Genomic DNA, 144,179 nt, shown 5'->3' on the forward strand with positions numbered 1-144,179 from the left:
ATTTTTACCTCAAAGAAAATTTAAATTTAGTGACGTGCTGTTTGCACCCTTCCCGACACCAATCGACTATTACAAAAAAATATTTATCGCCTCGGTACTACAAAAATGTTTTGCCTCCAATCCTCCAATCCTGCACTCTTGACACCATTTTGTTCCAGAGGGTTCAAAATCCCACTCCTGACACCATTTGGCGTGTGAACACCACAGGGATCACGAAAGGCCAATAACGAGCTTTAACTCGGAGGCGACGATAAAATGCACATTTTACTACACAGTCACGTGAAAAAGTAAGTACACCCTATGTAAAGTTTTGACTTTTTCAACATATTTCAACATACAGCTATTTGATCTTCATTTCAACAATATTGATAGATAAAGGTGATATAATATAACAAATATGAAACATTTACATTTTGTAGTCCATTGTATAATTTAAATAAACATAAATGCAAATTTCGCATGTGGAAAAAGTAAGTACACCCCGACATTTATCACTACTTCAAATACCTAAAATTAGAATCAGGTGCACCAGCTCAGGCAGAAATGATTAGAACATCGTTAGAGAGGATCTTGGAGGAACTTGTCTGATTTTAAACCTCAGACATTTAGTTTGGTTTGCTCTTTGTTGTTGAAGTGAGCGGCATCACCATGCCAAGATCAAAAGAGCTCTCTGAGGCCTTCAGAAAAAAGGTTATAGATGCCTATGAGTCTGGGAAGGGATTTAAAAAGATCTCCAAACAATTTGAAATCAATCATTCGACTGTCCGGAAGATCACCTACAAGTGGAGGAGATTCCAAACAACTGCCAACTTGTTCTGGCCAGGCCGCCCCAGCAAGTTCAGCCCGAGAGCAGACCGCAAGATGCTGAAAGAAGTCTCTAAGAACCCCAGAATGTCATCAGGGGACCTACAGGTAGCTCTTGCCACTGTTGATGTCAAAGTGCATGAGTCTACCATTAGAAAGAGGCTGCACAAATTTGATCTACATGGGAGGTATGCCAGGAGGAAACCTTTGCTGTCCAGAAAGAACATCAGGGCAAGACTAAAGTTTGCCAATGAACACCTTGGCAAAGACTAGCACTTCTGGAACAATGTGCTCTGGACAGATGAGTCAAAGGTAGAGCGATTTGGCCACAGTACCAGAAGACATGTTTGGCGAAAACCAAAGACAGCATTTGACCACAATAACCTGATACCAACTGTAAAGCATGGTGGTGGAAATATTATGGTTTGGGGCAGCTTTGCTGCATCAGGGCCTGGGCAGCTCACCATCATAGAATCCACTATGAATTCTTAATTGTACCAGAGGGTGCTTGAGGATAATGTGAGGCCATCTGTCGGAAAGTTGAAGCTCAACTGAAGGTGGACCTTGCAACATGACAATGACCCTAAACATACCAGTAAATCCACCAAGGAATGGCTGAAAAGAAAGAAATGGAGGGTTCTGGAATGGCCAAGTCAAAGCCCGGATCTAAATCCCATCGAGATGTTGTGGGGGGATTTGAAACGAGCTGTGCATGCAAGAAACCCCTCAAACATCACACAGCTGAAAGAATTCTGCATGGAGGAGTGGGCAAAAATTTCTCCCAGTCGATGTCAGAGACTGGTAGACAGTTATAAGAAACGCCTACTTGAGGTTGTTTCTGCCAAAGGGGGCAATACCATCTATTAGAGCCAAGGGTGTACTTACTTTTTCCACATGCGAAATTTGCATTTATGATTATTTAAATTATACAATGGACTACAAAATGTAAATGCTTCATGATATTTGTTATATTATATCACATTTATCTGTCAATATTGTTGAAATGAAGATCAAATAGCTGTATGTTGAAATATGTTGAAAAAGTCAAAACTTTACATGGGGTGTACTAGAGTCCCTGTATAAAGAGAGTTGCGCCATGCGCTGACCCGAGATTTCTGGTCACGTGATTTCGTGGCGCCATTTTGTGTCTAACTTCACCGTGCGTGAACGTCAGCTTGGTACGGGAATGTTGTTTATTGCCAAACAAAATGACTGGTTGTTCTGCTTTTGGTTGTTCAAACCAATCTGGGAAATATAAGATGTATAGATTTCCAAGTGATAAAGTCAGAAGACAAATTGGGGAAGCGAAAGTCAGACGAAAGAGCTGGAAAGCGATCGACTCCTCGAGACTCTGCCAGGTAGGCCCACGCCGCTTGATGATCGATGTTCAAAAGCAATTCTATCTGCTCGGTTTTTTTTTGGTTGGCTGTCCGTTGAAAACCCTTTTAAAGGGAAGTGATTTGTGTTTGTTTATAATCTTCAAGGAGCTGATCAAAAATGCATTTCCGTGGGAAGAACCCTGCTCAATTTTTTTCGGGTAGTCCTAGCGGACCGCATATTGTCATTGATTGATGAAATGTCCCGGTACAGTGACATTGCCTGGTCTGCGGTTGGGTAGTCTGTGGGCAATGTCACTGTACTGTTTCAGAGGGAATTAATTTTGATTTTATAGGGGTGGGAAACCCATGGTCCGTTTTGTTTTCAGTTGTCTGTCCGTCCATTCAAAACTTATTCCGAGGCAAGTTATTTTTTTGGTTTAAAATCTTTAGCCTAATCGGCAATCATAAAAGCAATTTTAGGGGGGGACCTGCTCAATTTTTTTGCGGGTTGTGCAGCCATCCATACGTCCAAAATTTGACGAGTTATTGTTTGCTTTGTACAGTGCTCATGCATCTTGTGGCATATTTGCTCAAATATTTCCCACCCCGGGATTTATGGCCAAATTGTAGTGATGGAAGATTTTGCACATTGGACAATCCCTATATATTTAACCTGGTGAGAGCTATCGTTCCCAAAACATACAATATTTCTAGGTGATTAATGCAGTAAAACAGGTGTATTTGTGTACCCACATTTAAAACTGGCTCAACTTTCAAAAGCTGTTATCCCTGTTTGATATCAATATACATGTGGTCGATAGAGCTAGCGATTTGTCTGGCCATCTTCCGGAAGATTGTCCATGTGATTTTCTGTTGTGGGAAGTACTAGTACATGACAGCTCATTAAAATTAAACTGTGTTGTGTTAGAATAAAAATTTCAATAAATAAATACATCAAGGACACTCATTGTATGATTGCAGGAACATTTCGATGTGAATCAGTTTGAGAGGGGGCGAGCTGATGACAAAAAGAGGTTGAAGTGCTCTGCAGTTCCAACAATATTTAGCTACCGGAAACCCGTGAAGCTGCGCAACTCCCCCAAGAAGCGTGGACCGTCCAGAACTGAGAGACTACATCTACCAAACTTGTCCGACCACACCTACTCCACTCATGAACGTATTGACTCCTCAAATGAATCTCAATGTAAGAATTGTTTTATTTATTACAAAATCATGGCAGGACATGTTCAATCAATGACATATTTTAAACGATTACAAAATGACAGGCATGTGCTTGTCTATATTTGTATAGCTGGACGACGTGCGACTAGACGAACCGTGCACACTGCAGGTATTTTTTAAAGTTTTTTCTCTGTTTAATTACGGCTTGGCGCAGTCGAAAATTAAGTGTTAATTAAGTCGCCAGCTATGAAACATATTAATCGATCAGGCAATATCCATCAGAGTTCTGGGCAAGGGTGTAGTAATAAATGAACGTTTCAATCTTACTAGATGCCGATGACGTTTTCCTTATGTCAGAGACAGAAGCTGACTTGCAGCTTGTTAAATCATTACAATGGAAATTGAATATAAATGTCGATAAAACTAAAGTTGTACACTATAGAAATATGGCAATACCACGTACAGAATTTGTTTTAAGTGTGTTAGACTATATGTCGGCTGGAAGTCCTACACCGGAATTGCTCTCGGCACCCTTTTAAAAATATTGGATATGCCCACACTCCTTTCTAAAAGTTATTAAAATTCAGAGAACGACAGCATTGGTTTGTCTTACTTATAATGTTAGCTCTTATATGCAGTGTTGGCTTGTAATATGCATTGCCATACCACTTTTAATATCACTACACAGCTCTTTTTCATGGCAATAGCTGAGTTTTTGACAAAACAAATATCACCTGTATGTAATAATAAGACAAAATATGTGTAGTAAATTTTTTTTTAGCGGGTTTAGAATATATCACCCCATATCGCGAATGTACATGTATATCTAATCCGACACACTTAGACACAAAATGGCGTCCAAATTTGAGTTGACACAACTCTCTTTATACAGGGACTCTAGGGTGTACTTACTTTTTCACGTGACTGTATATGCGCGGGAGGAAGAAAGAAGAAGAGGAAGCTGAAGAGCTTCCCTGTGGTCCCGCCGCAGTCCTCAAACCTGTGTAAAATAAACTCACACGAAAACAGATTTACAAATGTACAAAAAGAACAAAAGGGTTTATTAAAAGAAATGCCGATAACAAGAAACGCGACAGTAAACTAAATTCCTAACCGGGACGTCCCCCACACCAGACTTAAAACACTGACAAATGGGGAGGATAAACTGGATAAAATAATAGTATGGGTTGTTTAGTGCACTTATCGCTGATCAGCTCGTGGGGTCTCGTCAGGAATCGCCAAGGCTCCGTGTGCGCAGTCCGGACCCGGTGGTGTTCTTGGCAGGAAGAAGGCCGCAGTCCACTCACTCGCGCACTGCCGGGCCTCACCGAGCGTCTCGCTCACTCCGGCCTCGTCACGCTGTCGCGCTCGCCCACGCGTCATCTCTGCCTATCAACTACAGCTCTCAATGCTCAGGCGCCAGACGAACAGGAGAATGGTGTGACAATGCCAGCACACAACCACTTTTGCTGGTAAAGCTACCTGTGACCGGGAAGGCAGACAAAAAGGATCCAAAGAGGGAGAGAAGAGAGAGAGAGAGAGAGAGAGAGAGAGAGAGAGAGAGAGAGAGAGAGAGAGAGAGAGAGAGAGAGAGTTCTTTTATCGTCGGGTCGTGACGTCACCGGCGCTTCTCCACCAATGCTCGCAGGTCACCACTACCTTGTCCAGCTCTCCACCTATCATCAGGTTGCTTCTTGCACCTGCCTTCCTGTTGGTAAACTCCCGCCCAATAGCGAGTTGCTTCTTGCTCTGCCCTGGCCAATCACGGCTCCTCGAGGCATGTCTTCGGCCTGCCTATTTTCCGTGGCGATGTAGCTGGCGCGTCCAAATGGCCATGCTCAGAACTGGCTTCCGGTTGGTTTTATTTTGGTTTAATTAATGGGCACTTCCTGCGCCAGTGTCTCTTGCGGTGCCATAAGGGATAAAGGATAAATCACATAGGGTAAGACGTACAAGGGATAATTTATCCTTATGCCCTGAGCTAGTTAACATGACCTGCCCCCTCGTGACGGGGACAGATATACACTTATCCGACATCCGGGCTAAACAAATACTTATTACATGGGGTGATTCTACCCGACATCCGGAGCATGTTAATTTATACATCCTACCTGTTCTAAAGTATCTCTACCCTACCGACATAACAATATTTAGTACCACAAATGATACAACGATACCCTTTGTTTGATATGATGCAGAAACTCATAAAGTTTCTTTATTTTCATGTCTGGTGGTTTAATGTGAAAGAAAATGGCGACGCCACAAGAGAAAGCCCAGTGTGTCCAATGGTTCATCAAGATGAGATCCGACACGCAAGTTCAGCGTAATTTCCTTACAAGGTACAGCCATTGAACGAGTGTGTGAGTCATTTCAACAAAATCCCAGAAAATCAATCCGACGCACATAGAGAGAGCTGGGTCTACCAACCACAACTGCTGTACACATGATTTTGCATAAAAGACTGAAGCTTTATGTCTATAAGGTGCAGATTCGGCAGGAACTCAAACCAAATGACGGACCCAAATGAAAGGCGTTTGCCACAGAAATGCTCAGTCGCATAGAGGATAACAAAGATCACCTGAAAACGGTCATGCTCACAGACGAAGCTTGCTTTAATGTATCGGGGATGGTCAACCGGCACAATGTGAGGATCTGGGGCTCTGAAAACCCCCACGTGGTCATTGAACACATACGTGACAGCCCAAAGGTCAATGTGTGGTGTGGCCTTCTTCATGACCGCTTGGTCCGTTTTTCTTTGTGGACGATACAGTGACCTCAACCATTTACATGAACATGTTGGAAGGATTCGCCTTCCCACAAATTGAAGACCTGCAAAGTAAAAGAAGACCTGCATGTGGCCAATCGAGCATAAAAGTTCACCAAAAAAACCACTAATATCTTTCTTCCAAGATATTTATTTAAGAGAAGGACAACGATTAAGTGTTAAGTTAAGCCATATCTATGAATTAAATCAAACACGAGTTTCTGTGGACCTTTAAACAAGTAGTGAGACTTTCTTTTAATTGTATCACCCCACAAATAGTTCAGAAAATGTCCCACAGAACATGGCGCGTAATTACCTGTGCCACCAAAGGTGGATGGAGGTTATGTTTTCACCCCTGTCTGTTTGTCTGTCTGTTTGTCTGAACAAAATATCTCAAAACGTTGTGGATGGATTCGCACGAAACATGGTGGAGCGGTTGGGTATCTGACAAGGACGATTCGATTCGATTTTGGTGAAGATCTGAATATAGATTCGTAAATGAGAATTATTTAATTTTTTAGTTATTCTTTGTGGCGGGCACAAGGGACAATAATTCCGCGCACCAGTGGGTGGCGCGAGCGTCCAGGCGGGGAACGAAAACGCATGCCCCGCCTTTCGACCGATCGGCCACGCCCGGGGGCAAGGCGTGGCCTCGGGACATATATGCGGGCTCTAAGCTCGAGCCCGCCCAGTGCTGAAGTGCGAGCTCTTAATAAAGACTCTTTGTTTGTACCAACGCGTTGTGGCCTACCTCTCTGGCAATCGAGTCGTGTGTGCACAGCACCACACTGGTGACCGCGATTGGTTCAGCCGTTGCTGACCCCCAAACGCGCCATGGCTACCAACGCCGCCGCCATCAAACTCCCTGAGTTTTGGGAAGCGCAAGCCGACGTTTGGTTCGTGCAGGCCGAAGCTCAATTTCAGCTCCGAGGCATCACGATGGACGAGACCCGGTACTACCACGTGGTCGCCGCCCTTGGGCCCGGCACTGCCGCCCGAGTCGTGTCCATCCTTCGGCGCCCGCCGGGCGACAACAAGTACGAGGCGCTCAAACGTCTCCTCCTCGCCACGTTCGGGCTCACGGAGATCGAACGGGCTGACCGCCTCCTGGACCTTCCCGCCCTCGGTGACACACAACCATCCGTCCGGAGGAATTTCATGCTGTCGCTGCTTGGAGACCAGCGCCCGGATTTCTTGTTCCGCGCACTTTTCCTCCGCCAGCTACCTGCACAGGTGCGCCTCGCGCTGGCCGGTTCCAAACTAACGAAACCCCGTGCCCTGGCTGGAGAGGCCGACAAGTATTTCGCGGCCTGCGACACGCGGTCGGTGTACGGTGCTGCCGTAGTGGCTCCCGGTGCGGGGGCTCCAGCGCCCCCTGCTTCCCTCGTGGCCGCTGCTACGCCCCGCACACTACCGCCGCCGCCACCACGACCGCCGCCGACACGGCCGCCGCGGGGGCCACCGCCGCAAACCTGGTGCTACTACCATGCCAGGTTCGGCCGCAAGGCTAAAACGTGATGCCCGCCGTGTTCTTTTGACAGGTCGGGAAACGACCGGTGCTCACTTGCGGCCATGAGCGTCGGCCATTCCGGCAGCCTCCTGTTCATCACGGACACCTTGTCCGGGCGCCGTTTTCTTTGTGACACAGGAGCGCAGGTAAACGTCCTCCCTGCCTCCACGTCCGACAAGCAAGCCGCGGGCCGGGGCCCCGCTTTGCTTGCCGCCAACAGTACACCCATCCGCACATTCGGGAAGCGCTGCCTCTCCCTGCGGTTCAGAGGGCAGCGCTTTCAATGGTCGTTCGTGACCGCCAGCGTGCCAATTGCATTGCTTGGTGCGGACTTCCTATGTGCGAATGGGTTGTTGGTCGACGTGAAGCGCAGACGGCTCGTCCAGGCCGAAACCTTTAGCTCCCTCGCTTGTTCGCTGAGCGGCTCGTTGAGCGGCTCACTGAGCGGCTCACCGAGCAGCTTGCCAAGCGGCTTGCTGGAAGGTTCCGTCCCGGCGAGTTTAGTTTGCACGCTTCCAGCCGCGGACGACTTTACCCGCCTCCTAGCCAGTTTCCCGGCCCTCACGCGGCCCACCTTCTCAGCGGTGGCCGTTAAACATGGGGTGGAGCACCATATACCCACGGTCAGGCCGCCGGTCTACGCCCGGGCACGCCAACTCGAACCCATGAAGCTCGCCGTGGCGAAAGCGGAGTTCGCCACGCTGGAGCGGCTGGGGATCGTACGGTGCTCCAACAGCGCTTGGGCTTCTCCTCTGCACATTGTGCCGAAGCCCGGCGGGGGATGGCGGCCGTGCGGGGACTACCGCCGGCTCAATGATGCCACCACCCCCGACCGCTACCCGGTCCCGCATATCCAGGACTTTTCCGCTCGGGTGGCAAACACGACCGTGTTTTCCAAGGTGGACCTCATCCGGGGCTACCACCAGGTCCCCGTACAACCGGGCGATGTCCCGAAGACGGCCGTCATCACCCCTTTCGGCCTCTTCGAGTTCCTGCGAATGCCTTTCGGGTTGAAGAATGCGGCCCAGGCGTTCCAACGGCTTATGGACAGCGTCTTGCACGACTTACCTTTCTTCTTTGTCGACCTGGACGACATCCTAGTCGCGAGCGCGTCCCGGGAGGAGCACCTGCTCCACCTCCGCACGCTTTTCGAATGCCTGGGCCAGCATGGCCTAATCATCAACCCCGCAAAGTGCCGTTTCGGCGTCGCCACCATCGACTTCTTGGGGCACCGCATCACCAGGCACGGAGCCGTCCCTTTACCGGCCAAGGTGGAGGCAGTCAGGGATTTCCTGCGACCCCGCACGATCAAGGGGCTCCAGAAGTTCCTGGGCATGGTAAATTTTTACCACCGCTTCGTGCCCCACATCGCCCGGCTCCTCCGCCCCCTGGACGAGGCCCTCCGGGGCAAGCCGGGCAAAGATCACATCGCCTGGTCGGAGCCGATGGCCGCGGCATTTGCGGGCGCAAAGCTGGCCCTGGCCAACGCCACCATGCTGGCGCACCCGGCGCCCGATGCGCCGATCGCCCTCACCACCGACGCGTCGGACTACGCGGTGGGTGCGGTGCACGAGCAGTGGGTGCGTGGTGCTTGGCAACCACTGGCGTTTTTTTAGCCGGCAGCTTCGCCCGCACGAACGCCACTACAGCACATTCGACCGGAAGCTGCTCGGGCTCCACCTGGCGGTCCGACACTTCAGCCATCTGCTGGAGGGCCGCCTGTTCACGGCTTTCGTCAACCACAAGCCCCTTGTGTTCACGATGGCCAAGGTCGCCGAGCCATGGTCGGCACGGCAGCAGCGTCACCTCTCTGCCTTGTCCGAGTATACGACGGACATGTGTCACGTGGTGGGTAAAGACAACCCGGTGGCGGATTGCCTTTCCCGGTCCGTCGCGCACGCGGTCCACCTCAGGATTGACGATGCCCGGATGGCAGAGGACCAGACCGCCGACCCCGGCATCCAGGCCTTGCGGACCGCCGTCACGGGCCTCTGTGTCACCGAGGTGCCGTTCGACGCCGCGGGCGCGGCCCTCCTGTGCGACGTCTCCCTCGGCCGGCCTCGCCCCATCGTGCCCGCTGGCTGGCAGTGTTCGACGCCATCCACGGCCTGTCCCACCTGGGCACGAAGGCCTCCCAGGAGCTCGTCACGGCGAAGTTCGTCTGGCATGGCCTCAGGAAGGACGTCCGCGACTGGGCCAGGACGTGCCTCGCGTGCCAGCGCGCAAAGGTCCACCGCCAAACCCAGGCCCCTTTGGCCCCGTTTGCGGTGCCCGAACGTCGGTTCGACCATGTGCACGTCGACTTGGTGGGACCTCTGCCCCCCTCGCGGGGGTTCACCCACCTCCTCACCATGGTGGACCGCACCACACGGTGGCCGGGGGCCGTCCCATTGGCGGCGACGTCTGCGGCTGATGTGGCGCAAGCCTTCATCGCCACTTGGCTTGCCCGGTTCGGTGCCCCCTCGGACATCTCGTCCGACCACGGCCCCCAGTTCACCTCGGAGCTCTTGGCCGCGGTGGCACAAGGGCTCGGCGTAAAACTACACCGCACCACGGCCTACCACCCCCAGTCCAATGGCCTGTGCGAGCACTTTCATCGCTCGATGAAGGCCATGCTCCGGGCCAGCCTCCGTGACGGCAGCTGGGCCGACAGGCTCCCCTGGGTCCTGCTGGGCCTCAGGACGGCGCCCAAGGACGACCTGCGCGCGTCCTCGGCGGAGCTGGTCTTCAGGCAACCACTGCGGCTACCGGGCGAAATCATCCCCGACTCCACGGCTCCTTGGTCCGCGGCGCAACAGCGCTCCGCCCTTCAGGAGACCGCCCGGAGGTTTGCCCCGGTGCCGACAGCACACCACGGTTGCCCGTCTTCCCACGTCGCCCCGGAGCTTCGCACGGCGGTGTACGTCTTCGTCCGGCACGACGCCCACCGGGCACCGCTGCGGCCCCCGTACGACAGGCCCTTCCGCGTGCTGGAGACCGGGGACAAATATTTCACCGTCGACATCGGCGGTGCCCCGGATCGCATCTCCGTGGACCGCCTCAAGCCGGCCCACCTCGATCTGGACCACCCCCCACAAGCAGCTCTGCCTCCGCGTCGAGGCCGCTCCCCGGCGGTCGGACCCCCCAGCCCCCCAGCCCCGCTACCCCCCAGCCCTGCACGCATCGCCAGGGGGCGTTTCGGCTGGGTCATCCGGTTTCCCCGCAAACACACCCTTCAGGTGCGCGGGAATTCTGGGGGGGTGCGTGTGGCGGGCACAAGGGACAATAATTCCGCGCACCAGTGGGTGGCGCGAGCGTCCAGGCGGGGAACGAAAACGCATGCCCCGCCTTTCGACCGATCGGCCACGCCCGGGGGCAAGGCGTGGCCTCGGGACATATATGCGGGTTTGCGGGCTCTAAGCTCGAGCCCACCCAGTGCTGAAGTGCGAGCTTTTAATAAAGACTTTGTTTGTACCAACGCGTTGTGGCCTACCTCTCTGGCAATCGAGTCGTGTGTGCACAGCACCACATCTTCACCATTGGGAGATAGGGCCAAAAACGATACATAGCAGGATCGATTCAATTTTGGTGAAGATCTGGATCCGGATCCAGCCAGTAGAATTTTTAAGTGATTCTTCACCATTGAGTGATATGGCCAACCAGGCAGAGTTTGCTCTCTTTTGATCGTGCCGTTCTAGTTTTTGACTGTAATGACAATGATGGAGCACAAGCAGATCCACTGGATACTTAAGGCGTGCCGTAAGATGTGTAATACAGTAAAAGAGTACTGCAAATGTATGTGGTATAACTTGTAAAACACTTCAATGTTATCAGCTAATATGATAAAGGCAATGTCAATTTTTTACATGGGGTGACAAGACATTGTGGCCACCATCTACAGTGTACATGAGTCACGACAATGTAGTTCGTGGCTGTGCCTTCGACATCGAGCACAAATATTTCTTGCCTCAATGGTGTCAATCATGGTTTGGCAATTGAATTATTTTATAATTTGCAGGAGGCGTAAATACACCATCGCGAATCGACAAAAGCAATTAAACTAATAAAATTCATCAAGCAGTTATAGCCCGCATTGGAGAAACATTAGGCTGCCTCAGCTGTTGTGCAATTCTTACCAATGAGGATCCAGTAACGAGAGATAAATAAATAATACCTCACGTCCCCATTCATTAAATGCCGTTAGTCCAGGAAGCGGAAATGCGTCATCTTATTGATTCCTGAGTGATGGGGAATTATATATTGCATGAACTCTGCAACGTCAGTTCGTGCTTTTATTGTGGTTTCCTCATATTTTCTTCGCAAATATATAAAGCATTTTCAACAGTTTTTGCAAAGCAAAAAATACCGCGAGCTTGAGCCATTTCTGCTCGTTTGCTCAGCGATCTCCGTGCGCTTTACACCAGCATTGCATGCAACATGAACCTCCATCGTGTGCAACATGAATATCCGCGTGATATGTAATATCGACACATGGTACCGAACGAGTTGTACGATTCACATTTATCCACAGAGGATGTGATACAGTGGAAGCTCGAATCCTTTGCACGACGCATCGCACTCCTCCCCATAACCCTCCTCCCCCTTCAGGACTCGGCAATCTGTCTCCTCCCGCGCTCTTCGTCCGCGGCTCTTGCCGCCGCAATGGCGTCCTTCAGCGCCTGGATGTGGGACGAGCGGTTCTGGCTGCCCGCGGGCGTGACATGGGCCGACCTGCGCGGCTCGCCCGGCGCTCCCCTTCCGCAACCCAGCGACCTGTGCCTGGCTCTGCCCCTGGCGTTCGGCATTTTCTCGGTGCGATTGCTCTTCGAGAGGTACGAAAGCGTCGCTCGGGGGTTTACTGGGACTCATGCGGTGCACGCATTTTGTTGACGAGTTTGGACCCAGCAGGACGGTGCAGATGCAGCTGCAAAGAGGGCATGTGCCACGCAGACTGGCACCGACCTGGTGGGTTTGTCTGTCCGTTGACTCCGTTCTCTGCTGCTGCTGTTCGCAGCACGAGAAAGTAGAAATAAATAAATAAATAAATAAACGGCATGTTTAAGATGAAGTTGTGAATCCACCAATGATGAGTTACCTCGTGGATTCCCCGTGGAATCCCGGTTCATTTCTGTGTCATGTTGATTGCAAAATCAGCACGTGCTTCGAACATGTAAGACGAGAAGTCGTTTTTCTGCAACTCGAGGGGAAGTTGATGAACACCTCGAGGTTTTTACTTATTTATATAAAAACATAGGGGCAGTACCCCTGACGCTCACCTGGTAGAATAAACAGTATACTGCACTGACTAAAGGTATTTTAAACTAATTTCAATGGTTGCTATAACACAGAGAAGCATGTAGATTGTAGAATCATACTAACATAATCATAAAACTTTAAACAAACAAAAAAAAAACCTATTTTGGGGGGCAACCCCACCCCCCCCCCCCTCCTCCCACCCCGTGTACCTCCTCAGACCACAATTTTTCCATTGCCTTGAACAAACATTGATAAATCACGGATGATGAAGGTTGTGGAAATCACGGATGATGAAGATTGTGGTGAAGTTTCATCAAAATTGTGTTTGTAGGTTCTGAGAAAAAAGCAAATACCTATTTTGGGGGGCAAGCCCCTCCCCCTCCCCCTCCCCCATAGACCATCTTAGACCCAGATTTTTTTTAAATGCCAGGAACAAACTTTGGTACAACAAGGGTGATTAAGGTTGTGGTCAAGTTTCATCAGAATTGTGTTTGTAATTTCTGAGAAGAAAGCAAATACCTATTTTGGGGGGAACCCCCCCACCCCCCACCCCGTATATCCCCAAAGGGCAGATTTTTTTTTTATGCCGTGAACAAACTTTGGTACATCACGGGTGATGAAGGTTGTGGTCAAGTTTCATCAAAATTGTATGTGTAGTTTCTGAGGAAAAAGCAAGTTCCTATTTTGGGGGGTCAAACCTGGATACACTTTAACCCCCGATAGACCCCCTTAGACCCCGATTTTTTAATGCCGTGAACAAACTTCAGTCACAACACAATAAATATAATTTGTGCCAAATTTGGTTGTAATCCCATCAGCGGTTTCGTAGAAGAAGTTTCAAGTGTTTACGGACTGACGGACGGACATAAGCTCCCCTGAACTTCATTTCAGGTGAGCTAAAAACAAAAAAGGGAAACGCGATTTCGAGTGATCACGTGTTTGTACATATCTCACATTCGGCACAAAGACATTAGCATGGAGCCATGGACATCATTCGTGTCCTTTCGCATGAATTGCATGTGCATACAAAGATGTATGTCATTGGGTACCTGGTTGCCATGGGAACCTGTTTTCCTAGCACCATGAGCCAAACCCATTTTAAAAGACTAATTTGTGGTCCCTGTCATGGACTTGAAGAGGATGTATTTATTACTCTGCGCTCTCGTATACTCTACAAGTGTGTACGCTTCACAAGTTGACATTTTTCGAATTACCTTGTTTGTCAAACCGCGTGACGTATGTCAAATCCGCTCCCAACATGCAAGCCGCAAAGGCAGCTCCTTTCAAAAGACACCGTGACACATTTTGACCTCCCCATGTGACTGCTCACAAGATAGCCAGCTTAATGGTGCTGAGATCATAAAGTGTTTCCTTTTCTACACAGACCCTGCCTTGTCCAGCACCTCGGCGGAAGTTTCCTGGCGTGTTCTTCTCGCTCAGTGTTTTGAACTAGACGATACGTAACGTGAGACGTTTTGGCATCTTTCACCGTGATGTCTTGCATCGTCGTCTTGGTGCGTGTTTCAGTTCGTTGTTTGTAAATATGCCACACGTGGTCATCAATGAATGAATGAATTCATTAATTTCTTATCTTGCGCTTTTTAATTTTTTCATTGCAACTTTTATATTGAGGAGTTCAGTGTGAACATCGGTTTGAGGCAGGGAAGCTCTCTCAGCCCAGGTCATGTTTATCATGGTGATGGAGCTGGTAAGCAGGAAGGTGAACATGAGGGGTATTCTGGGGAGGATATTTTATGTGGACGATCTGGTTGTTGTGGTGGAGTGTGAGTGGAAGATGTAGGAAGTACTGGGGGAGTCGGAGGGAGGCATTTAAGAAACATGGGCTGAAAATGAGCATGGAGAAGACTGAGGTGATGTGGGTTGGGCAGCAATGAAAATAAATGAATATCAGGTTAGAGGGGAAAGAGCTCAGACAGGGAAATAGGTTTGAGTATCTGGGGGGAAGTGACTTTGGATGGTAAGTCAGAGGCAGTGGTGCGGAGGAGGATTCAGGATGGTGTGAATGCATGGAGGAGGGTGGATTGTGTAATGACAGACAGAAAGATATCAAGGAGATTGAAAGGAAAGGTTCTCATGTCGTGTGAAACGCTGGCCTACCTTTACGGTCTGTAGACTGTGGCACTGACAGAGAGACAACAACAGAGGTTGCAGGTTTGCGAGAACAACTGGGTCAAGAGGATTGCGGAAGATTGAGGGAGAGGTGGATGTAAGGAGGATGGATGAACTGACGGGGGAGATTGGTGTGCAGATGGGCTTGATGGGGAGATTGATGAAATGCCAGATGAGATGGGTTGGGCATTTGGTGTGGATGGGGGGGGAAGAGATAATGCCAAAGAGAGTGGATAGGTTGAGGGAACAAGGTAGGAGGAAAAGAGGTCGACTGCGGATGAGATGAGATGAGAGGATTGTGTGAGGAGGGACATCAGTCAGATGTGGGTGGTTTGAGAATGGAGAAAGTTGTCTCTGAGGATAGGGGGAAGTGGAGAGGTTTCATGGTCAAGGCAGGGCAGAAGCTTGGTACTGTTGGACATCACCCCTTATAAAGGGAGGAGAAGGAGGAGAACGATAGAGATAGAGAGAGACAGAGACAGAGAGAGACACAGAGAGAGGTGTGAGCTAATAGGATAACTTAAGAGGTTTACAAACTCACTTTGGAGGTATTTAACCTCGTCCCAGCTATAAAATTCCACCCTGGTCTCTCGAATGCAGGGGGATGCCACATGTGTGTGCCCTCCATAGGACGTTAAGCCGGAGGACCCATTTGCCAGCACCGGCCATTGCTGGACATTAAATATCGAATGGTGTCTTTCGCGAGGTATCGCCGCCTAGTCAAATTACAAAATTTGTTCTCTGACCTGCTGCTGGAAAGGCAACGGTAAACTACTCAGCACAATCTTTGCCAAGAGGTTTATTCGGTAGCACTGAGTGTAAAGATTATGGTACATTGCTGTTCAGGAGATGACATATGTACTTGTGAATGTTAGTCCCACACCCTCGAGAAGCATCGGGTCCCCACTATGTGTCATGAACGTTTCTATAGTTGTTAATTTACCCTCGGACAAATTACTCCTTCATTGTGCAGCCCAAGCAGCCCTCAATCAGGTTCTGGGCGTACGACGTGGCAGATAATGATGCACTTTTAAAAGTTTTTTTTAACCATGGGATCTTCAATGTATACAAGTGAATGCTGGCGGGTGGAACTGCAAGCTGGATGTGCTCTCTGAAATACGGCCTACTCATTGATACAATACACTGATGGATTTACAATGACTCCTGCGAAACACCAAGATGACAGTTTGTAGTCAGGTTGCGCAATACACCCAGACCAGAAAGCTTAAAGGCGTTTCCTCTGAGTCACCAGGCCAGTGCACAGCAAATATAATGTGAGCACAAATGGTGGTAATTTTTACACATCGTCATAACCTCACCCCACCACCTTATCTCACATTCCTCTTTTATACAGAGGAGATATTGGTACCACGTGGTGCATTTCCTGGCTTCCATCAAAAAAATTCATGCAACGTTTACACGCATTAGAACAATGTGGTTAAACCTGTCGAGTCTGTTTTATGAACATTTTTTCCTAGAGAGCAAACCATGTACCAAAGGTGCTGAACAAACATAATTGATGACGTTCGATGCAAATAGTATGTGGAGCACTGATATATGTATATATATATATATGATGGCTTGGGATCGTAGGATCCTGGGTTTGAATCCCGGTGATCGCTGAATTAACGCCAGGGGGGTTGACTCAGCCTGTCATCCTTCCGAGGTCGGCAAATTGAGTACCAGTTCACTGGTAATTCCCTGTGTGTGGCGAGAGGCGACTAACAGGGTTGGCGGCAGGAAGGGCATCCGGCCATAAAACATTGCTTCAAAAAAGGGACCAAGGTTCCCGAAAAAGGCCAACCCCTGCTCTGCGGGGAAAAATGGCCTCTAAAGGTGGTTCTTTCTTTCTATTCAGAAAGTATTCCGACCCCTTCACTTTTTTCACATTTTGATATGTTGCAGCCTTATGCTGAAATCGTTTAAATTCATTTTTCCCCTCAATCTACACTCAATACCCCATAATGACAAAGAGAAAACAGGATTTTAGAAAGTTTTGCAAATTTATTACAAAGAAAAAACGGAAATATCACATTTACATAAGTATTCAGACCCTTTGCTAGGACACTTGAAATTTAGCTCAGGTGCCTCCCATTCCTCTTGATCATCTTTGAGTTGTTTCTACACCTTGAATGGAGTCCACCTGTGGTAAATTCAATTGATTGGACATGATTTGGAAAGGCACACACACCTGTCTATATAAGGTCTCACAGCTGCCAATGCATATCAGAGCAAAAACCAAGCCATGAGGTCGAAAGAACTGCCTGCAGAGCTCAGAGACAGGAGGCACAGATTTGGGGAAGCCTACAAAAAAATTTCTGCTGCATTGAAGGTTCCCAAGAGCACAGTGGCCTCCATAATTCTTAAATGGAAGAAGTTTGGAACAACCAGGACTCTTCCTAGAGCTGGCCACCCAGCCAAACTGAGCAATCGGGGGAGAAGGGGCTTTGTAAGAGAGGTGACCAAGAACCCGAAGGTCACTCTGGCTGAGCTCCAGAGATCCTGTGTGGAGATGGGAGAAACTTCCAGAAGGGCAACCATCACTGCAACACTCCACCTATCTGGGCTTTATGGCAGAGTGGCCAGACGGAAGCCTCTCCTTGGTGAAAGACACATGTAAGCCGCTTGGAGTTTGCCAAAATCACCTAAAGGACTCTCAGACTGTGAGAAACAAGATTCTGTGGGCTTTCATGTTCTTTCTGAATGTTCTACTTTCTGAATGCACTGTATATGTACACACACACACAGGTTGAACCTCCTACATTGACGAGGAAGCAAGGCACAGATTGAGTCTCACCCCAGCAATTGCTGCACAACCTGTTAGCAACAAGTGTAGCCTGCCACACTGACACATTGTCTCTGCCCTGCTCTTCGGCTCATATATATATATATATATCGCTGTTTAACATGGGAAAGTACAGGGTGCCACAACACATTCCATCACCATTGTGTTTGTGGAAGTGGAGGTAGTCCTGCAGATCTTCCGGTCTGCACTTTGGATGGCGCTTGGTTAAATTGGTAAGGTGCAGCTTAGAGGGCTCACGGTCAGTGCAAGTTGAAACTCTCACCCCACCAAACTTTGTCTCGGCCCCGTTTGAAGGCTTCAACAGATTGAGCATCCACAACATGCCGGGAAGACTGTTCCTGTATTTTACTACCCTCTGACTGAAGAAACGTTTTCTCACGTCTAACGTGCACCTCGGCATGATAAGTGTTTGAGAGAGGGTCGATGCATTCAAGGGTATTCAGTTGGAGGGAAGAAATGCAATCTAATCTGGTCAATTCAGTGTGATACCTTCAATGTTTGGATCATACCAACTTGGTGGCGAAAGTAGAAAAGCCAATGCATATTCAAATGCCCGAGCCTAGCTCTGGATGGGAAAGTTCAAGAAGTATGGAAATCATCCTTGTAGCTCGTCTCTGTGCCTTCTTAACTTCATTGACATCCACCTGTAATCTAGGGTGCCAGGCAATGTTGCCACACTCCAACAATGGGTGTTGGATCACAGGGAGGGTTTCTTCATCCAGACTCACAAAGGATCGTTTGATGAGCCCAAGTGTTTGGTTGCCTTGTTAACCTGAACTGACACATGGTTATGGAAGTTCAACTCCCTATCCGTGATTGTTCCAAGGTCAATCTCCTCAAGGACTTGCTGCAACTCTGCATTTCCCATGCCATATGGTACGACTTGGTGATACCTCCAGTCCTCCACCCAGGTGCAGTCTTGCATTTATTCAGATTGAAAGGAAGCAACCATAGCTGTGGACCATTCCATGGCACTCACACCTTGCTTAGCTTGACGCTGTGGAAGCCAAGGCCTTCAAGACCATTGGAACCTTCTGTGATGAAGCTCGGTCTATGGGCCGATCGCTTTTCCATCGCAGACAGGTCGGCGGTCTCTTTTTCTTCTTCCGCCTCCTTTCTGGTGTTGCACCCTCTGCCTTCTCCATGCTTTGTTCCCACTCCCCATGTTTCTGCAGAATGCATTTGGTCTACCATGAACCCTCTTCTAGTGAAACTACCTAAATCCAGCATCACTCACCTCCACTCGTTTCTTCATCTTTTTACCCACCTATGGAACCAGCTTCCACATTCTCTTCACTCTTATACTTCTTTACAGATGTTCAAGAGAGCTGTTCATCACCATCTCAGATCGTCCCCCATTCCAAACCATGATATTTTCTACCCCCGTTAAAGCACCCCTCTCTCCCCAAATTTCGAGTTTTTCCTTCCTGAGAGTTTTCTTCTGTATCCATCTTGCCCACCCAATGCATCTTCTCCTCCACCTTATTACCCCCTCGTTTTTCTGTTGTTCCTTTTGTTCTGTTAAGTCCTGATCCATTGAATGTTCTAGCTCTTCCATGAGACTTGACTTTGTGTTCAAAAAACCGTCTCTTTTACATCCGAGTTACTTAAAGTGAGAAATTGCCGGAACCATTGCAGCTGCTTCACCAATATAGGCAGGCATGCTCAGTCACAGTTCAAATCTCGCGGGATGTGAGACGAGACCTCAAAAATATTTTTTCATCTCCATAGAAAGCAAAGGAGAGCAGGAATGTGTACGACGATCGGATAAAACTAGTTGAATCAGATAATCAGACTCCAATGCTAGTAAGTAGTGGGCCACAAAGTTACAAAAAGAGAGCGCGTTTACGCACAATCACCATCAGCTTTTTATTCTGTCGTTGTTCCTTATTTTTTGCCTTGGAAAACGCCTTGAATCCCTGAAAGCCCTGATCCGGTACTGACCAGGATGGAAAGGAATTGTCAATCTTGGGATGTGCAAGAAGACAATGATGTGCAGAAATTGTTTCTGTACATCAACACATTATATAATAATTTCTATATTATACGTAATATTTTTACAAAGGTGGGCGGTCCGCTTCGAAAGTCCGCTTATCCGCTTATCCGCTGCAGCGGACTAACGTTTTCGAAGCGGATAAGCGAATCGGAACAACCCCCGGAAACCGAAGCGGATAAGCGTAAGCGGACTACCGAAAAATTAAAGCGCATCGCGATTCGCCAAATCAGCTGTTAGCCTGAGCTGTTACTCTAGAATTGTGAATATTTATTTAAGTGAATAATAAGTGAAACCCTAACAACTCGGCTCTTGCGACATAACGCATTATATCATAACGTTATGTTCACGTCATGGTTTACGACATGGTTGTAACATAACGCATTACATCATGACGTTATGTTCACGTCATGGTTTACGGCATGTTCACGACACCATGACGAATAAACGGCAGTCCGTTGGCCCGCCATCTTGTTGACTTGTTTGTGTCTGAATAACCAAACGTTACAGCTCTCGCCCAATCTCTTCCCGCTCGAGTTCCGTGATGCTTGGGTAACTCTATTTCTCAGGCATAACACGCCGCTCCCGAGCTCTGCCTCGGTCGAGCGCGTGTTCAGCTACGGGTCGGACATCCTCAGGCCTAAGAGGTCGGCCCTGGCTGCACCGAACTTCGAGGCCCTCGTCTTCATGAAGGGCAACCTCCAAATCCTCAAGAAGGCCCACGAGGTGGAGGTGGAGGAGGAAGACGAGGACTAGTCAACAGACTGCTAGTCTGTTGACTAGTAGACTCTCTTGTCAAAGAAAGGATGGGCAAATTGATTTTTCTTTAATGTTACTTGCATATATTAAAATTATATTTAAATTAACTGTAGAGTAGAGTAGAGTCGAGTGGAAAACTTTATTTCAATAAATTTTGAATAAATTTTATTTAAATAAAAATGTATATTTTTGATCTTAAAAGCTTTGTTTGTCTTTGTAGTAGTTAGAAATGGCTATTTAGGCTTAAAAAGCATTAAATTCCCTTTAGAAACGTCAAAAATCGCTTTAAAAACGTCGAAGCGCTTTAAAAAAATCGAATCGAAGTGGATAAGCGGATAAGCGGTAAGCGGACTAAGATTTTCGGCCGCTGAAGCGGATAAGCGAATCGGACTACACGGGCTGGCGGAGCGGATAAGCGGTAAGCGGACTTAAAATTTTCCGAATCGCGCCCACCTATGCGTAATAATAATATCAGGGTCGCCAGACAGCTCGGATGGCAGAGTGCTGGCACGGTTCACCAGGTGACCTGGGTTCGTTTCCTGGTCTGGGCGTGTAATATTCCCACATATGTCAATGAATTATGTTATATAATCCCAAAAATCAAAATGCATGTTCATGTGTACATTATATAATGCTTTCCCAAATGTGTACATATATAATGCTTTCCCAAATGTGTACATTATATAATGCTTTCCCAAATGTGTACATTATATAATGCTTTCCCAAATGTGTACATTATATAATGCTTTCCCAAATGTGTACATTATATAATGCTTTACCAAATGTGTACATATATAATGCTTTCCCAAATGTGTACATATATAATGCTTTACCAAATGTGTACATTATATAATGCTTTACCAAATGTGTACATTATATAATGCTTTCCCAAATGTGTACATTATATAATGCTTTACCAAATGTGTACATTATATAATGCTTTACCAAATGTGTACATTATATAATGCTTTCCCAAATGTGTACATTATATAATGCTTTACCAAATGTGTACATTATATAATGCTTTCCCAAATGTGTACATATATAATGCTTTCCCAAATGTGTACATTATATAATGCTTTCCCAAATGTGTACATATATAATGCTTTCCCAAATGTGTACATTATATAATGCTTTCCCAAATGTGTACATTATATAATGCTTTCCCAAATGTGTACATTATATAATGCTTTCCCAAATGTGTACATATATAATGCTTTCCCAAATGTGTACATTATATAATGCTTTCCCAAATGTGTACATTATATTAATGCTTTCCCAAATGTGTACATATATAATGCTTTCCCAAATGTGTACATTATATAATGCTTTACCAAATGTGTACATTATATAATGCTTTACCAAATGTGTACATTATATAATGCTTTCCCAAATGTGTACATTATATAATGCTTTCCCAAATGTGTACATTATATGATGCTTTCCCAAATGTGTACATTATATAATGCTTTCCCAAATGTGTACATTATATAATGCTTTCCCAAATGTGTACATTATATAATGCTTTCCCAAATGTGTACATTATATAATGCTTTCCCAAATGTGTACATTATATAATGCTTTCCCAAATGTGTACATTATATAATGCTTTACCAAATGTGTACATTATATAATGCTTTCCCAAATGTGTACATTATGTAATGCTTTCCCAAATGTGTACATTATATAATGCTTTCCCAAATGTGAACATTATATAATGCTTTCCCAAATGTGTACATTATATGATTCTTTCCCAAATGTGTACATTATATAATGCTTTCCCAAATGTGTACATTATATAATGCTTTCCCAAATGTGTACATTATATTAATGCTTTCCCAAATGTGTACATTATATAATGCTTTCCCAAATGTGTACATTATATGATTCTTTCCCAAATGTGTACATTATATAATGCTTTCCCAAATGTGTACATTATATGATGCTTTCCCAAATGTGTACATTATATGATGCTTTCCCAAATGTGTACATTATATGATGCTTTCCCAAATGTGTACATTATATAATGCTTTCCCAAATGTGTATATGATATAATGCTTTCCCAAATGTGTACATGATATAATGCTTTCCCAAATGTGTACATTATATAATGCTTTCCCAAATGTGTACATTATATAATGCTTTCCCAAATGTGTACATTATATAATGCTTTCCCAAATGTGTACATTATATAATGCTTTCCCAAATGTGTACATTATATAATGCTTTCCCAAATGTGTACAATGTACATTATATAATGCATTCCCAAATGGGTACATTATATAATGCTTTACCAAATGTGTACATTATATAATGCTTTACCAAATGTGTACATTATATAATGCTTTCCCAAATGTGTACATTATATAATGCTTTCCCAAATGTGTACATTATATAATGCTTTCCCAAATGTGTACATTATATGATTCCCAAATGTGTACATTATATAATGCTTTCCCAAATGTGTACATTATATGATGCTTTCCCAAATGTGTACATTATATGATGCTTTCCCAAATGTGTACATTATATGATGCTTTCCCAAATGTGTACATTATATGATGCTTTCCCAAATGTGTATATGATATAATGCTTTCCCAAATGTGTACATGATATAATGCTTTCCCAAATGTGTACATTATATAATGCTTTCCCAAATATGTACATTATATAATGCTTTCCCAAATGTGTACATTATATAATGCTTTCCCAAATGTGTACATTATATAATGCTTTCCCAAATGTGTACATTATATAATGCTTTCCCAAATGTGTACATTATATAATGCTTTCCCAAATGTGTACATTATATAATGCTTTCCCAAATGTGTACATTATATAATGCTTTCCCAAATGTGTACATTATATAATGCTTTCCCAAATGTGTACATTATATAATGCATTCCCAAATGTGTACATTATATAATGCATTCCCAAATGTGTACATTATATAATGCTTTCCCAAATGTGTACATTATATAATGCATTCCCAAATGTGTACATTATATCATTCTTTCCCAAATGTGTACATTATATCATGCTTTCCCAAATGTGTACATTATATCATGCTTTCCCAAATGTGTACATTATATAATGCTTTCCCAAATGTGTACATTATATAATGCTTTCCCAAATGTGTACATTATATCATGCTTTCCCAAATGTGTACATTATATCATGCTTTCCCAAATGTGTACATTATATAATGCTTTCCCAAATCCAAAAATCCATTTTCCTGATGGTGTCTTTTGGTGAAGTGTGAGAAAATTAAACATTTACAGCTGAGCAAAAGGGAATTTTGAAAGGTTTTCTTGGAATGTCCATTCCAGGTTGACCAGTGATGGTAATATAAATGCTTGATAATTATCAGTACAGGAAATTGATAAAATCTGTCTAGTTTGCATTCACTCTGTATCTTGCTTGCTTAAACTTGCTTAAGGCCATGTATGCATTTATCAGTATCTACTTGCTTGTTCACTTCTTTAGTTCCAAAAATGTTTAATTTCACTCAATCAGTGTTATGGAAAAACACTTTTACAATGGGCAAAGGGAACATCCACACTCACTTCGAGTTTACAAGATGAGGGTCGATACTAAATCCCCCTTCAGGCCTTCAACCTCACCATTATCTTAGTGGCATCGCTATATTCACTTTTGTGAAATAGATGATTATAAATCATCATCATCATCATCATCATCATGTACCATACTCTATACAGAGAATTGGTTCTGCCAAAGTCGTTTCCTGACTAGGGTTACAATCCTGGATGGATCACCACTATGACACAGTAAGTTATGGCACTAACTTGTAATTTGCTCATGGTACCGGCGATAGGTCGCCTACTCTTTGTGAAGGACACCGTGGGATCTTTAACATCTACCAACTAATGCAGTAGACAGGACCCAGGCTAGACACCTTAGAGGCGAGTTTGCGTACCTCTATGTCTTGGGCCTAGGCCATCTTGCAGCCCATTGCAAAACTGGTTGAAATATATTAGTTGTATTTGATAATACTAGGGCATTGCCCGTACTATATCTATATCTAAAATTATATCCCCCCCCTCTATTTACATGAAATGGTTTGGTCCAAAGCGAACGGCTTGCGAGTACGGTGACAATCCCCCCCCTCTATTTACATGCAATGGTTTGGTCCAAAGCGAACGGCTTCCGGAGTTTGGTAAAGAAATCGCCATCGCGTGCACAAACGCGCAGGAAAGCGAATGAATCGCAAATTCGGTTTTATTAGTTTTAAAACATAGTTTAACGCCAACATAGTTTGCAAACGTGAAATAAATGAATACGCTCTCAAATGTGCCATCCGAGGCAGAGTGTGCCCGCCACGTTCGGCACACGCGATCGTTCGATGCTCTCTGATTGGTTGAATCGTTTTTTGGACATAGCTCGGTAAGTAATTGTCCGATTAATATGAAACCTTGAAAAGGCACATCCTCGGGTCCCCAGCAATATACCTGGCAAGTTAAAAGTATATCGGACCCGTGGTTGTCGAGAAACAGCGGTCACAGACAAACAGACGTACAAACGTACAGAGATTACTGGAATTATAGATAGATATTTATGTAATTTTAAAGAGACATATCGCACGGGTCATCCCCGAGGAGTGAGTAAGCAAAAAGCCGTGTGCGACTCAGAGTAGGAATGCGATGTTTGTTGGTGAGTGCCCAATCACAGATTCCTGGGAACCATGTGTCTGGAAGAGGGAGCCGACGATTTGCTGCTGCCGAGTTTGCTTTGCAGCCGTGGTTCCATATGCTTGCTGAAACATCTGAAGTTCATCCTAAGCTTGTTGTTTATTTTTAAAATCGCTGGTGGGGTAAAATGGGTTAAGTTAAATCTGACGAAATGGTCCATTTATGTGTACTACAGTAATCAAGAGGTTACATCATTCAGAGTGATCAAAATGTTTTCATTTAAAGTGATCTTTGCACCATCATATCAAATTTTATATATATATATATATATATGTGTGTGTGTATTTTTATTTATTTATTTATTTATATATGTGTGTGTGTATTTATATATTAAACAACTACTGTATCTTCACTTTTTGAACTGAGGAAGTTCTTGTGGTGAGTGAAAATAATTAATGGTTGAATCATCACTCCTTCTCTACTTTTTAGATTTCTTGCCAAACCATGTGCTGTTTGCCTCGGAGTACAAGTTTCAGCAAGAAAAAAAGCAGAGCCGAATGCAATACTTGAAAAAGTATTCACATCTATCACAAAGGTGATTTCTCAGGTTATTTGTTGGCATTATTACATTGTCCATATTAACAACGAGCTCTTCTTTACAGCTCTTTATGATGGGTATGTGCTTTACTCTTGCCTTCGATAACACGGATAAAGCTACATGTGTGTCAGGACTGTATTTGTTTTAGCACATGTGAGCTCGTCATTCACAAGTTATTATTTATAACTCAAGTTTGCACTGTTACAATGTTTTGTTATTGTTGTTGGCCAATCCTCATGAATGAGTTATCATACACATCACACTCATGCTGACAGAGAATCAGAAACCCCAGGATTTGACTGTGGGGGAAGTGATGTCACTTCCCTGGGCACTCTGGTTACCATCGACCCATGTTGTGACGTCACTTTTCTTTCTCGCAGTCAGTGGGAAAATTAATGAGAAGTCCTCCCCCACCACCTTCCCCCTTCCCTTTCCATGGGATGCCAACCCGGGTTTGGTTATTCATGCTTTATCTTACAAATGTTGCACGCCAAGTGACGAAGCGCAACGTACCATTTTCAACAAGAGTCGGGATCGTTGCCTCCCTTAATTTGAGATATTGATTCATTCATTGTTTGGTCGCAATATTGTTTAACGTATTTTGAATTTTAGTGTTTAGTGTATCGAGAGTGTTTTGTTTTTCATTCCGTGTAATTTTCTGTTTTCATGAGCGTAAGTTTTCCAAGCTGCAATAATATTGCATGTAAGTAGTGTACATTTTATTACTATTTTTCCATCCTTCGAATGCTGTAAAAATATACCTATCAAGAGGTTGGAAGAAGTTGAAAAGGTTACCTAGCTGTGACTGCAACTTTGCCTTGAATGTTTTTCATGAACGCATGTAACCACCTGAGACACCACTGCTACTGCAACTTGCTTCCACCTTCGAATGCTCTGCCTGAGTCCTCTGTAGGCGTTAAATTTTACCCTTGTCCGTGAAGTGAGCATAGCACATTTTGTGCCGCACAAGAGTTACGGCTGCAGCAGAATCTAAATCTTCAAGACGATCAATCAAATCTATATTCTTCGAGTCCCTTAGCTTCCTTCTGCTACATGCAGCAGTCCTTGCTGTACTGAGTCCATGATCACTTGCTTCACTGAGACTCCTAGAGGGACTCTGGCTTTATGGGTTTGGCAGAATATACACAAGCTGTAATCCACAGACGAAGGCCTCTTCAAGGTCCTAGAGGAACTTAGACTATCTTAATACAGAAACTTGATCTGGATCTGGAAACTGGATCTGGATCTGGAAAGAAACTGGAAACTGGATCCATCGTCGCCTGCAACTAAAAAGAAACATTTATTAACCTCAAATATATACTACAGTTATATATTAACATGTGTATAATAAAACTGTGGGCTGCACTGGAAGGAAACACTTGAAAATTGCTGTTCACTGTTGCTCCCCATCCAACTTGACAGAGCCAGAGCAAATCTGCAAGGAAGAATGGGAGAAACTCCCCAAATCCAGATGTGCAAAACTGATACAGACATTCCCAAGAAGACTAGGAGCTGTAATCGCTGCCAAAGGTGCTTCTACAAAGTATTGATGCAGCGGGGTTAATACGTATGCAAATTAGATATTTCTGTATTTCATTTTTAATTATTTTGTAAAAATTTGTAAAAACAAGACCGAAAGTCTCACAGTGGCGTAGCTGGGCTTGTTTAATACTTTCGTTGAAGAGGATAGTATGACCTGGGTGGAGATACCAGTTAGCAAATAATGTAAGTATTAAATTATTTTTAAGTACTCTAAGTCTTGAAGCTGTCTGTCACCATGGAAGTGAAGAGATTGCATTGAGACACTGGTTTATTCTATATGTTTCGAGTCGACAAAAACCAACCGTACACTGCTTCAATCCAGTACATTTGCAGATATGCCAAAGGGATTGCAGTGTTACGATTATATTTACTATATTATTATTAACGTTGTTATTACGAAGACGATGCTACTGTATTAAGAAACATGGGCTAATTTGTCCGAAGCGGCCTGAAGGTGAGGCATGAATGCATGAAGCCTAAGGCTTCGGAACTGTGTCTGTGTACTGTGCAATGAAGACAAATAACACATAATGAAGACACGTAGTGTCTTCGGAAGATCCGTAACCCCCGATGCTTTCAATATGTGATGGTCATTTTAACAATCGGTTTGTTTGTGTTTCACAATGAATGGAAAACGTAAAGGTAAAGCATGGCGATTGTGATATTTGACAGGTTCGACAATTTGTTCGGCCTGAACGGCATATAAATCAAAATGGCAGTGTGTGGAGTCGGCCGTTGTACACTGTAATGACATCACATAACCCCTGTCATGTGACCAGATCCTCAGTTCTGATTGGTGTACGTTTGAGGGGACATACATACAGACAGACAGACAGACAAACACTGTTCTTGACAGCTTTGCCCTATGGTCTATGCCGTAAAAAAAAGTTCCACTTCAACATTGTGGGGCATTATGTGTAGATCAGTGACAAAATAAAACTCAATTTAATCCATTTTAAATTCGGGCTGTTGTAACACAACAAAATGTGAAAAGGTCAAAGGCTGTTAATACTTTCTGAAGGCACTGTAGACTAGGAGGAGTACCCGTTCCAAGTGACGGCAGAAGATAGCAAAAGTATCCTTCCCAAGTGACGGGAAAAGTTCAAGTTACCAGTTATTTAGAAATTTACATAATATTTCATAGACTTTAAAAAGGTAACTTGTGTTGCACTGTTGGTTCTGCTCAGAGCCAAAGCTTTGAGCTATTTATACCATGCACATTTATGGGTGACAATTATTTTCTGAACCATTGGCAACTTCACTTTTGGCTCCACGATTTCTCCTTGTGAGGTCTTTCTGTATGTATCTTTTCATCACCACTCTTAAATCGACTTCCAAATGCTAGCAATCGACATACTCTTGGAATTCGAGGAGGAAAATTGCTTTCCTCTCCTCTTTCCAAAAATTGTAACATTGAACATTTACATTTCAAGAGGTGTATAAATGCAATAGAGTACCACACGCTACAATTTTCCCCAATTAATTTTTCGTCGTTTTTTAAACGGGCCCTATGCATACACAAATTACAGGCAGGCGTGGTGACCTCTCGTCACGCTATTAGTTTACTGTACATTTACTTTGCGTAGAATACATAAACTTTACACAAAAGCTAATGGGGGAAACTTTCAAAAATAACACGTAAACTTAACTTTTGCCAAGTGGTGGTACAGTTTTAATCATGAGTGAAGCACATTTTACTCAGTTGTGGAAGAGGTAATAAAAGACGCATGCTGACTGCATCGTGAGTAACAAAGCTCATGGAAATCGTATGATGTTCACCACAAAATTACCACAGGAACGGCTTTAGGGAGGCGTGTACCGTATGTGCTGACGGGCTTGAATAAACCTTACTAATAATTTTTATTCAGCATATGATTAGATTTTTTTGATGTACCTCATTGTAAGTAACACACAACCCAAACAAAGCCAATGGAAATCTAGCACAATAAACCCAGGCAGTAAATATACCCAGGCAGCAGAGCCAGAAATGCCTGATGTCTTAGGCCCACCAGAAAACCAAGATGGCGGCCATTTTATTTAGTCTGTGTGCCATGGTGGGTGGAGTCAAGTGACAAATGTGGGTGTGGTCAGGCAGCTGTCCAACTAATTGGTGCACATTTCCAAAATCGACCCCCAACAGGACCCACAACGACACCAGCAACGATAACCATGTGGAGCTCTTGGAGACCTATGACACGTCGCAGGTAAAAATAAGAAGCAAAGTCATGGAATCCATCCATAATTGCTGAAAACATTCTTTTTTTCATCTTTTCAAACATCCTGATCTCTGACCATCAATTTGGATTCGCTCCCAGTCACCAAACTATGAACATGGTGTTCTGCTCTTATCTCGCCAATGGACAGAGGCCATAAATATCAAACAGGAAGTCAGAACAGTCTCCGTGGACATATCTCGGAAATACGGCACTTTCACAGAATGACATATTCCGCCCCCCGCATGCATGCGCAGAAACCTCAGGAAACATTGGCGTTCAGGGAATCATAAAGTATATGGTGTGTTGGAGATGAGTATTGTTACTTATTTATAATGGCTCACAAAGCTTCTGAAATCAGCTGAAATTGAAATTACTTGGAAAAGTACCTGAGAGTAAGAGCTGTGCCTATGCACAATGAAGGACTTGGAGAACTTTCTCAGGTCACCGAATGGGCAGCTGCTCGTACTGCAAACTCCCAACCATATGAACCTGTGCAAGGCCCGAGTGGAAACCCCCGATGGCTCACTACCAGTGATTGGATTGTTTATCTGGATTACTTGCTTCTGAACACCAATGGGAACGACATATTTGGGAATTTTGAATGTGCAGGGTAAGTTTAAAATTATATTTACTAATAATCATGTTGGGAGGGCTGGGGAAGGTGGGAGCTGTGACGGCTGTGATAAATATATTGTTTGTTTGGTTCCGGGGCAACAATATAAATTACACTAGATTTTGCATCATTTGGTAAACGTTGAAGTGTCCGTTTGTGTATGTGTGTATTTTTTTATATATTCACTGCGGCCGGTAATTGCATTAACAGGAAATCATAAGAAATCAACACCTCTCAGTCTCATCCACAGATATTTGTCGTATATCCTCTATTTCCGTGTTGAACCCTGGTGTTGGGCTAGCGGTTAGGGTGCCGGCTTAGGATCCTAGGATCCTGGGTTCGAATCCCGGTCGATCGCTGAATTAACGCCAGGGGGGTTGACTCAGCCTGTCATCCTTTCGAGGTCGGCTAATTGAGTACCAGTTCACTGGTAAATCCCTGCTTGTCATTAAAGGCGGCAAAAAGGGTTGGCGTCAGGAAGGACATCCGGCCGTAAAACATTGCTTCAAAAAGGGGACCAAAAAACAACAACAACCACGGTTCCCGAAAAAGGCCAACCCCTGCTTTGCGGGGAAAAATGGCCTCTAAAGGTGGTTACATTTTTATTTTATCCTCTATTTCCGTGTCTGATTTTCATGCAGGAACAGAGCAATTGTGGTTAACCATTCTGAAATTGTCACTCTTTTATCTAAATCTTACTATAATGGAGTAAACGTGGATGTCACCGAAGCGCCAAAATTGACATGTGGTGGAAATAGCGCTACCTTTGGGGGTAGCAGGTATTACAAATCAACTTCTTTTATTATTATGATATGGAGTATGATGTGTTGTGATCAATAAAATTTGTTTAAAATGTTATAAAGTGGATTTCACCGAATGTGCTGCAGAACATTCCCTCCCGAAGGTGGGCCGTGAAGCATATTCCCGCCCTGGGGACGGGAGTGCTCACTATTCCCGAAACTGATGTTGAAAAGACGATTTGAATCACAGATTTATTTTGTGCTTGTGAAGCCAGATTTAAAGTGCCAGGCAAGTCTAACCAAATCAGTGTAAACGTGCATACACAGCGCAAAAGGCTTAATTTGGGATTCATATGTAAATGTTAAAGTCGCGTATTCAACACAGTTTTGTATTCTGCTCTGCTTGCCAAGGTCTCTACCTGTGGCATACAGTTGCCTTCATACCTGGTTTTCAGACATCCTCCACTTGTGCAATAAATGCTTTGCTTTCAATGGAAACCTCTTTTATACCATTGGTGGTTGTTACCGTTGTTATTTATGTAGTGACTATATTTCATAATGAGGTTTCCCTGTCAAAAATTATGGTTACCCTGAGAGTCGTCGTTGGTGAATGAACATTGGACTGAGATTAGATCAGGAACTTGATCAGCTTCTTTTTTCTTTTTCCCACAAGAGCGAGGCTCATGGAAGAAAGAGCAAGGCTCATGGTCAAATTGACAGTGGGGTAACAGGGCAACAATTGGGCACAATGGGAAAGGGGAAAAACAAACAGGATAGGAGAGAGAAAGAGAAGGTAACACCTGATATCAGCAAATAAGAGGGTTGGGTTAGTTCGGGTTAATGGGGGTAATAAAGATTACAGTTACATAGATGGAGGAAGCGAGGAATAAGAGTTGAGATGTGCAGTCAGTCTGGATTTTGGAAGTTTACCCAGGAGGTGGTTACTGGAAGAGTGGATTTTTGGATCTGTTTGTGCCAGCTTTTGAACTTTAGCCAGAGCACCGCTGATAATCTACTGACTATTCATCAAAAGTCCACCAGCTAATGTTAGTAGATGCCCCCCACTCCCAGTCTGATGGACGGTGTGTATATTAATGCAACACCATAATTGGAATGCGTCCGTTCTGAGGTTTAGAGTTTGGTTAAAATTTGAATCCAGAATACACAGTTGAAAGGCAAGTGTGTGACATCTGTAACATATTGATGAACAACATGGTAATGTGACGCCTACTCAGCACGACAGAGACTTTGAGGGGGGTTGGGGAAATCTTCATATTGTGTCTGCAAACAGGGTAGGGACTGCATATTAGATTGAATCAGGGAAAGATAGAGAAAGGATGTATGAAAGTATGGGAGGACCAGAGACAAGAGGAATAAAAACTTAGGGGAAAATGGAGGGCAAGGGCATGGCCTAAAGGAAGAACAGTTCAATTGATAACATGCTTGCCATTGTGTTGTCGAGATTGATTGCAGGTGGGACTGGACTTGAACTGCTTTTCTGCTGTTGGAAGGGGTGGGGAAGAGTGGCGTAGGAGAGTAAAAAGACTCCATTTATCTTTTGAAGACAGTAATCATTGTATCCCAATAATTATACGTTGTATATATAGTGGATACCAGACTCTGTGACTTAGTGGTTAGAGCGTCTGCTTCGATTCTGGGAGGTCAACAGTTCGAACCCCGTCAGACTCATACGAAAGACTTTAAAATGGTACATGTTGTTTCCTTGCTTGGCACTCAGCGTTTAAAAGGATAGAGCACAAAAACAATGCTGGGGAGGCAATGGCAAACCACCCAGTAGATCCCTTGCCAAGAAACTGCTTGGGCAGCACCAACGGTCTGTAAAGAGTACGGCACATCAAAATGAACTACAGTATAATAAATATATATAGTGGTTGGCAGAAGTGCTCATGATCTGATGCTTTGAACAGGAATAGCCAATCATGTGTTTATTTACATTTCACCTAATCTGATATTTCAGTGGTACCCATGATCTTTGTGTGGCACATTTTAAGCCTCAGTATTTACGCTGCACATTGCCATCGGCCTCTCAATGATGCCGAGTCCAGGAGTGCTTCTGCAAAGGACGTGTTGTTATCAATATTTCTGTATTCTATTTGTCGCATATTTACTTAAGGGAGCATTACACTGAACACAGTAAAAACAACACAAAATCACAGTAATGCACTTTTTGATAAAATGGCTTGATTGAAAATATGCAAAACTATATATGTACATGTTGCTTGATATATGAACATTACATTGGTATACATTACATAGCATTATATTATGCATGGTTACCATGGTAACCAGATGCATACAAATGATGAATTACCACTTTTCAGCTTATATCTTCTCTATGACAAGTCCATTTACGTTCAAACTTGGTACATATATACAATACTAGGAAACAAACATTTTAATTGATGCATTTGTATAATTGGCATTTCGTGTTGCCATGGCAACCATTAATCGTCCAATGAGAATTGACATCCTTTAAATTAAAAACCCAAGGTCATAATACAATAAAACTCTATTAATATCTTTGTTGGGTCATTATCAATATCTGTGCCAAATTTGAAGTGAAAAGAATTAAGAATTCCAAAGTTATAGGGGAAAATGTAAACTAATATTATGTAAACACACATTTGCTGTAAGTGGCCATTGAAATCAGGATTCCGTTTCCTATACATTGAAATTACAATTGCGTACAATGTTTGTCCATTATTTCATGAATCTGGAGTTCACTTTGCAAGTTGTTTCAAATTTGCAAGTTTGCAACTTTGCAAATAATGCCCCCTTAAAAAAACATGAATGCATTCTTGCATTTTTTTTTGATTTTTCAAGATGCGGAAGTGAAATACGACTGCAGATTGTGAATTCCTTCTCAAAGACCATGTTAACAGTGACACTGCACTTTTTGATGAACTTGCATCTCAAACATTAGGAAATGTGATTAATGCTCACAGAAAACGTGATCGCTTGCAGAACATATGACTTAGTATTTTGGCTGCCTCCGTACAATTAAATAAGGCCATCCCACTGACTGTTTGTCCGTGCTTGGTGGTGCGCCGTGGAGCTATTCAACATTGATCGATTGCTGTGATGGATGTGGTGCATTTAATTGAGTTCAGCAAAACAATAAGACACCAGAGAATACTTTTGAGACGGTATTGCTGAGCAGTCTGTCATGCCAACATCAAACAATGATGTGTGATTGATTTCAACAGTGGTGATTGATTGTAACGCTTCACGCAGCCGCATTTTCCACACCCTCTCTTGTGCCGCGTGACCTCACAAACCACACACCGAGATCCCGCAGCCACTCCAGCCATCCGTATCTGTGTCGGGTGCCCCGCACGCACCGCACACGCTCCACGGCACACCGGTTCCTGTGGGACCGTCTTGAAACCAAAACTCTTCACTCTTTTGCAACCTCCACCATGTTCTTGTGTAACAACTTGGTTCTACCCTTAGTTACCCTTAGTTCTCCTGTCAAGTTTGGTTGAGATTGGATAGTTTGGTGTTCTATGAACTCTCTACTTGCCAGATGCATTTGGAAACTAGAACAGCGCTCAGTAGAGCGCATACCCAACCAGGCTGAACAGTTTATGTTTTCTATCGCACTCATAGGCCGGATCTTCATCTGGACCTCCAAAATCGAATCGGCTTGTTCTTGTCACCTATCTAACTCGTCCAACAAGTTTTATCGTTTTTGGCCCCATCTCTCATTGGTGAAGAATCACTTTTGAAATTCTCGTATCCGGATGTGGATCTTCACCAAAAATGTGGCCTCGTCACACACCCCCAACCTGTCCACCAAGTTTTCTTGCTTCACTGCAGTTCAAACCATGGATTGACTAAATGTTTTTCATGTATAAAGGCATGGATGGCACTTTTACTGCAGGTTGCATGACTTTGTCACATGTTAGAGTTGGAATGACTCGTCCAACAGAGCAAGTGGATTCTGAGATGAGGGAAAATTAAACGTTGCAGGTCTTCTGAAATCTTCTAAAATCAAAACATAAAAACACTGTTTTTGGCAACAAGCGCTCTTTGCTATTATGTGTCTTGGCAAAAGTGAGCACACATTCCTTGAAAAGTGATGACATAAGCATAACATATTATATGGGCCTCTCGGGTAAGCAACATGCACACTAAAGTATACAGGATTAATTTTTTTCAATGCATTTGAAATGAAATCCTCCATTATAAACATGAACTGTAGAGGTCTATCCCAACTGTCAAAAATGAAACAATTTAAAGTTCTGTAATATAACTGATACAGTGTCCATTTGCATTTTCTGTTGTGACTGGTGTCAGGTGAATCTGGCAACCGATTCACAAGAAGTTTTCTTTGTTAAATTCTCAAGCGTGTAATTTATTATTTTGTGGTGTTGTTCCAGAGCCCCGATGACGAGAGGCTCCGAGGTCTATCCAAGCAGTTGGACCTAGAAGAGCGCATCATCAAGCGCTGGTTTAGGCGGCGGCGCAACCAGGAGAAGGCCAGTGTTCTTGCCAAATTCTGTGAAAGCATGTGAGTTACCCTCCCAGCTGTAAGGCAGTTCACTGCTTGTGCAAAAAACACATTCTCACTGCATTAGAGTGTACACAGTACACAGTTGTGTACTCACCCGATTTACATTTATCCTGTTTATTATACATTGTCTATATATTCTATATATTATTATATACTAGCAGAAGTACCCGGCATTGCCGGGCGGGGGAGGGCGGGGAGGGGAACGGGGGGGGAGGGGAGGGGAGAGGGGAGAAGAGGGGGAGGGGGAGAGGGGAGAAGAGGGGGGAGGGGGAGGGGAGAGGGGAAAAGAGGGGGGGTTGGGGAGGGGGAGGGGGGAGTGGAGAAGAGGGGGGGGGGAGGGGGGAGGGGGTGGGAGGGGAGGGGAACGGGGGGGAGGGGAGGAGAGGGGGGAGGGGAGAAGAGGGGGAGGGGGAGGGGAGAGGGGAGAGGGGAGAAGAGGTGGGAGGGGGAGAGGGGAAAAGAGGGGGGAGGGGGAGGGGGAGGGGAGAAGAGGGGGGGAGGGGGAGGGGGAAGGATGGGAGGTGGGAGAGGGGAGGGGGAGGGTTGGGAGGGGGGAGGGGGAGGGGGGGAGGGGGAGGGGGGTGGGAAGGGGGGAGGGGGAGGGGGGTGGGAGGGGAACGGGGGGAGGGGGGAGGGGAGGAGGGGGGAGGGGGAGGGGAGGAGGGGAGAAGAGGGGGGAGGGGAGGAGGGGAGAAGAGGGGGGAGGGGAGGAGGGGGGAGGGGGAGGGGAGGAGGGGGGAGTGGGAGGGGAGGAGGGAGGGGAGGGGGAGGGGGAGGAAGAGGGATGGGAGGGGGAGAGGAGTGGGGGGGAGGGGGAGGGGGTATGGGGGAGGGGAAGGGGTAGGGCAGAAAGGAAGGGGTAGGGGGAAAGGAAGGAGCATGGGGGAAGGGGAGGGGGAGTGGGGAGGGGAGGGGGTGGGGAAGGGATGGGGCGGAAATGAAGGGGCAGGGGGAAAGGGAGGGGCATGGGGGAAAGGGAGGGGGAGGGGTGGGGCAGGGGGAGGGGGGTGGGGAAGGGGTAGGGTAGAGAGGAAGGGAGGAGCATGGGGGAAAGGGAGGGGAGGGGGATGGGGAAGGGGTAGGGTGGAAAGGAAGGGGTAGGGGGGAAAGGGAGGGGCATGGGGGAAAGGGAGGGGGAGGGGAAGGGAGGGGAGGGGAGGGGAAGGGAGGGGGGAGGGGGGAAGGGGAGAGGGTAGGGTGGAGGGGGAAGGGTAGGGGGAGGGGAGGGGGGAAAGGGAGGGGGAGCGGGAGGGAGGGGGAGGAGGGAAGGGGAGGGGAGGGATATAGATGGTTACTGGCAATTGATCACATCCACAAATGATGTAATCCACACAATTTATGTACTTTACATAACGTTAATAGGAATACATGGCCGTGTAGATGGGAAATACAGTTTGTTTGAAATAAATCACAAATATCAGATGAAAGTGAAAAAAAAACCTATGTGGTGTGAATGGCAATGTTCCTCGCTGAAATGTGAAAAAACTGAATTACGTGCGAACGCTTATCTGTGAGATTATGGCGGCAAAGTTGGAACATCACGTGATCGCTCTGAGCGAATCAGCGCGCTGCTCTGCGTACAGCTGAGATTCCGTGTATAATGTTCCTCGCTGAAATGCGCTGAGGTAAATATGAATAAAAAATTCGATATATTTTCACTTTTACGTTTTGGCTAACTCGCTCGCGAACCTGACGAAGATCCTGAGCAAGGATAGCTACGTTATGCTAACGCTACGTTAGCTACGCTACGTTACGCTACGTTCGCTACATTATGGCTAAAAATATGGATCTAAAGATGAAAGAAAAAAAAACCTATGTGGTGTGAATGGCAATGTTCCTCGCTGAAATGTGAAAAAACTGAATTATGTGCGAACACATAACTGTAAGATTATGGCGGCAAAGTTGGAACATCACGTGATCGCTCTGAGCGAATCAGCGCGCTGCTCTGCCATTCCGGTCATAATATTCCTCGCTGGAATGCGCTGAGGTAAAAATATGGTTAAAAAATATTATGAAATAAATTTTTAGGTCGACCATGTTCGTACCAGGCTCAATGGCCATGTTTGTGCCAAATATCAAGTTTGTGAGCCTCTCCGTTTAGGAGTCTATCGGTAACATTACACACACACACACACACACACACAAACTGTGTTTTATATATATAGATTTTTATTTATATATATCAAAGAAAGTTTTTGTTTGTTTGTCTGCATGTGCCTGGTGTTGGGCTAGCGGCTAGGGTGCCAGCTTAGGATCCAAGGATCCTGGGTTCGAATCCCGGTCGATTGCTGAATTAACGCCAGGGGGGTTGACTCAGCCTGTTCATCCTTCCGAGGTCGGCTAATTGAGTACCAGTTCACTGGTAATTCCCTGCTTGTCGTTAAAGGCGGCAAAAAGGGTTGGCATCAGGAAGGGCATCCGGCCGTAAAACATTGCTTCATAAAGGGGACCGAAAAACAACAACAACCACAGTTCCCGAAAAAGGCCAACCCCCGCTTGCGGGGAAAAATGGCCTCTAAAGGTGTTTTTTTTTTTTTTTTTTTGTCTGCATGCGCTAATCTCCTGAACGGTGAAAGATAGGAGGAAACCTCTGAAACAAAAAATGTAGGGACGGGCCCCTGGAGGGTTATAGGCTAGGTGGCGAGACCGGTCGAGGTCCACCTCGGCCGGGCTGGGCCCATTTCGCAATTAAAAGCTGAACTGAATTATAGTAGTCAATCTTCTAAGGCCGGAAGTAAAAGCTGAATTATAGTAGTAAATTCATTCAAAAAGAATCCGGGCAACGCCGGGTGCATTCGGCTAGTTGTTTATAACTTATGGCAAAGCTAAAACTTTGTGAAAGTGAAACTTAAGTTTGTGCACAGTTTTGACGAACGTACAGGCATTGAATATTTGTCCTTTTTGAATCATATTAACAGAAACAGCAGAAATGAGCACAAACCTCTGAATTTACCCCTCTGCCATTCATCACCCTTCCTGATTCTCCATTTTGGTGTTGGCCGTGCTTTTTTATGGTGTGCCATTACGTATCGGTGCTTGTTAATGTAGAGCTGATATTCCCAATAATTATGACAAATTTTGGAAACGTGAAAGAATACAATGCAATGTTTGCATGATTAGCTTTGCTTTTCAAACGGTGGAGTCTGTCGGAATGGGGTTGTTGTGTGTGCCTTGTACTATTTTTGAAACTCGGCCAAAATGTTTGGAATTCTTGTTCCATTCATTGAGCGGAAACAAAAAATTCTCATTGGAGTCTCATTTGTCAGACACCTTGGATGTAGCACGTATAGTTTGATGTGTGAAATGTGTGTTGGTAGAGACCAGCACACTAATTTCACATGTTTGTTTTTAAGAGCAAGTTGGTTACCGTTTTGTTTATTTTTCATGTAGAGAACATGCAACATATTAAACTATTTAATAGGCTAATGGAATTTTCAGGTCCAACAAGGAAATTGTGATTGGTTTAATGAAAATGTTTTCCATTTTCTGTTTAAAAAAACCCCCCAAAAATCCTTTCGTATTTCCTGATCATTTTATTTTCTGCATCTCGCATTGCATAACGAGTCAGCCAGATGGATCAAAATGGTGACTTGTAGGGTGATTGGATAAACACTCCTGCAGAAGCCTCTATCATACAAGCATAGGGCGTAATTGTTGTGTTCATTCATTTATACTTCACACTGTCTTATCATGGATACTGTTACGGGGTCATCCCCTTACCTCTGGTCTCGGTAGACCTCCGAACCCCGAGAGGGTCCCCGGCAGAAAGATGTGTTATCCTTGGTTGAAATCGAGCAAATAATGAAACCCTCAATGGAACCAGTAAATGAAACAGTCAAATCAATAATGCAACTACACCAGGTTATGAACAAACAATAATATATTAGAAATCACACAAGAAGAGCCATACAACAATGGGGGCAATATCAAGCCCCTTAACCCCCAAACTCATGGCACCTCCCCAATGTCTCTGCACTCCTCCAAGGCGAAGTCCCAAGGTCTCTGTGCGCTCCCGCGATCGGGGAGTCAAGGCCCGATCAAAGTCAATTGAGAGGTAGGCGATCGAGGCGACCCCGAGGTCACGTTGTTCAGCACCCAGCAACACAGCGGTGGGAAGGAACCTCACAAAGACGCACTCCGACGAACAACTTTTGCGGTTCAATCCGCGAGCCTCCGTATAATTCTCAAGTGCCCTTTCTGGCACAGCCGTCCCCGGCAAACCACCGGGGAATAATGCCCAGCCGACACGACCAAACCCGGTTCACTGCAGGTTTCTCGTGTGGTGAAGATGGTGGACGGCTTTCACTCCAACCCGGGCTTTGAGGCCAGGATCCTCCGGAACCTCAATGGGGATACCCGACGACACAGGCTCCACGCACTTCGGCGATATTTCTTCTCGCCCGAACTTCCCTTCAAGGACGCAAAGTTCACTCGCACTCAACGTCGAACGCTCGGTCCGGACCTTCAACAACAACGTCTCTCCACGATCTCCTACCGCCTCTTCTTCCTCGCTCCACCTCTTCCGGTCACGATCCTGATTTCCGGCCACATTTTACCAGGAGCGCTTTTAAATATTTTAACTACAATAACCCTTTCCCGTCACCCACAATCACCAGAATATTTCGAACCAACAACAATAATCATAACAACAATCATTAGGGCCGAATCCGTAACACTTCCCCCCCCCCCCCCCCCCCTCAAGAAAGAAAGTTTGAACACAGCGAAAACTTTCTTTGCATGCCCTCTTTAAACAAGCAAAAGTAAATTCACAACCCAAATCAGCAATCCCTGTGGGCAACAATATTCAACCTTCCCCAAAAATAAAGCAACAAAATTTTACACAACCCCCAGAGCTTTCCAAAGTTAATTCCCTCTGGACCAAGCGTCAACAACGACATTGTCCCTGCCCCTCTGATTTTTACTTCTAGTTTCTCTTGAATGAAGGTTAAGGGGTTGTGATCAAAAACCCAAAGGCCAGCAAATCTATAGCACTTTCCCCGGGAGGCCGAGCTGATAGCCAGGTTCCATGGTGGTTGGGTGGTGAGCCCTGGAAGGATTCACGACATGGATGCCTTTAGGAACGTGGAGTTCACGGTTAGTCCATGCAGGGAAGTTCACTACCTGGACGCCTTTAGAAACGTGGCATTCACGGTTAGTCCGTGTAGGAATCTTGGCTCGGCAGCTCCGCAGCATTCAGTGCTTCAACTTTTCCGGACTCCTAATAATTATGGTGGGACCACTTGTCACAGTAGTCACCTGACTGGCGGTCTCCTTCTCGGCCACTGCTCTGATAATCCTTCCTTCGGGAGCGGTCATAACTCTGGAAGCCTCCATAATAATATCACTTGCGGCCACCACCACTACTACTCCGTGGTCCTCCTCTGTAGCCCCCTCGACCCCTAGGAAATGCCTTCCCTACTGTGATGGTCCGACCCTCCAACTCCTTGCTATTCAGATCCTTTTCTGCCTCTCTGGCGTCCTTTGAGTTTTCAAACGTGACAAAGCCAAACACTCTTGACTTTCGTGCCTCCCTGTCTTTTATCAGCAGCACCTCCAAAAGCGGTCCATAGTTGCTGAAGGCAGACTCCAAAACATCTTCCTTTGTTTCGAAGTTCAGTCCACCTACAAATAACTTGCTAAGTGTGTCGCCATCCCTAAGTGGTGTGGTGTTATTTTCCCTACTGGGCTTTTTAACAACCATCGGGTTACCATAAACTTGACCACCGGCCAAATCATTCCCGATAACAACCGATACTCCCTCTACAGGAAGCGTGGCTTGTAAACCGATGGTGACCGGTCCTGACACCAAATCAGACTCCAAATGGATGACATGAAGTGGAGCACTAACACAGCCACCAATCCCCTGTAAACGAACACTATCCCCAGTTGCCGTCTCCTCGGACCATGGCAAGATGCCTTCAAGCATTAAAAGATTGATGTGCTCCTGTGTCCCTCAATATCCTAACCGGTCTCCGGTTAGTCGAGGCTCCATCCAGTGACACAAACCCCTCGGAAATAAATGGTTGGTAACCCTTTTGAGGGCGATTTCTCACTATGGCCATCGCATTTGGAGTCGTAATAGTCGAACTCCGCTCCTGATTTTCCTTTCCCAGAGCATAACAGTTGGACATCCAGTGTCCAGGTTTATGGCAAAATGTGCAAGTAGGCCCGGAGGAGAACCTCGTGGTCTGCCAAGGCATGGGAGTGGCAGTCTGCCTCGAGTCCACCGGACGATAGGTCTGTCTTGGAACCGCAGTCTTCTGATTTCTAGAAGTCGTGGTGTCAAAGTGGACCTCATTTTCATCCCGAGGCCGCCCCCATGGATTTTCATTCTCCGCCCCTGATGTACCATAGCTCCCCTGGCTAGGTCTGGGCGAGAAGTTCGGTTTGTGGAACCCCATCCTGTGGGTTAAGGCATAGTCATCTGCCATGGTGGCTGCCTCATACAGCTTTGGTACTTTCCTTTCCTCCAGATGAACTTTAATGTCCTCGTGGACACACTGTTGGAATTCCTCCACCAGGATCAATTGTCGCAATCGTTCGGTCTTTCCCAACTCATTTTGAATCACACCACCTATCAAACATGGTTTCCTTCACTCTGGCAAATTCCACATGGGTCTCACTCTCCCTCCTGGCATTCCGGAATTTTTGCCGGTAAGCTTCCGGGACCAATTCATAGCCTTTGAGAATGTGTTTCTTCAATACCTCGTAATCTGCACATTGGTCAATCGGTAAAGCCGAATAAATCTCTTGAGCTTTACCCACCAGAACACTTTGCATTAGTATGGACCAGTACTCCTCAGGCCAGTTTAACTGTCGAGCCACTTTCTCAAAGTGTGGAAAAAACTTGGCTACCTGCTTTTCATTGAAGGGTGGAACCAGCCTCACATGTCTGCCAACATCCCAGGTGTTCTGACTAGGTGTCGAACCAGTCAGCAGGGATGGTACCTCTCCCCGTTCTCTCTTTAACTCCACCTCCTTGACTTTAATTTCCTGCTGACGCGCCAATTCACGGTCCTTTAACTCCCTTTCGGCTCTTCTCTCCTCTGCTTCGAGTTCTCTTGCAGCTCTCCTTTCCTCTGCTTTTTTGTCTTCTAACCTTTCCTGGAGTTCTCTTTCCACTCTCCTTTCCTCTGTTTTTTTCTCTTCTAACCTTTCCTGGAGTTCTCTTTCCTGTACTTTTAACCTTTCCTGGAGTTCTCTTTCCTGTACTTTTAACCTTTCCTGGAGTTCTCTTTCCACTCTCCTTTCCTCTGTTTTTTTTCTCTTCTAACCTTTCCTGGAGTTCTCTTTCCTGTACTTTTAACCTTTCCTGGAGCTCTCTTTCCACTCTCCTTTCCTCTGTTTTTTTTTCTTCTAACCTTTCCTGGAGTGCTCGTTCCTGTGCTTTTTCCCTTTCCTGGCTCTGCAATTGCATCTCCAGTTTCCGGAGCTCCACATTTTCTTGCTCTTCTGGTAACCAATTCCAGGCTACCTCTTCCCATGCTTCTAATCCCACCATAGATTGTATCACCACTGTCTGCAACTCTGCCTTCTTCATATTAGTTCGGACCTCCAAGCTAAAATGTTTGGCCAATTTCCAGAGGTCCGATTTTACTAACGCTCTGAACTGTGCTTCACTAGGGGTCACTGTAAACTTCTCTGCGTCAAACTCCATAGTGACTACTGGTAACACCTGTTAACCTTGACACAAGAATTCTTTTTAACAAACAAACAAAAATTACTTTTTTTTTTTGTTGTTGGGAAAAATTTGGGAATGTTGGAAAAAGTTCCAAATTTGGGAATTCTCGGAATGTTAGGGAATTCCTTCCCGGACTAAATTTAGGAATTTTTATATCCCGGACTCAGACCCAATTGCGAGCCCACGAATATCAATTGGACGAGCCCCCAATTTCTGTTACGGGGTCCTCCCCTTACCTCTGGCCTCGGTAGACCTCCGAACCCCGAGAGGGTCCCCGGCAGAAAGATGTGTTATCCTTGGTTGAAATCAAGCAAATAATGAAACCCTCAATGGAACCAGCAAATGAAACAGTCAAATCAATAATGCAACCACACCAGGTCATGAACAAACAATAATATATTAGAAATCACACAAGAAGAGCCATACAACAATGGGGGCAATATCAAGCCTCTTAACCCCCAAACTCACGGCACCTCCCCAATGTCTCTGCACCCCTCCAAGGCGAAGTCCCAAGGTCTCTGTGCGCTCCTGTGAATGGGGAGTCAAGGCCCGATCAAAGTCAATTGAGAGGTAGGCGATCGAGGCGACCCCGAGGTCACGTTGTTCAGCACACAGCGGTGGGAAGGAACCTCACAAAGACGCGCTCCGACGTACAACTTTTGCGGTTCAATCCGCGAGCCTCCTTATAATTCTCAAGTGCCCTTTCTGGTACAGCTGTCCCCGGCAAACCACCGGGGAATAATGCCCAGCCGACACGACCAAACCCGGTTCACTGCAGGTTGCTCGCGTGGCGAAGATGGCGGATGGCTTTCACTCCAACCCGGGCTTTGAGGCCAGGATCCTCCGGAACCTCAATGAGGATACCCGACGACACAGGCTCCACGCACTCCGGTGATATTTCTTATCGCCCGAACTTCCCTTCAAGGACGCAAAGTTCACTCGCACTCAACGTCGAACGCTCGGTCCGGACCTTCAACAACAACGTCTCTCCACGATCTCCTTCCCCCCTCTTCTTCCTGCTCCACCTCTTCCGGTTACGATCCGGATTTCCGGCCACATTTTACCAGGAGCGCTTTTAAATCTTTTAACTATAATAACCCTTTCCCTTCAACCACAATCACCAGAATACTTCCAACCAACAACAATAATCATAACAACAATCATTAGGGCCGAATCCGTAACAATACTGTCTTTGGTTTACGGGTAGGTTGCCATTCATGGGGAGGAAGAAATTGCTCCTATGGGAATGCCCCTGCTGAGTGCGATGAGAAAGGTGTTGCCATTGTTGTGGTGTCGCTGGTACTCAGAGTGCCCCAGGAAGTGATGGCCCATCCTCCAAACGTAGTGGCTGTATTTGTCTCATCTAACAGCCCTGTGTTGTATCTCATGTATTTGGCTGTAAGTCCATTTGTGTGAGATGTGTGTGGTAACTCCAGTACAAGCCTTGAATCCTGTAAAATAAATAAATAAACAAGAAAGATGTGCAGAGTTGCGAACTTGTGATACTTGCGAAATCCCTGAAACAAATTTGACCTCAAAAATAATTGGTGATTGAATTCATTGAACTGATATACAGTGACTGTTAAAATTAAAAAAATTGGATCAAAATTGACAGTTTTAGAAATTTGGCCTATGTTGACATTTTGGCCTGTGTTGACTTCAAAAATAGCCGGTGGTTGAATTCAGTGTACTGATATGCAAATCCTCTTTAAATTTCAAGTCAATCGGATAAAAATTGAGGATTTTAGAAATTCCCCAGAAATTCCCCAGTGTTTGACCTTTGGCCTATGTTGACTTTTTGGCCGATGTTGACTTTTTCGCCAATGTTGACCTCCAAAATAATTGGTGGTTGAATTCAGTGAGCTGATTTGAAAATCCTGTTCAAATTTCAAGTCAATTGGATGAAAATTGAGGATTTTAGAAATTTAACAAAGTTGCTGACCTTTTCGATGTTGACCTTTTGACCTTTTGACCTCAAACTCAACAGGTAGGGCTACATTCAAAGTACGCTGCCCTCATGCCAAATAAATAAATAAAAAACCTATCCTACAGCGTGCGACGGTGCCCGGCGATGCCGCAGTGGAGCACATGCAGACAGAATTGGGAGGGAGCAGTGTACAATAATTTATTGATTAATTGATTAATTGCATAACTAAAATAAATAAATAGTAATCAAAAAATAAATTATTTCTTCATCAATTGGCTAATATCATACCGAAACCTCCACTGCTTCATCCATATCTGTGTTTATGAAATTAATTAATGAAGTAATTAATCGAAAAAAAGTCAATAAATTGATGAATTAATTAATTAATCAATAAATAAAAAATATCCCTTATAGCCAAATCACTTGGTCATTGTCATGTCCAAATATCAGCTTCCTAGTTCAAAAGGTGCCTGAGATATTGCCCAGAGTAGAAACAAAATAAATAAGTATGGTACTTAATACATACATACACACATACATACATACAGTTCTGGTTTGTATGTATGTATACATACATACAAACAGACAGACAGTTAGACAGAATCAAACAGATAGACAGAATAGCACATGCCACCAACCAATATACTTGAAAAATATTCGATTTTCGCGAGTAATACACAGAAAAGAAAGAGAGTTTCTGCAGATGTATGTCACCGCCTCAAAATGTACAAGGAAATCTATAAGAGGAAGACATATACATGCGTGAGAGAGCAGTAACCATGGTAAACTATCGGTTGTCATGTTTATAAAACCACTGCACACAAACTGTAACAGATTGTACTTTCCTTCCACCTGTGGTTTCAAAGTTACACAATGTAATTTGTTTAGGGTGTCGGCGATGACTCTACTCTTCATGAAAGACACCATGGGATCTTTAACGTCCACTGACAGACGGGATGCCCAACTTAACGTCCATCCTAGGGACGGTGCACACATTGATTATGCATATTCATGCATGCAAAACACCAGGGTGGTAGCTTACAGCTGGGTAGAGATTCGAACCGAGGCTGGACAGCTTGGAGGTTGGTGTGCATACCTCTAGGCCATCCTGCCAATCATAATGCATTGTTTACAAGACTTGTTTACAGAATTGCACAATCTTGCAAGTGCAAATGTTGTTAAACAAATAAACTTGATAAGCAAGTGTCTGTGCCACTCTTGCGGCAGACGTAATGGTTATTAATCGATCGACATGGTCTAGTACACACAGATTAAATGTAAATAATATTCCCTCCGCCACTGAAGGTGGATGGAGGTAATGTTTTCACCCCTGTTTGTTTGTCTGTGAGCAGGATATTTCAAGGAGTTATTCTCAAATTTGGACTAAATTTGGTGGACAGGTTGGGAGGGTGACCAGGATGAATTGATTACATTTTGGTGAAGATACGGATCCAGATCTGAGTAGTTTTTAAGTGATTCTTTACTATTGAGAGGTTGGGCCAAAAATGATACATATCACGGTATCTCAAAAGGTTGTGGACGGATTCGGACGAGACTTGGTGGACAGGTTGGGTGTGGGCCAAGGCTGAACTCATTCGATTTTGGTGAATATCTGGATCCGGATTCGAGAATTTTTTAAAGTGATGTTTCACCATTGAGTGATACGGCTAAAACAATATGCAGCATCGCACGATTTTTTTAAAGGTTGTGGACGAGTTATGACGAAACCTGGTGGATGAGTTGGTTAGGCGACACGAACAAGCCGATTCGATTTTGGTTTGGGCCCGAGTGCAGATCCGGCCTATCGGTGGGATACAAAACGTAACTTGTTCAGCCTGGCGGAGGTATGCGCTCTACCGAGTGCTGTTCTAGTCTCTTCTGTGACTTCATCATGTTTATAAGGTTGACTATGTCCTGCTTACCGATTTGTAGTTCTTCTGTCGGTGCGCCTTTCTTTGCCAAATCTTATTTTTCATGCTTGTTTTTTCAGATTTGTAAAAGAAAAGGTAAAGGTGTTGGACTTGTAGTTATTGTCACCTTGAAGTGGATTTCTAACAGTGCTTAAAAAATGATGCTCTGTATTTGACAACACACTTTTAGTTTGGAAAGGTAACTAGTTCTAATCAATAAATAATGAACAAGACTTGCTCATGATGTCATAACACACGACTTGCTCATGGTGCCTCTGTTGTCCTGAGTGACAGAAACTTGGGCTGAAGCCTCAAGTAGTCTGAAACATTTTATCTAAATAATGTGGTCTGAGATTTAAAGAAAATTTGGTTGCAGTTAAGAAAAGAGTAAACATGAATTTGCCACTTCTGATGACGCAATTTCCACTTCTGATGACGTGTCACTGATGACGCAATGGCTGCACTAAACTAGCGGCCCATAGCTGCTCCTTGGCTAAAAGTGGGATAAAAATAAGGGGTCCATCTGGTGTGCTTGAACATTTCATATCAACTCCATCAACGGCTAATTAATTATTATTGAAATAATTTGTATGCAAAGTCGAGGTTTGTGGAAGAGCTGGAACACAGAACGGATCAGGACGTAACAGAACAAGAGGAACAGCAGACAGACATGTGGGACACAAACAGGGTTAAGGGACAAAATAGAGGGAGACTTAGACATATGATGGCTATGGAACAGAATGAAAGGTGGGGAAGGATGCATGGGGTGGACAAGATGAATACGGAAGCAAATCTCTGGAAGGAAAAACTTGAAATTGTGGGATCAGAAATGCAAATACTTGAGAGAAAAGGAGCAAAAACTAAGCATGTGGGGTCAAAACAAAGATAGAAGCAACACGCCAATTAGCCGAGTCCTAGACGAGTCGGCTGGACTTTAACAGGAACACAAATTTTACAATTCAATGCAACTAGGTACGGTTTGACACAGAAATTAAGCCAAAAACACCACCAGAAACACAGGAATGAAAACTAGAACGGCACTCAGTAGAGAGCGTACCTCCACCTGGTTGGCCATATCACTCAGTGGTGAAGAATCACTTTTAAAATTCTACAAGCCGGATCCGAATCCGGATCTTCACCAACATGGAATCGATTCTTCCATGTCACACACACAACCTGTCCAACAGGTTTCGTCCAAATCCATCCACAACTTTTTGAGATATCCCGCTATATGTCGTTTTTGGCCCGGTCTCCCAGTGGTGAAGAATCACTTTAAAAATTCTAGTAGCCGGATCCGAATCCGGATCTTCACCAAAATCTAATCATTTCGTCGGTGTCACATACGCTACATCTCTGCCAAATTTCGTCCCGAAGCCATCCACAACTTTTTGAGATATTTTGTTCACAAACGGACAAACGCACGGACAGACAGACAAACAGACAGGGGGTGAAAACATAACCTCCATCCACCTTTGGTGGCGGAGGTAATAAATCCATAAAACACAACATATCTGATTTGGGAAACTTCGTTTTGTTGAGCTGGAGGGAGGAACTCATGGACCTGCATCATGCGTGGAGGAACCCAGAACCGGAAATGACCTTGTTTCTTCGACTTAGCAGATGTCAGCGTTAAAAGAAAATCTACCACTGAAATTTTGATCTGCACGTAACTCAGCTGGTAATCTCCACTCGTAGATGGGACCCTTTTGGACACGATATCAGTAAGAGTGTAAACTATTATTCAAGACACACCATGGCCTGGGTTTAAGGCGAGCTGCTGTGATTAAAAGCGTTGGCTTACTCATAGCTATCGTGGTTGAAATCACAAAATGATTTGCTGTGCACAGTTATGCAATGAGAGCATAAGATGCTTTTGACTCCGAATGCTGAGAATTATAAATGCTAGACTGCTTAATATTTGCCTTCTCATCCCAAAGGGTGCAAACTTGCTTACAGAAGTTGCATATCAGGCTGTGTAAGTCTTCATTTGACTTGCCACACTTGTGGGGGTAGTGGGGGTAGGGTGGAGAGGGGCTGGAGGGAGCAAGTTGCCATTGAAATTTAAACCGTTGATTATTTGACCTCATAACACGTTATTGGCTCCAACACGTGTATTTTCATGCTCAGCATGAAGTAACACAATTGTACTAATGCACTAACCCACACTTGACCATTCTGGCTTTTCCATTCCACCTTTTATTTCAACTTATCTGTTTTTCCAGGGCCATCTACATATTACATGCTCAAAATTAGTGGAGTTCTTGACCTCTTTCCATCCCTTTCTAGAAATTCTCATATCCACCCTCCTCTGCCATCTTCTCCTCTTCCATTTTTATCTCAGTTTTATTCCACCCATCAGCACTCTTGCAATTCTTTTATGGATGACCCATTTTACCTGTTTGGCCCACAGGTATCAACATTCCATTACGTCTTGCTTTTTCACACATCGGAATAATATTTAAATGTCTAGACGTTAAAAAAAATAATTGACTTTGGGTGCTTCTCACTTTGCGTTAAACGTTAATTTTGCATGACAAACGAAACCCAAGAAGTGAAAATATTTGCTTTTCACAAAGAGGTTTAGATTTCACACTGTGACGGTTGATCTTTCATTCCAGGTGGAGGTTAGTTTTCTACATCGGGATATTTTGTTACGGAATCGTTTTCCTGTGGAAGGTAAGAAGGGAGCTTGCTTTGCTAAATGATGAATGTGTTTTCCGTACCCACGTAACTTTTTCAAGAAAAAAAACTACAAGCTCGTCGTGGAGCACCCATTACTCTCAATTATGGAAGCTGAATACGTTTAACACTAAAACATGTCGGTTAGTTCGCATCAAAAACGGAATACTTGTTGAAGGAGGCAACGACACTTTTAAACTCACTTTTTGTTTTTAGTTTATCGTGTTTGTTTGCTCTTTGTTTGTTTTTAGTTTAAGTAAAGGCTCATGGAGGAGCTAAATGACATAGTGCATCAGATGCACACAGAGGTGGAAGTGAACAGACAAAATTCCATGCAGGGACACTGCAATATGTGAAGGTGAGGAGCATGAAGGAGATAGGGTAGGTAGTCAGTGAGTGTAGAAAAGCTCAGGAATGGGTAGAGGAGAAGCCATGAGGTGGTGATGGGCAACATTAATGAAGGACTGGAAGAGCTCGAAACATTGTCGTATGCAAAAGGAGTCGGTTGCACAAATAACAAGTATCGAGGTTGAAGGAATGGATATGAGATTCGATCTGGGACTTGTGCAGGGTAACTTGGTATGCATTTCTGGAAGAATGTGTGCAACCTGGTGCGAGTGGTAGGAACGGGAAGAGGACGTGGAACTGTAGGCCTGACATGAACATGGACATTAACAGAGGGAAGAGAGGTGGTACAGAATGGGCAGGTGCCTGCGGTGATCCTGAAGCAAACTGTATGACTTAGCTTCTGTGATTTCGCTCCGACGAAGGGTAAATCCCGAAACGTCGGGACCTTGTTATCCTTCACGGCGGAGAACTCTAACCATTTTATTCTTATGTTTTATTCTCTTGTGCCACCAACACAGACAGCGGCACAATCAGAATTTTCTTTATGATGGAGCTCAGATTACCTGCGGAGGTACAGAAAATACTACAGTACAGAAAATACTACAGTACAAAATGAAGGTGGCAGGGTGATAAGGTCAATGAGAGTGCGATAAGGTCAATTACAGTGTCTACCAAGACGTGCCTACTGTGATGCACCCACCGCAAGGAGTGCCAATGCAGTCAGTGAATTTGAATGTATGTATGTCTCTTCATTCACTGGAGAGTCCGATATGATCTCTCTCTGCTGTAGCAGTTGATACCAGCAGCGTCGTCATGATTCTCAGTAGCCGGGCGATATTTGGATAGATCGCGGCATTACGGTGTGCCAGTGTTTTCATTGCATTCCGTGCTATTTCTTCTGCTGGAACATTTGCCTATTTGAAGCTCTACCTGTCGACTTCAGCATCACCACAGTGGGCTGTGCCACATCTGTCGAATACACCTAGTGACATAAAACGACTGCCTCAGAGAAGTGCAGTTACTTTCTGTTCCTTAATAAACAAACATGCACAGCAAATGTATCGTATAGGAGCGAATTTCAAACAATAAACAAGCCGAGATGAACTCGTTCAAAAGCCAAAGATACAAAAATATAAATTATATGCATTTTTAACCAACGGATGTTTTTGGATTTTAGAGCAACATCGGATACACAAATGCAGACGGGTTCCAGGGTTACAAAGAGCGTTGCTATGTTCTGATCCGGTCTATGTCTTCTCCTGCACGAGCCTCAACGTTGTACACAAAAAACTAGCAAGCAAGATGGATGAGTTAGGAAAAGCCAATGGGAGTAATAAGGATCGTGGATCAGCATTGGGGATGACGACAGATTAGGAACAGGTGGTGCCCTGCTTGCTTGAATTACTGGAAGGAAGATTAAGATAGAACAGCTCCTGGAAGGTTGATGGGGATAAGTGAGGAATAAAAACGTTGAGGTGTACAGTCAGCTTGGATTTTAGAAGTTTAACCAGGAAGGGGTTACTGGAATAATGTGTGCATCCTGGTGTTGATAGGGAGGGTAAGAGGAGAGAGAGCAGAAGGGGCAATATCGGAAAATATATGATAGAAAATGGAGAGACCACCAACCTGCCTGCGATTTGAGAGCAACAGACCTTTGGCTTCGACCTCATCATGGAAGATTCCAATAATTTTGAGAGCTTTATATTCCACAAAATACAGGAGAGACAGATGTGAAGCAACGGCACCAGCCCAGAGCAGACAGCATTACTTATTTGTATTACCGACGAAGGCCTCATAAGCTAGGAGTAGTTCTGATTTTATTAAGAAAGACTTGGATTGATGGATGATGCGCTGTCTGTGGCTGGCTTTGGAGGCCAGCTTTGCTTTGTGGTGCCCAGGAAAGGTCATGGCTGATGGTGAGGTCTTGAAGTTCAAGAGACTGAACCTCTTCCAGTGAATGACCAAGGAAATATATGGTGGGTTGATTTGTCAATCATTCATGAGCGATAGGGTGAAACTGTGAGGCCTTCCAAGATTGAACGATATGTTCCATTTGTTAGATCTGAGTCTAATCATTTTCAGATCAGCAGAGAGAGATGCAGCTGCTGTCAGGGAGGGGGCATGCTTGACACAATGTGGAATCATCTGAAAAAGGAAAGAAAGTTTTCCACAGCATCGGAGAGGTCATTTATACAGATGAGAAATAAGACTGGGCCCAATATATTGAGGACAACATGTTGCCCGCATGAGTGGAGTGAGTCAGAAATCCAGGAATGTTAAACGCCTTAATTGCCACAAGGAGATAACTTGGCAAGCAAAGCAGGATGCCAGACTGTGTCGAATGCCTGAGATATGTCAGGGAGACTGTTCTAGTGTTCTAACCACTTATTTGAGATTGAGGGCCTCAAATCATTGCTGAGAGAGAGGACCAGAAGCATGTCCAGAATTGAGTGACCGGGATAGAATCCAAACTGATGATCAAACATCAGGCTGTTTGAGAATAGGAAAGTCTTGATGGATGGATTATTGAAAAGTGATGATGGATTATATGATGCAAAAAGCCCCAAATAATCAAAATTTACAAAATTATCAAGTAGAATTGCTATTATAGGAAGTCATTTCACTAATTAATTCTGCTCTTTTGTGGAGTAGTCATTTATCACTTAAGAACCAGAATTTTTGGTGCAGTTCATCCATTTTGTTGAAGACTATGTACAGTTATTTCTGATTATGCTGCTTAGAAAAAATATATTCACGGGCTCAGTCTCCCTAACTAACGAACTGCGATCGCCTGAGGTAGACTCCATAGAATGAAGCAAAACCACACCATGGTCGCCGTAGCCGAAAAGGGTTACATTTATTTAATTTGCATGACAAAACCGTGGCACACTTATTTCTATTCGATAATTTACCATGCAAGGTGCCGATCGTGACCCCAAACCACCGTAACAGGTATTAAAAACACTGGCAATTTAATGGCATTACATAAGTGGGATGGCACAGCAGTGAAACTCATTGAAAATGGACAACACAGTAAACCAGAGGCTTGCTTACTTCTGGACAATTATGGGTTAATGTCTACATTGGGGTCTAATTTTAACACACACAGACAGATGAAAAGGGAGGAGGGAGGGAGGGCAAGAAAGCAAAAAAGCTATAGAGCTAGAGTGGGGGCCTACTTTGTAATACCGGAATAGTGTGGTGTGTTTGGTCAGCGAGGCAGTAAGCGGGAAGACCTTGATGCAGCACCCGATTGCTGCCGCATGTAGGGTGTGTTGTCAGTGCTCAGTTCGTATGACCCACAGGTAACTCCCTGACTATGTGCAACACTCCTCACAGGGTCTGTCTGTCACTCACCCTTCTCGCTCGTTCCATGCACACAGAGGCGCACGTCTGTACCAGCCTCTTCCTGCAAAGAAACCCCACAAAACGTTCTGTGAAAAATCCGCTTTCCCAAGTATATGTACCCTTGGTCGTGATTTCACCAGCCTTTCCCATTGGCCACACCGATGGCCACTTGTTCCCTTCATGACATTACGATCTAGGCTCAATTTTTCCTCAGTGCCATTATGTACGACCACGCGGTCATACAACAACAACAACAACAACAGGCATTTTAAGGCCATTTTCCCTGCTAGAGCGGGGGTTAGCCTTGCAGGCCCCATGACAATATTCTTCATTTTGCCCTATTTTCTGCATCTCTCCTTGTTAACCCCCTTGCCCACATTTCTTCTTCCACCACATTTAGCCAAGTCTTTCTCGGTCTTCCCCATCCTCTACTTCCTTCTACATTCATTTCCATCACTCTTCTCAACCAGTCACTTTCATCCTTCCTCAACACATGACCAAACCATCTCAACCTGTTTCTCTTCACAGCATCTATCACAGGCTCTATTCCCATCATCTTTTACAATTCATCATTTGTCTTCCTCTCTCTCAACGATACTCCACACATCTACCGAACCATTCCATTTCCACCCTTTCCAGCCTTCGTTGCTGCTCTATGTTCATTACCCATGTCTCGCTCCCATAAATCATAACACTTCTCACACATGCAGCATACACCTTTCCCTTCAACTTCAACGACACTCCCCTCCTCGTCAGCTCGCCACTCAGTTCCCAAAACTTCTTCCATGCACATCTCACTCTAGCAACCGTTGCCAAGTCTGATCCACCTTCTCCATTCAGCATGTCTCCTAGGTAGCAAAATGTTTTCACACCTTCCAGCTTCATGCCGCCTCCAATATCCAACTCAACAATTCCTCCATCTGCAGCTCCCTCTGTGCACACCTCATACTTGAATGTAGCTGCCACACTGATTAATGACCCTCTCAGACCACTACATTTTTGATGAACCCACTCAGCGCACATTGTACATTGAATGGAGTTCACTCCGACACCCTTCCTGCACACAGCACACGGCCACTTCCCAGTTCTTTCCACCTCACCACATGCTTTACCACTCGCCATCACCTTCGTTTTTCCGATATTCACCTTCAGACCTTTTGCCTCCATACATTGCTTCCACTAGTTCATCTTCTCCTTCCATCCATCCATACTCTCCCCAATCAACACCAGATAATCTGCATACAACAACTCCCACGGTAAACCGTCCGTTACGTTCCGAGCCAGCACCTCGATACTAGCTCGATACTAGCCACAGTCCAGAGGGTCAGCTTTCCCCTTGTATAGAGGGACGAGGGTACTCAGTTCCCAAGCCACTGGAATGCGGCCTTCTTTCACCACCAGATTACAGATCTCTGTCATTCTCTTCACTTCACTGTCATTCCCGCTGCCTTCAACATAACTCCCACAACTCCAGTCAGCCGTCCCGCTTTTCTACTCTTCATTGCTTTTATCGCTTCCTCAACTACCTACTTAGTTATCTTCTCTGCCGGTCCTAAAACTGGGTTACTCTCTATGTTTCCGTCCCATTCATTCTCTGCATTCAACAGCATTTCCATATGCCGTAAATTTCGGACCATTGAGCGCATCGTTATATAAGCCGCATCCCCTAAATTTTTTTAAAATCTGGAATTTAAACACACACAAGCCGCACTGGTTTATAAGCCGCAAATGTTGCACAAAAAAACCAAGCGCAAAAACGTCCGAAAATTAACCACAAAAGGTGAGAAACTGGACAGCCACAGAAACTTGTCAGACGCGCGCAAAGCACAAATTCAATCACAAATTCAGTGACAAAGCAACACAAAAATAAAAATACAGCTACACCAAAGATACACAATAATACACACAATCAAAAAATACCGGCAGTCACATTTATTCGTCGTCGTCATCATTTCCACTGAAGCCACTGAAAGCTTCGTCTTCAGTGTCGGAGTTGAACAACAGAAGCACAGCTTCTTCTGCTATGGCTGCATCGCTGACCCAGGCCTCTTTTTCACTGTCGGATGAATCCGAGTCTTGCTGGCTGGAGCTGGTGGCTTCTCTGTCGTCTGCTACATACAAGAGTTCAGCTTTGCGAAAGCTGTTGACGATCGTAGATTGTTTTACTTTTCCCCACGCTGTCAAAATCCATTGACAGACCTCCGCGAAGCTTGCTCGTCGCATACGTCCAGTTTTGGTGAAAGATTTTTCGCCACTGGTCATCCATGTTTCCCATTCGACACGCAGTGCTACTTTGAAAGCACGATTAACACTGATATCAAGAGGTTGAAGATATTTGGTCGTGCCGCCTGGGATCACTGCTGGGATGGAGTTAGTCGATCTGATTGCTTCTTTTACGGTATCAGTAATGTGGGCCCTCATGCTGTCCAAAACCAACATGACCTTGTTTCGGTGGAAGAACCCTCCCGGTCGCTTGCCGTAGCACTCAGTGAGCCACGTCTTCATTAGCGTTTCATTCATCCACCCTTTCTTGTTCACTTAAATAATGATTCCTTTTGGAAACTTCTCCTTTGGCAACGTAACGCGTTTAAATATGACCATTGGTGGAAGTTTTTCTCCAGATGCCGTGCAGCTCGGGACGCAAGTAAAATTGGTTTTCTCATGACCAGTTGTTTTTAAACAGATGGACGATTCGCCTTTTTTGTTTAGAGTCCGATTGAGAGGTAGGTCAAAGGTCAGAGGGACCTCATCCATATTAATTATGTCCTGCGGAGCAATGAAGTTCTCTGCTATTTTCTCCTGTGTGTAGTTCCGAACTGTGCGATTTTTTCTTCGAAGTCAGGAGGGAGTTGTTGACAGAGAGTCGTTCGTGCTCTGACAGAAAGACCTTTGCGTTTCATAAATCTGAAACACCATGACTGCCCGCCCTGAAATTCTTCTATTTTCTTTTCTGCAGCGATCGATCTTGCTTTGAGTCTAATCTGAACAGTAGAAACACCCCGACCATCCACTCTCTGTGTGTTAACCCAGTCTTCAAGTTCGTCTTCCAGTTCGGGCCATCGGCATTTCCTACCTCTGAAAGCCTTTGTTGACTTTTTGCAGCGAGAAAGTTCGCCCCTCTGCTTTCTCCAACGTCTGATCATGGATTCATTCACTCCAAGTTCATAGGCAGCAGCTCGGTTTCCTTTTTCAATAGCCAGTTCGATCGCCTTCAATTTGAAAGCTGCATCGTAAGCATTGCGTCGTGTTTTCGGCATGATGGAAGTTGTCTGCGCAAGGGCGATTAACTGAATGTTTCGTGTGTGTAAAAGCCGTGTGTTAATTTGATGGAAAAAACCGTAAACAGTTATCACTAGCACACTTTTACAGTGAGTTTTGAATTCACGAAGAGTCAAAACCAGTTTTGAAACCGAATGTGAATCTGAACATAGTCTGGAGACTGACGACAACAACTTGATTTCGCCTGAACGCGTCATCAGGAAAACCCGCAACATCGGAAAATTCCATAAACAAGCCGCATCGTTATTTTAGCCGCAGAGGTCGACGTTGAGAGAAAAAGTTGTGGCTAATAGTCCGAATTTTATGGTATCTCTTCCATCTTCCTTTAATTCCATCTGGGACCACAAGCGATTTGTCCCACTTCATCCTTCAAGCAACTCACCCCCATCACATCACACCTCTCTTTTGCTATCTGCTTTGCAATCCTGAGTACCGCTCTCTGACCCTCTTCTAAATCCAAGCGTTCTCCGAACATTTTCCTGTATGCCTCCTGCGCCTTTGCTACCTCTTTCTTTGCAGCCTTCTTGGCTGCCTTATAAGTTTCATGCTCTGCCTCTTCTTCCACTGTACCCTTCGCCTTCTGCCACTCCTTGAACTTCTTCCTCTTCTCGTCAATCCTCTTTCCAACTTCATCATCCCACCACCATGTTACTGAGTGCCTCGGTGGTCATTTTGTCCATCCACATACCTCACCAATGGCTCCCAACAGACTATCTTTCATTGACATCCAACCATTTTCAAGCTCAAGCACATCATACTCTACCATACTCAGCCTCTCTTTTAATGCCTCCGTCACTGTCACCTCTTTCAACCTCCACACCTTCATTCTCGCTTGGTACTTCACCCGCCGAGCTTTCCTCGCCCCTTTCACCCTTATGTCGCAGACAACCAAGTGGTGCTGTGAAACAGCCTCCTCCCCCGGGATCACCTTTGTGTCCTGGAGGTTCCCCCTATCTCGCCTACACACCACCAGGTAGTCAACGGTTGTCATCGACCCACCTGACGTGTATGTAACAAGCTTATTATCCGCTTTCTGGAACTGAGTATTACAAGACAACAAACCAGCTCCATCAGCAAACTCCAAAATCCTTTCACCTTCTCCATTCTTCACAGCATATCCGTAACCCCCATGAACTCCCTCAAAACCGTCCATACTCCTTCCCACATGTCCATTTAGGTCTCCTCCTATCACAACAACCTCCTCATCTTTCACGTTTTCCATCAGCTTCTCTATCGCACACCAGAACTTGTCCTTCTGTTCATCGCTCCGACCGACCTGCGGAGCCTATCCCGAGATGATGTTCACTAAGAGCTTTCCAATCATCATTTTCACCATCATCAACCTTTCACTCACTCTAGTCACACTCACCACACTGTCTACAAACTCCTCAGAAAACAGGACACCAACACCATTCACGCCCTCTGGGCACCCTTGCCACACAAACTTGTATTTCTGTCCCTGCCTACCCTTCACCATTCTCACACCACTTCCCTTCCATCTCGTCTCCTGCACACAACATATGTCCACTCTTTTTTTTTTTTTTTTTTTTTTTTTTTTTTTTTTTTTTTTTTTTTTTTTTTTTTTTTTTTTTTTGTATACAATATCGAGGCTCGTGAAAGAGCGAACATTAATCACACAGAAAGACAAACCGACACATAAAACATATAACATAGGGAGCGGTAGACAAGATGGGGAGAGAGGGGGAAGGACACAAACACAACATTTGAGAGCAGGGACCGAGAGACATGGAGACATCGAGAGATCTGAGAGAGGGCGAGGGCTTTGGGGGGGGGGGGCGTGGGAAGGGGGCAGTGGGAGAGGTATAAAACATATGGACACTGCCAGGACTTCCAGGAAAGAAGTTGGAATTTCAAACAAGGTGGATCTGGGGTGAATTAGCGGGGGTAGAAAAGATCAAGGTTTTGGATGGGGGAAGATAAGAGATGGTGGTGAACAGCTGTTTTAAAGACCTGGAGGGAGGAGTGGGATTGAAGGGAGTGAGGGAGTTTGTTCCAGAGGCGGGAGAAAAGAGGAATGAAAGAGTGAAGGTGAGCGGAGAGCCGAGATTTCGGCAGTTTAACCATCAGAGGGTTGCTGGCAGATCTTGTGCGACCTGTAGGAATATTTGGGGGACAGAGCACAGAGAGAGCTGGGGGTGCAAGGCCGGAGAGGAGTCGGTAGAAGACAGAAAGACCACCTACCTGCCTGCGGTGAGTGAGTGAAAGGCCCTCAGAGATAGCTTCATCGCGGGAGATTCCAATAATTCTGAAAGCTTTGGTTTCAACAGCGTGAAGCCGAGCTAGGTGTGAGGCAGGAGCACCGGCCCATAGGGGAGAACAGTATTCCATTGAGCTGCGGATGAAAGCCTTGTATGTGGTGAGGAGCTCAGGTGTGCCGAGGAAGGACTTCGCACGACGGAGGATGCCCAGTCGGCGACTGGCTTTGGAGGCCAGCTTGGAAATGTGGTTTTCCCAAGAAAGATCATGGCAGATAGTGAGACCCAAAATCTTGAGCGACAGAACTTCTTGGAGAGGATTGTTGAGAAAGTAGATGGGAGGGTTGTCCAGTCGATCTTTTCGGAGAGACATAGTAAGAGTGTGAGATTTGTCAGGATTGAAAGACATGTTCCACTTGTTTGACCAGTCTGTGATTTTGTCCAGGTCTTCAGAGAGTGAGGAGGCAGCAGACTGCCGATCTGAGGGAAGAGGAATGGAGCGGCAGAGAGTGGAGTCATCAGCAAAGAGATAGAGAGGATTTTCGAGAGAGTCAGAGAGATCATTGATGAAGACCAGAAAAAGCACGGGGCCCAGAACACTGCCTTGGGGAACTCCAGCCTGAACAGGAAGAGGAGATGAGAGAAACCCATTCAGGGCCACACGTTGACGACGACTAGAGAGGAAGTCCGCCAGCCATGCGTGGAGATTTCCATGGATACCAAAGGAGGAGAGTTTGGTGAGCAGAGCGGGGTGCCAGACCGTGTCGAAGGCACGTGATATGTCGAGGGAGACAGCTCTAATTTCCTGTTTGGCATTGAGGACCTCCATCCATTGTTGAGACAGCAGAAGCAGCATGTCCAGAGTAGAGTGACCTGGTCTGAAACCAAATTGATGATCAGAGATCAAGCCATTGGAGAAGAAGAAAGATTTCATATCAGAAGCAATGATGGATTCCATGACTTTGCTGATAATTGGGAGAAGGCTGATTGGTCTGTAGTTGCTAGGATCAGTTTTTGCACCTTTTTTGTGCAAAGCGGTGATGTTGGCTGATTTCCAAGCAGATGGCAGTTGACCTTGAGCAAAAGAGAGGGTGAAGAGAACAGAGAGAGGGTGAGATAGAGCAGCAGAGCAGGATTTTAGGACCCGTGGGCTGATGCCGTCGGGTCCAGTTGCAGAATCAGAGTCGAGGGTTGACAGAAACTTTTCCACCTTGTCAGGAGGAAAGGACACGGAGTCCAGGAGCAGCAGGGTACGACTGGGTATGGTGGGTACAGAGAGGGATGGGTTTGGGACACAAGATTTAGAGGCAAACACAGAGTTGAGGCATTCAGCTTTTTCACGTGCGGAGTCAGCTGTGTAGCCGTTTGAGGTAAGGGAGGGGATGGAGGGGGAACAAACACCAGAAACGGATTTGACCAGACGCCACCAGGATTTGGAAGAGGGAGACAGATAAGAGAGTTCGGTCTTGAGAACGGAGAGATATTGTTTCCTGGCTCTCCTGAGGGTGGACACACACTTGTTTCGGGCTTTGTGAAAGGAAATGAGATTTCCTTCCGTTGGATTTGCTTTCCAGGAGACGAAGGCAAGTTGTTTCTGGGCAACAGCCTCACCACAAGATTCCGTGTACCCTGGACGGGAGGAAGGGTATGACAACTGAAGACGAGATGGGATAAATCTGTGCATGAGAGAGAGCAATTTACTTTGGAAGAATTCCCAGGATGAGTTGATGTCAGAGGTGGTAGAGATGGGAGACCAGTCCAGATGATTGATGGCTGCTTGAAGACCGTGCCAGTTGGCCTGAGTGAAATGCCAGACTCGTCGACGCTGAGCAGGCTCCCTGAGGATGGTCAGAGAGATGTCCACTTTAACAAGGACATGATCAGATGATCCGATCGGAGCAGAAGAAGAGCAGCAGACATTTTCAGGGAAGTTAGTCATAACCAAGTCCAGAAGAGAAGATGTTCCGTTGACTGAGATCCGGGTCGGGAAATTGACAGATTGTGTCAGTCCCAGTGAGTCGCAGAAGTCCTTTGCTGAGGAGCCATGGCTGGTGAGAGAGGTACCCACACCCAGCCAACTGGCATGATGACAGTTGAAATCACCACATATGAGGAAGAGAGAGTTGGGATGAGTAGATAGAAGTTGGTCCATATCATCAGACAGCGAGATGTAGATGGAGTCATCACTGTTTGGTGGACGGTACAACACACATATGAACAAGAGGTGGGAGCGAAGGGGAAGCCGTAGCCAGAAGTATTCCTGGGGGTGAGGTGGAGAGAGTGCAGTGCAGGGCGAGTGAGGAAGAGAGTTTTTGATAAAGATAGCAACCCCGCCTCCAGGACGAGGCTGAACAATACTTCCACCACTTCTCCTGATCTCCCTGTCATTGTCCCTACATTCCATGTCCCAAACACTCAGAAACCGATCTCCACGTCGGGCATCAGACGTTTCGTCGTCATAAATGTAGTGATTTCCACCCTTGCTTCGATCGGGTTCCCCACCTTGAGTTTTGACGAGAGGGAGCGGGGTCCCCCACGGGGTACTTCGGGCTGTACCCTGCCCATATGTAATTGTAATTGTCATGGTTCCCTTTTTGAGGCAATGTTTTATGGCCAGATGCCCTTCCTGACGCCAACCCTTTGTGGCCTCTTACGACATGCAGGGATACGGTGTACCTATTCTAAACCGGGGTACACGCCGGGTCATAAAATTAAATAAAATGGAATGCAGGATGAAGAAGAATAAAAAGGAAGATGAAGCGAATGACTCAAGGACTGATAGGGGGGAAGAGCGGGGGAGGGTATGTCGATCTATCTGCACACATGATCATGGCAGTGCTGATTTTCGTTTACGGGACATCTTATTCTAACATGGACTATGAAATAACGAACTAATTAACCCCTTAATTAACCCCCAAGTAAGTTTCGTAACAATTTATTGGCTTTTAGGTTGTAATTTAAAAGTGCCTTCTTTCTGCTGTTTTTATTACTCCATACACTGAATGTCTGGAATCACTTTGACGTTGCAAGATTTCCCATTCCATAAATGTGGAAATCTCTTCTCTTTTCTTACAACTTGAGGGGACATTTTTATCACTTGTATACTGTGCTGTGTAATGGACTTTTCACAGACAATTTGCATTTGCTTTCTTCCATCTCTTCCAGACACCGTGGTTCTGGGACACAAAACACTGCTGGTACAATTATCCTTTTCAGGTATGACTGCAAACTGGTACATGGACGGTGATTCTGGTACCTCTTTGCATTTCTAGATGCCATTGCTCGATTCATGACACTGGAAATGACATAAATAGGTTTTGTTAACATCTTTTCTAAGAGGACTATCTCGTGCTTGCTTGGTGAACTAGATATCGTTTTTAGAGAAGAGGTAATGGAAATTTCGTTGAGAAGGCCTGGTAGTTGATGTGAATCCATTGCTAAAACAGCTGGGATTAATTTGGCAGATTCCATTACTTGGGAAATGAGACAACCTCCTAACCCATTGCCTTGACAAAGTGTCATTCCTAAGAGCATTAGGCCCTTGGGATTTGAACAAAATTCAGTGTTAAAGATGTGCGCAACTTTCTGAAATCTCTTATTAGACGAGTTTTGTGGCAGCTTCTAATCCTTTTTTTCCACAAAAGAGATTTTCTTATATGGATATATGCATATTTTTAGTCATTATAAAAGTTGTACTTAGTATTCAGGATTTTTATTTGATGCTTTATGAAGCTCTGAGATATAACTAGTGTTAGCTTACATTGCGATAATAATTGCTGCTTTTGTTTGTTCAGCAGCTCTTTATGTTTAATTCAGCTAGTTTCCACGGGATCTGTTTCATGTCTTGTGTATCAATGAGAGTCCTGCTTATGGCCTTTTTTTTTTTTTCACAACCACTGCAGTAGTAATATGTTTTCCTCTCTCTCTGCGATTTTGAATGTCAAGGCTCATGGAAGAACAGGTGATGGAGAGTATGAATTGAAAGTTAGGCAGTTGGACAACTCTTGTATACTTTAGCAAGGGAGTGATTGCAGGAGTGCTCGTAAGGTCTGTCATCATGTGCTTGTAAAGGTCAACATCTCTCTGGCCATTCTCAGAGAACAGTCTCAGCACCAGTGAGTCTGGCAGTTCACTCAGGCAGACTGGCAGGGACTGCAAGCAGCCATCACAGTTCCGGACTGGTCTCCTATATCTACCGCCCCTTATATTAAATCATCCTGGGAATTCTTCCACAGAAACCTGCTCTCCGTTATGGACAGATTAGTCCCATATCGTCTTCACTTATCCTACCATTTATCCCACCCGTGGAGCACTGAATCCTGTGGTGAGGCAGTAGTTGCCTTGAAATTACTTGCATTCTTTTCCTGGAAGGCAAATCTGACTAAAGGCAACCTCTGATCATTCCACAAAGCCTGCAACAAGTGTGTTTACTCTCAGGGGAGCCAGAAAATAACATCTGTCCAACCTCAAGAATGAACTTTCAAACTTGTTTACCTCCTCTAAAACCTGGTGGCACCTCGTGAAGTCGGTCTCCCCCGGGTATCTGCACAGCCCACGCGGTCCACCACCAACCCCCTTCTGGTGAAACTCCCAAAATCCAGAATCACTGCTCATCTCCACTCATCCATTCCTCTTTTTTCCCACCTGTGGAATCAACTTCCACTTTCTCTTCCATCTCATTTTCCCCTCCAGCCCTTCAAGACAGCTGCTCACGACCATCTCAGATCATCCCCAATCCAAAACCATGATATTTTCTACACCTGTGAAGCCACCTCTCCACACCTCCACTCCCCTTCCCCAAACATTTTGCTGTTGTACCCATCTTATGCATTCAATGCATTCTGGAGTCCCTATATACTAGGAGTAGTGATAACTTGCAATTTGATGCCATTTTGTATCCACCGAGCGCAGCACGTCGAACCTGCACCCATTGTGCGTGAAACGTAATGTATCTATTTTCTAATTCTGCTGTCTTCTCTGCACCCAAAAGGCAGATTTTATTACTTCATGCTTTTTGTCATTCTTCCAACACGTCAGAATAAATATACAATACAATCAGACATATTAGACAGATCATATTGCATATTAGATCACATATTAGACAATCAGACATAGACATATCAAACAAACATATTGCAGAAACGGCGACAAAATGAAGTGTAGTGCGTGAGTAAAGGTTCGCACTGACGAGTGTTTAATTTGAGGTGCACAGAGTGTGCCGGTAGAGGAAACACCACTGGTAGTGACAGAATGGAGAAATTTGAAAGATTTGGAAGAAGGAAAGCGAAAGACAGAAATAGAGGGAGAGTAGAGAATTGGAAAACATAACAATTGTTAGTGGAAAAAAGAGAAAGAGCTTGAGAAGATTGATTTATTGTGTGGATGAAGACAGGTCGTTGGTTGCTTGGCAAGAGTGGTACTGGGTGGTTTGCCATTGCCTTCCCAGCAGTTATTATTACAATTTGTTTATGGTGCGGGCGATAGCTCACCTACTCTTGGCGAAGGACACCGACCGGGATCTTTAACGTCCACCAATTAATACTGGCAGATGGGACACCCGGCTTAATGACGGCACACGTACTGATGAATCGCCCTGCCTGTGAAACACCGGCAATCCGGCATGACAGCTTGTAGCTGGTTTGGGATTTCAAACTCAGGCGAAACAGCTCAGAGGCGAGTGTGTGTGTATACCTCTTGGCCATCCTGCCAGCCCCTTGAGAATATATGGATCGGTAAAGTTTTTCTTTGCAATTGAACGGAACAGGAAAGAATAATTTCAAAAGAACAAAGAAGGAATATAAAAGGGCTGCATTAATCTTAGTTTGTTGTTACTTCCTCTACTAAGTTGTTTGGAGGCAACAAACTGAAGACACAATGTATGCTGTTTTGCTACAAGGTGAGGCCGAAGGCAAATGGGTCCTGAATTATTTTGGAATTAACCATGTCCTGGATCATGACATGTTAACCAATGTTAACTGCAACACGTCAACTAATTGGAATAAATAAATAAACAAACTTGTACTTCAGACACTCAAATGACGTGTTTACTTGTAAGCAATTTTGCCAGGATGTTCTTGATACGTCATAATGATCTACAGATGTTTCCATGACGATTTATGTCTTTGTCTGGGTTATACCCAACTGCCAAGTACAATATGATAACAGCACCACACATAAATGTACACTCACGGGACTACGACTTACCTGGCACAGAAACGACTCCGAAGGCGGTTTCCATCTCAGATGAATAACTTTATTTTCCCAAATTTTTTTTTACTTCTGCAGGGAATCTATACATTTTGAAACCCTTCTCTGATCCATTGGAGCATCCAATGTCCCAGAATCCTGTCATTTAAAAAGAATGATGAGCTATCGACAATCATGTGCTAACTCAATGAACAATTGATGGAAACAAAATGGTGCCCATGACACGTGACCAGCAAATTTCCGGGATGCTCCATGTCACTACTCCTCTTATATATGGACTCGAATGCATTCTTCCCTATCCCTCATCGTTACCTGTATCCCTTGTTTCTCCGTCTCCATTTATTTTCTCCCTTAGCCCTGCTGTTGGTATTTCCCCCATTTTCCACCTGCTGTTCCTTTTGTTATGTTGCATCCTGATCCATTCTGTGCTTTAGCTCTGCATAAGCCTTGTTGACTGTGTGTGTGTGTGTGTGTGTGTGTGTGTGTGTGTGTGTGTGTGTGTGTGTGATAGAGAGAGAAAGAGAGAGAGAGAGAGAGAGAGAGAAAGAGAAAGAGAAAGAGAAAGAGAAAGAAAAAGAAAAAGAAAAAGAAAAAGAAAAAATAAAGATAAAGATAAAGATAAATAGTTAGATACTGCAGTATGCAAGCAGGATTGTTGGGTTAGGAAAGGTTAATGGTGGTAATAAAGATCATGGTTCAGAATTGGGGATGTTATGAGATGGTGGTGCAATGCTTGCTTGAAGTCCTTGAGAAAAGAGTAAGACAACAGCCAATGGAAGGTTCTTCTGTAGACAGGAGAAGTGAGGAATAAGAGTTGAGGTGTGCAGTCGGCCAAGATTTTGGAAATTTAACCAGGAGGGGATTGCTGGAAGAACACGTGAATCCTGGAATTGTTGATTTATCAGAGGGTTGATATATATAATAATTGACATAATAATAATTGAATCAATTATATATAATAATTGATATAATAGTTGATATAATAATTGTGGGAGCCTGACAAAAAGAGAGTTGCTAAAGAAAATGGAGAGACCACCGATGTGCCTGCGATATGAGTAGTGTAATAATGTTGCTTCTGGGACACCTCCGTTTAACATGGGAAATCCCTATCTAATGTCATTTACCCCCTTGTCTTTTTCAAAAATCATAAACACCTCTATTTCTCCCACCCTCATCTTTATGAACCTTTTGTCTGTAGTACCTATCCTTAATGTTGTTCATTAGACCACTCAAACACTACAAATATTTGTTTTCTCTTATAGACCTATCATCCTTCTTCTACATATCATCTGGCAGATTAATCTTTGACCCACTCAAACATTGACCCATTCACTTCCATATTAATTCTTTCCCTCCCTCATTGCCCCTAAACACCTATATTTCTCTCACCCTGTTCTTTACGAACCTTCTAACCTTTTGACATGTTATCCTTATTCATTAGACCACTTAAACACCTGTGATCCTTCTGACCTCATGGACCTTTTAACCTTTTACTCTTAATATCATCTGGTGAATATAACCCACTCAAACAACGACCCTACAAATATTTGTTTATGCGTGGGAAATAATTTAATTCTCCTACAACTCTCTTCACCATCTAATATATTAACAAAAAATATGTTTGAGTTTGGTTCTTTATTAAGATATTTTAACTGAGCTAAGATAAAATGGTAAACCTCCCTCAATGTTCTTGCTTGAGCGCCTCCAGTGCCACATACCATTTTTTGGTAAGCTCCGCCCACTTTTTGGTAAACCACACCCATTTTTACTAAGCCCCACCCACTTTTTGTTAAGCCACGCCCACTTTTTGCTAAGCTCCTCCCACTTTTGCTAAGTCCCACCCACTTTATAAACTCTTCAGCATTGTATCATTTCCAGGTAATACATTACATCATTTTCAGGGAATTTCCATCACATCATTTCCAGTTAAGACACGCCCAGGGAATTTCCACAGGAAGACACACCCAGTCCTTATAAAAGGCACCGACCACACAGGCTTTTTCAAACACGCTTTCTGCTTCACTTGAGAATGGACTACTATGCCGAAATGGAATGGGATAACTTTGCTATTCCATGGAGTCCTACTACCTGTGTAGAACTCAACCTTCAGATTGATGAACTGGACTCGAACCTCTTATCAATGGAGGTAAGTTTGTTTATTTATTTATTTATTTATTGAATTTTTTTTTTTTTTTTTTTTTTTTTTTTTTTAAGATGAGACTCGTGTAAGAGTTAACAAAGTTTATTTTAATATTCATAGAGCTTGATTTATACAAATAAAAAATATTGTATTAAATTAATACATTGTTATTTTCTTTCACAGGAAATTGTATCTGAGATACGAAATGAAAATTCTGCTTTTAACACAACTTGGGATGAAGTTATTTTTTTGTTTGAAGACATTTTGAACAACCAAGACCCCCAGAACGAGTTCTACCTTGATGACCCAGCCAAAGAGTTATACCTTGGAGATCCACAAAATCCTGAAAAAGAGTTTTACCATGATGATACTTGTTGTGAGTTATCAAAACAAAACCCACTGAACAAGTTCTACCTTGATGAGCCAGAATACAAGTCATACATTGGAGACCCACAAATTTCTGAAAATTGGGAAAGGAGAGTTCTCCCTGATGGTCCGCAGTTATACTATGTGAGACACATCATAGAAACCCTAAAAAATTGGGCAAGGAGAGTTCTCCCTGATGGTCCGCAGTTATACTATGTGAGACACATCATAGAAACCCTAAAAAATTGGGCAAGGAGAGTTCTCCCTGATGGTCCGCAGTTATACTATGTGAGACACATCATAGAAACCCTAAAAAATTGGGCAAGGAGAGTTCTCCCTGATGGTCCGCAGTTATACTATGTGAGACACATCATAGAAACCCTAAAAAATTGTGAAATGGGAATTCTCCCTGATGGTCCGCAGTTATACTATGTGAGACACATCATAGAAACCCTAAAAAATTGGGAAAGGGAAGTTTTCCCTGATGGTCCGCAGTTATACTATGTGAGACTTATCACGGAAACCCCCAATATTTCTGAAAATTGTGGTTTTACCTTGGGGACTTGGAAAGATGGTTATATTTTTGGAGACTCGGAATGGGGGTTTTGTTTTGATGACTCGGAATGTGATACCTATCTTGGAGGCTCAACAGGAATGTGGTTATGCCTTGGGAACTTGGAAAGTTGGTTTTATTTTGGAGACTCTACCTGTGGGGTTCCTCTTGGAGACTCTTTGGATTCTAAAGCAATGAACAATGTTCTTTATTTAATGACGCTTGATTTAAGCAATATCAAGAAAGTTCGAGGAAGAAAATGCTGGAAAATTCTTTCTTCCCATTTCTACTTCTTCAAACTTAAAAGCCTTGAAAGACAGAATTGGAGGAAGAGGAAAAAAAAAAAAGAAATACGTATTTAAAAAAGAAGAAAAGAAAGATTATGTTAGGGTTTGGGTGGGATTTTGAATGTGAGGGTTAGGGATGGGGTTGGGTTAGGGTTGGGATTTTGAATGTGAGGGTTAGGGTTGGGGTTGGGTTAGGGATGGGGTTGGGTTAGGGATGGGGTTGGGTTAGGGATGGGTTGGGTTAGGGTTGGGATTTTGAATGTGAGGGTTAGGGTTGGGGTTGGGTTAGGGATGGGATTGGGTTAGGGTTGGGATTTTGAATGTGAGGGTTAGGGATGGGTTGGGTTAGGGATGGGGTTGGGTTAGGGATGGGGTTGGGTTAGGGTTGGGGTTGGGTTAGGGATGGGGTTGGGTTAGGGATGGGGTTGGGTTAGGGATGGGGTTGGGTTAGGGATGGGGTTGGGTTAGGGATGGGGTTGGGTTAGGGATGGGTTGGGTTAGGGATGGGTTTGGGTTAGGGATGGGGTTGGGTTAGGGCTTGGGTTGGGTTAGGGTTTGTATATTATTATGACTCACTCGCACATACACACACACACAAAAGTTAAGCCCCAACTAAAAAGTTGTGGGATTCTGTGTTTGGGGTTCACAGATTTAAAAACGTATCCCCATTATACACACACAAAAGTTAAGCCCCAACTAAAAAGTTGTGGGATTCTGTGTTTGGGGTTCACAGATTTAAAAACGTATCCCCATTATACACACACAAAAGTTAAGCCCCAACTAAAAAGTTGTGGGATTCTGTGTTTGGGGTTCACAGATTTAAAAACGTATCCCCATTATACACACACAAAAGTTAAGCCCCAACTAAAAAGTTGTGGGATTCTGTGTTTGGGGTTCACAGATTTAAAAACGTATCCCCATTATACACACACAAAAGTTAAGCCCCAACTAAAAAGTTGTGGGATTCTGTGTTTGGGGTTCACAGATTTAAAAACGTATCCCCATTACATTTTATTTATTTATTTATTATTTTCAAGGGTATTATCTGCTTACTTGTGTTTTTTGTAATTCTTGTGAGTAAAATGAACCCAAGATTTCTTCTCCATTTAAATCATATAATTTGTAGGTCCAAGGGACTGTATCCATTACATCAATGATTTTAAATAATTCACGAGTCCATTTTTGTGTATAACCTTTCTCAAAATGACTTTTCCATTTGTATATTCTTACAATATCACCAACTTTAAACTTGGGCTTTCTCAAATTAATCTCCTTTTCATATTCTAATTTTGTAAATGTTTCTGATGGTTTTGATTGTGTTGATGAATGAACTGTATTATTGTAATTATCTACAATATCCTGAATTAAATACACCCATTTTTGAGAACCGAGTTGTGTGAATTTTTTATATAATTTCTCTTTTAAAGTACGATTAAAACGCTCAATAACAACTGCCTTTCCTTCATTAAAGGTGCTGTATAATTTAATACCCTTCCCCTTAAGAAATTTCATGAATATTTTGTTATAGAACTCTGTTCCCTCATCAGTCCATAACTTCTTTGGTTTCCTTTTATCCCGATCAAATATTAGCTTAAAGGCTAACATTAAAGTATCACCCCTTTTATTTTTTAAAGGGACAACCCAGGCAAATCTACTCCTCAAATCAATAACGGTTAAAGCATACCTGTATCCCCTGTCATTATTCAATTCAATTAAATCAGCGGACCATATGTGGTCAGTGTATTTAGAATAAACCTTCCTTCTTTTAAACTTTGTGATTATAGGTTTGTGTAATTCTTCAGCCAAAAGCTCCTCAGTCTTGATGGCATCATTAGAGCCTAATAGTTTTTTGAGGAATAACCAAGACCAAGTTTCAATTTAGCATTTATCAAATTTCTCACAATAAACCTATCAACTTTCTCTCTCAACGTTGGATTTTGTATCAAAGACAAATTATACAACATTTCGCTGTCGGCTTTATGTTTTTCAGTCAACGTAGTGGTTTTCCCATAAGCAATATCATGCTTCATACACACTTCGTCAACCCTATTTGTAGGTTTAGACCAAGGTTTAGGATTGTCAGCCTCATCTAATCTTTTATCCAAGTTTGTTCCTGGACCACAGAAAGAATACCCTGGAAGGTGTAATTCCCCTGGAATTCCAGTTGTTGTAAATTTACTTCCTGACAGAAACTTTTGTATGTCTCCTCCTCTTTTAGGAGAGATGAATTGGCACTTTTTAGAGCCACATACTTGACATATTCCTTTTTGATAAACTCTATTATTTTTAGCTTTAACATAAGAGATATTTTTAGATTTAGTTTTCTTTTTACATTTGAGACAATAACTCATATTTATTTATCAGAAAAATTCCGACAGAGTATCAAAACCTTTTTGGTTTTCAACATATACATTTCAATCTTTATTTTTAAAACATAAAGAATCCTAAGGAATGCCTTCACTCTCTCCTCCATTTATTTACAAATAAAAACTAACTAAAGTCAATGACACCAACATCATCAATCACATAATCTTTTCCTTCTTCTTCTTCTTCTTCTTCACCACTTTCTCGTTTAAATCTCTGAAATTGAAGACATTGACGTTCTTATTTTTGAAACCATTATCTTCATAAGAGTTGTTAATTCTTTAATTTCCTCTTCGGTGCGTTGAGATTGATTTATTTGCTTTAATACACTCAATCTTTTATGAATCTCAGTGATTTCCATCTTTTTATATTTTTCCTCCCTCTCTCTTTGCTCCCTCTCCTCCTCCTCCATTTTCTCCCTCTCCTCCTTCTCCTTTTTCTCCCTTTTCTCCCTTTCCTCCTTCTCCCTTTTCTCCCTTTCCTCCTTCTCCCTTTTCTCCCTTTCCTCCTTCTCCTTTTTCTCCCTCTCCTCCTTCTCCTCCTTTTTCTCCCTCTCCTCCTTCTCCTCCCTCTCCCTTTCCTCCTTCTCCTTTTTCTCTCTTTCCTCCTTCTCTTCTTCAACTCCTTCCTCATCCCTTGCTACCCTTGAGTTTGAACCCCAAAGAATATTATACATATACTCATCTGGATTTTGAGATATTCTTGTATCTATAATTATTTTTCTCATAATAGGATACCAATAAGATTTGTTGACGATTTCTAAAAGAGTTTTATATTTCATAACTTTGAGAAGTTCATTTTTATTTAATATTTTAAACAAGTCTCTATTTGTGGGTTTAACAATATCAGTATAAGGCCAGTTTTTTATGACAAAATTCCCATGTATATGCTCCAAATCATAAGGTATGTAATACCGAGCACCCTTTTCTTGTAGGTATCCTTGAATACAAAAATTATAATTCTCTTGTAGTCTTCTTCCTGCCATTTATGTATCAGAAATATATGTGAGATTAATATTATGACAGGTAATACCACCCCATCTTCCCACTACCAAATCGGTTTGTATTCCTCGGCTTTCTATCCTTATCTCATTACCTTCCTTCTTTGTCATGCGAACCATCGCTATACTATCATATATTTTTATTTTCTTAAAATCACGTATTTGTTGTTTACTAATTGTACTTCCACATAAATCCTTATCTTCACCAAGTGGATAATATTCTTCTTTACGAGACTGATTTAAATCATGTAGGTCTTCTATGTTTATTGAAAAAGACCAATTATACCCTAAATCAGGCATATCATACCCCCATTTATTAATTCGCATATTAACTAAATGTCCTTCTTTATAAAATTTAATTGTAAGCAGGTAGTTAAATTCAATGAGGAAAGGTGTATGGTCAGTATAACCAGGTGTTGTGGTTGTAAATTTTACTTGTTTCACAAAACGTGCTGTTTTCTTTAAAGATATATATTGTGATAAATCACTGAATCTAATCAAGTCATTCGCATCTGTAGGGTTTGGATAATTGATTAATTTATAAGTATTCTTCATATTAATATTTTTACTTACACTATATTTTTGTCGTTCAGCCTGTGCCTTTGTATAATAATTTGATAAATCAATATCCTGAGAGGATTTTCCAAAGATAGAACCATCTTTTCCAACATAGGTCATTTATATTAGATAAAAAATGATATCATAAAAATTTTCATTATTGTTGAGTTGAAATAATACATATAAACATAATTGGCCACAACATTTAGAATTAATTTCTTGAACTTGGAATGTTTGATAAACACCATTCTGTAAGAATTGTATTACTTCAACAGGTGGTGGCATACCATAACTATCAAAATAATATTTATCCTGACTATTATGAATACAAACCCAATGAGAACCATTCTGTGTGTCTAAATTCATAATAATATTCTTTGTATTCTTATTTATATGTGTTAATTCATCTCTCATACAAATAACCACATTATCAATTTTTAGTGTTTTACAATACTTAGCTAGTTCTATATTTGACGTTGTATTCTTTCCAAATTGTTTAAACCATTTATCCATTTATTTATGAGAAAGATACAATCCATTACCCCGTTTAGTTAGTTTAACACCCGCTTGAGCGATAGAGGAAAGCATATCTCCAACCAACAATCTAGCTTTATCAGGTAGACTTTCAAGTTTTTGAGCAAAATCTACAATTACACCACTTCCACTAATTTGTTTCTCCAACTCCTTGTTATGTCTTTCCAATTCTTTTTGAGCTTTTAGTTGTGCCTTCCTTTCGTTAGCAGTTTTTATCGCTGCTGAAATACCACCAGTCAATGCTCCCGCCGCACTTAAACCAGCAAATAAAGGAATTAGAAATGGGAGAAATCCTCCTCTTGACTCGTCTATTGAATATTTCTTTAACATAGGTTTTGTCATTTTAATTTTAAGTGATCCAACATCATTTAGTGTTTTCACCTGCTCTCTTGTGAGTAAAACATCAATTCTTACAGCTCCTTTTCTTTGAAATGTATTAACATTAATAATACAAGGCTTTTGATTTTGAATACAAGATGTTAATTTATCAAGATTGATTTGATTAACATATACCCCTACCATTTATTTATGAGAAAAAACCTATGTGATATTAATCATAACACCATTATCTGTATTAATCTGTAATTCTGTTTCCTCCAAAAGCAAACAATAAGCATCAACTTCTTCATTCTCTCCTCTTTCAATGTATAGAGAAGTATCCACTCTATTAGACTTTATAGTTTCCTTTTGAGAACTCAGGTCAATTGTGTAGATTGTATAAAGTTTTTGAAACGCAACCATATCCAAAATAGGTTCATTATTACCGTTGCTTTCACACACCTTTTGGTAAGACTTGTAGGCTTCCGCATAATCATTTTTTTCCCAATCAATTTCCAATCTATCTCGCGGATAAAATGTCCCATCAAGAGAAACCCGAAGTTGTTTCACCTTAGCATTATCACTCAGGGCATTATTCTTATTAGTACCGTCCTCTCCATCTGGTTTCTTAAAAATGAGCCATAGGTATCGTGGCTTTCCTTCAAGAACACCCAAATTCCAAGTGTAGGTAGTGTGTTCCAGTTTAACGTGTTGACATCTTCTTTTAAGGTATGATACATTTAGCGGTTTCTTTGAGTTAAGTCTTCTATTTAACATCTCTTCCGTTTTAAGATTAGGAGTATATTCACTAATATACCAACACAAATCATTAATAACAAATTTATTATTGTCGCCAAAAGCATTTTCAACCCCAAAAAGCAACCTATTTACATTATCATTCCTTTGTAGTTGAAATCTAATTTTAAGCCCATACAAAACTTTATCATAATCACAAAATCCAAATATACCTTTCAGAGGTACTGCTACCGTAAAACTATTCTCTGCTTTTGCGTCATCATTATACATTGACTTCCTTTGACTATAACCAGGGTCTGCGTTTGTTCCTGTTGACATATCAGGAATAAAACCTTCAACAGCTCCCTTACCCATTCTATCACTAAACGAATATAGTGTAAATTTCATCATTTCAGATGTAGCAGAGACATAATCAACCGCTTCAACCTCTTGTGTTCCAATATACAGGCGGACACTGTCAAACATTTTCCAGAAGAAATCATTTACGAGTGTAGCATTAGTATTATTCGCAGCCTTAGTGAATTTAAATTTACACAGCAAGAAACTATCAGCTATATTCAAGTAAGTTTGTTGATTATTTATTTCAAAACTTTTTGTTCCGTTTGAATTCCAGTCTGTTCCTGTTATAGCATTTACCTTAAAATAGTCTTCCTTTTTAGTGGAGTTTGAAATGATAATCGTATCATCCAAATCATAGATACTATCAATCGCTTCCATACTTGTATTTATATAGCATTAAAATTGTTGAAACCCTGACCCAAGTATTTTAATGATTTTTTGTCGTTCTTGTGAAGATAGTTGAGTTTTACCTTTTTTAATTTCTTTGATTGCTTGTAATTTATGAGACTCCTTTTGAGCATCTTTTATACTCTTTATAGCACCCGCAACTGAGCCCACGGCAGAAGCAGTTGAACCAATTAGGTCTTTATGTTTAAGGATGGTTGAACCAATACCCATTAGAGTATCAATTATCCCATCTCCTTTATTTCTGAATTGATGTCCCACACCCCGTTGTCTCTTTGGTTTATAGTATCCTCTCCCAAGAAACATACCTTCACCCTTATAGTATGGTGAAAGGAACATCCCATCCCCTGTAATTATTTTATATTTTCCCAACTCGTGTTTTCTCACAATAACCATTATTTATTTATTGAAAAACTTCACGTAGGTGAATTCTGATGGATATAATTTCATCATTAAAGGATATCATACGATTATCTTGGTCGGTTATCCTAAAATTTACTCTGTATATGGTTTTTCCTGACACAGGTAAATAGACAAGATTTTTTGGTTCCATATTAAATTTATAACCAATCGGGGTTGAGTATGCGCTGAATGAAAATATTGTATTTGTTCTTATTCCATCGTTATAAGCACCATCAATCAAATCACAATGAATTAATACTGAATTTATACCGGAGGATATTTGAATGACATTATCACTGTAAAACGTTCCGTTAGTTTCAACCTTTTTTGAAGAGAAACCCAATAGCTCTCTAAACGATTTTTCAATGGTGAAATCAACTTTATAATTATTTTTAAGTTTAATAGTTGATTTTGAAGTGTGTTTTTGAATATCTATTACAATATTTTTTGGTTCATCACCTTTTTCTTTCATAAGGCGAGAGACTTCTGAAGATATTTGAGAAATCTCGTAAGCACCGGGTGAAACGGTTATAGTTTTATATCCACTTCCTGGATTATAACTAAACTTGTTGTTTTTCTCTGTGATATTAAACAAGGTATTATAAGTCTCCATTGACAACAAAGAAGCCTCATATGAGGTAAGGGGGTCAAGTTGTAGTGGGTAAGGGAATGAAGCTGTGTAATCGCTCGTTGTGAAATTAAAACTAAGAATTGTGCTTCTCATCTTATTTAATATCTAATAAAATATCTTTGTATTGACATTTATTAATTATTTTCATGTTCATCAACTGATCTAAAATGGCTGAGGATTCATTAAAACAATTGTTGTTTCCAGCCTTCTTACTACCTAACAACAATAATAGCCTATTAACTAATTGTGATGGGTCATTTGGAAGAAAACTAACACCCGAACCAAGCTTACTTAAAGCATCAATAATATGTTTCTCCTTCTCATTCTTCTTACTTTTACCAGCAACAGAAACTCCATAATCAAGTGCATTTAGCAACTCAATATATACCCTATCTTCCTCTCTTTCCATATCAAGTGGTTCCTCAAAATATTTTGAACCGCTGAATCCGGGGTTTGTTAGAAGAAACATTAATCTTGGAGTTAATTTAACATTTGGTTGAGTAGAACTCAAGAACATCAATTCATCATTAAATATCAATACCTTTTCTTCCACAAGATGAAACACTGCTGGTTCTTCTGTTGGAATGAGACCTGCTCTGGTTTTTGAACCCGCCGAATATTCATTGTTTTGAAGAGCTTCCACAACATAATTAGGGGGTTGATTTACCTCCTCAAGTTTCCGAAATAATCCCTCGTCATCATATTCTAATTCACCAAGTTCTTGTTTTGTTATCTGACTAAAATCTTTGAGCATTTGAAGTTTTTTCGGAGTAAATTCTACCGTGGGAACTGTAGGGTGTTGAGTGTTCAAAAGTGGTTTAAAGAATTTCTCTTGTTTTCTTTCAAAGGCTTCTTCACCAGTTAGTTTCTGTCTCCGTTTCTTCTTTATCTCTTCCTGTTGTTTAACAACTTTTGAAACTAATTGTTGATGTTCCTTAAACTTTCTTTCTCTTTCTTCAGTATTCATTTTCTGTATTTATTTATTGAAAAATATCATTTAGTATCTCATCTTGTTTCACAACAATATATTTATATTTTCCAATCGTGTGTTTCATATAATTTTCAAATTCTTTTTTACTACATAACGTAGAGCAATTATCTCTCCAAAAATTATTTACATCTATTGAATTTAACTTAAATAAAATAAAAGTATTGGCATTGTTTCTTATTGAGCGTCGAGGGAGTTGAAAATATGATTGACTAAGATATATACAATTACAAGAAGAATGTCTCCCTCTTGTATAGTAGCTATCCATTACTGTTTGGTTTCTCTCATTAACACAATCATCAAAGATGACAAGGTTCTTTTTTGATTTATCTAAATCTTGAGGTGAAGGTATATCATCCGTATTATCACTGAGAATACAAGTTATGGGTTTCGATTTTGATTTCTGTGTATCACAAAATAATTGTATTATATCATCAATATTATAATCATTTAGTTTGTTTTGAAGTTTAAATAAACCGATAATGTCTTCCTTTTTAAGACCCGCATTAAAACCCTGTGAGAGTAGTTGATACTCGGGTTGAAAACTTGACTTTGTAAAAATTATTAAATTATCATAATCTAAAAAATTAGAACCAAGGAGCATCTTTAAAAGTAAACAGGTTTTTCCACATCCGCTTGAACCAACTATTAGACATCTCAATGAATTTGGAATGTTTTTATGGTTATTAAATTTTATCTTATTTTCCCAAACGGGTAAAAAATCATTCATTTATATATTTGGAAAACAAGTTATCCAACTTTTTTTGAGCTATTTGAGAAACTCTATATTTTATCCTGAGTTCGGGTTTAATTTCAAAATAATCCATTATTTTATTTATATAGTATCTTGTATTAACATTTCCATTAAAATTATTTTGAATAATAAATATCATTAAACCCTTATACATTTCCTCAATACAATTAGTCTCTTCCCTTGAAAGAAATGGTGTATTATCATCACAATACTTAACATTCATCTCTCTTATTAATCTTGTAAAGTAATTCATTTTTGGTTCTAATTTAAAAGAGTTATATATTTTTTTATATTTCTTATTATCATTAATTAAAATTAAATCACAGAAAATACATTGTTTATATGAATCCTCATCATTAAGCCCCACTCTATCACAAGCCGGACAATTCTCTAATTTATCATATGGAGAGTCTGGAAATTCTAAATATCCTTCAGAACTTATCATATTTATGTGGTAAATTTTTACTTAAACTAAACGCAAGTTTATTCATTAATAAATACAATGTTTCAAAGCACAAAAGACAAATTTCAATCAATCTCTACTTCGGTGGAAGATATAGAAAAATATGTCAAAGATGTTAAATTGAACAAAGATAAATATGGAAATTTTTGGGTAAAACCAGTTATGGAAAATAACATGAGCCCCTCTATTTCATTTAAAGGAAGAGCTCTAACTATACCTGGAAAGACATCCATTAAAGTAAATCTAACAAAAGTTTCTCCTCTACTCCTGGCAATTTATTCAAAGCTTGAAAAAGTGATTGACCACGATACTTTGAAAAAGAATGATAAGACCATTAATAATTCTAGAGGAGACATTTGTATTTTCTTTAATAATCCAAAGGGTGTAGATCTAAGTAAAATGAATGATGTTAATATTTCTGGTGAAATGTCATTTCGTTCTATGATAGTTAGAGATTATTTAAAGATAACTTTTGATATAAAAATTGTAGAGATTGAATCTGTTAATGAAAGAAAGTATATAGATATTGATGGGAATATTTTTCTTGCTAATTAAATATGAGTCAATACAGCAGTGAAGATTTTACTATTTCATTGAACTCAGACGATAGTGATGATAGTATTTCATTGAACTTGGACGATGGTGATGATAGTATTTCATTGAACACAGATGATAGTTATGATACTAATAGTTTGTGCTCAAATGATAGTTATGAGAGTAGCTTTATTGATGACTCTGAGTATGATTCTGAGTATTCATGTGATAGTTATGACTTAGATGATTCTGAGTGAAAAAGTGTTTTAGTTTAAGCACAGCGATATATATAAAACGGAGCTGTAAAGCTCAAAAGTGTTTTATTTTAAGCACAGTGATATATATAAAACACCACGTTTTCTCACGCTATAAATATGGTTTATTGTGATACTTGCGAGAAGGAAGTAAAATATTATAAACAACATATTCTCACCGCAAAACATACATACAACATTTTAAACAAACTTTCCCCTCTTCCACCTGAAACAAAACACTGTTCTACATGTAATAAAAATATCCTCAAGAAAGGCTTCAAAATACATCTTAAAACAAATCTACATTTATCAAATTTTATCACAACTAAAAACTCTGATGGAGCATTCAAAGGACATATTAAAATAAGAGTCTTTAACTTCAAACCTCCTGAACCAGAGTCTATAGTTGATGCTGTAGAAATAGTTAAACCTGCTGTTCAAACGTTGATTGAAAAAACACTAAAGGAAATGAAACCACTTAAATTTTATATGGGAGTAAAATTAGAAATGACAAAGGATGAAGGAGTTATAGATGCACCATACATGAGAACTGAGCCACACTTTATATCTTCATATCAAGATTTTAAAACATCAGGAGTCTATGATGAACTTATTAAACAAGAGCAAGATGTGGATAATTCAATCGTAGGAAGTGGATTCAATATAGGAAAAATTATTTACATAGACATTCATATTCTTAAATCAGATCCTCTAAAAGCTTCTTCTTACATTGATTTACCCAGTGTTATCAAAAATAGAAAAGCAGTTATCAATATCAAAAATAAAGACAATAAATGTTTTCTCTGGTCTATTTTAGCACACTTACATCCTCCACATTTTCATGATGAAAGAGTATCTCATTATAAAAAATATGAGAATACATTAAATACGAAAGATCTAAAGTTTCCGATGACTTTAAATGATATTCCTAAATTTGAAAAGATGAATAATTTATCAGTTAATGTTTATGGTCTAACAGAAACAAACAACATTCAGGTTTTAAAGCTTTCTGACAATTGTAAACAAACTCATATTAATCTTCTATATTTTAATTCAGACGAAAATTCACATTATACATACATCAAAGATATTGCTAAATTAATAAAACCACAAGTCTGTAAGAGAACAAATAAAATATATATTTGTTTGCGTTGTCTTAACTTCTTCAATTCACAAGAAAGATTAGATAAACATTCAAATTATTGTGGCGAACATAAATCAACGGTAATCAATATGCCTAAAGAAGGCTCAAAGATCACATTCAAAGATGAAAATAAAAAGATCAAACATCCATTTGTTATATATGCTGATTTTGAAAGTATTTTAGAAAAAATTGATACTGCTTCTCAAGATCCAAAAGAATCATACACAAATAAATATCAAAAACATACTCCTTGTGGTTTTTGTTATTATATCAAATCATCCGTTGGTGATAAATATAACAAGTTAGAGATGTATAGAGGCTCAAATACCCCAGAGGAGTTTGTGAAACGACTAGAAAAAGACTGTGTTCGATTAACCAAGATAATGAGAGAAACCAATAAACCAATGTCCTTAACAAGTAAAGAAAAAAGGGAATTTATAAAAAACAATGTCTGTCATATTTGTGAGGAGAAAATTGGTAAAGGTCTAAAGGTTAGAGACCATTGTCATCTCACTGGTAAATATAGAGATCCGGCTCATCAAAGTTGTAATATTAATTATCAACTCCCCTCTTTCATTCCTGTCTTTCTTCATAACAACGCTCATTATGATACACATCTATTTATCAAGGAACTCTCAAAGACTTCTGGAAGTATCTCAGCAATTCCAAACACGGATCAGAAATACATTTCATTCACAAAAACAATTCACACATCTCCTATTACTCATATCAGATTTCTTGATACATTTAAATTCATGGCAAGTCCATTGGTTAACTTGGTTCAAAATCTAAAAGAGTTTCCATGTCTTTCAGAGTATTTTTTAGATAAAGATTTTCTAACACAAAAGGGAATTTACCCCTATGACTATATGGACTCATTTGAGAGATTCAATGAAACACAACTTCCTTCAAAAGAAAATTTCTATAACAAATTAAATAATAGTCATATATCTGATAAAGATTATGTACACGCACAAAATGTTTGGGAAAAATATAACATCAAGAATCTTGGCGAGTATCACGATTTGTATCTCAAAACTGATGTGCTTTTATTGGCCGATGTATTTGAAGCCTTTAGATCTGTTTGTCGCACTGGATATGGATTGGATCCTGCTCACTACTACACAGCACCTGGATTGGCCTGGAGTGCGATGTTGAAAATGACAAAACAAGATTTGGATTTGATAACCGATGTTGATATGCTTTTGATGATTGAAAAGGCAAAAAGAGGTGGAATTTCACAAGTCTGCTCGAGTAGATACGCAAAAGCAAATAACAAATATCTTCCAAATTATGATCCAACGAAAGAGAGTTCTTACTTGATGTACTATGACGCGAACAACCTGTATGGCTGGGCAATGTCTCAGGCTCTTCCTTATGGAAAACTTAGATGGGTAAAGGAAAAAGACTACAAAAACGTTTTACAAGATGTATGTATCTCTACACAAAAAGAATTGGATGAAGAAAAAGTTGGTTATTATTTTGAAATTGATTTAAAATATCCAGAGGAACTCCATAACCTACACAAAGATCTCCCATTTGCTTGTGAGAAAGCAAGTCCAAAGAAAGAATGGTTGAGTGATTATCAACGATCGTTTGATATAGGTGAATCAACAGAAAAATTACTTACTACATTATATAACAAGAAAAATTATGTTCTACACCAAAGAAATTTGCGACAATATTTATCAAAAGGTCTAAGAGTAGAGAAGATCCATAGGGTTCTAAAGTTCAATCAAAGTCATTGGTTAAAGGGGTACATTGATTTTAATACACAAAGAAGAACAGAGTCAAAAACAGATTTTGAGAAAGACTTTTATAAATTGATGAATAATGCGGTCTTTGGTAAGACTATGGAGAATGTGAGGAAAAGACAAAATATCAGACTATCAACATCTTGGGAACAAGCATCAAAATTAATTAATAGACCGAGTTTTACTCGAGCTGAGGTCTTTACTGAGAACTTTTGTGCGATCCATTTGATTAAAGAGAGTATTGAAATGAACAAACCTATTTATATTGGAACAACAATTCTTGATTTATCAAAGTCATTAATGTATGATTACTTTTATAATAACTTGAGGAAGAAATATCAAAATGATGTTAATCTACTTTATATGGATACAGATAGTTTTATTTTGAAAATTAATACCAACGATGTTTATTCAGACATGAAAAGAGACATTAATATCTATGACACGAGTAATTACAGTCCAGAGAGTGAGTTGTTCTCTTCTAAAAATAAAAAGGTGATTGGAAAGTTCAAGGATGAATTAGGAGGAAATGTTATGAGTGAATTTGTGGGATTGAGGTCAAAGGCTTATGCTTATAAATACATTGTGAATAACGTTGAAAAGACTGATAAGAAGTTAAAAGGTGTAAAGAAAAATGTTATTAAAGAAACAATAAACTTTAAGGATTATTATAACTGTTTAACAACAAAGAAAGAAGAGTTTAGAAAGATTAATGGAATAAGAAGTTATAAACATCAATTATATTCAGAAGAGATAAATAAGAAAGCATTGGGGGCTTTTGATGATAAGAGGTTTATTTTAGAAAATGGAATTGATAGTCTCCCTTATGGTTATATAAGTATATAAGTGATAAGATATATATATAAGTGATAAGATATATATAAGTGATAAGATATATATAAGTGATAAGTTAAAAAGGGGGGGGGGTTGGGGATTTTAACGGGCTACCGCCGCCTTTTTTACTATTATATAAATGATAGAACCAAGTATCAACCAGACTAAAGAGTGGAGGTGTAATCAACCTTGGTATATAAATGGAAAACATAATGAATGTGAAAAATATCAAATAGGTATAATTGAAAAGGCAACTGGTAAAAAAGTTCACAAAACAAATAAGAGAATTAATTTAAATACCGGTGAATTGGGTAAAAAAGATGGAAATATTTTTGAGTGGACGGAAAACTTTGATGGTTGTCAGGAAAATATATACTTTAATTTAAAAATGGTATGTGGCACTGGAGGCGCTCAAGCAAGAACATTGAGGGAGGTTTACCATTTTATCTTAGCTCAGTTAAAATATCTTAATAAAGAACCAAACTCAAACATATTTTTTGTTAATATATTAGATGGTGAAGAGAGTTGTAGGAGAATTAAATTATTTCCCACGCATAAACAAATATTTGTAGGGTCGTTGTTTGAGTGGGTTATATTCACCAGATGATATTAAGAGTAAAAGGTTAAAAGGTCCATGAGGTCAGAAGGATCACAGGTGTTTAAGTGGTCTAATGAATAAGGATAACATGTCAAAAGGTTAGAAGGTTCGTAAAGAACAGGGTGAGAGAAATATAGGTGTTTAGGGGCAATGAGGGAGGGAAAGAATTAATATGGAAGTGAATGGGTCAATGTTTGAGTGGGTCAAAGATTAATCTGCCAGATGATATGTAGAAGAAGGATGATAGGTCTATAAGAGAAAACAAATATTTGTAGTGTTTGAGTGGTCTAATGAACAACATTAAGGATAGGTACTACAGACAAAAGGTTCATAAAGATGAGGGTGGGAGAAATAGAGGTGTTTATGATTTTTGAAAAAGACAAGGGGGTAAATGACATTAGATAGGGATTTCCCATGTTAAACGGAGGTGTCCCAGAAGCAACATTATTACACTACTGATATGAGAGTGCTGTTCCTGTTCTTCTATCCTGTTCTTCTATCCGAATCCTGTTCTTCTATCTTGTTCAACATGTTGATCATTTTTACCTTTTTTGCTAATTATCTGTTTGATGTGTTGTATTCAAACCCTTAATCCATTTCTTCATTACCAACCACCTGCTTCCCGAAGTTTTAATGGCTTGTTATTATGTTATGACTAAAAAACATTCCTGCAAATCATTATTTCCTATAATGAAGGTTTTACAAAAAATTCCGATTTTTACAAAGAATAATGCTGTATTAAAGTAATTCAATTCCTTTTGTGCTTGTAAATGAGGTTATTTTTTTAACCCTCCATGTTCCCAGGCCCTCTCTACACAGGTTTATTGGTATTACATCGCTGAAGTCTCCTTTTATTGGTCTCTGATGTTTTCTCAGTTCACCGACATTAAGAGAAAGGTAAGTCGAGCAATAATGAACGTAATCATTTCCCCATTGTTTAAGTATGTTGGTCTGAGCGTTTGACATTCTGGACATTCATTGGATAATACCAGACATCCATTGACCACCTTTAGAGGCCATTTTTCCCCACAGAGCAGTGGTTGGCCTTTTTTGGGGGGACCGTGGTCCCATTTTTGAGGCTATGTTTTATGGCCGGGTGCCCTTCCTGCCACCAACCCTGTTAGTCGCCTCTTGCGACACAGGGAATTTACCAGTGAACTGGTACTCAATTTGCCCACCTCGGAAGGATGACAGGCTGAGTCAACCCCCCTGGGATTAATTCAGCGATGACCAGGATTCGAACCCAGGATCCTTGGATCCCAAGCCGGCACCCTAACCGCTAAGAATACCAGACATCCATTGGATTATAATATATCAGAATGTGTATTTGATTTCACATTCTATTTGAAAAGCCTAATTACGTGTCTCATCTGCAATACAGGACTTTCAAAATGACATCATCCCAATATGCAAATTCTTAAGATTTAGGTCAATTGCATGAAAATTGATGATTTTAGGTGACACTGACCTTTGACCTTTTGACAAACTTATTAATGGTGTTTGTGTGTTATACCCACTGCCACTGCTCACTTGTACTAATAGGAAATGTTAGGAACCCCACATGTCTTATCCTATATTTACTTGAGTCAGATTTGCATTTAGGAACAGAACAATTGTGGTTAACCATTTTGAAAGTGCCACTCTTTGTCGAAATGCTGAAAATTATGTTAAAAAGACTAAATTTATGTTTGAATTACACATTTCATGCTAGAAACGGCAGGTTAAAAGTGCCCGGTGAGCCGAACCGAACAGTGTAAACGCACGCACAGGGCATGCACGGAAGGCCTTGTTCAGCATTCATACGTCATTTCAAGTCCCGTACTGGCAGGAGTAATCATTTATCTTTTACCTCGTCAATTATCCTCTGCTGAGACTAAGATTTTACAATTGTAGAGACAAGTCGACCATATTGGCACAAAGATTTGTATGCTGATGAGCTCGTACACTGGTTCTCACTTGGCCCAAATGACACGATAGTAAAGTATTCACGCATACAAAAAGTTAAGCCTCTTGGGGGATTGAGTGTGAATGGTGTCGGAGATTATGCAAACAGTATTTGTTTGGAGATTATACAAACACACAGAGCTTTAGAACTAGATGGGCAATTTTTTTTCTTACCTTATTGCATTTTGCTTTCCCTGTATTACTGTGTAGACAGCTCCACTGCTGTCCTTCACTGGAAACTTTAAGCTAGCTATTTCATCTTGTCCGTATGTTGTTTGCCTGTTGTGTCTTTGCAACCTATGTGAAAGTACTGTTATGGATTCGGCCCTCATTATGGTTGTGGTTATCATTGTTGGTTCTAGATATTATGCTTATTGTGACTTAAGGGAAAGGGTTGTGGTGGTTAAAAGATGTAAAAGCACTCCTGGTAAAATGTGGCTGGAAATCCGGATCGTGACCGCAAGAGGTGGAGCGAAGAGAAAAGAGGCGGGAGGACATCGAAAAGAGACGTGGTTGTTGAAGCTCCGGCCCGAGCGTTCGACGTACAGTGCGAGTGAACATTGCGTCCTTGAAGGGAAGTTCGGGCGATGAGAAATATCGCTGGAGTGCGTGGAGCCTGTGTCGTCAGGTATTCTCATTGAGATTCCGGAGGATCCGGGCCTCAAAGCCCGGGTTGGAGTGAAAGCCGTCCGCCATCTTCGCCACGCGAGCAACCTGCAGTGAACAGCTTTTTGTCGTGTCGGCTGGGCATTATTCCCCGGTGGTTTGCCGGGGATGGCTGTGCCAGAAAGGGGCACGTGGGAATTATACGGAGGCTCGCGGATTGAACCGCAACGTGTACGTCGGAGCGCATCTTTGTGAGGTTCCTTTCTACCGCTGTGTTTCTGGGTGCTGAGCACGTGACCTCGGGGTCGTCTCGCTCGCCTACGCCTCAATTGACCATCGGGCCTTGACTCCCCGATCGCGGGAGCGCACAGAGACATTGGGACTTCGCCTTGGAGGGGTGCAGAGACATTGGGGGAGGTGCCGTGAGTGTGGGGTTAAGGGGCTTGACAAGGATATCATCGTAAGATTTGAAAGTAGGGGTGATTGCCCCATTGTTGTATGGCTCTTTGTGTGTGATTTATAATATATTATTGTTTGTTTATAACCTGGTGTGGTTGCATTATTGATTTGACTGTTTCATTTGCTGGTCCCATTGAGGGTTTCATTATTTGCTGGATTTCAACCAAGGATAACACATCTTTCTGCCGGGGCCCTCTCGGGGTTCGGAGGTCCACCGAGACCAGAGGTAAGGGGAGGACCCCGTAACAGAAATTGGGGGCTCGTCCAATTGATATTCGTGGGCTCGCAATTGGATCTGCGTCCGGGATCTAAAAATTCCTAAATTTAGTCCGGAAAAGAATTCCCTAACATTCCCAGAATTCTCAAATTTGGAACTTTTTCCAACATTCCCAAATTTTTACCAAAAAACAAACAACAAAAAATATATATATATATTTGTTTTTGTTTGTAAAAAATTTATTGTGTGAAGGTTAGCAGGTGTTACCAGTAGTCACTATGGAGTTTGACGCAGAGAAGTTTACAGTGACCCCTAGTGAAGCACAATTCAGAGCGTGAGTAAAATCGGACCTCTGGAAATTGGCCAAACATTTTAGCTTGGAGGACCGAACTAATATGAAGAAGGCAGAGTTGCAGACAGTGGTGATACAATCTATGGTGGGATTAAAAGAATGGGAAGAGGTAGCCTGGGATTGGTTACCAGAAGAGCAAGAAAATGTGGAGCTCCGGAAACTGGAGATGCAATTACAGAGCCAGGAAAGGGAAAAAGCACAGGAACGAGAACTCCAGGAAAGGTTAGAAGAGAAAAAAAACAGAGGAAAGGAGAGTGGAAAGAGAACTCCAGGAAAGGTTAAAAGTACAGGAAAGAGAACTCCAGGAAAGGTTAGAAGAGAAAAAAACAGAGGAAAGGAGAGTGGAAAGAGAACTCCAGGAAAGGTTAAAAGTACAGGAAAGAGAACTCCAGGAAAGGTTAGAAGAGAAAAAAAGAGAGGAAAGGAGAGTGGAAAGAGAACTCCAGGAAAGGTTCGAAGACAAAAAAAAGCAGAGGAAAGGAGAGCTGCAAGAGAACTCGAAGCAGAGGAGAGAGGAGCCGAAAGGGAGTTAAAGGACCGTGAATTGGCGCGTCAGCAGGAAATTAAAGTCAAGGAGCTGGAGTTAAAGAGAGAATGGGGAGAGGTACCATCCCTGCTGACTCGTTCGACACCTAGTCAGAACACCTGGGATGTTGGCAGATATGTGAGGCTGGTTCCACCCTTCAATGAAAAGGAGGTAGCCAAGTTTTTCCCACACTTTGAGAAAGTGGCTCGACAGTTAAACTGGCCTGAGGAGTACTGGTCCAGACTGGTGCAAATTGTTCTGGTGGGTAAAGCTCAAGAGATTTATTCGGCTTTACCGATTGACCAATGTGCATATTGTGCAGATTACAAGGTATTGAAGAAACACATTCTCAAAGCCTATGAATTGGTCCCGGAAGCTTACCGGCAAAAATTCCGGAATGCCAGGAGGAGGGAGAGTGAGACCCATGTGGAATTTGCCAGAGTGAAGGAAACCATGTTTGATAGGTGGTGTGATTCAAAAGGAGTTGGGAAAGACTTCGAACTATTGCGACAATTGATCCTGGTGGAGGAATTCCAACAGTGTGTCCACGAGGACATTAAAGTTCATCTGGAGGAAAGGAAAGTACCAAAGCTGTATGAGGCAGCCACCATGGCAGATGACTATGCCTTAACACACAGGATGGGGTTCCACAAACCGAACTTCTCGCGCAGACATAGCCAGGGGAGCTATGGTACATCAGGGGCGGAGAATGAAAATCCATGGGGGCGGCCTCGGGATGAAAATGAGGTCCACCTTGACACCACGACTTCTAGAAATCAGAAGACTGCGGTTCCAAGACAGACCTATCATCCGGGGGACTCGAGGCAGACCGCCGCCCCCATGCCTTGGCAGACCATGAGGTTCTCCTCCGGGCCTACTTGCACTTTTTGCCACAAACCTGGACACTGGATGTCCAACTGTTATGCTCTGGGAAAGGAAAATCAGGAGCGGAGTTCGACTAGTACGACTCCAAATGCGATGGCCATTGTGAGAAATCGCCCTCAAAGGGGTTACCAACCATTTATTTCCGAGGGGTTTGTGTCACTGGATGGAGCCTCGACTAACCGGAGACCGGTTAGGATATTGAGGGACACAGGAGCACATCAATCTTTAATGCTTGAAGGCATCTTCCCAGGGTCCGAGGAGACGGCAACTGGGGATAGTGTTTGTTTACAGGGGATTGGTGGCTGTGTTAGTGCTCCATTTCATATCATCCATTTGGTGTCAGGACCGGTCACCGTCGGTTTACAAGCCACGCTTCCTGTAGAGGGAGTATCGGTTGTTATCGGGAATGATTTGGCCGGTGGTCAAGTTTATGGTCACCCGATGTTTGTTAAAAAGCCCAGTAGGGAAAATAACACCACACCAGTTAGGGATGGCGACAAGTTTAGCAAGTTATTTGAAGGTGGACTGAACTTCAAAACACAGGAAGATGTTTTGGAGTCTGCCTTCAGCAACTATGGACCGCTTTTGGAAGTGCTGCTGATAAAAGACAGGGAGACATGAAAGTCAAGAGGGTTTGGCTTTGTCACGTTTGAAAACTCAAATGACGCCAGAGAGGCAGAAAAGGATCTGAATTGCAAGGAGTTGGAGGGTCGGACCATCACAGTAGGGAAGGCATTTCCTCGGGGTCGAGGGGGCTACAGAGAAGGACCACGGAGTAGTAGTGGTGGTGGCCGCAAGCGATATTATTATGGAGGCTTCCAGAGTTATGACAGCTCCCGAAGGAAGGATTATCAGAGCAGTGGCTGAGAAGGAGACCGCCAGTCAGGTGACTACTGTGACAAGTGGTCCCACCGTAATTATTAGGAGTCCGGAAAAGTTGAAGCACTGAATGCTGCGGAGCCGCCGAGCCAAGATTCCTACACGGACTAACCGTGAACGCCACGTTCCTAAAGGCGTCCAGGTAGTGAACTTCCCTGCACGGACTAACCGTGAACTCCACGTTCCTAAAGGCGTCCATGTTGTGAACTTTCCTCCCCGGACTAACCGTGAACTCCACGTTCCTAAAGGGCGTCCATGTAGTGAATACATCCAGGCCTCACCACCCAACCACCATGGAACCTGGCTTTCAGCTCGGCCTCCCGGGGAAAGTGCTATAGATTTGCTGGCCTTTGGGTTTTTGATCACAACCCCTTAACCTTCATTCAAGAGAAACAAGAAGTAAAAATCAGAGGGGCAGGGACAATGTCGTTGTTGACGCTTGGTCCAGAGGGGATTAACTTTCGAAAGCTCTGGGGGTTGTGTAAAATTTTGTTGTTTTATGTTTGGGGAAACATTAATTACTGGTGTTGGTTTCAAGAATTTGCCGACAAAGAAAGTTTTCGCGGTGTTCAAACTTTCTTTCTTGGGGGGGTAGGGGGGGAAGTGTTACGGATTCGGCCCTCGGTATGGTTGTGGTTATCATTGTTGGTTCTAGATATTATGCGTATTGTGACTTAAGGGAAAGGGTTGTGGTGGTTAAAAGATTTAAAAGCGCTCCTGGTAAAATGTGGCTGGAAATCCGGATCGTGACCGGAAGAGGTGGAGCGAAGAGAAAAGAGGCGGGAGGACATTGAAAAGAGACGTGGTTGTTGAAGCTCCGGCCCGAGCGTTCGACGTACAGTGCGAGTGAACTTTGCGTCCTTGAAGGGAAGTTCAGGCGATAAGAAATATCGCCGGAGTGCGTGGAGCCTGTGTCGTCGGGTATTCTCATTGAGGTTCCGGAGGATCCGGGCGTCAAAGCCCGGGTTGGAGTGAAAGCCGTCCGCCATCGTCGCCACGCGAGCAACCTGCAGTGAACAGGTTTTTGTCGTGTCGGCTGGGCATTATTCCCCGGTGGTTTGCCGGGGACGGCTGTGCCAGAAAGGGGCACGTGAGAATTATACGGAGGCTCGCGGATTGAACCGCAACGTGTACGTCGGAACGCGGCTTTGTGAGGTTCCTTTCTACCGCTGTGTGTGCTGGGTGCTGAGCACGTGACCTCGGGGTCGTCTCGCTCGCCTACGCCTCAATTGACCATCGGGCCTTGACTCCCCGATCGCGGGAGCGCACAGAGACATTGGGACTTCGCCTTGGAGGGGTGCAGAGACATTGGGGGAGGTGCCATGAGTGTGGGGTTAAGGGGCTTGACAAGGATATCATCGTAAGATTTGAAAGTAGGGGTGATTGCCCCATTGTTGTATGGCTCTTTGTGTGTGATTTATAATATATTATTGTTTGTTTATAACCTGGTGTGGTTGCATTATGGATTTGACTGTTTCATTTGCTGGTTCCATTGAGGGTTTCATTATTTGCTGGATTTCAACCAAGGATAACACATCTTTCTGCCGGGGGCCCTCTCGGGGTTCGGAGCTCCACCGAGACCAGAGGTAAGGGGGGGACCCCGTAACAGTACACTTTATCCTTTTTACGCCATTTTCCCGTTAAGGCCCATGGCTCAAAGGGTGTGTACTCTTAGCCTAAATCTTTCACGAACCAGACGACCAGGCTTGGCTTTTGAGTGAAAGTGGCAATAATTTGGAATTTGTTTGGGTCGCCTACTCGGGGGATCTTCAACGCCACCAACTAATATTTATATGTTAATAAAGTTATCGAGGAATTCGGACAAAACTTGGTGGACAGGTTTGATGCTTGACAAGGACGAATTGATTCAAATTTGGTGAAGATCTGAATCAGATACGAGAATTTGAAATTTTTAAAGTCTTCCTATTCAAATTCCGATTTTTGTTCAAAATATAACATTCAATTTAAATAAGTTGTCCCTCGATCATAAACTGATAAGACAGATGGACAGACCTGAACCAATTACTTAACCCCACATTTTCGCTTCATGTGCGCAGAGTAATAATCCTAGCTTCCAAATGGGGTAATATAATTTGAAGTGGTTTTCTGAATATTGCTAAGCAACTCAAAAAGTTTATAACAGCAAAAATGATTTTTGTAGCCATTGCAAGTGTCGGCGCAAGAATGCTCGAGCGAACCTGGCAAGAATTACAATATCGTCTTGATATTGTCTGGGTAACAAAGAGCTGTCCCTCGAGCGACGAGGCTTGCTTCGATCTCTCCACGGCATCAAAGTTTGAGTGTTTTCCCGTTCGTTTCTTTGTCAAATTTCCGCTGGGTATTTTGTTGTGTATGTGTTATTCTGTGTTTCTATTTGGTTTTGGTTTTGTAGTTGTTGCAAATTTGTGTCTAATTAGTCGTTTTTTTGTTCGCGCCTCGTGCGCCTCGTACGGCCTGGTCTCTCCAGGCTTCCTCCCCCCCGTCAGTGTTTTGTGAATATGGGTTCTGTCCTTCATAGTATTTGCTTGTTTCTTTGATTTTCTTTTCTCCCCCCTAACTCTCACGAACATCTTACTCTTTGTCCAGCGTTTTGAAAACAGAACAAACAAATAAACAAAAAAAACAAACAAAAAAAAATCTATATTAATTCTTTCTCTCCTCCCGGACACATGCTTGTTCGCTCTCCTCCTCGTCTCGACTTGTGCCCCGCCCCCTATATCTCGTTTTTCTTCCACCTCTGCTCCTTGCTTTCTCAAATCCACATTCTCATTTAGAGACTTTTCCCAGATTGTTTTTCATGGTGTTGTTTAAATATTATTTAAATATGTTTAAACCGCAGCCGTGATGCTGACGCCGCCCTCCCCCCCAGAATTTCCATGTTTTAAACGTTTCCCAGTGTTTACCCTGGATTAGAATAGGTACACCGTATCCCTGCGTGTCGTAAGAGATGACTAAGAGGGTTGGCGTCAGGAAGGGCATCCGGCCATAAAAACATTGCCTCAAAAAGAGAACCATGACAATTACAACTACATATTGGCAGGGTACAGCCCGAAGTGGAGATCGGTTTCTGAGGTTTGGGACATGGAATGTAGGGACAATGACGGAGATCAGGAGAAGTGGTGGAAGTATTGGTCAGAAGAAGAGTGGACATATGTGGTGTGCAAGAGAGGAGATGGAAGGGAAGTGGTGTGACAATGGTGAAGGGTAGGCAGGGACAGAAATACAAGTTTGTGTGGCAAGGGTGCCAGGAGGGCGTGAATGGTGTTGGTGTCCTGTTTTCTGAGGAGTTTGTAGACAGTGTGGTGAGTGTGACTAGAGTGAGTGATTGGTTGATGATGGTGAAAATGATGATTGGAAAGCTTTTGGTGAACGTCATCTCGGGATATGCTCCGCAGGTTGGTCGAAGCGATGAAGAGAAGGACAAGTTCTGGTGTGCGATAGAGAAGCTGATGGAAAACGTGAAAGATGAGGAAGTTGTTGTGGCAGGAGGAGACCTAAATGGACATGTGGGAAGGAGTATGGATGGTTTTGACAGAGTTCATGGGGGTTACGGATATGGTGTGAGAAATGGAGAAGGTGAAAGGATTTTGGAGTTTGCTGATGGAGCTGATTTGTTGATTTGTAATACTCAGTTCCAGAAAGAGGATAATAAGCTTGTTACATACACGTCAGGTGGGTCGACGACAACCGTTGACTACCTGATGGTGCGTAGGCGAGATAGGGGGCACCTCCGGGACACAAAGGTGATCCCGGGGGAGGAGGCTGTTTCACATCACCACTTGGTTGTCTGCGACATAAGGGTGAAAGGTGCAAGGAGAGCTCGGCGGGTGAAGTACCAACCGAGAATGAAGGTGTGGAGGTTGAAAGAGGTGGCAGTAAGGGAGGCATTAAAAGAGAGGCTGAGTAGGGTAGAGGATGATGTGGTTGAGCTTGAAAGTGGTTGGATGTCAATGAAAGCTAGTCTGTTGGGAGCCGTTGGTGAGGTATGTGGATTGACAAAAGGACCACCGAGGCACTCGGAAACATGGTGGTGGGATGATGAAGTTGGAAAGAGGATTGACGAGAAGAGGAAGAAGTTCAAGGAGTGGCAGAAGGCGAAGGGTACGGGAGCAGAAACAGCAGAGCATGAAAGTTATAAGGCAGCCAGGAAGGCTGCAAAGAAAGAGGTAGCAAAGGCGCAGGAGGCATGTCAGAAAATGTTCGGAGAACGCTTGGATTCGGAAGAGGGTCAGAAAGCAGTATTCAGGATTGCAAAGCAGATAGCGAAAGAGAGGTGTGATGTGATGGGGGTGAGTTGCTTGAAGGATGAAGTGGGACAAATCGTTGTGGACCCAGATGGAATTAAAGGAAGATGGAAAAGATATATGTAAATGCTGTTGAATACAGAGAATGAATGGGATAGCAACATAGAGAGTAACCCAGTTTTAGGACCTGCAGAGAAGATAAGTGAGAACGAAGTTGAGGAAGCGATAAAAGCAATAAAAACCACCGTTTAGAGGCCATTTTTCCCCGCAAAGCGGGGGTTGGCCTTTTCGGGGACCGTGGTAGTTGTTGTTGTTTTGGTCCCCTTTTTGAAGCAATGTTTTACGGCCGGATGCCCTTCCTGACGCCAACCCTTTTTGCCGCCTTCAACGACAAACAGGGAATTACCAGTGAACTGGTACTCAATTAGCCGACCTCGGAAGGATGACAGGCTGAGTCAACCCCCCTGGCATTAATTCGGCGATCGACCGGGATTCGAACCCAGGATCCTAGGATCCTAAGCCGGCACCCTAGCCGCTAGCCCAACACCAGGGATTCGATAAAAGCAATGAAGGGCAGAAAAGCGGGAGGGCTGACGGGAGTTGTGGGAGATATGTTGAAGGCAGCAGGAAGTTGGGGTGTGAAGAGAATGACGGAGATCTGTAATCTGGTGGTGAAAGAAGGCCGCATTCCAGTGGATTGGGAACTGAGTACCCTCGTCCCTCTGTACAAGGGGAAAGGTGACCCTCTGGAGTGTGGCTCGTACCGAGCGATAAAGTTATTGGAGCATGGAATGAAGGTATTGGAAAGGGTGTTGGAGAGGAGGATAAGGAAGAAAGTGAAGATCGACGAAATGCAGTTTGGATTTATGCCAGGAAGAGGAACGACAGACGCGCTTTTCATTGTGAGGCAGTTGCAGGAGAAGTACATGGAGAAGAGGAAGAAGTTGTTTCTTGGGTTTGTTGATCTGGAGAAAGCATTCGATAGGGTTCCACGCAAAGTATTGACATGGGCAATGAGCAAGTTAGGAGTGAATGAATGGTTGATCAGAGTAGTGATGGCAATGTACAAAAGAGCGCGCTCAGCTGTAAGGACGAAGGACGGGAACAGTGGTGAGTTTGAGGTGAAGGTGGGAGTGCATCAGGGGTCGGTACTAAGTCCACTACTATTTGTAGCTGTGATGGAGGTGCTGGCTCAGAACGTAAAGGAGGGTTTACCGTGGGATTTGTTGTATGCAGATGATCTGGTGTTGATTGCGGAAAGTATGGATGGACTGAAGGAAAAGATGAACAGGTGGAAGGAATGTATGGAGACAAAAGGTCTGAAGGTGAATATCGGAAAGACGAAGGTGATGGCAAGTGGTAAAGCATGTGGTGAGGTGGAAAGAACTGGGAAGTGGCCCTGTGCTGTGTGTAGGAAGGGTGTCGGAGTGAACTCCATTCAATGTACAATGTGCGCTGAGTGGGTTCATCAAAAATGTAGTGGTCTGAGAGGGTCATTAACCAGTGTTGCAGCTACATTCAAATTTAAGGTGTGCACAGAGGGAGCTGCAGATGGAGGAAATGTTGAGTTGGATCTTGGAGACGGCGTGAAGCTGGAAGGTGTGAAAACATTTTGCTACCTCGGAGACATGCTGAATGGAGAAGGTGGATCAGACTCGGCAATGGTTGCTGGAGTGAGATGTGCATGGAAGAAGTTTCGGAAACTGAGTGGCGTGCTGATGAGGAGGGGAGTGTCGTTGAAGCTGAAGGGAAAGGTGTATGCTGCATGTGTGAGAAGTGTTATGATTTATGGGAGCGAGACATGGGTAATGAACATAGAGCAGCAACGAAGGTTGGAAAGGGTGGAAATGCGAATGGTTCGACGGATATGCGGAGTATCGTTGAGAGAGAGGAAGACAAATGATGAATTGCGAAAGATGATGGGAATAGAGCCTGTGATTGATGTTGTGAAGAGGAACAGGTTGAGATGGTTTGGTCATGTGTTGAGGAAGGATGAAAGTGACTGGTTGAGAAGAGTGATGGAAATGAATGTAGAAGGAAGTAGAGGACGGGGAAGACTGAGAAAGACTTGGCTAAAGATGGTCGAAGAAGAAATGTGGGCAAGGTGGTTAACAAGGGGAGATGCAGAAAATCGGGCAAAATGGAGAACATTGTCATGGGGACCACAAGGCTAACCCCCGCTCTAGTCGGGAAAATGGCCTTTAAAATGCATGTTGTTGTTTGTTGTAACAAAGAGCGCTCATGTCGAAGTGGAATAATGACAATGACAATGTCGACGTGGAATGACAATGAGTGAACATAAACTTTTTGAGTTGTTCTTGTCAAAAAGCAAATCCCATCAAAATATGTGTTTTCATTCAGTATTCATAGTAATTTGACGTTGTGAAGGTTTCATGTGATCGCCCTGTATAGCGTGACATCCTTAAAATGTTGTGGATGGCGTATGACAAAACTTGGTGGATGAGTTTGGTAGATGATGAGTTCAAGCCAATCCGATTTTGGTTCAGGTCGGAATGTACATCTGGCCTATCAGCAGGATACAAAACGTAAACTGTTCAGCCCGGCGTGATATGCGCTCTTCCGTGTGCCGTTCTAGTTACACATTATTTGGGTTCTGGATAAAAGCCAAACCTCATCTCAATAATGCCTTGGTGCACTTCCTAAAGTGTTATCTTGATAAACTAGAGATGCCCGTTTCAATGAGTGAATTATTTGAATTTTGAAAGTGAAGTAAAAAAAAATTCAACACTTCCGTCTGTTCGAAAATGAAATGTTGAGTCAATACATCACTCAAGACCCACCTGTTCAACACTGCATTCAACATTTAACCCACAGCATCTAACCCCTGACTATCTCCTCTCCTTCTCCCTCCTTTGTGCTTTGAATATTTCCCTATTAATTCTTCTTTTTTTGCAATTGTTTTTATGTTTTGCTATGCATTATGTTTTGCACTCTGTCAAAGCGTCCTTGGGCTTCCTGAAAAGCGCTATATAAAATAAATGCATTATTATTATTATTTATTAATTATGAGAGCTGTAATTAATGATGATCCAAAACAGAATTACAAAGGGATGACCGGTTCATCAACATTTATGTTTCGGTAATACACTTTAATACTGAACGGATCCTCTGCTTCTTCTTTTTTTGCATTATTTACAAGTACATATCATTGTTTCAGTTTGATTTGTTTTCCCTGAAAATCATACTTTGAGAAGTAGCTGTTTCTTTGTCTGCTATGCATTCCAAAACCGCTGTACAGAATAAGTTGAGAAATGGTGGTGAAGGGGGCGTCGTGGGGAGGAGGGAAGGGGAGTTCATACTTCTGGGGGTCCAGGTTGGGGAGAGGACCCCAAATCTATTTCTCCTGCCATGGTGTCAAGATTGTTTTATTTCTTTCTCTTTCTCCAACGGCTGTACTTCTGTTGCTTTCAGATCGAGAGTTTATCTGAGTAAAACTTGTGCCGATGCATGTCCATTTAATCACGGTGTTAATAAATTGTTTGATTTTAACAGAGGGAAGGCCTTGTAGCATTGTCACGTTTTGCCTCTTGCTCGCTGTCGATGACTTGGCATGTACAGCAACGGATGCCTCCTTGAAGCCATATAACAACAAGCAGACCTTTAAATTGATCGTATAAATTCAAATCAAATCGATCATTACTTGATACAAGTTTGAGGTGTGTAATAATCTTTGAATCATTCCAAAGTTGAGGTCATGTTTCCCTAATTACACTCAAATGGATTACCGGATGACATTCCTTTGAAGCTTTTGCCAGTTGCTGAAGGCAACATGACATGTCAACTTTCTCTTCTGTAAACAACACGTGATGCATTTGAGAACGAGAAAGAGCAATCCAAAATCTTAGGCATTTGCCAGGACTTGTTTTGAGTGGTGTATTTTGTGTGCTGGTGTGTTTGTGTGGTGTGTACACTGTACACTATGTAGTTTTATCTTCATAAAGCAGACAAACAGACCTTTTCAATTTTATTGCATTGTATAGATTAATGTTCCTATAGTACATACTGTTATGTTTTTGGGGTAGGGATGAAATACCTTGGTCAAGATAGAATAGTGTACGTTTAGAATGCTCCGTATGCTGCAAAGCCACCTCGATGTAAATTAAGTTAGGCCTACTGTCCGGGTAAGATCGTATATGTGTCTCCATACGAGGGGTGGAGCTATGCGAATTAGATAGGATCCATAAGGATAACTTCCCCAGTGTGTAATTGCCCTGTGATTTCTCCCTTCGTTGTTATTGCATCATAAAGGGCTGCCACAATATCTACAACAATCGCACTGTAAATTGACTCATTCGCTCACAACGCCGCCAGGGCTAACTAACACCCAGCACATTTGCCGATCGGTACACAAGCCTCGCCTCATGGCCTTCGACGTCATCCAAACATTCCCGAAGAGCGATTAGACTCTGCCTCCACCCCCCTCCCCCGATGTATCGTAACGGAGAGGCCACGCCCCCGGCCTTCGTAATTGAGTAGCGCTCGGTGATTGGAAAGAGAGTGTGACGTGAGCGTGGAACATTCGGGAGAAGGCAAGACGTGTCTCGCCATCTTTCTCTCTCTCTCGTTCTGGTTCTCGTCGTGAGTGGACGCTGTGGTTTCGGGTGCGCTGGTGAGGAGACGTGTCGGGCTTTGGGACTTTTTTGAACGTGGAAGGAGGATGTGTTGGTTCACGGTAGTGCCTTGCGGAGAAGGAGGGGGTTACGAGCGAAACAAAGAGAGATCCTGCCTGCTTGTCTCGTGCAGGCGGCTGGCTGCGAGTGCGATTCTGCGCCATTTTGTGCGTTTCCCGCACGGTGGTTCGAGGCGACGACCAGCAGCCTTACCAGCCATTTGGGGACGCAAAGCTGAGTTCGGCCGGTTATAAAAGGGATTTTAATTTTAGTTTCGTTTTCCCTTTGTTTGTATACGAATCTGAATGGAGGGTCCTTCATTTAGGAATTTTAGTTTACCTCACCTTTCATTGTTACTTGCACTAGGGCATGCCCGTACTATATATATGCCCGTACTATATATCTATCTAAAATTATATCCCCCCCCCCTCTATTTACATGAAATGGTTTGGTCCATTCGCAACGCCAAAGCGAACGGCGAACGGCTTGCGAGTACAGTGACAATCCCCCCCCCTCTATTTACATGAAATGGTTTCGTCCATTCGCAACGACCACAGAACCCCCCCCCCCCCCTCTATTTACATGGAATGGTTTGGTCCATTCGCAACGCCGGCACACGCGATCGTTCGCTGCTCTCTGATTGGTTGAATCGTTTTTTGGACATAGCTCGGTAAGTAATTGTCCGATTAATATGAAACCTTGAAAAGGCACATCCTCGGGTCCCCAGCAATATACCTGGCAAGTTAAAAGTATATCGGACCCGTGGTTGTCGAGAAACAGCGGTCACAGACAAACGTACAAACGTACAGACAGAGATTACTGGAATTATAGATAGATTTATTTTCATTAAATCATTATTTGTTGAATTTTACTTTCCTTGTATTGTGGATTTTGCTGTCCCATCTGTGTGTCTGAGGGGATCGGATAACCCCCTGCATGTGTTCCTGATCAGGTAAGACCTCAAACCTTCCCGCGCGTGTCACTACCACCACGTTGGGTATACGCCTCGGAATTAAAGCTCGTTTTGGCCATTCGTCCTCTTGGGGTCTTAACCCCGGGGACACGATAGTACTTTATAGACATACATACGTTCTAATGGTACGTCCTTTATCGACATTCTCACATTCTAGTAGTATGTACCTTACAAACGTATTCACATTCTAATTGCACATTCCGTACTTTATAGTGGTCCTTGGTTGAACAAAGATAATGTGTAATACTGGCTACCACCAGGTGGCATTTGTGGCCTATATTCGCAGACAGACAGACAGACAGACTAACAAACAGTCCCAAATGTAATACCCTTTGCGAGAGTAATAATCTAAATTTAATCTAAATCTAAATTTAAGACCATGGATCTCTTTGAATGATGGCATGATGGGCATTAAATGTGAAAAGTTTGCCCCAGTACCCACAATCCCACAGTGCGAGGTGAGACATTAATTGACTCTTCTTGTTTGCCTTATCTGGCCTGCAGGACTTTGTCATTATGCTGGTTCATCATCTCGTGACCGTCGTTCTTATCTCCTTCTCCTACGTTACAAACATGGTGCGGGTCGGCACTTTGGTGCTGTGTCTACACGACTCTTCCGATTCTTTTCTAGAGGTGGGTACCCATTATAACCTTTAGCGAGATGTTTTGTAACTTTAAAACGTGATGGCCTGCCTCGAGAAAGAATAGTAGAGCTGTGCTAACCCAGTCCACATCTAAAAGCATATCTGATTCATTTTATCTGATTTTAAATGTTACTATTTCAAAGCACACCAAAATATATAGCGAATATGATCAACAAATCAACAAAGTTGAGTCAATCAGTGAACCTCCCACCCCTCTCCCCCTCCACCCCTCTCCCCCTCCACATCACGACTTCACTGCAAGTTAACCTTTTTTTGGGGATTACTCTTCAAGTTTAAACCCTGCAACTCCTCCCCTTCCCTCCACCCCCCTTTGGCCCCCACCCACCCTCATCCCCCTTTAAACCCCACCCACCCCTCACCCCCGAGGCCAAATCAAGACACTCAGACAAAAACGTTTCCGCAGCTGAGAACTTAGCCCTAGATAGGTCAGTTTGACTTTACGACAAAAAGATTTACTGCACGATTCGCTGTACGCAATGAGATTTGCGTACAGTATTCATCAAATATCATTGAGTTTCACTGACTTGATACAATTTGTCTTTTCTCAACCCAATGAGTCGTGGTGTTGTTTCATTGAGGTCACGTGATGCCATTTGAGCCAATAACGCATTTGCACCTACTCCTGGTCCATTCGTTTTATTTACAACTAGCTGAGGTACCCGGCTTCGCCCGGGTTGAATAAGAATAAGACAAATATATGATGAAAAGAACATGTATATTTTAGAGCAATATCACAGTACATTTCCTACATGACGTTTTGTCAATTGTCAATTTCTCAAAACCTCTTGGTATACAACATTTCTGGTTTTCTTACTTGGTGCCAAGACATAAAGATTGCTTGGTTTTCCAACCCTCGAGCAGCCCACGTACAGCTGGCCATGGGAAGTACCCGGCATTGCCGGGTGGGGGAAGGGAGGGGAGGGGAAGGGGAGGGGAGGGGAATGGGGGGGGAGGGGAGAAAAGGGGGGGGAGGGGAGAAGAGGAGGGAGGGGGAGCGGGAGGAGGAGAGGGGAGAAGAGGGGGGGGAGGGGAGGGGAGGGGGGGAGGGGGAGGGTGGAGGGGAGGGTAAGGGGGGAGGGGTAGGGGGGAAGGGGGAGGGAGAAGGGGTGGGGGGAGGGGGGAGTCAAGTCGGAAGTCATTGTCGTCAATTGAATGTCGCATTTATTTTTTATTCCCTGTCAAATGGCATTGGTCCCGCATTCCAGACCCGGAAGTCGGAAGTCATTGTCGTCAAAGTTGAAACATTAACGTTACGAAATATGCTGATGACGTCATCATTTTAAAACCCGAAGGTTTTTTAAACATTTAAGGTGTGCTGTAGTTTCTCTGGGACGTACTGATTCCGAATATGAAGTTGAAAAATTAACGTTCCGAAATACGCTGATGACGTCATAATTTTAAAACGCGACGTTTTTTTTTTTAGTTGAGATTTTATTCGAATTCGAATCCCATTAAATTTCAACTGTTGGAAACAATAATTATTTCAATTTCCAACAGTTGAAATAATTATTGTTTCCAACAGTTGAAATTTAATGGATTTCGAATTCAAATAAAATCTCAACGACCGTTTATTCGTTCTTGGCGCGAAAAAATGGCGCGCATTTTGTCATTATGTGCGACTTTACGTCACTCCTACGGACGTGAAAACATTCGTTTTCCTTAAAAATATATATTTAAAATAAATACAATAGTACATAAATTAACAATAAAAGAAGCTAAAAAACAATTTAAAATACAATAAAAAGCACATTAAAAATATATAAATATGTACGTACAGTATACTGTACATACGCGCAACCGCGGGATCGGAAAGGGGCAATAGCGCCGCCACAAACTACACCATGGAATTGCAGCTGGCGCGGTTTTTTAAACCATTGATATTAAAATAAAACGTAGCCTATAACCACCAGGATTTTATGCTGATTCCGAATCTGTGTCTAAAACTTTTCTCCGATGTGTAGTTCTTGAGTTATAAGCGGACATCCAGACAGACACACACACAGACACTCCTCCTTTATATATAGAGATAGAGATGTAAACAAAACCCGGATGATTGAACAGGACAACGGTACACGTGACCTCTCCTCCATATCATACGAAGAGTTGCTTATTGATTCTAAGCGAATGTAGATGGCACAGTTGTGTTGACTCCATCGAAGAGTGGCATCTTCCACGATGCATGCCCATCGGAGGCAGTTTGTCAATCACAACCGACATCCTGCTCAGCACACCATAATAGGCCTTCATTAGCGGACATGCACAACCAGACCCTTGTTGAGGAGTGTTAGCAGGTTAAGTGAGTCACGTGGCAGAGCTGTGTTTTTAGGGCCAACAGATTCTCGTGATCGTATCCAATAAATTAGTCATTCTCTGGATGTCTGTTCACAGACTGTGCCAATTGTTAGCCAGTTTTTCTTCATTTGGAAGCTACAAACCTCCCCACACCCTAACCCCACACCCTAACCCCACACCCTAACCCCACACCTTATTGCGACTAACTAATTGCGACTATTGCGACTAACCCTAACCCTAACCCTAACCCTAACCCTAACCCTAACCCTAACCCTAACCCTAACACTCTAATCCCACACCCTAACCACACACCCTAACCCCACACCCAATCCCCACACCCTAACCCCTCACCCTAACCCCTCACCCTAACCCCACACCCTAACCCCACACCCTAACCCCACACCCTAACCCCTCACCCTAACCCCACACCCTAACCCCACACCCTAACCTTACACCATAACCCCACACCCTAACCTCACACCATAACCCCACACTCTAACCCCACACTCTAACCCCACACCCTAACCCCACACCATAATCCCACACCCTAACCCCACACCCTAACCCCACACTAATCCCACACCCTAGCCCCACACCCTAACCCCACACTCTAATCCCACACCCTAACACCACACCCTAACCGCACACCCTAACCCCACACCCTAACCCCACACCCTAGCCCCACACCCTAACCCCACACCCTAACCGCACACCCTAACCCCACACCCTAATCGCACACCCTAACCCCACACCTTAATCCCACACCCTAACCCCACACCCTAACCCCACACCCTAACCCCACACCCTAACCCCACTTCCTCCCCCCTTCATCTCCCGCCTTGCTGCACCCCCATCCATACAAGTTTAATTGACAGGGTTCCAAATTGCGATGTTGTGGAGAAAGAGGAAAAACATACTTTGAAAACAAATTATTCTGCAAAACCGATGTCATTACAACCTTTTGTCGTTTACAAATAATCGAAATGCCTATTATACCGGACAAAATGATACCTTATTATACCTGCCTCATTGAATCCACATTTAAAAGTTCAGGTATTGTCTATTGGTCCAATTTGTGAAAGACCTTTTGCATTCCTGAGTTCAGAGCGATCTCCAGTCTCCAGTCATGGAAAATGTAATAAACGTTGCGAAAGAGTTTGCTTCTTCAAAACATGAGGACAGCTAACAACGGGAAGAAAAAGGTTTTCCCACTCTTTGTGGGTTTTCTTTTCCATTTGCACCATTTGCGTTTGGAAATCCTTTGCGGATACGGAATATGGGATCGTCTCATCCGTAAGAGAATTTGACCATTAATAGAGTTTAACTCATTGGAAAAATTGTGGCAGGATCCCAGTTTTTCCCTCTGGGCGATTCCTGAATCAAGTCATTGTGTGAAGGATTCTTCTTCTGTGTTGCCTTGTATTGCAGCCTCAAAACTCGAACTGCACTCCGAGGAGCGCACACCTCCGTCAGGTCGAACAGTTTCTATCCCACTGATAGGCCGGATCTGCATCCGGACCATAACCAAAATATAATTGGCTCGTTCTTTTTACCGAACCACCTGATCCACCAAGCTTTGTCCGAATCTGTCCACAACCTTTTGAGATATCCTGCTCACAGGCAGACAAACAGATAAACAAACAGGGGTGAAAACATAACCTCCGCCCATCTTAGGTGGTGGAGGCACATACTTGGCACGGTCTTTCTCGTAGCTTGAAGGATGATGTACTTATGTCGATGCGCTTTTCATCCACTTTCTGTCTTCGTAAATGATTCCAGTAAACGGAAAAATGTCCCTGGACTAGTCGCGAGGAGCATGCTCTTCATGAGAGTAATGTCTGCATCTTCATGTATGATACAGTCATCCTCTTGCTCAGTCATTTTCAGGCAATTTGCATTCTCTGTTGAATGTAACCTTCTGAGCATGTTTTGGGCGGTCGCCATTCCTCGTGAGAGCATGCTTTTTATGATCTGGAACTGATTTCATTCATGCGTTTCTATATCATTCAACCCACCAGATCATATTTTGTGTCAAAGGCATTCGATTGATCCTTTGTAATATCGAGTGAAGATTGTGTGCACTCTATATTTTCTGGAAACGAAGTTCGCAAAGTCTGTAGCCAGTTGGGCCTTCATTATATTACAAAACATCAAACAAACTCTACATTGTTGTTCTTATTTTCTTGGATATGGATATACAGTACTGTATCTTCTATCGATATATATATTAACACCATTGTCCCTCTCTCTCTCTCTGGCTTTGTTCCTTATGCACGGCCACATCTTTTAAGTTACAAACTCCAAACTCAGGGTACAAATACAAATTTGTGTGGGGGTAACATCGGCTATGTGGCTGCGGCCTCACACAGGGGTGGAGGGGGACCATGGAGGGGTCGTAAATTATATATCTAAATGTGTACCCTGTAGCGCCATCTGGTGGTGGTGGTAGAAAGTATCACTACTTCCTTTACCACTTATCACTCATCACAGTCAAAGCACTCATCTTTGAGGTTAAAGCACTCATCACACAGGTAAATTTGACCTTTTCCCTTCTTCCCCTCACACCTCCTCCCTCCCACATCCTCCCCGCACCCAACCCCCTCCCCCTTCCCCCAAATGGGAAATTGTCAAATTGTCATTGCCTGTCAAATTGAGAAAAATAATGTCGCATCACCAGCGATTAAGACCACTGGATGACGAATGGCCGAACATTTTTTAATTCTTGGCGGTTATGACGCGCGCGAGATGGAGACTGCGAGACGTTTGCCTGACGAAACACACGGGTTTATTCCGAAACCACGAACAAAAAAACACGACAGTAAATTCAACAAATAATTTAATGAAAATAAAGCAAGGGGTGAAAATGAAAGGTGAGGTTAAAAACTAATGTCTACTTTGAGGAGCCTCATGCTCTGACTCAAAAATGGACACACAGGGGAAAGATGAAATAAAATGAAATCCCTTTTTATAGTGCACTTTTTTTTCTTTTGTTTTTTGTATACAAGATCGAGGCACATGTAAGAGATAACATTGATCACAAAAAGACAAACTGACACATAAAACATGATAAAGGGAGCGGGAGACAAGGCCAGCTTGGAAATGTGGTTTTCCCAAGAAAAATCATAGCAGATAGTGAGACCCAAAAGCTTGAGTGACAGAACTTCTTGGAGAGGATTGTTGAGAAAGTAGATGGGAGGGTTGTCCAGTCGGTCTTTTCGGAGAGACATAGTAAGAGTGTGAGATTTGTCAGGATTGAAAGACATGTTCCACTTGTTTGCCCAGTCTGTGATTTTGTCCAGGTCTGCAGAGAGTGAGGAGGCTGCAGACTGCCAATCTGAGGGATGAGGTATGGAGCGGCAGAGGGTGGAGTCATCAGCAAAGAGATAGAGAGGATTTTCCAGAGAGTCGGAGAGATCATTGTTGAAGACCAGAAAAAGCACAGGCCCAGAACACTGCCTTGGGGAACTCCAGCCTGAACAGGAAGGGGAGATGAGAGGAATCCATTCAGGGCCACACGTTGACTACAACCAGAGAGGAAGTCCGCAAGCCATGCGTGGAGATTTCTATGGATACCATAGGAGGAGAGTTTGGTGAGCAGAGCTGGAGCCCAGACCGTATCGAAGGCACGTGATATGTCAAGGGAGACAGCTCTGATTTCCTGTTTGGCATTGAGGACCTCCATCCATTGTTGAGACAGCAGAAGCAGCATGTCCAGAGTAGAATGACCTGGTCTGAATCCAAATTGATGATCCGAAATCAAGCCATTGGAGAAGACGAAGGATTTGATATCCGAAGCAATGATGGATTCCATGACTTTGCTGATTATTGGGAGCAGGCTGATTGGTCTGTAGTTGCAAGGATCCGTTTTTGCACATTTTTTGTGTAAAGTGGTAATGTTTGCTGATTTCCAAGATGCTGGCAGATGACCTTGAGCAAAAGAGAGGGTGAAGAGAACAGAGAGAGGGTGTGAAACAGCGTCAGAGCAGGATTTTAGGACCCGTGGGCTGATACCGTCTGGTCCAGTTGCAGAATAAGGGTCGAGGTTTGACAAAAACTTCTCCACCTTGTCAGGAGAGTTGGGCAAAGACTCCAGGAGCTGGGTTCGACTGGGAAAGGTGGGTACAGAAAGGCATGGGTTCGGGACACAAGATTTTGAGGCAAACACAGATTTGAGGCATTCAGCTTTTTCACATACAGAGTCAGCTGTCTAGCCGTTTGAGGTAAGGGAGGGGATGGAGGGGGAACAAACACCAGAAACAGATTTGACCAGACGCCACCAGGATTTGGAGGAGGGAGATAGGTTTGAGAGTTCAGTTTTGAGAGCAGAGAGATATTGTTTCCTGGCTCTCCTGAGGGTAGACACACACTTGTTCCGAGCATTGTGAAAGGAACTGAGATTGCCTTCAGTTGGATTTGCCTTTCATGAGGTGAAGGCAAGTTGTTTCACGGCAAATACCTCACCACAAGCTTCAGTGTACCATGGACACGGGAGGAAGGGTTTGACAACTGAAGACGTGATGGGATAAATCCGTGCATTAGAGAGAGCAGTTTACTTTGGAAGAATTCCTAGGAAGAGTTGATGTCAGAGGCAGTAGAGATGGGAGACAAGTCCAGATGATTGATGGCTGCTTGAAGACCATGCCAGTCAGCCTGAGTGAAATGCCAGACTCGTCGGTGCTGTGGAGGCTCTCTGAGAATGGCCAGAGAGATGTCCAATTCAACAAGCACATGATCAGATGAGCCGATTGGAGCAGAAGAAGAGCAGCAGACATTTGCAGGGAAGTTAGTCATAACTAAGTCTAGAAGAGAAGATGCGCCGTTGACTGAGATCCGGGTCGGGAAATTGACAGATTGAGTCAGTCCCAATGAGTCGCAGAAATTCTTTGCTGAGGTGCCATGGCTGGTGAGAGAGGTACCCACACCCAGCCAGCTGGCATGATGACAGTTGAAGTCGCCACATATGAGGAAGAGAAAGTTGGGATGAGTGGATAGAAGTTGGTCCATGTTGTCAGACAGGGAGATGTAAATGGAGTCATCACTGTTTGGAGGACGGTACAGAACACATATGAACAAAAGGTGGGAGCGGAGAGGAAGCCGTAGCCAGAGGTACTCCTGGGGGTGGGGTGGAGAGAGGGCAGTGCAAGGAGAGTGTGGAAGAGAGTTTTTGATAAAGATAGCAACCCCACCTCCAGGACGAGGATCAGGTCTATCATACCGGAGGAGGGAGTAACCAGAGCAAAGTCGAAGGTTGGAGGAGGTGGAGGTATGTGATGGAAGGGAGAGGAAGTGGTGAGGAGGCAGCTTTGAGGAGGAGGGGGGAGAATTGGAGAAAAATAGTAGAGGGGGACATTATAAGGGGAGTGGTGGGGGGGGGGGGGGGGGAGAGTGGCGGGTGGGAAGTTGGTTATAACCAAGCACGTCCAATGAGATCGTTTGGTGAGGTCGGCAGTGGTGGCCACGTCCTATGCTTTCCGTGCCTGAGCGCCCAATATGGCACCGGCCAAAGACGCGAGCGCACCGGGCTGTGAAGCGATCAGCCAAGACAGTCCTCTCAGTTTTCTCCACCACTGTTCGGGAGGGACAGCGTGGCCTCTAGCTCCCTTGCGCCAACAATAATCGAAGGTCCTTAACGATCGTCTCAGAAAAACTCTTTCCTCAAAAGCACACAAAAATGGCCAAGCTTCTTCACCAGGACCAAGAGAGACGCGCTCTTTTTCTTCTGTAGAAGCTTCTAGATGACCCTTCCACCGACCAATGGCGAAGCTCTTTCCAACTCACCCCATGCTCCTCTCGGCCGATCATGACCTTCAGGGGTGTGGCCTGCTGGCTCTTTCTCCACCTCTCCATCACACCACCCTGGGGGCGTGGCCTTTTTCCTTATTAGGTCCTTTGGGCGGGGCTTAGTCTGATCGGCTCGGCTAGGCTTGGGTTCTGCCGGTGGTTGTTGTTGTTTAAAGGGGGTTTTCATGGCCGGCCTTGGGAGCAAAATGTAAAGGGAAAATTACAGAGGAGAAATCACATACTGGGGAAAATTAGCCTTAATCCCTACATTAATTAGCACTGCCTTACCCCTTGTGTGTACATAAACAATCTTAAGCTACAGTTTCCCTTCTTAAGTACATCGAGATTTCTCCTACGCATCCACGGTCCATGCTACAATTACAGTATACAGTCCTTCCCTACGGTATCCTATCACCTACCCCATAAACGTAACAATAATAACCAGAGAGAGCCGGGAACATTGTGTGAGGCAAACATTTCTAGCAGCAAGGGATGTGGGTGGGGTGAGGAGGTGGTTATGAAATGCCAAATGTCTCTCTCTTTTGATTAAATCCATCAGCGAAGTGACGGGCAGGATTGGAATCAAAAATAAAAATGTGTTACAACCTGCATGGAGCAACAGGTCGAATCGTTAGACCACAGTGGTGAAGTAGTAAAACATTTGGTGGGTAAACCGAAACTATACGACAGTCAGTTGAGGCTGTGAAGCAGCCGAACTTGAAGGCGAAACTGTAGCGGTGTTACTGATCAATTATTTATCACACTGGGAGAGTGATTTTATAAAATACTAGCAGGGTTGCCCGGTCTATTTTTTGTGGGACTTCCCTCCACCCTCTAAAGAATGGGGTCGGAGATCATTTAATATTACCTTTTACATAGCTATAAAGGCTTCGGCACTATAGTGCAATTAAAAAAAAAAAATTGGCCTCAGACACTCCCCAACACTCACTGATGAACCTCAGAGTATAGATGAAGGTACCTTGCAGTTAATTTCAAAACAAGCAAAAGAAAACAGCGTGGAAGTGGAAGCACAATTGATATTTTAAGGGAAAGACTATTACCTCCAGATTATACATACCTTTTTGAAGTTGTCCAATATTTTCACCTGTAAAATGTAATATAAATAAATTTTCATAAGAAATAGTGTTTGGTGAAAAACCGAAACAAGTTTGCTTTAGCCTTTAATGGGACGAGTCCGATAGGATGGTGCAGAGGAGTCCGATAGGATGGTGCAGAGGAGTCCGATAGGATGGTGCAGAGGTCGCGCACTTACCTTTGAATTCTCATGTCTGGATTTGATTCTCGAACCCGAATTGAAACTGTCGTGTTGCTGCTTCGCAGGCAGGGCATTGCATCAATGAATGTGTCACCCCTCGATGGACATTCAGTCATCTGCTAGCACTAGTTGGTGGAAGTTAAATATCCCATTGTGTGTATTTCACAAAGAGAAGGCGAGTTATCCCCGACACACTGAATAAATTCCACATTCCAGTCATGACTACCCGTGAGAAGACAATACCCTGCCTTGCCTTGAATGCTGGAAACTTTAACCCTGGAAGACAATACCCTTCCCTGCTTTTTCCTGAACCCTGGAAGGCAATACTCTTCCCTGCTTTTCCCTGAACCCTGGAAGGCAATACCCTTCCCTGCTTTTCCCTGAACCCTAGAAGGCAATACCCTTCCCTGCTTTTCCCTGAACCCTGGAAGGCAATACTCTTCCCTGCTTTTCCCTGAACCCTGGAAGGCAATATCCTTCCCTGCTTTTCCCTGAACCCTAGAAGGCAATACCCTTCCCTGCTTTTCCCTGAACCCTGGAAGGCAATACTCTTCCCTGCTTTTCCCTGAACCCTGGAAGGCAATACCCTTCCCTGCTTTTCCCTGAACCCTGAAAGACAGTACCCTACTCTGCTTTGCACTGAACCCTGGAAGGCAATACCCTTCCCTGCTTTTCCCTGAACCCAAGAAGGCAATACTCTTCCCTGCTTTTCCCTGAACCCTGGAAGGCAATACCCTTCCCTGCTTTTCCCTGAACCCTAGAAGGCAATACCCTTCCCTGCTTTTCCCTGAACCCTGGAAGGCAATACCCTTCCCTGCTTTTCCCTGAACCCTGGAAGGCAATACTCTTCCCTGCTTTTCCCTGAACCCTGGAAGGCAATACCCTTCCCTGCTTTTCCCTGAACCCTGAAAGACAGTACCCTACTCTGCTTTGCACTGAACCCTGGAAGGCAATACCCTTCCCTGCTTTTCCCTGAACCCAAGAAGGCAATACTCTTCCCTGCTTTTCCCTGAACCCTGGAAGGCAATACCCTTCCCTGCTTTTCCCTGAACCCTAGAAGGCAATACCCTTCCCTGCTTTTCCCTGAACCCTGGAAGGCAATACCCTTCCCTGCTTTTCCCTGAACCCTAGAAGGCAATACCCTTCCCTGCTTTTCCCTGAACCCTGGAAGGCAATACTCTTCCCTGCTTTTCCCTGAACCCTGGAAGGCAATACTCTTCCCTGCTTTTCCCTGAACCCTGGAAGGCAATACCCTTCCCTGCTTTTCCCTGAACCCTGAAAGACAGTACCCTACTCTGCTTTGCACTGAACCCTGGAAGGCAATACCCTACCCTGCTTTTCCCTGAACCCTGGAAGGCAATACCCTACTCTGCTGTTCCCTGAACCCTGGAAGGCAATACCCTACTCTGCTTTTCCCTGAACCCTGGAAGGCAATACCCTACCCTGCTTTGCCTTGAACCCTTGAACCCTGCAAGGCAATTGTATATGTGTTAAACAGGCAGATTATGTTTTTAGAACGATTGTGTAAAATGTACTCTGCACCGACCCAGCATTTTCCAATCAATTCTCAATTCGTTTTCTATTCCACTGTTGTGCTATATACAATTCTGTCCTTTTCCTGCAGATAAAAAGATTAGCATTTCATTTTACAACTGTTGAACAATTGGCGGTCCATCTGGTGTTATCGTGCCATATGCCATAACTCTAAGAAATCACGAGATTATCTCAAATATCCATTGTAATGACATGCTAGCAAATGCTGCATCCCTGTCTCTTCCCACAGGCTGCTAAACTGGCTAACTATGCCAAGTACCAAAAGCTTTGCGACGTACTTTTTGGACTTTTTGCCATAATCTTCATAGGAACTCGGCTGTGCATATACCCACTTTGGTAAGTCAGTTTGTTTTGCCTCCTTGGAGTGCCAGCATGTGCTCGTCGTTTCGTAAAGCATCGGTTGCATTCCGGAAGCTGGCGCTTGCGTACAGAATTCAATTTTCACGGTTTATTCTAGACTTGGACTACGTCTAACAAATTTTCATAAACCGAGTCAACCATGAGCTGTTCTCCCTATTCCGTGTCAATGTGCCTGAAAGCTGCCTCAAGTTATGACTTCACAACCAGGAATCGATTCCATGAACTCTGACGTACTCATTTTGCTGCACGTGTTGATTACCATTGCATGTTGTTTGAGTTGACGCACAAATAAATCCTTCAAACTTTTGATTGCTGTAGCTGCCAAAAAAACGACTCTACTAGATTAAATTGCAGCAACTTTGAACAATAAATTACCTTCCGTTGTATAATACAGGTGTTTCTGCATTTTAATTACATCCTCGTTTTTGTCTTATTACTTGTATGCTTACTATCTTGCACGGTACCTTGTTGAGGGATGTATCATTCCCTTTTGTGAAAGTTGTGCCGATTCATGTCTGATTAACACGGTTGCCATTTTATGTCGAACACGAACACCAAAATTAAAGGGACATTTCGTGTATTCTCCGGATTCCTGCACTTTGAGTAAAACCGGAAACTTAATTGGCCTAATCGTAACAGTGCAAACTAGATGGTATTCATAGAATACTTACCCTGCGCAGTCAACATGTTGCGAGCCAACTCTTCTGTTTTTGAACATTTTTTTTTCTTTGATCCAATATCGCTGCCAGACCACATGAGCGATGACAACATAAATTTATATTCTCTAATATAATTGTTGCATAGATCACACTCAATACATTTCATACTGATCAGACTAAGCGTTTTCCCTGTCGAATTATGATGTCATAATTATGGCACCAATGACGTCATCGTTAACAACACCTATTACCCATATGGAGTTCTTTACAATGAGCCATGTTTAAATTTTTTCCATGCAGCAGTTTTGGAGATATAGAGGTGCAACATTTTTCGGGTTTTCCAAGATGGCGCCTGTAACACATGACCTATGATGTCATGATTATCATTAAAATATTCGAAAGGAGGCGGCGCTCCGATGGTGAAAATTTTGTGTCCATCAGACCAACAGTTGCTGAAATTTTTAAAATAATGATCGGATGGATAAGTGTTGTATTTGTCGAATTATGACGTCATAACGAAGGCGCTGATGACATCATCATTAACATATCTTATTCCCCATGGGGAGTAGTTGACAATGAGCCAGTTCTCAATTTTTTTTCCACGAAGTGGTTTCAGAGATATAGAGGTGTGAAGTTTTTCCAAGATGGCGCCTGTACCACGTGACCTATGACGTCATAATAATCATTTAAATATTCTACAGGAGGAGGCCCTCCTATGGTGAAAATTTCATGTCAATCGGACCAACTGTTGCCGGGAAAATGAATTTTTAAAATGCAGACACGTACGGCACATGTGCGAAACTGAATGCTTAACCCCGCTTTTCGCTTCGCTAGCGCGGGGTAACAAGGTCTGATTTGTTAGTAAGACGTGTCCACGTGTCTGTGGATTATAATTGATGTGCGTATGTTTGTCGGTTTTGTTTGCCCTTCTTGTACTTTTGACGGCTTTGTGGAAGGATGTTGAAGGTCTGTTTGATCTTCTGTTCATCGAGCCTGACATTGAAACTAGGTAATCCTACCGCATAGTTAATCAACTCATCCGCTTCCGATGAGTGCCATCAAATCTTTGTTTGGGTTATGGATGGATGGATGTACACATTTGCAAGTTGAAGCTTTGCATGTCACACGGAATCCTTGGTTGCATGCATGCATATACCAACGAAGGCTGGCTGAACGTAACCATCACTTTGTACGAATATTATGAATATATTAAACAAAGAGGGAAATTGTTTTAACGAGGTACAAATTGCAATTTTACAGGGTCCTCAATACGGCAATGTTTGAGAGCTGGGAGATCATAGGACCTTACCCATCCTGGTGGGTGTTCAACCCAATGCTGCTGCTGCTGCAAGTGCTGCACATCATGTGGTCTTACCTCATCCTACGACTTACATGCCGTGCAGTTTCCAGGGGAAAGGTAAGCTAAACTCGATGCACACGCTACACACACACTTAATGGTTGAGGTACTGTTACGGATTCGTCACTTCCGTTGTTGTGGTTTTCATCCACTGTAAACATTTTTGATTCCATGTACTGTTATTGTTGTCGTTTAAAGGAAATATAGATTAATATTTTCAAAAGGTAAAAAAGTTAATGTTTTAAATGAAACCGGAACCGGACGACGACGAAGAGGAGGAGGAGGAGAAAGAAGGCGGAGCGAGTGAGTCGGACAAGAAGCCGAGCTACTTCAAGGTCCTGAGCGAACGTTGGCGCACAAGGGTCACGTGTGAACTTTGGGTTTCCCGGGAAAGGGATTCCTGCGAAAGAGTTGTCATCGCTGTGACAGATAAACCTGCGTGACAGGTTTTGCGGTTAATTCCGGAGAGAATCATCAGAGTGCCGTTATGCCACGAGAACGGGCCGTCGGCCATTTTGACCTCGCGCAGGATTTGCGCTTCGCTCAAGGTTTTTCACTTCGCTTCACCCATTTTCATGGCATTCAGACGTTAATCTGGTGTGCGTGTGTAACATGGCTTTTGAGTGGGAGCCGTCGAACGTCCATACCCGAGGGTGTGATTTCCCAGTCACCTTGAGGGCACCTTTGCGCAGCTTTGGCAGCGGGACTGTGACTGTCATCCCAACGGGACTGTGACTGTCATCCCAACGGGATTCTGGTCTCGATTGGACATCGTTCTGACGATCGCTGGAGCGGATCGACTTTGGCTTGAGGCCGGAATAGAGACATTGGGGAATGTTCTTCTTTTCGCTCACTTGGAGCACAGTGAGTTATATTGTACGAACCTGATGGTACCATACAACAACACAACAGGCATTTTAAGGCCATTTTCCCTGCAAGAGCGGGGGTTAGCCTTGCGGTCCCCATGACAATGTTCTCCATTTTGCCCTATTTTCTGCATCTCCCCTTGTTAACCCGCTTGCTCGCATTTCTTCTTCGACCATCTTTAGCCAAGTCTTTCTCGGTCTTCCCCATCCTCTACTTCCTTCTACATTCATTTCCATCACTCTTCTCAACCAGTCACTTTCATCCTTCCTCAACACATGACCAAACCATCTCAAACTGTTTCTCTTCACAGCATCCATCACAGGCTCTATTCCCATCATCTTTCGCAATTCATCATTTGTCTTCCTCTCTCTCACCGATACTCCACACATCCACCGAACCATTCGCATTTCCACCCTTTCCAGCCTTCGTTGCTGCTCTATGTTCATTACCCATGTCTCGCTCCCATAAATCACAACACTTCTCACACATGCAGCATACACCTTTCCCTTCAGCTTCAACGACACTCCCCTCCTCGTCAGCACGCCACTCAGTGCCGAAACTTCTTCCATGCACATCTCACTCGAGCAGTCGTTGCCAAGTCTGATCCACCTTCTCCATTCAGCATGTCTCCTAGGTAACAAAATGTTTTCACACCTTCCAGCTTCACGCCGTCTCCAAGATCCAACTCAACATTTCCTCCATCTGCAGCTCCCTCTGTGCACACCTTACATTGGAATGTCGCTGCCACACTGGTTAATGACCCTCTCAAACCACTACATTTTTGATGAACCCACTCAGCGCACATTGGACATTGAATGGAATTCACTCCGACACCCTTCCTGCACACAGCACACGGCCACTTCCCAGTTCTTTCCACCTCACCACATGCTTTACCACTTGCCATCACCTTCGTTTTTCCGATATTCACCTTCAGACCTTTTGTCTCCATACATTCCTTCCACTTGTTCATCTTCTCCTTCAGTCCATCCATACTTTATGCAATCAACACCAGATCATCTGCATACAACAACTCCCACGGTAAACCCTCCTTTACGTTCTGAGCCAGCACCTCCATGACAGCTACAAATAGTAGTGGACTTAGTACCGACCCCTGATGCACTCCCACCTTCACCTCAAACTCACCACTGTTCCCGTCCTTCGTCCTTACAGCTGTGCACGCGCTTTTGTACATTGCCATCACTACTCTGATCAACCATTCCTCCACTCCTAACTTCCTCAATGCCCATGTCACTACTTCACGTGGAACCCTATCGAATGTTTTCTCCAGATCAACAAACCCAAGAAACAACTTCTTCCTCTTCTCCATATACTTCTCCTGCAACTGCCTCACAATAAAAAGCACGTCTGTCGTTCCTCTTCCTGGCATAATTCCAAACTGCATTTCGTCAATCTTCACTTTCTTCCTTATCCTCCTCTCCAACACCCTTTCCAATACCTTCATTCCATGCTCCAATAACTTTATCGCTCGATACGAGCCACAGTCCAGAGGGTCACCTTTCCCCTTGTATAGAGGGATGAGGGTACTCAGTTCCCAATCCACTGGAATGCGGCCTTCTTTCACCACCAGATTACAGATCTCTGCCATTCTCTTCACACCCCAATTTCCCGCTGCCTTCAACATATCTCCCACAACTCCCGTCGGCCCTCCCGCTTTTCTACTCTTCATTGCTTTTGATCAACTTCCTTCTCGGTTATCTTCTCTGCCGGTCCTAAAACTGGGTTACTCTTATGTTGCCATCCCATTCATTCTCTGCATTCAACAGTATTTCCATATATCTCTTCCATCTTCCTTTAATTCCCTCTGGGTCCACAACGATTTGTCCCACTTCATCCTTCAAGCAACTCACCCCCATCACATCACACCTCTCTTTCGCTATCTGCTTTGCAATCCTGAATACCGCTCTCTGACCCTCTTCCAAATCCAAGCGTTCTCCGAACTTTTTCCTGCATGCCTCCTGTGCCTTTGCTACCTCTTTCTTTGCAGCCTTCTTGGCTGCCTTATAACTTTCATGCTCTGCCTTTTCTGCCCCCATACCCTTCGCCTTCTGCCACTCCTTGAACTTCTTCCTCTTCTCATCAATCTTCTTTCCAACTTCATCATCCCACCACCATATTTCCGAGTGCCTCGGTGGTCCTTTTGTCCATCCACATACCTCACCAACGGCTCCCAACATACTATCTTTCATTGACATCCAACCATTTTCAAGCTCAACCATATCATCCTCTACCATATTCAGCCTCTCTTTTAATGCCTCCCTCACTGTCACCTCTTTCAACCTCCACACCTTCATTCTCGGTTGGTACTTCACCATTTGGTTGGTTGGTACCTGATGGTACCATCATAGGAAACATATATTGGTTGTACAATTGATTACTATTGTTTTTGTGTTGTTATTCTTGTGTGACCTTAATACAATATTTGTTTGTTGGTCACAATTGGTGTGGTTTCACCATTGATCTTTGACACAGAATAACACATCTTTCTGCCGTGACTCCTCTCGGGGCTCGGAGGTACACCGTGACCGGGGTCTGGGGAGGAGCACGTAACAGTACCTATACATTCACTTGTACAAATCTAAGCCCGTGGGGTCAAGTAGGGATAACAATGACCTTGTTCTCATATAATGTATATAATAATGAACAAAAAGTGCATGGTTAACCAAAATGAACTTCCTCCCCACTGCTTTTCACCCACGGCAACCCGTCTCGATGCACCGGGGGCCCCGCTCGCTACAGAGCGCGATATTTCGATTTTCGTGTCGCTGTCGTCGCAGTCGGTGATAGACTGAAATCTGGTGCGGTGATCTACTATGATCTACATCGACTGAAATCTGCTGCGGTGATCTACTACAATCTACTAGAAACACTCGCTCCTTAAAGGAGCGCCAAGGGATTGTTTGTTTTTCTCCTGGACAAGCTGTACAACTTCCGGGAGTTTGAATTATTATTTAGCAATAACATCCAGTTTTCAAGTTATTCTGTCCAGCGGTTTTTTCTATTTAGGTTTTTATACAGATTATTTTCTCTTTTCTTCTTCTTCTATATAATAATACACAAAAAGTACACAGTTATCGATAAAATAATACGCATAATTAAGTGCACGGTTAACCAAAATAATCCCCGCTGCCTTTCGCCCACCGCCACCCGTCCCAATGGACCGTGGGTCCACCTGCTACGGAGCGCTATATTTTTATTTATTCAAAGCATCTAGGCCCATTGATGTTTTTTTCAACGGGTGACTGTATGTGATAATACCGATAGTTTATGTACAAAATATTTCTGCATACACACTTGGGTTGTTGCTTCAATTTGTTCAATGTTTGGTTAATTCCGTTCAATGGTTTATTTGCCTCAAACTGTGAGCTGAAAATATAAGGTAAATATTATTCCAAACAGTACTTTAAGAACATGTTCAAGTAGTTCATAAAATGTAAAGTAGGTAGTGTGGGCAGATTGGTGAAAGACGTATACGAGCATGACAGACGGACTGTGCTATAGTTCGAACCGTAAGTTCATTTTCCACTTAACAACAACAAGATGAACAGAAGACCAGGAAACATAGCAACCGACAATTAGATAGGAGAGGGAGGATTGAAGGGGTTTAATGTGGGTAGAAAAGATCACAGGTATGGATGGGGGGATGGCCAGAGGTGTAACACTGCCAGCTTGAAGCCCTGGAGGGAAGAGTGCGATCGAATAGACCGAAGACGGCAGTTCGACAAGTTATCACACTTCGTATTTATTTATGGCTTTTGGACATCCTGTTAAAAAAAAACAAGACCGATAGTCTAACAATGGCGAAGCCGGGCTTGGATCTGCTGTCCCCCTGTCATGTGACCAGATCCTCAGATTTGGTGGACTTTGTGAGGGACATACATACATACATACATACATACATACATACACAGAACAGACAAACGCTGTTCCAGACAGCATTGCCCTACGGGCTACGTCATAAAAAGACCTTTAGAAACAGGCAGGACAAGCTTAAACCCGTTTTTCATTTGTGCGGAATATTTTAGTGTTTGGTTGCCTAATTTGTGGGTATGCTGCTGATGCAGTGCCCCTTGTAGGGTTTGGAATTGCCAAAGGTGCCGCTTTTTGTATAAAAGACAAGAAGAGGCATGCACACCTTTAAGATCGTTGATCAGCCAACTAGGTTTTTACTGACCATCCAAGAGCAATATGGCAATTCTCCTTTTTTTTTTCTAGAAACTTCCAACGCTAAACCTAATGCAGCTTTCAGTGGGATGTAAACCCACGATCTCTGTTTTAGTCATTCTTTTCAACATACGGTCACCACCATATTTGTTCTATTAAGCTAGTAGGTTGCTGAGAGACATACGCAGTCACTTCTGAGCTGTCTATCCTGGGTTTGAATCCAGACCCAGCTATAAACTCATCCTGGTGTTTCACAGGCAGGGCGGTTCAATGTGTGTGCCGTCCCATGAGTGGATTCTAAACCGGAGGACCCGGGTTGCTAGCACCGTTCCTCGGTGGACGTTAAAAGACCCCAAGGTGCCTTTCACGAACAGTAGGGGAATTATCCCCGGCACCCTTAACAAATTAAAACCCTGGTGTTGGGCTAGCGGCTAGGGTGCCGGCTTAGGATCCTAGGATCCTGGGTTCGAATCCCGGTCAATCGCTGAATTAACGCCAGGGGGGTTGACTCAGCCTGTTCATCCTTCCGAGGTCGGCTAATTGAGTACCAGTTCACTGGTAATTCCCTGCTTGTCGTAAAAAGGTGACAAAAAGGGTTGGCGTCAGGAAGGGCATCCGGCCGTGAAACATTGCTTCAAAAAGGGGACCAAAAAAACAACAACAACCATGGTTCCCGAAAAAGGCCAACCCCCGCAGCCTCTAAAGGTGGTTTTTACCCTTAACAAATTACAAATTCCTGTCACCTTAACTCAAATGTCAGATTTGACCAGCCGGTTCAGGAAAAGACTTTGGCCACAAACGTGCCCCAGCATACACACAGTGGGAATAATTGAAGCCGTTGTACTTGCAGGAGTTGTTCCTCTTTTCACCACTGATGTTGATGTTGTGTTGTACTGAAGTTGTGATGTTGCACATTGAACCGATACTCCTTTGGCAGTTCACAACGTCCGAGTTTTTGGTTTTAATTGCTTGTCTGCATGCGGCCCAATGAGCTCGGTGTGAAGAGAACGCTATCGTTTCAGGTTGATAGAGATGAACGCAGTGACAGCGAAAGTGGTTCGGAAGACGAAGTGCCTGGAAAGCAACGCAGAATTTTGAGAAGAAACGGTCATGTGAAGAATGAATGATCCAAGAGATGAAACTTTTCATTCATCGTCGTTTTTATGTGAAAAAGAACAAAACGACGATCACGCTAAGGTCTCACATCCATCAGTTACTATGTTGTGCACACTATTGAAGGTAGGTTCCTAACTGCTGTCCATTTGTACGAGTTGTAATTAAGGTACATCGTGTATTTCCTCTTCTAGGTTAACTTAAACATGTTTTGTACATTAAAATGACCAGTTTCCATTTTGTGGTTTCTTCTGTGGAGAAATTCTTCAAAATGACACATCAGGCTGGATAAGTCCTTTGCAGTCTTTCGCTCGGAGACAATATTGTGATTCCTATCGTCTATTCCATGCATATGATGTGCGACCTCCTTCGGAGGAAGCTTGATGCGTGTCTCGTCTAGTCCTCGATGAAGGCCACTGTGTGATCAAAACGTCATGCCTGAGATTTTGTCTTCTATATAGTTTTATTTTTTAATGTCTCCGAATCGGGTCTGATTTGCATTTTTTTTTTTGTACAAAAAGTTAATTTATCTCGACTATTAATAGCAGTTTACTGAAAGACAAGTTGAACTCAGGAACGTGTTGGGTTCATTTTGTACCTTTATTAAAAATTGTCTGTTACCATTTTGTCCAATGCCAAAGGACGTATCCCGATGAAAGGGAGACCTGAACGATCATTTTTCCCACTCCAATAAACGTTCCTTTTAGGAAATATTTTGAGCCACTTTTTCAGCAGTTCATTGGATGTCCGTTGAATTTCTAAACTCTACTGGTTCAATATTTTTGTAAGACAAACTTGTAACAACTCTTGTGATTATTAAAATGCTTCATGGCAATTGGAAGAGGATAGATTGGGTGGTGTTAGTTCAGAATGCTACTCCAGAGCAATTTAAATGTACCTTTTCAGAAGTGGTCGTATGCAATAATTCAAATGATAGTTTGGCGGCGTTCTGTTTGTGCACGTACTCCAAACATTCTCATGTGTTACATGTATGATGAGATATATTTCAAGATGCACTAAAAATAATTTGATCGTCTGCATTTGAATGTCATTGTTCAAGTATACCATCTAACAGGATGGCACAAAGGTAGTGCTCTGAGTTCAATTCCCGACCCGACTGTAAACTATCAGATTGATGTTCCGCACCACCCCTCAGGTGGGCATGAAACTGGGGGCCCATCTGCTGACAGTTGGTATTATAGATCCCACTCAGTCTTTTCGAAAGAGTAGACGAGTTACCGCTGGAGTCCAAATTCCTTCCATGACCATCAACAAGGAAGACAAAAGGAATCCTTGGCTATATTGAACCTGCATTCAGGTGAAATATCCTTACATTATAATCATCAAATGGGTAAACCAGCTTCGTTGCAGTCTAAAAAACACCACTCACTTCCCAATGAAGTGTTAACTGCTACACTGCCAGTCAGTCTCAGTTAGCCTACATGGCTTTGGATGCATTTTTGGCAGGGTTTCATCACCCCCTGGCGAAAGGAATCAACCCACGGAAGTGTTTCTAGCTCCCTGACTGTCATCAGCATGACATTGACTCCCAACAAAAAGTAAAATGACATGCCATGAGAATAAATAAATTCATATATCTATATTATAAAACAGGAGTCTGTCCGTCAGTCCGTCCCCAAACTACTCCCTCAGTTTTGGGGCTAGCCCCGCCAAACCTGTGGAACGTTTTGGGGTCCCAGCGGATGTTGTAAAGTGGGTAGGTTTCATAGATTCCTCAATAAAATTATGATTTTGAAATTGGATATGCACTTGCTCCCGAATCCTGTGTCCGCCCTCATAATAGCAAATTATCTCAGACATAACCAATCACCTTCAAAATCACACACCACGTTAATTGGCCTCCACCTGCGTTAAATTGTAGGGATTCTGATTATTTCAGAATAAAATCAGCTGTTTCTGTAGGTTTCCTCTGCTGGGTAGTGCATTTCATACCAAACACAACCAGGAACACGAGGAGCTTTCAAAAGACCTCCAGGATAAAGTTGTGGAAAGGCACAGATCACGGGATGGGTATAAAAATATTTCAAAGGCCTTCAATATCCCTTGGAGCACAATCAAAACAATCACTAAGAAGTGGAAGGTGTATGGTGCCACCAAGACCCTGCCTAGATCAGGCTGTCCATCCAAACTGGATGACTAAGCAAGGAGAAGACTGATCAGAGAGGCCACCAAGAGGCCAATGGCAACTTTGAAAGAGCTACAGGCCTTTATGGCAAAGACTGGTCACTGTGTGTATGTGACAACAATATCCCAAGCACTCCACAAGTCTGGCCTGTACGGTAGGGTGGCAAGCAGAAAGCCATTACTCAAAACACCCCCACCTTGAGTTCCATTTGAGGTATGCAAAAAACCACTCTGGAGATTCTGAAGCCATATGGCAAAATGTTTTGTGATCTGACGAAACTAAGATGGAACTTTTTGGCCTTAGTGTAATGTAAACCCAACAGAGCACATCACCCAAAGAATACCACCCCTACTGTGAAGCATCACGGTGGCAGCATCATGTTATGGGGATGTTTTTCACCAGCAGAGATTAAAATTTGTCAGGAGAAAAGGGACAATGGATGGAAAACACAAAAATCCGAAAGGAAAACCTGCTGCCCTCTGCAAGAAAGCAGAAATTGGGACGGAAGTTCACCTTTCAGCATGACGACCTGAAGCACACAGCCAAAGATGTGGCTAACATGAAGATGAATGTCCTTGAGTGGCCCAGTCAGAGCCCCGACCTAAGTCCATTCGAAAATCTGTGGCATGACTTGAAGATTGTTGTCTATCAACGCTCCCCATGCAACTTGACTGAAATATTGCCCAATGAAGGTGTGCAAAGTTGATGTAGACCGATCGCAGACTCATAGCTCAAATGGCTGTCATAGGTGCTTCCACCAAGAATTAACTTGGTTGGGGGGGGGGGGGGGGGGGGGTGGGAGGTGGACAATTATGCAACCAAGATATTCTAGTTTTGTATGTTTAATAAATTTTTGGAGATTTGTAGAATTTGTTTTTCACTTGTAAGTTGTGGGTTACGATGTGTAAATAAAGGTGGAAAAAGTCTGATTTGATGCAATATAATTCCAGGCTATGGGTGGGGGCGGAGTGACGTCACTTCCGCTTAGTAACGGCGTCACGTGCCCTAGAGCGATGACAAGAATCACGCCGCGCGCTTGCAGTGTGTGAGCTTTGTGTTTGCAGACTTGCGCAGGAAAGTGCTAGATTTTGTGTTGTTGCAACGGTTTAACCTACAACTTTCGTCACATACTACTGGCCACTTATATCAGCATGTCTTACAACTATTTTGACAATCTTCCAAGCGAAGCTAAAGAGAGACACGAGACCAAATTATCGGCAATTGCCCTTGCAATTTGTCCGTACCGGTTACCGGCAAGTGCGTGGATCAACGACTCGACGGCCTGGCCGGATGTTCAGTTCGCGGATGTGTACATGTACCTCACGAGCACACCAGGTATGAAAGTACATCCGGGTACTTTCACCCTCTGACACCTGACAACGGAACGGCCGATGAAAGCAAACACGCGTAGCGATGCGTGCGTACATGTTTATACATGCGCGATACACACAACAGTTACTTCTATTTTCAGTAGCTGTGATGTAATGAAAATACTAACTGAAGTTAAAAGTAATAGTTTTATATTTAAACTTACCCGGCCATGCAAGTGCAGTGGGCATCTTGCACTACTCCGTCACTGTTTGTGGCCAGCCATGGGCGATGTGAAGGGTCATTAGCCCGCTGTGATGGACGAACATCAGCTTTCAAGATAATCAACCCTGTTGCAGACTTGACATGATGTACTGTCTGCACGAAGCCAGCAGTGAAGTACCGATGGGCCTCCAGTGACTTATAAGCCTATTGCTGTAAGCTATAAGTTGTTGCTGCATATAAGTTGTATAGCTGTTGCTATAAGCCGCCCACTGCACCTGCATGGCCGGGTAAGTTTAAATATAAAACTATTACTTTTAACTTCAGTTAGTATTTTCATTACATCACAGCGACTGAACATATAAGTAACTGTTGTGTGTATCGCGCATGTATAAACATGTACGCACGCATTGCTACGCGTGTTTGCTTTCATCGGCCCGTCGGTTGTCAGGTGTCAGAGGGTGAAAGTACCCGGATGTACTTTCATACCTGGTGTGCTCGTGAGGTACATGTACACATCCGCGAACTGAACATCCGGCCAGGCCGTCGAGTCCTTGATCCACGCATGACGCACTTACCGGTAACCGGTACGGACAAATTGCAAGGGCAATTGCCGATAATTTGGTCTCGTGTCTCTCTTTAGCTTCGCTTGGAAGATTGTCAAAATAGTTGTAAGACATGCTGATATAAGTGGCCAGTAGTATGTGACGAAAGTCGTAAGTTAAACCGTTGCAACACAAAATCTAGCACTTTCCTGCGCAAGTCTGCAAACACAAAGCTCACACACTGCAAGCGCGCGGCGTGATTGTTCTCATCGCTCTAGGGCACGTGACGCCGTTACTAAGCGGAAGTGACGTCACTCCGCCCCCACCCATAAGGCACCCAAAGATGAAAATTTTGAAAGGGGGTGTAGACTTTGTATAAGCAATATTATAATAACCTTAACTGGTGCTTGTTGTGTGGCAGCCATCCTGCCCCATCCATAATATGCATATCCTCTCACTTTCTCGCCATACAAGTATTGCATCCTAAAGTCTCTCCACAGAGCCTGATATCAATATCAAATCTGCAAACTTTTCCCAGAATCCTCTTCTTGCTTCCTCCACACGTCTATCAACAAAACAAGGACAAAGAGCTGACCATTAATGTGACCCCAAGTTTATCTTAAATGCCTCAAGTTTAGTAGGATAAACAACTTCCTTATGATTGACATCTTCACTTGACCCCTCTTATGTCATCTCAGCAATCCTTTGGGTTTCCCCTTCTTCCTCAGACATGTCCGCCACGTCCCTCAGAACACTATTATAAGCTTTCTCCAGCTACACAAACCCAAAATATAATTGTTGCTCCTCACTAAACCTCCCACCTGACTAAACCTCCCATCTGAAATTCCCCAAGGCATAAACCGAAACAGCTTCCCATCCTTCTATCATTTATTACCATTTCCAATATTTTGAAGACTTGTTAAAACAACTTCATACCCGTACACCCTAATATCTTTATTATATTGTAGATAGCCACCAAGTACCTCATGCCTAATCCTTGGTAGTATCCCATCCTCACAAATCATCAACAAAGCCAACACTCACGATTCCCAAATCCCCGAGAATCCACACGACTACCACTGCTGAAGGCCCGACAGCTCGCCATTTTCCCCCCTAAAAGCACAAGCATCCTCACACCACATCCTCTTCCTGACATCTAATACATCCCTCTCATGCTCCACAATTAGCAGTTCCTTAAAATGTTCTTATGAAAACAAATGCACCACTCTTATCTTAATGTCCCCTCAAGTCTTATCCGATTAACCACCTTATCATTTCACCATGTTCCGAGTCCAATTTATCTGCCACTGCTTCTTTTTTTTTCTTTTCTTCTCTCCTTTCATACTTTCACCTTCCTACCTTGCCATTCCTTGAAGGCCTTTAAAAAAAATTCTTATCAACTCAACCTAGCTCCAGCAGCACCACCCCCTTTTTGTTTCACCTTAATGTTCTTCCACCATAACCTGACTTCAAATTCTATCAACTGCTTTCTCAAATCTGACCCCATTGGCACCTGGTAACTTCCACACCACTTCCTCCATACTCTTCCCTTTCTGAGATCTCCCAATCATGAAGTGCTTCCATTCCAACAAAGCAATCTAGCCTTGCCTGGAACACTTACAATCTGGGATCCCATACCTATATGTTTGTCTCACTAGAAAATAATAAATCAGGCTCCTGTGGTCTACTTTGAGGTGATCCTATGTTCTTCTCTCTTGAAAAACCTTTGCTTCAAAAGGGGGTCCAAACCCACTTTGACCAGACACGGCAATGTAATGGTTGGAGCATCTGCTCCGTCTGGACATCAGTGGTTCGAACCACGACCCAGTCATACCAAGAATGGTGGGAAGAGGCTGAGGAAAATCATTCTAAAATAAAACGTTTTTTTTAAATAGTAAAAATAAAGAAATCATTTGGGCTATTAATTTGTATTAAATTTGACTCCTATTAATTTGGAGGCTTATCCTTGGTGATCAACCACGACTTTCTACCCGTGCCCCACAATGAAATTATAGGATTATGGGATTTAAAAAAAAAAAATTCAGATTGCAATATGACCTTGACCTTCAACATTTCAGGTGTAAATTAAGAAAATGTATCCACATCTACAATGTACCCAAATATCAGGTGCACAACCACGATTCAAGGACATCTTGGAAGGCCAAGCGGTCTGAGATTCCACATTGGCAAAATTGAGCGATAGCTAACAAAAAAAAAAAAAATTCAGACCACCATTTGATCTTTAACCCAGAGTGGCATGATGTAAACCCTACTATTAATTTGCAATTGGTCACTGGCTTTGACTCAAATACAAAATATTATTAGACCCCAAGCATCAAAAAGCTACATATAATCAAAACAGTTACAAATGGAGCACCTCACCACCGTTAGCATTTAAATGTCATCAGATGTGGCATTAAAAATGTTACTCCCAGCTTGCCAGCTCGATGACAGAAGACATCTTTTGCTGTCTCCATCCCGATAGTTTAGAATCATGTGCGGGAATGGACAACTTGCCAGTCAAGGATAAATGCACCTTACTATAGGTTATCTAGAGGGGGCAGTGTCATTTAGATCGAACTTTAGTCGTTATGGTTAAAAATAAAACAAGTCTAACTGGGTCGAGACCTTAAAAATAGGTCAAGGTCAAAAAAGTCAACCCCGCATACTTTCTATTGACATTACTGATGCAAGATTTAATTCTGAAAGTCCCAGCAGTAGTTGCAGCTCAGAAATTGGAAATGAAAAGGAATTTTTTTTCTTTTTCTAAATGCTAGTTTCGTACTCCTATGGGTCAAACTGGTACCATTAAATATTTGGGGCACCAATTGTAGAACAAACCCGAGAATAGTCAGGTTCACTATGTTTTTTCGTTCAAAATTTTGGTAGATTAGCAAAACTATACATTTTTGGAATATTCAGAGCATGAGGAATCCAAAAATTAATGTTTACATTTGCATAGACACCTTTGCGAAAATGACTCAGGACAGTGATGAAGATCTGTAAAAGCATATTCCTGAACGGTGTAGACCTCGTAGATCCTGTGGAAAGGACTTATAGTTCAATCTGATACTACCTACAACTTCCTATAACTTCAAAGGACTTGCAATATCATGTAATACAGTTATATCACAAATATAAAGACAATGGTTTTCAATCACCTTTGTTTGTTGCTTTTCTATAATCCTGAGCACTATTTTGAGGCCTTTATTGGATTCCTTGACCCAGAAAACATAGGATTAGCATATTTAATTAAGTCTCTAGGTTGACTAGAAGCCGAGATCGCGCAAAATATGTATTTTATGGCGGCCATTTTCAAAATCCAAAATGGCGGCCATGCAGGTGTCTGTGCAAATGCCAACATTGATTTTCAGATTCTCCATGCTCTGAAGATTCCAAAAATGTGCAGGTTTGCTAATCCCAAAATTTTGAAAGAAATTATATTTGTTAACAGAGTGAACCTGACGATCTTCATCACTGTCCTGAGTGTCATTTTCGCAAAGGTGTCTACGCAAATGTAAACATTAATTTTTGGATTCCTCATCCTCTGAATATTCCAAAATGTATAGTTTTGCTAATCTCCCAAAATTTTGAACGAAATTATATTTGTTAACATAGTGAACCTGACTAGAACAGCAATAAGCCTCTCCCTATCCTATTGAGGCTTTTTTTTTTTCTTTTCTAAACAGAAATCTTACTTTTTTTTGTTTTTAGCTCACCTGGCACGAAGTTCAGGGGGGCTTATGTGATGGCGCATCATCCCATCCATAAACACTTGCAACTTCTCTGAACCAGCTGAAAGAATTGTGACCAAACTTGGCACAAATAATATTTGTTGTGTTGTGACTAAAGTTTGTTCACAGCATAAAAAAATTATCTTCCCCTTTGGGAGTCTTCGGGGGGGGGAGGGTGGGGGGGAGTTCATCCCGAAATAGGTATTTGCTTTCTTCTCAGAAACTATACACGAAATTTATATGAAACTTCACCACAACCGTCATCACCCGTGATGTACCAATGTTTGTTCAAGGCATTAGAAAAATTGGCATATGAGGAGGTATATAGAGTTGGGGGGGGGGGGGGGGGGGTATACATACAGTACCACAAGTGATTATGGAAGACAAGACAAAGCTCAACATTGCAAGTACGGACAGAGCCGTTCCCCAGTTATATAAAATTTAAATCTAATGTCCCCAAAAACTCTACTCGTGGATTTACTGAGAATCGATTGCGAAGGAAGAACCTAAAAGACCATAATTATAAACAAATCATTTATTAAAGAACCAAAAATGACAAGCGAGAATGGACATATATTCAACTTCTGTATAATCAACGAAACAAATTATTCATTTGCCCCAAATGCCGAGTTCGGGTTTACATTACTTTGGAAATATTAAATGACAAGCCACGGATAACTTCAACTTTCCAAAACGATGCTGGACGTTTGTTCCAAGTCGTGTTCATTCAAGGTCGGGTATCTCTGCAAACAAACAAATTTTCCAAAGTTTAACATCTCAGAAACAACTCGCTCAAAAGACAAACTCTGGTTATTTACTTACTTTCATCATCACTGTCTGTTCCAGGATCCTGGGAAAAAAAATAAATTTATATTATAGTAACCATCCATATTTTTTTAGTAACCCTTCCATCCCCAACCACCCTCCTCCAAAGCATGCATGCACATCATGCAGTTAGAAGCATACTCACATCATCCAAACCATCCATGTCAGGACCACCAAGATCATCACCACCACCACCCATTTTGTTCATTATCTTGTTAGAAAGAAAGCAAACTCAATACATGCGATTATACAAACATTTAAAAAAACAAAAAAAACAAATGCTAGCATGCAAAACAAACAATTGGGTGTAAAAATCAACTTACATCTGAAAATTGGTCAAAGTTTTCTCCATCGTTATCGGAATCTTCTTCCCAATCTTTCCAGTTTTCAAAGTCAAGAGCAAGCCATTTGACCTGCAAGAGAAGACAAACACACAATTTTAATCTTTGCTTGTGGGCGAGAGAAGATGAGGACGAGATGGAGAAACAAAGTTTAAAATTCTAAAGCCATCACCCTCTCACTCTGTTACAATGTCCAAAAAAGCCTACATCAAATTTCATCCATTTTGGAGGTCAAAGTTCTGGACTGCAGATGCCTTGTACTGGAGACCTGGCATGGTTGGTCGCTTTTACATCGATAGTTTATTTTTGTTGTTGGGGAAGCAACATATGGTCTGCACAGGTTGGATGAATCATTTGTTTTGTGCGTTACAATAGCATTATACTCTTCAATAAGGGCCACATGTCTTCCAACATTGTCATTTACCACCTTCAAGTGTTCAACTGCCCATGGTGCCTCCCTGTAACCTGAGGTCCCATTACTCAGGGTCTGAATCCAGAATAAAAGCTGGAATTGAGGCACCTGAAGGCATCCATTGTGTTCGGTAAGAAATCTTCAATATTCTGATATTCACCTCAGACTTCCTGAGATTCATCTCGATGTATGTACTTTTGAGAGTTATCCATGCCTTCTTCATTTGGTGCCTTTACTATTGCTCGCTTTGTCGATACAGCTGTATCAGTCAAATTAATGAGATCCTCATCGAGATACCATATATGCCCAACAAATTTAGAACAGGCTTATTGAAGAACAAGTTCACCATTGTAAGGCACAGAACGACCATGAATCAGCAGTGAAGGCCTGATGGTAGACTCAAACAACAAAGACGCAGAGGTCATGGATCCCTCTTTTCTCATGGCCGGTGAGCTTGACCGTCTGAAACAGAGACCTTGAGGGCATATGATGCCTTGGGCCATCCATCTTGCATGATGCTGGGCTCCAGCTGCTATAAACCGCAACCGCACTCCACGAGGAGGGATGCTTCCATGTAAAGTTCACCTTATTCACAATTTGGCACAAATTATTTATTTCTATATTGTAACAAAATTAGTTTATTTTATTTTATATATACACAAGATCGAGGCTCGTGTAAGAGCCAACATTAAGCACAAAAAACATATAATGATGGGAGCAGGAGACAAGATGGGGAGAGAGAGGGAAGCACACAAGTACAACAGTAGATTTTTGGGTTATGTATATTATTTGTCACCACATCCAAGAAAGGGTACACAGTGCCCTCAATAAGTATTGGAACAGCGAAGTCAAATTTGTTATTATTGCTATATGCTCAAGAAATTTGGATTTTGGATCAAACGATGAATACAAGGGCAAGAGTACAGGTCAGCTTTTATTTCTTGGCATTTCTCTAGGCTAAAGCCTTACACTTTTCTCCTGATTAACTCCTTGGTTACATTGGCAGTGTGTTTTGGGTCATTGTCTTGCTGCATGGTGAAGCACCACCAATGTGTTTGAGGCATTTACTTGCACGTAGCCAGACAAAATGTTTTGTACACTTCCAAATTCATTCTGCTGCTGCAATCAAGTTACATCATCAAAAAGGATGAGTGAGCCAGTTCCAGAGGTAGCGATGACACTACTTCCACCAAGTTTCACAGACAAGGTAGTACTTGCAGGAGTTCCTGCTTTGGGTCAAAATGCAGTTCCTTCCCTTCTCCACACTTTCACCTTTCCATCACTATGGTGGAATGCCACCTTAAAAGATGGAATTGCCAGGCCATTTATCGGTGTTGAAACACGCTGGGGACCTGGAGACAACGTGCCTGCATGTTTGTGCCAGAGGAGTGACCATCGTTGGTTTGCGCTGGAGCCAGAACAAGCTGTGCCAGACTGCGCTGAATTAACAGCGCAACAACTGATCGTGCACACGGTGGAGGCGTGACAGCGAACAGCCAAGCGGTCCCGAGCACAGGGAGATACATACCTACACAATGACGTACGCTCGTCTCGTTTTACAACAACAACAACAACAACAACAACAACAACAACAACAACAACAACAACAACAACAACAACAACAACAACAACAACAACAACAACATGCATTTTAAGGCCATTTTCCCTACTAGAGCAGGGGTTAACCTTGCGGTCCCCATGACAATCTTCTCCATTTTGCCCCTATTTTCTGCATCTCTCCTTGTTAACCCCCTTGCCCGCATTTCTTCTTCGACCATCTTTAGCCAAGTCTTTCTCGGTCTTCCCTGTCCTCCACTTACTTCTACATTCATTTCCATCACTCTTCTCAACCAGTCACTTTCATCCTTCCTCAACACATCTCAACCCGTTCCTCTTCACAGCATCAATCACAGGCTCTATTCCCATCATCTTTCGGAATTCATCATTTGTCTTCCTCTCTCAACGATACTCCGCACATCCACCGAACCATTCGCATTTCCACCCTTTGTTGCTGCTCTACGTTCATTACCCATGTCTCGCTCCCATAAATCACAACACTTCACACATGCAGCATACACCTTTCCCTTTCCCTTCGTTTTCCATTACACAATTCCTAATTCGTCTACTGAGTCTCAGAAAGAGCATCACAATTACAAAGCTGTTTATTATTATTTGCATCTTGATCCTTCCAGACTAGGTTTTACATTCGCACTTCGTTTTCTCCAAAGCCGACATAGCCCATGCTGCATCACCCACACTTGCACCATTCTGTTTTCATTACCTTCCCATTTTGGGAATGGCACACGTCCGTCGATGTGTGCTGGGGTGAGGCAGAGGCAGACTCAAATTTAAAGGCCACTACATTATCTTCTTACCTTCCTATCCACGTTTCCATGGTACGATTCTGCTGGTGCCATGTCCTGTGTTTAGTTACTCAAGTGAGACTGCAGAGGGGGATAAGTGCTAAAGGTTAGAATCTCTTCTGTGGCTTTTTCTTAATCGTTTCCTGTGCATGTACATGCGTGCTTCATGATCGATGAATGTGCTTCGTTTCATTTCGTAAACGGTTTTCCATCGTGCCCAATTTGCCTCATTCTATCTCTTGGATTGACTATGTGCAAGACTAGATGGATGGGGAATTCTGCCCCGATTGGTTCCATAATTAACCAGTGTGTACTCAATTCCGCTCGGCCGTACATAATAAATAGATGGGGCACACAGTGTACCTACTCCAATTGGAATCGCCAAACCACCGGAAAGGTAACGCGTTTGTGTAAAAGAGGGGGGGACCTCTTCTCTGCCTTTTACACTTTTTTTGTCACATTACATTTGCGTATAAAACCCCCGGTTGATGTCTGCTTGTACAACCGTTCTCCTCCACATCCCCACACCCCTCCCCTCCCAGCAAATTGAAAATGACAAACTGCCTGGTCGAATTGATACAATATACATGTTCTGCAGGCTTGATGAGCCAAATGGCCCCCTCCTATGTCAAAGTTGCCCATCTATGTAGTTGTGACGCACACATTTAAAAACGGGTACAAAAGCCTCACCTTGCTTTTGTCTTTTGTTAACCTTGGCCAAGCCATTCCTCCTTTCAACTTCTTCATGAAGCACTGTATTTTTCGATCCGTCCTATTGTGTTTCGATTCCTGAACAACGAGAAATAAATATTACGCTCTTCATCTTGTACAACAGATGCATTGGCAAACATTTCCAGCAATTAATCACCAAAATATATAAATAAATAAAACTGAGAATCTTACATATTTGGGCTCCAAGAAAAGAAATTTCAATTGTCAATTTCCAACTTAGATAAATGTCATCAAATGGTAAAAGTGTTTGGAAGCACCTGTTTCTGGTTGAGGCATGTTTTGGGTGAAACCGGCTTTATTGCTCAAAATGCTACCTTGAAAGGTTGTTTTTCCTCATGCAACAAGTTTTACACTGCAAGGTCAATGTTTGTTACCTCCCACTGCCGATGAATCATGTACACGAGGTAGCATACCAGTCTGAGTTTAGTTCAAATATTCGAGTCTGGCAGGGGTGCATTCCATCTTGTGTGCTGTTCAAATTGGCAATCAATTATGCAATGTCATTATAATTGGGAATTCAGGTGACCAATGGGAAACGGGGAGATCTCAACTTCGTCGGTGATAGTTCCCTCATAAATGATAACAGCAAGGAGATGCAAGATAAAACAGCCGATTTGGCAAAACGAGCAAAGACAGGACTTCAAATTAGCAAGTCGAAGACAAATAGAGGAACGGTAACGTCACTTCAACCACACCAATCACCATTGAAAATGAAAACCTAAAAGAAGTTCACATACTTTGGCAACAGCACAAAAGATGGAGACCGGTTCAGGTATTAAAACGAGAATTGCAAAAGCAAATGGTCCTTTTCAAATGTGAACGAACTTCCCACACAGTGCAAGGATACAGATCAGGTTGAAAAATAAATAAATAGACCAATGGGATGTAAACTAGCTTTATTGTATGAAATTTCAAATCAAATCCCGACAAGGTTCAAATGCCGGCCCAGGCGCGGCGATTCATCAGTGTTTGCTGCCCCTCGGATGGACGTTAAACTGAGCGTCGTCTGCCGGCATTTGTTGGTGGAAGTTAAAGATCCCACGATGTCCTTCGTGAAGAGCAGGCGACCTATCATCAGCACCATGAACAAATTAGATTCCTGCTCTAACCAGGGGATTGCATTCAGCAGCCCAGCCACACCCCAAGCCAATGATGCATATGAACGAGGAGGTGTTTATTGATAAATAAAATAAGGCTGTTTATTACATAGGGCAGGTGTGTGATAATGAAGAAGTGCATGAATATTTGGTGACCTTGGTTCTTTTCTTCTTGAAGGTAAAAGAATCAGATTCTTAAGTTTCACCCAACAAGGAAGAGGTCCAGATTGAAAAATTGGTCAGAACCAATTGATAGGACTGATTAATCAGTGAAAACTTTGAACAACCCAATGGGATGGTAAGGACTTCGACATATGAAGCGGATTTTAAAAATCAGCTAAACTCAGATACTGATCATACTCACCATAGATAGAAAGATTTGAGATTCATTCCCAACTTGAAAGGATCGAATATAGCACGTACTTTGGGATCCAGAACATCCTTTTACATTGTTTGTGTAGACACATGTTAAAGAACTTGGAATGTGTACAGTTTTTTTTTTTTTTTTTGAGTTTTATTTTGGAGTAACACTTTAGTAACAATAACAATCTGTTTGCTACAATTTGTCCTCTTCTGCATTCCATTGATGAATGTGAAATTCTGTTCCAAGTACAAATCAAACGGGAATAGACACCCACGTGCATGTACTCGTATTAAGCTGCACGACCACATGACTAATATACAGTGCATTCAGAAAGTATTCAGACCCCTTCACTTTTTTCACATTTTGTTATGTTGCAGCCTTATGCTGAAATCGTTTAAATTCATTTTTCCCCTCATTAATCTACACTCAATACCCCATAATGACAAAGAGAAAACAGGATTTTAGAAAGTTTTGCAAATTTATTAAAAATAATAAATAGCACCGCAAAGCGGGCGTAACCCCTCAGCCCATGCATGGTGGAAACCAATTTCAAGATGGCTGCCATGGCTGCCATATTGAAAATCGCAGCACACCCATTTTCGAAAGGAACCTTCCTCTAATCAACCCCAACACACACTGCAAAAATGGATTTAATCGAACAAGCCATTCTGCTCGAAATTGACAGAAACCAATTTCAAGATGGCCATGGCAGCCATATTGAAAATTGCAGCATGCCCATGAACCTTCCTCTACCCAACACCAACACTACAAAAATGAATTTAATAGGACAAGCCATTCTGCTCGAAATTGACAGAAACCAATTTCAAGATGGCTGCTGTGGCGGCCATAATGAAAATCGCAGCGGCCCATTTTCGAAAGGAACCATCCTCTACTCAACCCCAACACACACTGCAAAAATGGATTTAATCGAACAAGCCATTCTGCTCGAAATTGACGGAAACCAAGTTGACAGACGCCCGTGACAACAATACCCCTTAGCCCAATTTGGGCTGAGGGGTGAAAAACTGAAATATCACATTTACATAAGTATTCATACCCTTTGCTATGACACTTGAAATTTAGCTCAGGTGCCTCCCATTTCTCTTGATCTTTGAGATGTTTCTACACCTTGATTTGAGTACACCTGTGGTAAATTCAATTGATTGAACATGACTTGGAAAGGCATACGGTCTCACAGCTGACAATGCATATCAGAGCAAAAACCAAGCCATGAGGTCGAAGGAACTGCCTGCAGAGCTCAGAGACAGGATTGTGTCGAGGCACAGATTTGGGGAAGCTTACAAAAAAATTTCTGCTGCATTGAAGGTTCCCCAGAGCACAGTGGCCTCCATAATTCTTAAATGGAAGAAGTTTGAAACAACCAGGACTCTTCCTAGAGCTGGCCGCCCGGCCAAGCTGAGCAATCGGGGGAGAAGGGCATTGGTAAGAGGTGACCAAGAACCCGATGGTCACTATGGCTGAGCTCCAGAGATCCTGTGTGGAGATGGGAGAAACTTCCAGAAAGACAACCATCACTGCAACTCTCCACCGATCTGGGCTTTATGGCAGAGTGGCCAGACGGAAGCCTCTCCTTATCCTTAATGAGACATGAAAGCCCGCTTGGAGTTTGCAAAAAAGCACCTAAAGGACTCCGACTGTGAAAAACAAGATCCAGGTACACACACATCCTGTCCAACAAGTTTCGTCCAAATCCATCCACAAGTTTTTAAGATATCCTGCTATATATAGGTTTTGGCCCTATCCCCCAATGGTGAAGAATCACTTAAAAAATTAAATAACTCATATATCCGAATCCATATTCAGATCTTCACCAAAATCGAATCGAATCGTCCTTCGACGCCCAACCGGTCCACCAAGTTTCGTCCAAATCCATCCACAACTTTGAGATATTCCACTATGCATCGTTTTTGTCCTTATCTCCCAATGGTGAAGAATCACTTTGAAAAAATTATAGTCGCCGGATCCGAATCCGGATCTTCACCAAAATCTAATCATTTTGTGACATCTGACAAATTTCGTACGAATCCATCCACAACTTTGAGATATTGTGTTCACAAATGGACACAGACAGGAGTGAAAACATAACCTCCATCCACCTTTGGTGGCGGAGGTAACTACTATCGGGCACACCTCTGTGGTGGTTGTATGCACGCCCACCCCTCACCCAACGCAAGTCAGGGTCCAGATCTTCCTAATTCTTCCCTGCTGCCCGGATTTGTCAGGGCAGCATAGTCATGGTCAAGAGTGCCGATCATGGGCTGGCCTTTTCCATCTTGTCTCTATCTTTCCAACTCTGACTTCATGAAGGCAGGGGTACACAATCTTGGATGTGGGGGATCTCTGGGTCGCTCTTGCGAGATCGATCAGCTGTCTTCGTGCAGTGGGCTTGTTCAAGAAAACTGTCCAGGGCTATATAACATAAAAATAAAAGAAAATCCTACATCTACTATTTTAGTGTTAAGCTTGCAACACCTTTGGACGTGTCACGTTCACAATCACCATGCTCTCCTTAAAAGTTTTCTGTTTTCATTTTGTAAAATCTTGCAACTGAGGCTAATCAAATATTGAAAGGTTGGAGCCGATATAAATCATGGGCCTTGTGAAGGACACAGTATGCATAGGACTCAGGCTAGAGCAATTGGAACTAGATATCTGGGATCACCAAGAGCAAGCCTCGCATGGTGCCCACGATCCAATGATGGCCATATGACCTTGACCTTAAACATTTAGGGATAAGAGTTTAAATCAAGAAAATGTGCTCCGATCTAAAATCTATCCATAAAACAACATTATGAAAATTATTATATTATTGATGCAAAATTTCATTCCGAAGGTCCTAGTGGTAAAAGTGGCTCGATATACAAGTATGGGCATTGCCAGGAGAAAAATAAATAAAACCGAAATAGTAGTTTAGTGCCAAGTTGGAAGGGGGTGGGGTGGGGGGATCGAGGTCTTAAAAAAATATATATATATATATATATAAATAAATAAACCACCGGGTACCATTAAAAATTGGGGACAATAATTGTAAAAATTCCTACAACAGGTGTTTAAGTGTACACCTGTCATATAGAGGAGGCTTAATTATCCAAGCTATAGAACCACGATGTATTATAAAATGCACATAAGCAGCACACGTTTTTGCTTCATGCATGTAACCCGGGTTAATTTTATTTTCGGGAGCCATCGAGGCAGCGGTCTGTTGCCTATACATCGCCCATAGGGCAGGTACTCTGCTAGTAACCATAAAGGGGAGAAACATGAATAGTGGCCTTGAGAATGCATACCAAGCACAAAGGTCGCATAAATATGCAGGTATGCATACCTCGACATGGTCGCTGCAATATGGAAAGCACAAGCCACGTGTGAGCGGGAGTGAGGAAGAAGATTGTGCACAGTGGTTTGCCACCTGAGAATGTGAATGCCCTAAACTGCTAGAGTAGATTCAATTTTCACACAGGTAGCAAGATTCCCAACCACGTGTATTATATTTATGCACCGCCCCCTTTGTCTCCTCCCAAAAGGTGATTGATTTGGTTCAATACAACCAAAAGCGACCAATAAAAAAGGGAAAAAAAATTCCCCAGGTAAATCACGCAAGGTATCTATGGAATGCATCAAGTGTATCGTGCCAGGTATTACAAAACGATTCAACACATGGCAAGCTTACCTGTGGAACGATTTTCTCATAAAGGATCACTTCATTGCGGTAAGACGTCTTATCAGGGCCTTTACAACTGAAACGTGCAGGAAGGATTGAATGGAAAACAGTGAGTACATTTACCGAGAAACTCAAAACAGGTACAAATAATTAAATAACTAACACCGTTACACCGTGCTCACCTGAAGATCATTTTATCATTTTCAAACTTGATGTCCGTCTCCCTGCTGTCCTCCACGCAGAACGTGAGGAAAACAAAATCCTTCCTGTCACACCATTTCGCAGAAGCAGCAAGTCTGAAGAAGAAAAAGAAAGAAAGCGAGAAAAAAAAAAAAAAAAACGAAGAAGAAGAAGTGGAAGCCGAAGAGGAAGAAGTAGAGGAAGCAAAAAAAAGGCAAAAACAAATTAAAATGGAGAAGAAAAAAAAACCGTACAGAAAACCGACTTCGATGGTAAACCGCAGCTTGGTGTAATATTCAAACCAATCCCGTGATGCTCGTTTGTACAATCCCTGCCGTAGCGCCTCGTGTAAAAGCAAATGGAGCAAAAAGTAAGCACATGGGATAGGCTTCGGGCCTAACACAGGACGAGCTCTACACGCTAGACTAGAAAGAACGAGAAGGTTCCTCAGCACGTCCGCTAATTCCCAAACACAAGCTTGCGCTGAAGATCACGCAAACGATGCGAAACACCGTTTAAAATCTAAACGAACCTGGCACCGTCGCCGTCCATTGTCAAGCAAATCACAAAAACGCAGAACCGCACGAACAAGTGAAGAATAAACCTTCCACAGCCAACTGAGCCAAGATCGAGAGGCCACGTGACCTAAACTATCCAATCAACGTGCGCAGAGCTGATGTTCAGGACGGTGCGACCAATGGGAGGTTTCTTAATGACGTAATCGCCTCGTTCCGGAAGGTTCTAAAGGAAGGCTGAGCAATTCGTGCACATTTTGCACCTGACAATTTGTCACAAAGCAATGGATATAAAACGAGGGAAAAATGTATAAATAAATAGTTGCCTCACAATGCACCATAAACTGATACGGCTTGGTTAAGGTGTCGCTCTATTTGATAAATAAGGATCTTTGAATTTTATTAGTAGTGAATTAAAACGAGCTACCAATACACCGCTTATCTTGTTTGTGTCTGCTGCTTTCGAGTTTCGACACCAGCCAGTAATAGTAATGCCGACCGAAGGAAACACCACACCATAAAAAGCAGAAAAGAAACAATGAGCAACCTTCAATAAAGACCAAGAAAGTGGGAACGGAGTCACAATATTAATATTATTAGAGGTTTAAATCGACGAAATTGTAATTTAAACCGTGTCAAAAGGTAAAAAAATATATAGTTATCGCTGCCTCGGCCAAAAATTTTCCGATATACTTTTATGTATAAGAACAATGAGGTGCGGTAGCGGGGAAATGAGCATTTTGAGAAGAAAAAGAAAGTGGAAATATATAAAAGAAGAACAACATTAAGAAGATGAAGACTAGGAATAGGTTCCAGTAAGAGAAGAATCCAAAAATTAGTATACATTTGGAATTGGTCACATGGCTTTGACACCAATACAAATTTTTATTACGCACCCGAAGCATCAAAGAGCCACATATATCGAACAAACTGTTTCAAATGCAGAACCTTGCCGCCATTAGAGCATTTAAATTGTATCAGATGTGGCAATAAACTTCAATTGTTGCTCCCAGCTTGCCAGCTTGATGACAGAAGACGCCATTTGTGATTTCCCGTCTCCATCCCTACCCCATTTAGAATAGGGCAACTTGTATCGGGGGAGTTGGATAGGGGGAGCGAAGTATAGGGGGAGTTGGAGATTAAGAAGAAGTAGACGATGTAGACGAGGAATATTGTAGGAGCTATGCTCCAACGTAAATCGAAAGAATGGACGCGACAAAAAGCTGGAATTCGTCCAAGTTTCTTTATTGTGTCAAATCAACTCGGGTACTCTGAAAAGCCCGTTTATCGGGCAGCAATATATATACACATTATCCCGGAGCGTTTGCCCGGGAAAGGCGAGAGGGGGCGTGCCCGGGCGTCCTGGACGAGGCCTGGCAAGTCGAGAGCGGGCATGCCAGGGCGTCCTGGGCGAGCCCGGCATGGTGATCGCTCCGCGTCCTCGGCAGGTGCAAGGCGATTGTGTATACCCAGCGGTAGCCGCTACACACGTCCCCCCAGAATCGACGTGCACCGGCAGGGTCAATTTAAGGGGGGTCCTGATGACCCGGCCGAAGCGACCCCTGGCGGGTCATGGGGCGGGGGCACCGTGGACGGGGGGCGGCCTCGCCGCGGCGGAAGGGCCAACCGTGGCGGTTGGTCGATGTCCACGTGCGCCGGCTTGAGGCGGTCCACCGCAATCCGGTCCGACCTGCCGCCGATGTCGATGACGAACGACTTGTCGTCCCGTCGCAGGACCCGGAAGGGCCCGTCGTACGGCGGCCGGAGTGGCCCCCGATGTGTGCCATGACGCACAAAAACGTACTCCGCTGTGCGAAGCGCTGGGGGGACGTAGGACTGGGGGTCACCGTGGTGGGACGTTGGCACGGGGGCAAACCGTCGGGCGGTCTCCTGGAGGTCCGAGCGCTGGTGAGCTGCGGACCAGGGACTGGTAGCGTCGGGCACGAATTCGCCCGGGACGCGTAGCGCCTGGCCGTAGACACGCTCGGCGGTGGACGCCCGGAGGTCCTCCTTGGGGGCCGTGCGGAGGCCCAAAAGGACCCACGGCAGCCGGTCGGCCCAACCGCCGTCCTGAAGGCCGGCCATGAGCGCGGCCTTCATGGAGCGCTGGAATCGCTCGCACAACCCGTTGGCTTGGGGGTGGTAGGCCGTAGTACGGTGGAGCTTGACTCCCAGGTTGCGGGCGACCGCGCCCCACAGCTCGGAGGTGAACTGTGGTCCGCGGTCCGACGAGATGTCCGCCGGTGCACCGAAGCGGGTGACCCAGGTGGCGATGAAAGCCTGCGCCACGTCGGCGGTGGTGGTGGAGACGAGGGGAACGGCCTCCGGCCACCTGGTGGTCCTGTCTACCATGGTGAGCAGGTGTATGAAACCCCGTGATGGGGGGAGGGGGCCCACCAGGTCCACGTTGACGTGGTCGAAACGTCGTTCGGGCACGGTGAAAGGTGCCAGCGGGGCCTGGGTGTGTCGGTGGACCTTGGCCTGTTGGCAGGCTGTGCAGGTGCTGGTCCAATCGCGGACGTCCCGTCGAAGGCCGTGCCAGACGAATCGCGCCGACACCAGCTTCTGGGAAGCTTTCCGGCCCGGGTGGGAAAGGCCGTGGAGGGAGGCGAAGATGCGGCGTTGCCAGGTAACGGGCACGATGGGGCGAGGCTGGCCTTGGGAGACGTCACAGAGCAGGACAGTGTCCGCGAAGGGGATGTCGGCCAGGCGGAGGCCCGTGTCCGCCGCCCGGAGGGCTTGCACAGTGGTGTCGGTGGTTTGGTCCGCCGCCATAAGCGCGAAGTCCACGCCGAGGTGGACCGCGTTCGCGCTGGCCCGAGAAAGACAGTCGGCCACGGCGTTGTCTTTGCCGGCGACATGCCGGATGTCCGTGGTAAACTCCGACACGGCGGAGAGGTGGCGCTGTTGGCGGGCCGACCACGGCTCCGTGACCTTGGCCATTGCGTAAACCAACGGCTTGTGGTCGACGAACGCCGTGAAGGGTCGGCCCTCCAGGAGGTGGCGGAAATGGCGAACGGCCAGGTGTAGACCGAGGAGCTCACGGTCAAACGTGCTATATTTGAGCTCGTTCGGCCGGAGTTGCCGGCTGAAAAAAGCGAGTGGCTGCCAAACCCCGTTCACCCATTGCTCATGTATGGCGCCCACCGCGTAGTCGGAGGCATCCGTGGTGAGGGCGATGGGAGCGTTGAGCACCGGGTGAGCGAGCAGTGTTGCGTCGGCGAGGGCCCGCTTTGAGCTTTTAAAGGCCGCGTCCATTGCTGCGGACCAGATGACGTCATGCTTGGCCGGCTTGCCCCGGAGGGCTTCGTAGAGGGGCCGCATGAGTTGAGCAGCGCGGGGCACGAAGCGGTGATAGAAATTCACCATTCCCAGGAATTCCTGCAGGGCCTTTATGGAGCGGGGACGCGGAAACGTGGTGATGGCCTCGACCTTGGTTGGCAGCGGCACGGCCCCGTTCTTGGTGATGTGGTGGCCCAAAAAATCAACGGCCGTCGTGCCAGAGTGGCATTTGGCCGGGTTGACGATGAGGCCGTGCTTGCTGAGGCACCCGAACAGTGTTCGGAGGTGGAGGAGGTGCTCGGCCCGGGACATGCTGGCGACGAGGATGTCGTCCAGGTAAACGAAGAGGAACGGCAGGTCGCGCAGCACGCCGTCCATCAAGCGCTGGAACGCCTGAGCCGCGTTCTTGAGGCCAAACGGCATTCGCAGGAATTCGAATAAGCCGAACGGCGTGATGATGGCCGTTTTTGGGACGTCGGCCGCCCTGACAGGTATCTGGTGATATCCCCGTATTAAATCGATCTTTGAAAAAATGACCCGTCCTGCCAAACGGGCGGAGAAGTCTTGGATGTGCGGGATCGGATACCTGTCGGGGGTGGTAGCGTCGTTAAGGCGGCGGTAGTCACCACATGGGCGCCAGCCGCCCCCTGGTTTTGGGACGATGTGTAGTGGCGAAGCCCACGTGCTATCGGAGCGCCGCACGATGCCGAGGTGTTCCAAAGCGTCGAACTCGGCTTTGGCCACGGCGAGCTTGGCTGGGTCAAGGCGGCGGGCTCTGGCGTAGACCGGCGGGCCCGTGGTTGGTATGTGGTGCTCGATCCGATGTCGTACTGCGACGGCCGAAAACGTCGGCCGCGTGAGGGCCGGGAACTCCGTGAGCAGGCGAGCAAACTCGTTCGCCGCCGGGAGGGCGCATGCCAGCTCGGTCGGAGCAGAGCTGCTCAATGTGCATGCCAGGGAGCTGAAGGTCTCGGCGTTGATGAGGCGATGCCGTTGGACATCCACCAGCAGTCCGTGTGCGCAGAGGAAGTCGGCGCCTAGCAGAGCCATGGGCCGCTTGCGGTTACAAAAGTCCAATTAAAGCTTTGGCTGCCGAAGCAGAGGGTGACGTTGCACGGGCCGAAGGTGCGGATGGCCGATCCGTTGGCCGCAACCAATGAGGGGCCGCAAACCGCAGACTGCCTGTCCTGATCGGAGGCGGGTATGACGCTCAGTTGGGCGCCGGTGTCACACAGGAAGCGCCGTCCGGATGCTTTGTCCATGATGAAAAGTAAGTTGCCCGTGTGGCCGGCGCTCATGGCTGGTAATGAACGCCGGCCCGGCCGTTTTCCGGCTTGCCGAAGGTGCATGGGGGTCGGCATGTCCGGGCCTTCTGTCCGAACCTGGCATGATAATAACACCATGCCTGGTCAGGTGGAGGCTCCGGTCGTCGTGCTGGAGGTGGTCGGCGCAGCGTAGCGGCCGCCAATTGCGTCGGCAGTTCGGTCGTCGACCGTGCCGGGTGCTCGGGCGCCATGGGCGTTGCTTCGGACGGCGGTGGGCTCCAGGTCGCTGCTCCAATGCGTTGGCCTGCCGCGGAGATCTTGTCGGCTTCCCTGGCGAGGGCGCGGGGATCCGTGATCGTCGTGCTTGCCAGGGCGAGGCGTACCGGGCTAGGCAGCTGACGGAGGAACAGCTCCCGGAACAGGAATGCCGGAGAGTGCTCGCCGAGCAGCGAAAGCATGTAGTCCATTCGCTCGGACGGGCGCGTGTCGCCGAGCTCGGGCAGGTCGAGCAGGCGCCGGGCGTGTTCCGCTGATGAGAGGGCGAAAGCGTCGAGGAGGAGCTTTTTAATCGCGTCGTATTTGTCAGCGGCTAGCGGGCTCTCGAGGAGGCTCAGGGCATGGGCCGCGGTGGCTGAGCCGAGTGCTGCTACCACATGGTGGAAGCGGGTGTCGTCGGCCGTGATGCCTCGCAGGGCGAACAGGGAGTCCGCCTGGGCGAACCAAACCGCCGCGTGAGCCTCCCAGAAGGTAGGCAGTTTGAGGGCAACTGCCGTGTCCATGTCGGGTCACCAATGTAGGAGCTATGCTCCAACGTAAATCGAAAGAATGGACGCGACAAAAAGCTGGAATTCGTCCGAGTTTCTTTATTGTGTCAAATCAACTCGGGTACTCTGAAAAGCCCGTTTATCGGGCAGCAATATATATAAACATTATCCCGGAGTGTTTGCCCGGGAAAGGCGAGAGGGGGCGTGCCCGGGCGTCCTGGACGAGGCCTGGCAAGTCGAAAGCGGGCATGCCCGGGCGTCCCGGACGAGGCCTGGCAAGTCGAGAGCGGGCATGCCGGGGCGCGCCCGGGCGTCCCGGACGAGGCCTGGCAAGTCGAGAGCGGGCATGCCCGGGTGTCCTGGGCGAGCCCGGCATGGTGATCGCTCCGCGTCCTCGGTAGGTGCAAGGCGATTGTGTATACTCAGCGGTAGCCGCTACAATATAATATTAATGACACGATATGAATTCTTCTTGAAAACTCTCTCTGGCAGTAAACAAGGTACTCGGCAGTAGTGAAGGAAGTGTATGCGATTGTGGAAGCACTGCGTGAATGGAGGCATTATCTGATGGGAAATCATTTTATTTATTGTTTATACTTGGACTAAGGCTCGTAATAGAGCGGACACACACACACAAACACACACACACACACACACACACACGCATACATACACACACATATACATACATATGTGGCGGGCACAAGGGTCAATAATTCTGCGCACCAGTGGGTGGCGCGAGCGTCCAGGCGAGGAACTGAAATACATGCCCCGCCTTTCGGCCGATCGGCCACGCCCGGGGGCAAGGCGTGGCCTCGGGACATATATGCGGGCTCTAAGCTCGAGCCCGCCCAGTGCTGATATGCGAGCTTGTAATAAAGACTCTTGTTTGTATCCACGCGTTGTGGCCTACCTCTCTGGCAATCGAGTCGTGTGTGCACAGCACCACACTGGTGACCCAGATTGGTTCAGCCATTGCTGACCCCCGAACGCGCCATGGCGACCAACGCCGTCGCAATCAAACTCCCGGAGTTTTGGGAAGCGCAAGCCGACGTTTGGTTTGTGCAGGCCGAAGCTCAATTCCAACTCCGGGGCATCACGGCGGACGAGAACAGGTACTACCACGTGGTCGCCGCCCTCGGGCCCGGCACTGCCGCCGCGTCATGTCCATCCTTCGGCGCCCGCCGGGCGACCACAAGTACGAGGCACTCAAACGTCTCGTCCTCGCCACGTTTGGGCTCACGGAGGTCGAACGTGCCGACCGCCTCCTGGACCTTCCCGTCCTCGGCGACACACGACCTTCATTCCCGATGGATTTCATGCTGTCCCTGCTTGGAGACCAGCGCCAGGATTTCTTATTCCGAGCACTTTTTCTACACCAGCTACCTGTACAGGTGCGCCTCGCGCTGGCCGGTTCCAAAATAACGGAACCCCACGCCCTGGCTTCAGAGGCCGACAAGTATTTCGCAGCCTGCGACACGCGGTCGGTGTACGGTTGTTGCCGTAGTGGATCCCGGCATGGAGGCTACAGCGCCCCCTGCTTCCCTCGTGGCCGCTGCTACGCCCCGCCCACTACCGCCGCCGCCACCACCACCGCCGCCGGCACAGCCG

The 144,179-nt window shown here is 43.9% G+C and overlaps 2 protein-coding genes across 3 annotated transcripts; one reads left to right on the top strand and one right to left on the bottom strand.

Annotated features, from left to right (window-relative positions):
- Positions 1–1,847: 1,847 nt before the first annotated feature.
- Positions 1,848–119,827, top strand: LOC137431655 (ceramide synthase 6). Its single transcript, XM_068123217.2, has 12 exons — positions 1,848–2,162; positions 3,105–3,327; positions 12,167–12,390; positions 25,641–25,746; positions 35,264–35,394; positions 49,534–49,591; positions 61,951–62,001; positions 83,773–83,865; positions 99,189–99,317; positions 110,482–110,588; positions 112,532–112,688; positions 118,701–119,827. Exons 2-12 carry the CDS (start codon positions 3,295–3,297, stop codon positions 118,803–118,805), a joined length of 1,194 nt encoding a protein of 397 aa, XP_067979318.1. The 5' UTR covers positions 1,848–2,162; positions 3,105–3,294; the 3' UTR covers positions 118,806–119,827.
- Positions 119,828–127,266: 7,439 nt separating this feature from the next.
- On the bottom strand, positions 127,267–137,465 carry LOC137431652 (prostaglandin E synthase 3). 2 transcript variants are annotated; one of them, XM_068123214.2, is made up of 8 exons: positions 137,275–137,465; positions 136,745–136,858; positions 136,572–136,638; positions 131,378–131,476; positions 127,895–127,984; positions 127,717–127,782; positions 127,569–127,596; positions 127,267–127,489 (listed from the first exon to the last, which is right to left on the bottom strand). In XM_068123214.2, the coding sequence occupies exons 1-8, from the start codon at positions 137,292–137,294 to the stop codon at positions 127,470–127,472; spliced, it is 504 nt and encodes a 167-aa protein (XP_067979315.1). In that variant the 5' UTR covers positions 137,295–137,465; the 3' UTR covers positions 127,267–127,469. The 2 variants fall into 2 exon arrangements, with proteins under 2 accessions (XP_067979315.1, XP_067979316.1); XM_068123215.2 differs by lacking the exon at positions 127,717–127,782 and having other exon boundaries at positions 137,275–137,429.
- Between the last annotated feature and the right edge of the window lie 6,714 nt (positions 137,466–144,179).

The sequence above is a fragment of the Myxine glutinosa genome, chromosome 7 (assembly GCF_964187855.1).
Source record: "Myxine glutinosa chromosome 7, kmMyxGlut1.1, whole genome shotgun sequence".
In the NCBI taxonomy this organism is placed as follows: domain Eukaryota; kingdom Metazoa; phylum Chordata; class Myxini; order Myxiniformes; family Myxinidae; genus Myxine; species Myxine glutinosa.

What these genes read in the sequence shown, in the direction of transcription:
- LOC137431655 (XM_068123217.2), top strand. Translation starts at nt 3,295, where the DNA reads ATGAACGTATTGACTCCTCAAATGAATCTCAAT. An exon ending in TATTCACATCTATCACAAAG is followed by an intron (nt 25,747 to 35,263) that starts GTGATTTCTCAG and finishes GTGTTGTTCCAG; the next exon opens with AGCCCCGATGACGAGAGGCT. An exon ending in CTGTGCATATACCCACTTTG is followed by an intron (nt 110,589 to 112,531) that starts GTAAGTCAGTTT and finishes GCAATTTTACAG; the next exon opens with GGTCCTCAATACGGCAATGT.
- LOC137431652 (XM_068123214.2), bottom strand. Translation starts at nt 137,294, where the DNA reads ATGGACGGCGACGGTGCCAG. An exon ending in AATGATAAAATGATCTTCAG is followed by an intron (nt 136,639 to 136,744) that starts GTGAGCACGGTG and finishes TGCACGTTTCAG; the next exon opens with TTGTAAAGGCCCTGATAAGA. An exon ending in ATGAGAAAATCGTTCCACAG is followed by an intron (nt 131,477 to 136,571) that starts GTAAGCTTGCCA and finishes CTCGTTGTTCAG; the next exon opens with GAATCGAAACACAATAGGAC.